Source organism: Populus trichocarpa, chromosome 14, assembly GCF_000002775.5.
Source record: "Populus trichocarpa isolate Nisqually-1 chromosome 14, P.trichocarpa_v4.1, whole genome shotgun sequence".
In the NCBI taxonomy this organism is placed as follows: Eukaryota; Viridiplantae; Streptophyta; class Magnoliopsida; order Malpighiales; family Salicaceae; genus Populus; species Populus trichocarpa.
In genome coordinates, this window is record NC_037298.2 from 1,222,040 (window position 1) to 1,363,797 (window position 141,758).

The 141,758-nt window shown below is 33.8% G+C and overlaps 16 protein-coding genes, 2 long non-coding RNA genes and 2 pseudogenes across 25 annotated transcripts in view; 11 read left to right on the plus strand and 9 right to left on the minus strand.

Annotated features, from left to right (window-relative positions):
- Window positions 1-593: 593 nt before the first annotated feature.
- Window positions 594-6,626, minus strand: LOC18104814 (aspartic proteinase 36). The gene is made up of 12 exons (XM_006374789.3): window positions 6,228-6,626; window positions 6,020-6,140; window positions 5,343-5,770; window positions 5,089-5,245; window positions 4,014-4,096; window positions 3,787-3,883; window positions 3,448-3,520; window positions 3,116-3,319; window positions 1,887-2,011; window positions 1,535-1,636; window positions 1,335-1,432; window positions 594-1,071 (listed from the first exon to the last, which is right to left on the minus strand). The coding sequence occupies exons 1-12, from the start codon at window positions 6,482-6,484 to the stop codon at window positions 903-905; spliced, it is 1,914 nt and encodes a 637-aa protein (XP_006374851.2). The 5' UTR covers window positions 6,485-6,626; the 3' UTR covers window positions 594-902.
- Window positions 6,627-9,349: 2,723 nt separating this feature from the next.
- On the minus strand, window positions 9,350-13,801 carry LOC18104815 (pumilio homolog 12). Its single transcript, XM_006374790.3, has 5 exons — window positions 12,663-13,801; window positions 12,403-12,565; window positions 10,786-10,949; window positions 10,426-10,684; window positions 9,350-9,799 (listed from the first exon to the last, which is right to left on the minus strand). Exons 1-5 carry the CDS (start codon window positions 13,481-13,483, stop codon window positions 9,677-9,679), a joined length of 1,530 nt encoding a protein of 509 aa, XP_006374852.2. The 5' UTR covers window positions 13,484-13,801; the 3' UTR covers window positions 9,350-9,676.
- Window positions 13,802-18,769: 4,968 nt separating this feature from the next.
- LOC18104816 (cytochrome P450 81Q32) lies at window positions 18,770-22,723 on the minus strand. Its single transcript, XM_052446994.1, has 3 exons — window positions 21,803-22,723; window positions 20,351-21,032; window positions 18,770-19,345 (listed from the first exon to the last, which is right to left on the minus strand). The coding sequence occupies exons 1-2, from the start codon at window positions 22,682-22,684 to the stop codon at window positions 20,388-20,390; spliced, it is 1,527 nt and encodes a 508-aa protein (XP_052302954.1). The 5' UTR covers window positions 22,685-22,723; the 3' UTR covers window positions 18,770-19,345; window positions 20,351-20,387.
- LOC127904271 (uncharacterized) lies at window positions 19,206-45,852 on the plus strand. 3 transcript variants are annotated; one of them, XR_008057283.1, is made up of 5 exons: window positions 19,206-19,354; window positions 20,540-20,743; window positions 28,507-29,649; window positions 35,667-35,906; window positions 45,706-45,852. It is a non-coding gene; the product is annotated as an uncharacterized LOC127904271 (long non-coding RNA). The 3 variants fall into 3 exon arrangements; XR_008057282.1 differs by having other exon boundaries at window positions 28,507-28,564; window positions 34,521-35,906; XR_008057281.1 differs by lacking the exon at window positions 28,507-29,649 and having other exon boundaries at window positions 34,463-35,906.
- LOC7497343 (cytochrome P450 81Q32) lies at window positions 27,848-30,112 on the minus strand. The gene is made up of 2 exons (XM_002320668.4): window positions 29,140-30,112; window positions 27,848-28,729 (listed from the first exon to the last, which is right to left on the minus strand). Exons 1-2 carry the CDS (start codon window positions 30,016-30,018, stop codon window positions 28,109-28,111), a joined length of 1,500 nt encoding a protein of 499 aa, XP_002320704.3. The 5' UTR covers window positions 30,019-30,112; the 3' UTR covers window positions 27,848-28,108.
- On the minus strand, window positions 33,709-36,111 carry LOC18109666 (cytochrome P450 81Q32). Its single transcript, XM_006387889.3, has 2 exons — window positions 35,157-36,111; window positions 33,709-34,685 (listed from the first exon to the last, which is right to left on the minus strand). The coding sequence occupies exons 1-2, from the start codon at window positions 36,033-36,035 to the stop codon at window positions 34,071-34,073; spliced, it is 1,494 nt and encodes a 497-aa protein (XP_006387951.2). The 5' UTR covers window positions 36,036-36,111; the 3' UTR covers window positions 33,709-34,070.
- Window positions 43,532-45,834, minus strand: LOC18104817 (cytochrome P450 81Q32). Its single transcript, XM_024584703.2, is given in 3 exon segments — window positions 43,532-44,355; window positions 44,357-44,509; window positions 44,956-45,834. Coding segments are annotated over 3 exon segments (1,500 nt in total). The 3' UTR covers window positions 43,532-43,887.
- A 2,472-nt stretch (window positions 45,853-48,324) lies between the features above and the next one.
- LOC18104818 (cytochrome P450 81Q32-like) lies at window positions 48,325-49,625 on the minus strand (annotated as a pseudogene).
- A 388-nt stretch (window positions 49,626-50,013) lies between these two features.
- LOC18104819 (E3 ubiquitin-protein ligase APD2) lies at window positions 50,014-52,640 on the minus strand. Of its 2 annotated transcripts, none has more exons than XM_024584679.2 (8): window positions 52,429-52,640; window positions 52,119-52,345; window positions 51,932-52,028; window positions 51,762-51,839; window positions 51,209-51,429; window positions 51,050-51,119; window positions 50,654-50,960; window positions 50,014-50,574 (listed from the first exon to the last, which is right to left on the minus strand). In XM_024584679.2, the coding sequence occupies exons 1-8, from the start codon at window positions 52,523-52,525 to the stop codon at window positions 50,496-50,498; spliced, it is 1,176 nt and encodes a 391-aa protein (XP_024440447.1). In that variant the 5' UTR covers window positions 52,526-52,640; the 3' UTR covers window positions 50,014-50,495. The 2 variants fall into 2 exon arrangements, with proteins under 2 accessions (XP_024440447.1, XP_024440449.1); XM_024584681.2 differs by having other exon boundaries at window positions 52,425-52,640.
- A 3,381-nt stretch (window positions 52,641-56,021) lies between these two features.
- Window positions 56,022-56,946, plus strand: LOC18104820 (uncharacterized; annotated as a pseudogene).
- A 4,274-nt stretch (window positions 56,947-61,220) lies between these two features.
- On the plus strand, window positions 61,221-63,646 carry LOC18104821 (putative cyclin-A3-1). Its single transcript, XM_006374796.3, has 8 exons — window positions 61,221-61,789; window positions 61,876-62,108; window positions 62,205-62,280; window positions 62,387-62,463; window positions 62,588-62,621; window positions 62,731-62,880; window positions 62,956-63,090; window positions 63,185-63,646. The coding sequence occupies exons 1-8, from the start codon at window positions 61,469-61,471 to the stop codon at window positions 63,248-63,250; spliced, it is 1,092 nt and encodes a 363-aa protein (XP_006374858.1). The 5' UTR covers window positions 61,221-61,468; the 3' UTR covers window positions 63,251-63,646.
- Window positions 63,647-63,980: 334 nt separating this feature from the next.
- On the plus strand, window positions 63,981-66,182 carry LOC112324091 (uncharacterized). Its single transcript, XR_002977765.2, has 3 exons — window positions 63,981-64,939; window positions 65,395-65,544; window positions 65,671-66,182. It is a non-coding gene; the product is annotated as an uncharacterized LOC112324091 (long non-coding RNA).
- A 5,974-nt stretch (window positions 66,183-72,156) lies between these two features.
- On the plus strand, window positions 72,157-74,866 carry LOC18104824 (cytochrome P450 81C13). The gene is made up of 2 exons (XM_006374799.3): window positions 72,157-73,232; window positions 73,975-74,866. The coding sequence occupies exons 1-2, from the start codon at window positions 72,318-72,320 to the stop codon at window positions 74,590-74,592; spliced, it is 1,533 nt and encodes a 510-aa protein (XP_006374861.1). The 5' UTR covers window positions 72,157-72,317; the 3' UTR covers window positions 74,593-74,866.
- Window positions 74,867-76,108: 1,242 nt separating this feature from the next.
- Window positions 76,109-78,808, plus strand: LOC18104825 (cytochrome P450 81C13). The gene is made up of 2 exons (XM_006374800.3): window positions 76,109-77,061; window positions 78,013-78,808. The coding sequence occupies exons 1-2, from the start codon at window positions 76,144-76,146 to the stop codon at window positions 78,631-78,633; spliced, it is 1,539 nt and encodes a 512-aa protein (XP_006374862.3). The 5' UTR covers window positions 76,109-76,143; the 3' UTR covers window positions 78,634-78,808.
- Window positions 78,809-83,261: 4,453 nt separating this feature from the next.
- On the plus strand, window positions 83,262-86,640 carry LOC18104828 (cytochrome P450 81Q32). Of its 4 annotated transcripts, none has more exons than XM_052446997.1 (4): window positions 83,262-84,638; window positions 84,833-85,423; window positions 85,494-85,579; window positions 86,378-86,640. In XM_052446997.1, the coding sequence occupies exons 1-4, from the start codon at window positions 83,709-83,711 to the stop codon at window positions 86,574-86,576; spliced, it is 1,806 nt and encodes a 601-aa protein (XP_052302957.1). In that variant the 5' UTR covers window positions 83,262-83,708; the 3' UTR covers window positions 86,577-86,640. The 4 variants fall into 4 exon arrangements, 3 of the variants coding, with proteins under 3 accessions (XP_052302957.1, XP_052302956.1, XP_052302955.1); XM_052446996.1 differs by having other exon boundaries at window positions 83,272-84,638; window positions 84,833-85,348; window positions 85,485-85,606; window positions 86,011-86,640; XM_052446995.1 differs by lacking the exon at window positions 86,378-86,640 and having other exon boundaries at window positions 83,277-84,638; window positions 84,833-85,348; window positions 85,485-85,720.
- A 1,012-nt stretch (window positions 86,641-87,652) lies between these two features.
- LOC18104829 (MFP1 attachment factor 1) lies at window positions 87,653-88,448 on the plus strand. The gene has a single exon (XM_006374804.3). The coding sequence runs from the start codon at window positions 87,737-87,739 to the stop codon at window positions 88,277-88,279; it is 543 nt and encodes a 180-aa protein (XP_006374866.1). The 5' UTR covers window positions 87,653-87,736; the 3' UTR covers window positions 88,280-88,448.
- An 18,119-nt stretch (window positions 88,449-106,567) lies between these two features.
- Window positions 106,568-107,416, plus strand: LOC18104831 (F-box protein GID2). Its single transcript, XM_006374806.3, has one exon. It carries the CDS (start codon window positions 106,657-106,659, stop codon window positions 107,206-107,208), a length of 552 nt encoding a protein of 183 aa, XP_006374868.1. The 5' UTR covers window positions 106,568-106,656; the 3' UTR covers window positions 107,209-107,416.
- Window positions 107,417-116,743: 9,327 nt separating this feature from the next.
- On the plus strand, window positions 116,744-121,542 carry LOC7464894 (protein MRG2). Of its 2 annotated transcripts, XM_024584838.2 has the most exons (10): window positions 116,744-117,183; window positions 117,279-117,332; window positions 117,440-117,453; window positions 118,017-118,162; window positions 118,954-118,994; window positions 119,165-119,269; window positions 119,646-119,725; window positions 119,983-120,152; window positions 120,490-120,574; window positions 121,057-121,542. In XM_024584838.2, the coding sequence occupies exons 1-10, from the start codon at window positions 116,992-116,994 to the stop codon at window positions 121,145-121,147; spliced, it is 978 nt and encodes a 325-aa protein (XP_024440606.1). In that variant the 5' UTR covers window positions 116,744-116,991; the 3' UTR covers window positions 121,148-121,542. The 2 variants fall into 2 exon arrangements, with proteins under 2 accessions (XP_024440606.1, XP_024440607.1); XM_024584839.2 differs by lacking the exon at window positions 117,279-117,332.
- Window positions 121,543-122,713: 1,171 nt separating this feature from the next.
- LOC18104834 (transcription factor MYB44) lies at window positions 122,714-124,959 on the minus strand. Its single transcript, XM_006374809.3, has 2 exons — window positions 123,337-124,959; window positions 122,714-123,112 (listed from the first exon to the last, which is right to left on the minus strand). The coding sequence occupies exon 1, from the start codon at window positions 124,822-124,824 to the stop codon at window positions 123,889-123,891; it is 936 nt and encodes a 311-aa protein (XP_006374871.1). The 5' UTR covers window positions 124,825-124,959; the 3' UTR covers window positions 122,714-123,112; window positions 123,337-123,888.
- Window positions 124,960-140,369: 15,410 nt separating this feature from the next.
- LOC18104835 (probable carbohydrate esterase At4g34215) overlaps window positions 140,370-141,758 on the plus strand; it is a 1,436-nt gene continuing 47 nt past the window's right edge. The window contains exons 1-2 of the mRNA XM_006374810.3: window positions 140,370-141,103; window positions 141,398-141,758. The exon at window positions 141,398-141,758 is cut by the window's right edge and continues 47 nt beyond it. Coding sequence (XP_006374872.1) covers window positions 140,513-141,103; window positions 141,398-141,700 — 894 coding nt within the window. The 5' untranslated portion in view covers window positions 140,370-140,512 and the 3' untranslated portion in view covers window positions 141,701-141,758. The remainder of the gene's footprint in view (window positions 141,104-141,397) is intronic.

Below are 141,758 nucleotides of genomic sequence, written 5' to 3' on the forward strand. Positions count from 1 at the left end.
TATATTTTTATATTATTTTGATCCATAAATATCAAAAATAATTTTTAAAAATTAAAAAATATTATTTTAATATATTTTTAAATAAAAAACATTTTAAAAAATAATCTCAACCAAAGTTCTTAAATAGAAATAACTCCGTTATCCGGATAACTGCAACCGCATTCCCCTAGGGTGGGTGAGGTTGAAATCTCAGTTTCTGTTTAAGTTTGGGCTGGTGCTGTTGTGTCTAGCCGTTAAACCCAACCGCATTAACCTCAGGATTCGAAATCCAATTAATCAAATCAAATCAAATGTTAACCTATTCGAAATCCAATTAATCAAATCAAATCAAATATTAACCTAGCAAGACTTAATTGATTTTTTAACTCAATTCGCCCGTCAAACCTGATTAGATCAACATTAAAAATTAAAAAAATAATAACCCTAAATTTACCAGGTGACCTTGACAAGGAGTCTTTCTCGGATCAGCCTGTCCAATTATTTGAGTTAAGGCCCTTGTGATTTGGGGGGATAGCACTCTCGCATCTTGTCATAGCATACACTAGAACCACCGACGAGACAAGGGCAAGAGCCCAGAAGTAACCATTGATGCCTTAAAAGGAAAAACAGAACTCAATTTTGCCTTTATCTTTATCCAGTCAATGTCTCAACAATTACCCCCATTGTGTACACCTATGAACGTATAAGCATGATATTCTAAACAATAAGAGTCCAGTCTCTATTAAGAAAAGGAGGTAAAAAAAAAGCTTCTGATTACTCCTATATATTTCCCCTTTCAATTCCATTCATTGTACAGCAGGAGAGTGGAATCAAACTTCATCACCGCATATTTGTCACCACTGTGATTGATTAGTATTGAAGATGTTTATTATCATCCTCGTGCAGTCAACAAAAACTTAAGATCACAAAGGCTGAAGTTCTTGCTCGGGACCAACGGCACCAACAGGCACATACGTTCCAAGCGCTTTTTGACGTCTCCAGACCAACCATAGGCCAATACTTAATAAACTAACGACCAGGGTAACAACAACTCCAACAGTCACGGCCACAAAATGTTGCTGCCACCATGTCCTACAGCACACCAAAAGAATCAAATGTGAAAGCAGCAAAATGCATCACAGTTTGGAAGAAGGCAGATATCCTAGTATAACAGCTAAAAACAAAACAAGGGCAAACACAACGCCAAAGCCAAACAGCCAAACAAACACACTCAAGAACCAAGGATTAAGGAAAACACAATATACAGCACTGTTTGAGATGGTCAAAGAAATGTGAAATCAGAAGCAAATATCAAGTTTGGCAATGGAGTTCAGAGAGGGGAAGAAAACACATACCTGTTCTTTTGAGGCTCAAACTTCCATTTGACTAACTCATAGCTTCCAAATCTCTCAGGAAAGTGTAATCGATGCTCACTTAATTGCTGAATTATTTTCTGCACACAGGAAACAAGTATTGGTTATGATACTTCAGTTAGTAAGTGAAAACTTAGCCAGTTGCATATGCAACAACTACAACAGCACAATGGTATGATTACCATTGCTGTGGTATTGGAAATGTAATCAGCAGATTCAGCAGGAAGGATGGCCCATTTAACAAGATAATTATTTCCTGTCGACGTGAAATTCAACATGTGAACCTGAAAATCAAGCAATTGCAAGGGTATCAGATTAAATTTATGCTTAACCTCAATCAGCTAATGTTGAACAATATTTGAGATATTGTTGCATGTCAACAAATTGAATGCACCAAATGTTATTAACTACGATGATCTGCTATGTTAGATTAATTTGAATGGTAACAATTCATGAGCTATAAACCCGGCCCATAAGGTTAAGAACCTGTTGCTCTAGAGAAAGCCATGTCAAGCCAAAGTAACTCAATTGTACCTGTAAATTATCAACTTCCAACTCATGGGCAATGAACTCTGCCACTTCTGTGAAGTTGGGCTTTGTGTTTGAGTTGTTGGCACTGATCAACATATCAAACGATATAATTCCAATTCGAATTTCACCTAAATATCACATGGAACAACGCAACATCATTGGATAGATTTTGAAGTACAAACATGCACCAAAAGAATGTTAAGAGCAGAAGTTGGAAAAAGACGATCATCATAACCATATCAGTTACATATTTAGGGCACCTGAAAGTAAGAATCAAACGAATGAAAACAATAAAAGTCAATAATTGGCTCAAAATCACTGGGTGCCCCTCTACATTTATTTTTTGGTGCTCTACAACATTTTGGTCCATAACAACCCTTTTACTAGCAATTTTAGTGGGTTTTAAGCCTTCCATCCATCTCCATTAGTGATAGAATAGATGTTTGATTAACAATGTTAGTTGATTCAAATGAATGGTATTTGATCATGCCACATGTACGATTGTTTATGATTGTGATAAGCATAAATTATAAATAAAAAAATAAAAAAAAATTATAAGATATTCCAAATAAAAATCTTGAAATAAATTTATTTTATTAAATTAAAGATTGATGCTAGAAAAAAATGCAAAGGAAATCCAGCACGAAATAAACCTCAATTTTCCACACTTGTGCGTGCAACCGCCAACTACTGATGCAAAATCACTAAGCTGCTGCAATCTATTTTTCTACTGTCACATAAGACACTTTTGAGGCTACACCCTTATACTTGTACATTCCATCCCAATCAAATTGTTTTATGAGGCCCTTGAGTATTTTTGAGATTCTTCTACTTAAAAATCCTATCCCAGTTCTCATTTTTGTTCAATTCATTAGCATCTCACAAAAAACCCAAATCCCACCCCACCACCATTGTTCAGCTTAAGCACCCCCACGAAATTAAGTAGTCAAGAACCCAAGTTGTTCCTATTTATTCTACATCAATTTCCAAAGCTTGCAAAAGCAAACCAATTTATGAACCATCAAATCAAGCACTCAAGAATTCTTATATAAAACCCAAATCATGAATGAAAAAAATCACAACATTGTCATGAATAAACAGCTTACATGTAAGCTCTTTACAAGCTAAATTTGCAAACCATAGAAAATTATCAAAAATCCAAATCAAATTTGCACTCCTATTTTATGATGCATGCTTGGCATGAGGCCGTGTAAATGATTAAATCAAAGTACCTGGATGGAAAAATGGCATACTGCTTGGAGCTTGCGCAGGAGGCATTTCTTGACTTCTATTACTGCTAGGGGAAAGTACAGGTGCTGAAGCAGGCACACCAGGAACTTGCAAACTCTTCCATAGTTCAGAACAGTTAGTTTTCCAGAAGCCAATTTTATCATTCTCTCGATCGTAAGTCACTAGTGTGTTACGGACAACAATTCCTGCCACGAATGATAAAAGATATGAGAGATCTGTCAAATGTATCTGCATATTATAGATCGTCAACTATTGAATTCAACTCTAACAACTGTCAATGTCAGAGACATGCACGCTAGAAGATGTATTATACCTCCTAAAAGAGTAGTCAGATCATTTCCATTCTGGAAAATACCCAGGCAATATGCACCGCTGACCTTTGTGTGCTTTAGCCCATGCCATGAGAAAAGGAAGGAGAGAAACAAATAAGAGAGGAGAGAGAGAGAGAGAGACAGAAAAAGAGGGACAGGAAATATATTGCTGTGTAAATAAAAGAAATAAATTGAAACCACAATAGAGCAGATGATGCAGGAAAACAAGAAAAGAAACAGAAGGAGACGTCCTGAACCATGCTGAAGTAATTTTGCTAGAATCCCAAGCTTATTTTGTTCTCAAGAAAAAAATTAAGAAGAATAACAACAGCCAAAATTACCCGGAAGAGATAATTCTCTGGAGACAGTGACAGCTTTTGACCACTGCCAAACACCATATTGACTTCTGGAAAAACTTTTGACAGATGAGAGACCTCCCTAAATCACAATTCAACCAAAAAGAAACGAACAAAGAATAAAATAAGCACTCAACAGATCTTACAGCCAGGACAAGTTATAAAGAAAATGATGCTAGACATCAAAATTGTGTTCTTATTATAGGTAACACCTTCCAGCACCAGAAAAGCAAATATCATGGTAATTTGGATCAGGGCCCGGGATCTGCTTGAGATGATGGATTTCCTTCATAATCTGCATTTCAGTACAAAGTTAACCTTGAAATAACAGTCCAGTTTAACAATATATTCTCCCATAGCTGAAAAAAATGAAACCAATCTTTATACCAAACAGTAGCAAGACGTTTTTTTTCCAATCAAAGCACAAGAAATAAGAACTACAGGAAACAGGTTATGGGAATAAATAGTAAAGAAATTAAGCCAAAAGAAGTTGAGATTTAGCGCCAAACTCAAACATAATCTCACACTTAATAGACAACTTCTGCAATCGGCCGCAATTAACCTAGATAGAGCCAAGCAATTCTGTCAAAAACCCAATCTTATTGGATGGAGATTAATTCTCAAAATTGAGATGCATCATCCAAATTGTTAACCTTATCCTCTGTATACTTAATTTATGGAGTTTGCTATAAAATCAATTGGCAATTGCAAGGAAGTAACAAAATAAGTACACAGCTAAAGTTGAGTATGGAGAATATTAAACATGGATTCCAAATCTAGTTAACAAGGTAAACCCTCTCCTAACTAGAAAGGAATTAATAAAATAACCTCACTAGCATTCAAAAGAATATTTCACCTAACCTACAGTAAGGCTGTAGAATATGGATGCTTTGATGTTTGACTATGAGATAGCCACATAGGATAAAAAGTTCTTGGTTAATGCAAGCCTTAATCATGAGTTCACATAGAAGCAAAATTAAGCATGGAGAACATTGGTATTCCAGGAGCATACCCATAACATGATGAGTGACGGTTTGAGTAATTATTCGTGTGATTAGGCTTAAAAAATACCGTTATATAATGGTTTATTCGCAAATTCAACTAACAGCACAATAAATTTTCAGGTGAAACTTCATTTGGTATGATAAACAGTGACATTGATAGTTATAATTGAAAGAAAGTTGGTAAGCAGAAAGAAGAACAATAAAACAGTCACAGCAGAGCTACAACTCGACTTTTAGACCAACCATGGTAGAAGAGATTGAAATTAGAGCCATGATATCTTACAGCATCTTTTAACGCATGAAATGCTGCTTCTGGAAAGTAAGCGTATGTAGTTCCACTGTCCAAAACTGTTCCATGCTTTTCATCAAAGACTTTTGGTTTTAATTTCAATGGCTTCCCAGCTACATGTAGTTCTTTCAGCTCAATATTGTAATATGGACTGTCATCATCCAAAAACTACATTAAATGTGTGAGATGTACTAAGATGAATACCAAGAAAATCAATCGACGATAACCATGTTGATAAAGTATCCTACCTGCGATAAGGGTTGGAATGGGAAAAAACCATGTTGGGGGGAGGAGAAATCTGACCAAGTACCATCGCACCCCCACCCACATCCATCCCACCATAACACAACGAAAACGAATCACCAATAACACCCTTGTCAACAAGTTGATCAACAACACTGAGCCGACCACGACCCAAACCCATTATCCCATCAGCACGTTGGCTGTAAAGATCACCAGTTTCCACATTTTCACAACCGAAAACAGCACGTTGAGGTTTAAGCTCGCTTTCATTTCCAAATGAAACAACATCCTCAGCAATCACACCACTGCTCGAGCTCATCTCTGCATAGCGTCTCTCATAAGTACACTGCTTTCCCTCATCATCACAATTACAACTTGGGTTGCACTTTACAGGCCGATAAGTACTAGACAAATCCGGTTGAAACCTCGGATCCTATATAAAACCAGCAAAAAAACAGCTCTCAAACCACCACGTTCGATTTAGTTTTAAAAATTCAAACCCCCATTTCAAATTAAGCATTATTTAAAAAAAAAATCCTTTCATTTATAAAGTAAAAACATTGCACCAATTAATCAACATGTAAACTGATGAACTGTACACCAACAAAAGATACGGTCAACAAGTACAGGATGAAGTGTAGATACAGCAGAACCTTAGAAAAGCAGGAAAACAAAGCCAAACCTGATGCTTGCCGCATTGTTCACAGCTAGAGCACGGAACATATGTCACAGTACTTCCTGTATCCACAATAAGAGCAAATTCCTGTGGAGGCGTCCCAATAAACAGCCGCGTTGTATAATAACTGCAAAAAAAATTCATCAACGACGAAATTCAATTGTACAACAATACACAAGAAACAAAAGCAAAAAAGAAAATACAGTGTGTATACCCGTTAGAGAGGAGATCGTCAAAGAGGCGCATGCGAGCGTTAGGGAGCTCGGAATTCTGGAGATGGCGCCGGCTGTAGTGGCCGTCGAAGGGCATCCGGTGAGCGGAGATGTTAGGGGTTGAGAGGAGGAGAGGAAGTATCGTGGGATGGTGGCGATTGTTGAAATCGGAAGTTGAAGAAACGATGGCGTAGAGATTTAATAAAATTAAGGAGTAAGAGATCATGATAGAGGAGGAGGAGGAGGAGGAGTAAGCCATGAGGGTCAACGGGGTTGGGGAAGAGGGAGAGAGCAGAGATACAATACAAGTAATACACACTAGTCCTCTCCTCTCCTCTCTCGCAAAAGAAATGGAAAGCTATGTCAGACCGATTCGAGATTAATGGGTGTTTGGGGTTGTGTTTGTTGTGTTAAATTTATATATTTTTTTAGTAGTTTATAGTTTTATATGCACATAATAAATATAATAAATTATCTGATATATTTTCAAATAAAAAGTTATTTGAATACTTTTAAAAATTTATTTGTTTTTATAAATTATAAAAAAATATTAAATTAATATTTTTTATATAACTTTTTTATGATTTTAATACATGGGGATAAAAATTAAAAAGATATAAGAAAATATCATTTTAATATATTTTTATTTAAAAAATATTTAAAAAAATTATATATTACATTACCAAACACATCATTAACTAAAAAAAATAGAATTATTAGATTAATTGTTTTTTTTTAAAATAAATTTAATTGGTTTTGGATTAGAATTCATAGAGTTATAAAAAATTTGATTTGATCAAATTAATTTTTTAAAATCTTAAATTTTTCGAAGCAATTGCTTAGACTTTTTTTTAATAATTATGATTGTTTCTATTTTTGCTATTTCTATATTGATTTATTTAATGGAAATGTAACGAACCAATTAACTATCCACACCTCACAGTTGACCAAATAATTAAGTATTCATTAGGGTTTTTTCCATTTTGTTTTTGCTTTGCAATCTCTTCGAACTCTTTGATTACTTCATGTTTTTAACAAAAATATAAGTTCTTATAATTTGATTAAAAAAATTTAAAAAAAAATTAAAGATATTCTCCTTCGATTACTGTAAGCTTACAAAATTGGTTTACTAGATTTATTTCCCTACTCTACTCGTAGTTGAAGATAGGATAATCGTGCTTCTGTAAAACTCGGAGAAATAAAACGACAACCATCCATAATTACAACTAGACGAAGCATATAATTAATACGATCACCAATAACTAATAGTTATTCTTATATTTATAAAGTTATTTGAATATTTTCTATTCAAATATTTTGAGAATATTTAGAAGAGATGAAGACATTGAGAATATTTTTTACTTTTTTATAGAAATTTTTTTTAAAGTTATTTAAATTAATATTTATTCTTATATTTATATTTTTATATATTAACAATAACTAATCAAACAAGGGAAATCACCATTCTTCTCCTCACATGTTATTATTAGTTAGAATAACATGTTTTTTTGTTTATTTTTATATTTTAACATGAATTATTGAGAATTAAATTTTATTATTTATTCTATGCATGTTTATGATGATTTTTTAAAAAATATACTAGTATTATATTGATATTTAATTTTATAAGCATTTAATTTTTATTATACTATCAAATAAAAAATAATTTTAGAAAAAATATAATTATTGAGAATTAGATTTCATAATTTATTTTAATTTATTTTTTATAGGGTTATCGTGGTCTTAGAAAAATATCATGGTATTAAGTTGGTGCTCGATTTTGCAAGTATCTATTTTTTATAACATGATTTAAAAAAAACAAAGTTATTAAACTCAATAGGGTTCATAATCTAGGTCGCGAGTTTAACAGGTAAATTTAGGTTGATCCGGGTTTATCAAATGTGTTGTCATATTAATATCTTCTAAGAAAAAATATCATTTTAAAAATATTTTTAAAGTCAAACCACGTTTTTACTAGCCATCCAAGTTTTCTTTAACTTGTCAAGCCAACTGAGTTATGCTGGGATAATTTTTATACAATTTAATTTGAAACTCGAACTAAACAAGTAGTATAATCGAAAGGTTTCAAGTTCGACCCAAGTTAAGAGTCCGTTTGTTTTTGCAGTAAAAACCGTGTTTTGTAATTTTTTTAAAAAAAATTGCTTGGAATTAATTTTTGTGTGTGTATTTGGATCATTTTGATATAATGATGTCAAAAATAATTTAAAAAAACAAAAAATATATATTATTTTCATGTATTTTTATATAAAAAATACTTTAAAAAGGTAACCGCTATTATATTTTAAAACACTTACAAAGTTTAATGGCATTAAAAAAAAATTGTTAATCTTGTGCATTAATTTTTTACATATATATATATAAAAAATTAAGTATCCCTTTGAATGTCAATATCATTATAATGTGATAACCAAGGTGCATGAAATTACGAGAGAATAGAAAGTTCGAATTAACGATCTTACCTGCCAATCTATCGTATGACTATGAGTTGTGCGAAGGGACATCTGAATTTGGAGACACGTTTGCTTTTACTCTTCCCTGGTCAGTGGTCAACTCGAGGTTGGTTCAATTGTAATTATGCTTGTTTGCCTCGTTAAAAAGGCTAGCTTTCGAGTTGTGCTATCACTAAAATTTTGTGTCTGGGAATAAAGAGTTGATGGGTTCTCATCGCAATATTGTCGAAGCAAATCCAAACACTCCTTGAAGAAATTGGAGGCTGTGTCTGCCATGTCTACAGGAAGGCCAATATTTCATGGAGTTAAAAATAGGATTTTGTATTTTACTCCACTCTAGCTCCTTTTATCAGGGAGTTGCTAGTGAAGGGTTCTAGAGGAATAGATCGTGTAGAACTGTAGAAAGGCTTGCTGGGTTCTGGGCCTTGAGGCACCCACGGTAACAAAACAAAAACAAAAGATTATTGTTGAGTTGCAGATGAAACTGCGTTTTATCTTAATTGAAAGTAGTTAATCAACATCACTTAATTTCTTTATTAAAACTTTAATTAAACTGTTTTTTTAAACCTGAAAAAACTACATCTACAGGAGCTTCTGCAGTAATAAACAGACTCTAAACATGGAAGTAGTAAAACGGCGGGACAATCACAAAATATACAGTTTAACCTTCTAATTTCTTGGAGATTGCTGCCGGTAATTCAAGCTAGCTAGTTCCTACTCAGTTACAGAGTCACCACAACTTCCAAATTCCTTCGTTCTAATGCTACAACAGTACGTACCAGAAAACAGGTGACACCTAAACAACAACAACAACAAACAACAGACACTCGCACAGCCATTCACCATGATGAAGCGTACGAGGTCAGTTACGAGCACAACTGAACAACAGTAACAATGGGGTAAAACTCGAAAAAATAAAGCCCAGTACCCAGATCTGTAGGAAAATTTTGGTTAGAACAACTCCCTCAGTTTACACATGCCTACAGTTGTAGCGGCCTCATGTTCTTGTTCAACCAAACAAGCACCTTTTGCCCATAGATATTGCTGCGCATCTTTTGGGCGTTCCTTTGTATTAGAGCTACTAAATATCTTTGGACTTGTCCCTGCTCTTGCAAAAAAACGGCAACAAATGATCAGAGCCTGTTTGAGGACAATATCTTTGGGATTAAACTACACTTGGGACGATACTAGAAAATTACTAAAAACCTATACAAGCCATGCATGAAGTTGGTGCTAGCAAACACACTTGTCTGGCAGAGATACTCACTGGCAAGCTTGGTGAATGGCTGCCTATTAACTAGCAATGTTATCGAGAAAGTGGAAATTCAAGAAATGCAAGTCCAAAATCAGCATCCAGGATGCAGAGACCGTTTTTAAGTTCAGTACTAGTCCATCCCACTAAACAAAGAACCGTACACAATTTCTGATAAAAGATGCGAAGGACTCAATTCCTAGTGGAAACATACGCCTCTAATGTCGAGAATTCATTAACACATATTCAGACCAATTCAAGAAGTTTGAGTTTGGGAAGTCCAGATTGCCGATCATGTCAAAGTGGCACTGTAAAGATTAATTAAAGAACAGGAAAGGCATATAGAAACAACTTGATACTGATAATCACAGTTAGTTATGTCTAAGAATGAAGTGATGCTTGCTATCAGTGCATTACATGGTTTGCAGTTACCTAACAAACATGTAAATGTATATCTTGGAGTGCAAATGATCTAACCTGAGATATTGATAGTGCCTTCTGGATAACAAAGTTTCCAAAAGGATCCACAAGGAGCATAGAAACAAGTGGATTTCTTAGCAACTCCAAGATAATTTGTGTGGATTGTTCCTCTCTCGTTGTCAACAGGCAGCTTTCCACAACGTTACTTCCATACTTATTATACGAAAGAGCCATGTAACTCCCTTTAAACTGTGCTAGGAGATTTTCTGTGATTTCCGGCGACTTCAATTTCAGAATATGTTGCACTACATAGTTTCTACAGGAAATCATGGAAAATTAGAAGAACCATATGAAGTTAATATTACACTCGCATATGAAGTAAAGCGTAAAGCATTGATGAGGTTTAGTAAAACAAACCCATAATGATCTTCTGCCAGGAGTAGTGCGTTTGCTATTATCTCAGCCAATAGTCGATCTCTGGCTTCTCCCTCAGAATATTCAACACATCGCTGCAGCACACAGCATCCGCTCTTGTTGGTTGCAATCCCAAAGCAGTTCTCTGCCACCTGTTTCAGAATATACTGGAAAAATAATCCACCATCAGGTACTCATGACGCCAGAATATGATTCGGTTTCAAGCAATACTTTTATTGCAGAATAGCATCACATCCGAACTTGTTGAAGATAACAAGTGCATCAGGAAAGAGGATTTATATATCAAAGCAGTTTTTGGTGATGAAATGCCAATATCTCCCTATTTCACATGATATGCAAGTCTTGTATTATGCAAGTAAATTGAGATAGAATGCCTTGTAAAAGAAAGAGGTAGACAGAAACAAGTGAGGAAAAGAATGAATAGAGTGTAAGAAAGGAAGAAAAGAGAAACATCAGGCAACAGACGTGGAATAGCGTATGGTACATATGAAACACTGCTGATTCAAGTCAAAATATTTTAGAAAGCTGCGAATAAAACTGCAGCAAGATCAAGAGATATTTCCATTATTGCAGCCTTTAAAATACTAAAAGTTTTCGCAAGCTTGTTGGAGTTCACAAGTTTTACACCTAATTCAGTTGATTGAGATGCATTGTTTCTAGCTAAATTCTCCCCTCAAATTGCACACCAATGGTTAGGCAGAGAAAAAAGTTTCACATTGATCCTAAGTAAGTGCCTGTAGAAAGGAGGAGCCTTGCAAAGTCACAAAGATGCAAGCCCAAAACAAACCATTGGACTGATAACACGTTTGGAGTCCGATATTCCAAGGAATGAAGAGAGCACGGAATAAGCAAATAAATAAATTGATTCGAAACCCTTATGCAATGATGAAGATTAAAAAAATAAGTGCACAAAAAATCAGAAACAATCAGAACAGAAGCCATAAAGCCATCATAGATCCCAGCCAGCTGAATCAAATGCAAGCGTAGGATATACTTATACTAAACTTATCCAAAGGGAACCCAACAAAAGCCAAAGCCATGGAAGGCGAAAACCAACAGAGAAGTAGCCAATTATTCTTCATCAAGAAAAGTGACTAAGTTATAGAGTGGGAGAGAAAAATGCAGCCCTTTTCCTCTCCCCTAAAAGATAAAAGATTCCAGTAGAAACTGTTAAATATTCAGGATTATAGGCGATAGCATAGATGCATATACAGAAACAAGAATGTTGCAGTAATGATTGTACCTCTACGTACGAATGTTCAGGTAGATGGCAAAAACTAGAATATATATAGTTATCACCCAGTAAGTATCAATTAAGTCGAAATTAACAGACAAAAAAGTTTAATTAATAAGATAGAAATAAGGATATAAAAGAACTTGATCCATTAAGAAAATCATTTGACAGAGACAAAATGTGAAAACAAGTACAATAATCACCATATTGAAGCGAAGTGATGAAGCAAATCATCTAGCAATACAAATAGCAGCATGTCACAAGAAATGAGAACACAGATTACACTCCATCAGAAAAGAACACAGGATTACAACAAACTTTATTGGAATTTAGCTTTTTGGGGGGTCAATGAACAGAAAGATCACCTTATTGTCTTCAGTGGAAAAATGCTTGACAAAATGCTGGATCACATGATGACCATTGGAATCCGTAATCAATGCAACAGCACCTTGGCTTAGAGCTGATACAACTATAGAAACTTGCTGTGGGTTCGTGATACAATTCAACAACTTTTGTACAACCCGAGTTCTGTTGCCAGAAGAAAAAATAAATCAATTCAACAGTTAATAAAGCAAAAGGAAACAAATAGAAATGAGTAGGATAACAGCCAAATGTATGTACATACCCATGCACATCAAGACAAATCCTCACAAGTTGAAAATCAGTTCGAGTTAACATTCGCAAAATCCCAGTCCTCTGTTCCTCGCTAAGCACCTCTACAAGCTTTTGTACAACATAATTCCCAAAAGGGTCCACTATCAACCCACCCACATAGCCTATGACCTCGTAAAACAACATATCAATTTGTTCTCTTGTTGCACTCTCAATGAGTTTTTGCAAGAATTTACATCCGTACGGATCCTTAGCCAATGCCACAACCTTACCACTCAAATCTTCCCAGGACAAGTAATCTTGTAACCTAAGTGGCCTCCTGATCAAAGAATTCTGGTTTTTAGACACCAAACCATTATTGATCGACCTATAATTCGATTCTCTTTGCACTAATCCTCTCCGGTCGTTAAAGTCTGGATTTTGATACGCGCCGCAATAAACAGAACTGTTAGTCCTCAAATCAGAATTAGACCCGGCTATGATTGGATTACGAAGAAAATCTTGAATCCTCGTGGCCCCAAAAGTATTTATATCATTGTTTTGCGTTGTCGAGAAACCAGCCTGGTAAACGCCACTAAGGGCAAAACCATCAAAAGAGTTCAAATTCACAACAGACCCATCAAAGATTTTGCTACTAAAACGTGGATATAAATCTTGGGTATCATTAGATACACCAAGTCTTGAAAACAAAGATTCAAGAGGGAAAGGGTTGTGTGTAGAAGTTTCAGGGCTCGCACGGCTTTGATCCGTCGAACGGGAATTGGGAGTCTCTGAGGAAAAAGGCCCCGTTCCAGCAAGAAATCTGAGGCGCTGTTGTTGGTGGTGACGGTCCATATTTCAGGAAAAAAAAAATGAGAGAAGGGTGGGGTGCGCGATGGTTATGGCCTTATGGGGGGGGGGTTATACTCAAGGGTTTTGGGAGGTATTATAAAGGGGCTGGGGGATTTAAAGGAGAGAAAATCGGCGATTCAATTCGGAGAAGAAGGATGTGAAGGAGAGATTGTATTAGTGTTAATAGAGTTTGTGTAAAATGGAAATAGAGTTATAGATGGACAGTGAGACTGCAAGCGTTAGCCTATTTTGCATGCCTTTTTGGTAAGAATTCATGCAAGGAGAGCAAAGCTGGTGAGCCATAGAGGTTGGTCGTTTTCTTTTACCTGTTGTTTTGGGTGGGGGAACAAAATACAAATTCTTCTGCCCTCTCATGTGTACCTTTAATGTTATTATTTTTTTAAGGTTGTTTCTCGTACTTTTCGCTTCCTCGGGACCCATCGTTGAGGACCCATGTCGTAAGGTTTGAGCTTGTAAGTGTTAAACACGGTTTCAAACTCTTTCGCAAAACAACTTACGTTAGAATCAATTTCGAATAAATTGTATATGTCATCACGAAGTTGTTTCGCTTTACTTTCAAATTCATTTGAGTTGACCTAGTCAACTCATACCAGATTTGTTCTTGTTGCTAGAAAAGTCGAGAAAGATAAGTTTTTTTGGTTAACCGAGCTCTAACTCGAATTAAGCTTTGAATTAAAAATTTCTAGAGTTAACTTATCAAGGATAAATTGGGTTTCATAACTATATATTAATTAATTAATTACTTTTTTTTTTCTAATAAATATTTTTTAAATTAGAAAATAAAAATTATTTCGACACTTAACAAGCTCACAACAACCAAATACTTGAAAAGATCTCTTTATATTTATATTATATACAAGAGTTTACAGGGACTCAATTAATAGAGTTGTAGGATATAATAACTACACTATCACAAGTCAAGTGTGAAGGATACTAAATTGAGAACAATAAGGGGTTTTGTTGTATTTTATAATACAATTTTATAAGAAAGTTTATATTGACTCAATTAATGGAGTCATGGGACATGATAACTACATTATCACAAGTTGAATGCGTCGGGTACCAAATTAAAATGATAAAAGATTTTGTTATATCTTATAATATGAACTACACCAAATCAATTGATTTTGATAGTGATGTATGGAAGATTTGGATGAAAAATAATATATATATATCCGAAAAGATATACCTTTAAATTCTACTTGCATATTAGTCTGAAAGTAAAAAAAATTAAAAAATTTATAGAAATTTTTATTTATAAGTTTGGAGACTTTGTTGTATTTTGAAAATATATTATATACTTCAATCTTGTAGTAAATATAATGAGAAAATTAATATTTTAAAGATAGTAGCTACCTGAAGGTGTGTATAGTTTTTGTAAGGATTAAACTGTATTTTTCAATAAAGTACTTACAATTTTCAAAATAGGGACTACAAAAAAATTAAAAAAAAAACTTTTAGGAACTGGAATAAAATTCCGTGAAAGCCTCCGTTACATTGCATTGCACCAAACATGTTTAATTTCATTCTTTAACACATCTTTGATTGATACCACCCAAGAATTAATTCATACATATTGACGTAATAAAACAAATTAATTAATAATTTAAGATTCAGTTTCAAGGTCGTGTTTGGTGCAAATTTAAAAATTAAAACATAACCCTAAATAATATAATTTTTCGTCAAGAAATATATTAAACTGGTCTGCATGCAGTTAAATTCTTGACTTTCATATCTCACATCTTTCCTTGTTGGATCGGTGCTCACAAGTTACCAAGAAAATACCATTGACAAGTAATATAACTGAGAGAGAGTTAATACTGAGTTGACGATCTTTATCATTTATTTACTTGCCTTTTAAGATAAAGAATTAATTAATATGGAGACCAAAAGGCCCCAACCTTCCAAGACTGTTGACTCGTGAATTCTATTGTAAGCTAAATTATTGGTGGGAATACGCCAAAAGAAACCTGTGACCACAGTGGGAAAGAATAGAAAACGAGTCATTTGCCATTTTTGGCAAATCGAAGTTATTACCAGTGCGGGTAATTGCTGGGATTCTTCGCTAAATTTCACGAGTTGGTTTGGAAAGTTTGTAGCTTAGAGTTTAATCCACGTCGAGTTTTAAAAGTTGAATTAAAAAAATGTAGTTGCTTGAATGAATGACCCAAACAAACAAGGTTACTGTAAATTGATGTTAGAAACTTAGAATGTGTCGATATTCGGCAGCTTTGAAAGTCGATGTTTTTCTCATCGAAAGTGACGTGATATTAAGGTCAAATGAAAGGAGGGTACCATATATATTCTCTTTAAAGACTCGCCAGCTTCCATGAAATTTCTTTGCGCTGGAAATGGATGATCAGATCACGTCAGCAACTCTAAAATCTAGCTGCGAGGTGTGGCTAACTTGAGCAATTTCCACTGCATTTTCCACAGCAATCCACACGCCTTCATTTCGGGTTTTTTTGACTTCTCAATTACATGCGTCAAGACCCAAAATTTTGATGGTACTCTCTTTCTTTCGTTCTCTCTTCCATGACCATGCCATGTTCATGTGGGACTAAACCAAACACATCCGAAAACCACATTGTTTGAATGGATCAAGTTAATTAATTAATTAATCATGAACCTATGCGCCCTTAGGTGCGTTGGTAGGATGTATGTTACTTCTCCGGTGTTTCTTATTGTGAAAAATATTTTTTATTTAAAAATATATATATGAAAATAATTTTTTTATTTTTTTTTATCAATAAAAAAACCATTAAAAAATACTAAAAAAAACATTAATTTAATATTTTTTTAAACAAATATAGTTTTTAAATTACTTAAAAACAAAAGTTGCCGTACTTCCACGAAAGTTAGAAAGTTAAGGTTTGACTCTTCCTTAGTAATGATTTGATTTATTTATAGTTATTATTTACTTGATTTATTAATTATTAAATTAAATCTAACCAACTCAATGACCTCACTCTCTAATTACTCTTGTTTTTTTTTTTTTAATTTCTACCATCACATGAGTATTTTTTTCCAACGTTAGAAAAAAATTGTTCCAGCTCACGAGGCACTAATCTAGTGCGAATCTAAAACTCTTCATGCTCACCATCTTGTCATTAAACCTCTCCCTAATTCAAGCTTTGAATTGATGGATCTTAGTGCGTCTCTCTCGACCCAAAAGACATCGATTTAAATGTTAAACCCGCAACAACTTATCCTTTCAGAATTTCTAGTTTCGTGTACGATGCAGCACATACGAAAACTGGGGCCTGACGTAATAGTTCAGATTCATTAATCAAACAGAAAAGAGCCCAACAAAACCGAAATTACAAAATGGGCTCACACACTCCACGCAGTCACTATATGAATAGGGTTCTTAAACTCATTTCTAGAGCTAGCCCAGTCCAGAAGAGGCCAGTGAAGGTCACATGAATGGAAAGCCCTTGATGTGTGCAGAACTTCCTTTTTTCTTTCTTTCTTTTTAAAAAAACAAAAGATTTCTTGCTTTTGTTGCCTAATTGATGTTAGAATGTCTCCAAATTCGAGGGGGGGAAAAAGAAGAAGGTTAAGAGTAACTACCATTATGTTTCTTTCAACAAATTGTGTAATGTAATGGAAATGAGTGCTTCACATCTCTTTGTGTGGTTGGAAGATTTTTATTGATGTAATCGAGACATTCACAAAGATTTGTTTTAGTCGCTATAGTTTCTGAAAAACTTGTTTTAATCTGTATTTTTATTTACAAAATGATCCTTATTTTGAATTATTTTGAAGTTTATGGTCCTTTTACTTTATAAACAAATTAAACTTAGTCCTTCCAAGGATTATTTTTTTTGGCCAAATAAATTCTTACTTCTTTTTTCTTTTTTTTTGATAACCCGGGGTGTCCGGGTCAGCTTACGCGCACCACGACTAATCTCCGGACCCACTGAACACCCTGCAAGCCCAGTAGACAGGTATAAGACACCGCAGGGATGACAGACGTTCACGCTAATGTTTGAACCCAGGATGCAGAGGCAGGGAAACCCTGCCAAGACCGCTGGGTCACAAGCCTCGGTGCCAAATAAATTCTTACTTGATTTATAGAGTGATTGCTATTTATGTGACTTGTTTTTTTTTCTATAAAAAAATTATATATACAAGCTTTTTTTTATTTTAATTAACAATTCTGATTTGTTAATTAAATTACATTTTTATTTTTTGGCAATGCTCCCTTATTTTTCTAAAATCTTAGTCATTCCGCAAGTGGCAATTATGAAAATTAATAAGAAAAAAGTTTCTTACAAGAATATTTGGTAAAATTAAGGGTTAATTCCACACCTTATTGCTTTGATTTATGATTTTATCGATGTCCCTCCTTTAACAGATCAATTCATCGAAATTTCTTAATCCTTAAACTTTTAAAACTTGTTCAAATAAGGTCTTTTTAAATAATTTGATAACTTCAAATTTATTTTTATTTAAGAGGTCCAAATATTACATAGATAGTTTATATTTAAAAGTATGAAAATAAAAATATATTAAAATAATACAATAAAAATAAAAATAAAAATTACATGCAAGCAGAAAGGTTAACAGTTAACACCCAATAAATCAAATTTGTCCATAATATTGAAAAACAAATAAATTATATTAATGCTGGTTACCTTAATGGATTGGTCTGGTTGTTAAATTATATTTATTTCATTCATTGACGAGTTTCAATTTTGGAAATAGCATTCAAAAATTTCTCCCTTTTTCAAATTATATACAAAAGCATGTCAGTGTCTCCATTCTCCACAAGTCTCAACTTACGAGAGCAGGTGCTATCTGCTAGATTAGAAAAAGCCATGACAATGTCTGAAAGAACAAGGCAAATTCAATTAATAAACAACTACCGCAGCAAAGCGACTGAACAAATGACAAAAGTAAAGCTTTCCCTGCTTTCTTTTATGTATCATCGTATAAATGGAGGTGGGATATATGATACGTACGTGACAGTTATTCTTTCGATTAGAAGTGAAATGGAAGGCAGCCATTTTTTTTACAAGCAAAAGTAATGAAGGCTGAGAAAGGCACAAACCATAGCCCATAAGAGAACAAGGAAACAATTACATCATAACTCAAAAAAACCAAGCAAAAGAAAACATCAACCAGTGCAGTAGTGGTTGCATGCTGATAGAGATTCATCTCATGCCAGATTTTACTTCTTATCAACTACTAACAATCTATATTTTTAAACCATAAACTTTATATCCCTCAGAAATCAATGAAAATCAAAATATCAACCCGAGCTTCAAAGAAGTCAAAAACCTGAAAATTTCCATAGTCATCATATATAGCATATATAAGCAACATGAAAAAGTTTTTGTCAAAACTAATTAGGTCAAGTTACCAGCTCACAATTTCTAGTAACGCCTTGTTTTATAAGGGCATCTGCTATATTGTTACCCTCTCTCAAAATATGTAAAGTAACTCTCTCAAAATATGTGAATACTTTAAGAAGTCTCAAACCTAAAGAAAATCTGGATGCAAGGAGTTCTTTCATCATCAATTCAATTCTCCATGGTGTATTGTTTTTGCATATCAAAACTCAAATGGCAACAGCATGGTTTATACAGGCCGGATAGCCTATGGGTAGAGTTACATCAAGATGCAAATCACGGGTCATGGAAGAATATATGTTTCATATTTGAGAGATATGCCCTAGCATGCTTGGGCGTGGCCTACATATAGCTTCTAGTGGTTTTGCCTTCAGAGCGGTGAACCCGGGACTCTCGGTCATGTCCACCATTTTATCACCAATCTTCTGCCACTAGAAACATTGAAGGAGCGAGCCCAATGCTAATCCCACCACTCTCAGGGCCGAGCCTTCTCCAGGTACAATTAAAAAAATTAAAATCTAAATGACCACAAAAAACTTTAACTAAAATTCATAATTCAAAACTAAAACAGCACCGTTTTGAATTATGAGCTCGTTTGGCTAAGTGTCTGCGGCTGCGTTTATTATGTAACAGTGATAATATAGTGTTTGGTTATAAAATTAGCCGTGTTTTTTATGTGTAGGCCCTACCATTATCTGTGTTGAAAACACTATTTTGTTGAAGCAGAAATTACATGCTTCTCTCGTCGCATTCCTGCCTCTCTGCTGCTTCTTGTGCACTCTCTGCTGCTTCTTGTGCACATCAAGCTAATTAATTAGCATGAACAGTGCAGCGGGCTCCACTGTTCCAGCCGGACCGGTTCCGGTCCAAAACTTAAAATGTATTGAAACGGGTCCGGTCCAGTAAAATAAAAAATAAAATTATTTTTTATTTTTTTAATTGTGTTTTATTCGAAAAACTAGTGTTTAACATTATTCAATGACATTACATAAATTAGACAAATATCGCTTGATGACGTAGCATTTGCAGAATTTGATCGCAATCCCAATTTTATTCCTGATTATATTTTACTTGATGTTGTTGCGCGCTTAAGAAACCAAAAAAACTGTAGTTCTTGTCGGATGTATTTCATACGTGATAGAATTGTAGATAGTTTAATGAAACAATAAAAAATATTTTATATAAAGTATTATTTAAATTAAAAACCATCAATATTAATATATATTTTTTAAAATTATTTTATAACCTCAATTTTAAAAGCATGTACTTAATCAAACCCATTAAACTATTTTTTGTTCAAGCTCAATTTCAACCATAATTTTAACCAAACATACACAAATACCAAATCAACCTCAACCAAAAATACTTTTTATAAAACAATTTTTTTCAAACCACAACCACAACAGCTACCACAATACCAAACACACATAAAAAAAACCATTCAACATATCATCTAGATATTATTTATTATTATTTATATTTTTTTATTTACCTGAAAAGGCCATAGTATGCATGCTTGGGCGTGGTCTTCATATAGCTTCCAGTGGTTGTGCCTTTGTACTGGTAAACCCGGGCCCCTCGGTCATATCCACCATTTTATCACTAATTTTCTGCCATTTGAAACATTGAAGGAGCGAGCCCAATGCTAATCCCACCACTTTCAGGGCCAAGCCTTCTCCAGGACAGCTCCTCCTTCCATGCCCGAAAGGCATCAACTTAAACCCATCTCTAGCCCCCTCTGGGTTGTCAAACCTCTCAGGTCTGAATTTTGTTGGGTCTGGCCAGATTTTAGGGTCATTTTGAATGGCCCACATATTTACAGAGAGCATCGTGCCACGTGGAATGCGGAATCCTCCAACCAGGCATTCTTCTGATGACTCATGAGGTATTAGCAACGGAGCTGGCGGGTACATCCGTAACGTTTCGTTCAGGATGCTGCGGAGGTAGGGAAGTTGGGCAAGATCACCTTCATCCATCAAACGATCATGCCCAATATGCTCGTCGATTTCTCTCTGAGCCTTCTCGAGGACTCGGGGATGGTTAAGCAAAAGTGAAAGTGCCCATTCCATTGTAGCAGATGAAGTGTCTGTTCCCGCCAACAAGAGCACCCACACACCAAACCAACTTATGGTAATTAATTCCATAGACAATGCAAGCAGTGGAGATATCTTATTCTAACAGTGGAGATATCCTACTGCTTGTAGAAATAAACTAGTTAGACTCTAGAATGACCAAATCCTAAATCAATCCATCAAAACAAACCATTCTAGATTTTATAACTCGAATTATTATATTATTATTAATTTTAATATTCAATGTAAATTAAAATAAAAATAATTTATTAAATCTTGTTACAATTTTTCTAAATACCGTACTAAAACAGTCAACCGTCAATTCTGTATCTTTTCTTCACCATCTCCTATCCTTCTTATCTACACTGTGTTGTCTCTTGTGACAATAACCAGACGCGCTACCGTTGTGAACTATGTACATTACCTGCTCGATGTAGCGGTTTTATTTTTTATATATAAAAAATATATAAAAAATTATAATATATAATATAAGAAAAGAAAAGACAGCTATATTTTAGTATATATTATTATTATTATATTATTATAAGTATAATTATAATATATAAGTACAGGCGTGGGCCGCCTTTTAGAGTATTACTTAATATAAACAAAAAAAAGACGATGCAAAGAAAGTCACCAAGGTGACCTCCCACTCCCTTGTCAATTCAATACACCTTGGTTCTGTCTATGACTTCACTATTCTAATACATAAAGTTTGTAACTATGCATTAGACTTGTGAGTCAGCTCAAGTCAATTAGACTTCAGCATGCTAAGTTTTAGGTGAAGTAGGTCTAACATGCATGCTTATTCAAAATGATTGAACTTGGTTCAAGATAATTAGTAAATCAAACAACATGATTACAGATCTTACCAGCATAATCCCTTTGATGATATCGTCGGTGTAATACCCAGGTTCATTTTCTTGCAGGGACAGCAGAACCTGAATCAAATTCCTTTTCTTTTCACCACAGCAATCAGTCTCCAATATTTTTCTCCGTTGCTCTTCTATCAAGTACTGCATGAAACTATCGCTCTTTAGATGGCACTCTATCACTCTCTTCAACATCTTTTTTGATTTAATCCACGGTACATAGTCTCCAATAATGGTTTTGCCACCTAGCAATAAGGTTTCAGCATGAATTGCTCGAAACCTTTTTGCTTCTTCCACATCAGAAACATCCTCTCCATAATATCTCTTTCCAGCTATCATCCGCATCATTATGTTCAGTGTCAGTTCGAAGAAAACTGTCTTCATATCTACAATCTGATTCTGATTGCGAAAGAGAACACAAATCATTGACCTCACCTCCTCCAGACGTATGGAAGAGAGCATTTGGAGGCGGTATGCAGACAAGACTTCAATAGAGACGATTCTCCTAAGGTTTCGCCAGTGGTCGCCATAGGGAGCCCAAAGAAGGCCTGTGGTGTTGTAGGCGAGGTGTTTTGCAATGAGATAACCTGGGCGGTTTGCAAAGACAACATCATTTTTGGTAAAGCATTCTTCAGCTATCGAAGGGGATGAGACAACAAGTTGTCGACGAGACCCGAGTTGGAGCAAGATTACGGGGCCATGTTTACTTGAGATTTTTGATAGTACTGTCCTGTAAATTGGCTTCTTGAGGAGGTAGAGATGGCCAATGATTGGTAGTGAAGGGAATGGACTAGGTGGGAAGTTTCTTATCTTGTTGAGGAAGTGCCTTGTTATGATATACAAGGCTAAAAACACAGAAAAGTGGAGAAAGAAGGTTGCCATGCATTTGGCAATGGCCACTGTCCTTGTTTGAGCATCTCCAACGAAAAAACGTTATTTTAAAGAGATAAATTAATAAAATAATATAAATATTTTTTTTTATTATTATATCTACTTCAAGAAAAAAAACTACTTAAAAAATCAATTATATTGAAGTGAAAAAAATAAATATTTTATTATTTTTTAATAACTTTGATGTTATTTTTTTATATATATAATTATATTTAATTGGTTTATTTTTTTAGTGGCTCTATGGTTTTTGTTTTTTTAAAAGTTACGTGAGAATAATATTTGTGGAAAAAAAATATTTTAATATTTTATTTAGCAATTTAAAATATTTAAAATAAACATAAAATAATTAAAATAATATTTTTTAATATTTAACTTTTCATTTAACACCCTCGTTGGAGATGCTATATGGGAGGTGCCTGAATTATATAACGTGCGTGTCTGGATGAGAGCATCTATATGTTAATTACTTCGTACTAGGAGTCACAGTCATGAAAGTAACAGGGTTGAAATTTCTAGTGGTCGAGTATGATTGGCTTATCTCATCGTATAAAAAGCAACGATGGATGTGTTGAGGTCAGAGCTGACGTATTTGTATTGAACTAGTTACGTGCGAAGTTATTAAACGGGACACGACACGAGTTTTTGGTAATGAGACGAGTTAGTTGGAGCCTGTAGTATTTATTTTTTAAAATATATATATATATATATATATATATTTTAAATATATTAAAATACTATTTTTTAAAAAATATTTTAAATATTAATATTATCTCACCCGACATCGCTGTGACCTTTTAAAAAAATGTAATTCATGAAAAAAACAAATTTCTTGCATCTTGTTTTTAGATAGGAAAATGTCTAGTTTAAGAAGTCGTAATCTAGTTTTATAATCACTAAAAACCCTAACTGATCAGCAGAGATTCTATAATACGAGATTGGTTACGTAAAATAAAAGATATTATCATTTCTTAAATGCCTTACTTGAGATAGATTGCATTGCTGGTTTTGTCTCAAATTGTTAAAAACTTATTTTCGTTCCATTAATTCTCATGATCTTTTTATAATATTTTTTTTATTTTGGTGTTAATGAATATTCGTTTATTAATATTTTCAATTCTGATGTTGGTTAATATTGCACAAACCAAAACGTATAATATTCCTAACTGTAACACCAATGAATAAATTTGAAATTCGTAAAATTTGTATGAAAAGAAAAAAAAATTATTTTTATCTTTGTTTTTTATTTTTTATTTAAATATATATATATATTGCATATAAAATTTATATTTAGTAGTAAAAATTTATAGGTCGAATATACAGCTAAAAACAAATCGATACACAAAACATGAAAAAAAAAAGTGTGAGAGACCATAAATAAATCTATAAAGATCCCAAAATTTTCCGAAATTTTTTAATATAAAAAAGAGATTGTTTGACCAAATATAAAAAGATAAAAGTGTAAAACAAAAAGGATAAGGCATAAGACTCTGTTTTTTCAAATACATCCATGGCCCAAACACACGCTTGCGTAATCCATAGCCACTAAAACAACATGCTTTCGAAGTAATTTATTAGTTTATTTCAACAATTCTATAAGGAATTTCTTTGAATTGTAATTTTAGCGTAAAGTTATGAAATAATATTCTGTTGAATTAACATGTTGAAAGATTATTTTATAATTAATAAAAATAATGTAATGTTGAATAAATATGTTGAAAATATTATTTCTGGTTAATAAAAATAATATAACGTAATCATCTAAGTGTTGGTTCAGTGGTAAGAGTTCGGGACCAAGAGGTTTGCTTCCTCTGTGGTCTCAGGTTCGAGCCCTGTAGTTGCTCATATGATGGTCACTGGAGGCTTACATGGTCGTTAACATCAGGATCCATGGGATTAGTCGAGGTGCGCGCAAGCTGGCTCGGACACTCACGTTAAACTAAAAAAAAAATAATAATAATAAACTTGTTGTTACACAAGATGTACCGAAAGAAACCCTACCGGATTCGAGGCTTGTTCCATTGAGCTATTGTAGGTGCGCCAAGTATACTCACTTACTATATTTCTTAGAGGTGCCTACCATTACGTTGTCCCTTACTGTTAGAGATATTGGATGGTCTAGGAAGAGTGATATTTTTTAGTTTAATTATAGAAGACAAGACTAGACTTTAATAGAGGATTTTTCTAAGGCCACCAGGGTTTGTACAAATTGTAGGCAAAGTGATATTTCCAAGGCTATGTTTATTTACATAAAAGTTGTTTTTTTTTTGAGAACGTAAATTTTGAGGAAAGTAAATTTTTGAAAAGTAAATTATTTCTTGATGTTAAGTAGTGTTATGAAAAATAAATTAGAAAACACTTTCCAGTGTTTGGTTATGTTATGGAAAATAAACTGGAAAATAATTTATTAATGAATTAATTTTTTTTCAAGTTTATATAATATATATAAAATATTTAATATAATATATAATCACTTACAATAAAAGAATGAAATCTAAAAAGTATAATGATGAATTTTTTTATTATATCCTATATTCATATATAGCTTATTTTATAAAATATAACTATATATGTCATATAATATTATAGAGATATAACCTTGTGAAATTTTTCATAAATAAAACCTATTAATATTTTTTTTCGATTTTAAAAGCTTAAAATAGGTTTTTTTCAATGATAAAATTTTCACTATTCTATTTGTTATTACCAAAGCACTAGGAAATAAAAAAAATGAAAAAACAAGGAAAATGAAATACCAATAAGAAAAAGGCTAAAGAAAAATAGAAAAAATAAAAGAAACAAAGCAGTCGTTATAATAATAAAAAAAGAGATGAAAACTGAATCTCCCACACACAACAGGGGGCAAAATAGAGTTTTTCTATTAATAAAAAAGAAAAAGAAAATAAAACATGTGTTTTGGCAAGTGTAGATTTATTTGAATAGGGTGTGTGGATGAGGTGCATGTGGTCCTGTGATTGGTCACAGGAGAAGGAGACGACACGTGTTTTTTTGTAAGAAAAGAAAAGTGTTTTTCTTAAAATAAGAAAAGAAAAGTGTTTTCCTGCCACAAAGCATTTTTTTTTTCATTGATTGGAATTAACTTTTCTTTAATTGGCTTTCCAAATGATTACCAAACATGAAAAACTAAAAAAAATAATTTTCAGAAAAATAAATTTATGAAAACAAACAAGGCATAACGTTTCACCAGTAGTCCCCGTAAGGTGGCCCAGCAAAGTTTGTACAATTGTAGGCAAGGTGTTTTCCAGCAGCAAACGAGGGCTGTTTGCAAAGACAACATTTGTGGCTAAGGCCCACGGGTCGGGCACACTCCTAGTAGCTGGGCTCGAACAAAAGGTGTTGGATGTTTGCCCACCACTTGCGTTCGGGTACACTCGGCCAGCACCTGGGCTCGGTTATGTTTCCCGAGTCTAAAAGGTACTTGATATGAATTTAGTAATTGATGCTGTAATTATTATGGATTTATGCTAAAAGTGAACATCTTTTTATTAATATTAAAAAATTCATCCACAAGCGGTGAAGGGAATGGACTCGGTGGGAGGTTTTGGATCTCGTTTAGAAAGTGTTTTGTAATTATATACAAGCCTAAAAAAACAGAAAAAAGGAGAGAGATGTTGCCATGGATTTCCCAGTAGCCATTCGCCTTGTTTCTGAAAGGTGTACTGTGCTATGCTGTGTCGCGATAAACCTATAGATTGATTTATAAAGAACTAGCTTACTTAAAAATTGAGTTGAACTCTTCGGCTTTTGAGCTTGCCACCATTCTAAAACGGAACGAGGACAAAAAACTGAGTGAATAAAATAGCAAGATGCTAGAAAGATTGCAGACTTGTAGCAGGCAGAAAAGAACAGCTAAAAAAGCATAACAGATGCTAAATCAACAGAGTCTCATGGCCATTTCGGAAAGTAACAAGGCAAATTCAGCAATTGCTTGGTAATTATGCTCTAGTAGCATCTCAGATTAAAATGCAAATTCTTAGCTGCACAACATCAACAAAGCATTAAGAGTAATGGGGGGACTTGAAAGGCGTGTTCATGAATAAATCGATAAATACGAATCTAAAAGAAAAACATAATGTATCAAACGAGCTTATTGATAAAAATATATATAATATTTAATTTAATCAGACATAAATTCTGCGAGTTTGTTCTATTTGTTCAATTTTATAAGAGTCAATTGAGTAAAACTAGCTGAATTAGTTTTTTATGCCCAAATTAAACTTAGAAAAAGGTTGTTGTTTTGGAATTTTCTTTATTATTATTGGATTTTTTACTTGATTAGGTTTGAAATATTTATTTAATTTATATTTTATTAGTTATGTTAGTTTAGCCTATTATTTAAAACAATCTTTCAAAGCATTGATATTCAAAACCTGTTAAATTAAAATTCTCTTTACAGCTTACTTGTAATTTTAGAGTTTACTAGTCAAATGATTGCGCACTGCCCTGAGAAGGTTTTTGGTAATGTTATTAATCTTTAAACCAGGCTGAATTTCAAAACAAATAATAAGTAAATTCTTACTTAATTTAAATTTAATTACTTTTTTCGAGGAACGAAGAGCATTTAGATTTAATTTTTTTTTAAAAAAAGAAAAAAACTGCTTATAATGTTTTATCATACTGCATATTCACAACACTCCAATTTCCTAATGTCTTGCCCTGGTCGCATACTTGTACAATTGTGCAAATTGACTGCCATACAAAAAGTAGCAAATCAATGCAGGCAGGATATATGACACGTGACTGTTATTCTTTCCATTAGAAGTGAAAGGGGAGGCAGCCATCTTTTCTTTCTTCATCAATTCTCCGTGGTTGATTAGAAATGTCTATCAGGACTCACATGGCAATAATGTTTATTCAGAGGACGATGGATTTTATTTTTTAAAGTTTTTTTTTTAATTTATATTGTTTTTTTTTTAATTTTTTATGTATCAATATAAAAAATAAAAACCTCTTAAAAAATATATTTTTTAAAATAATTTTTTGAGAGTATGATGAAATTACTTTTTAATTAGAAATTCATCAAAATAATATATATTTTTATTTTTTAAATTTTATTTTTAATATTAACACATTAAAATAATCTAAAAATACTAAAAATTAATTTTAAATAAAAAATAAATTACCTCACAACGCAAATAATAAGATCTAAATATATTTGGGATTGACTTGCGGTAAAGTGAGGTTAGATTTTTTTGCAGTACAATCCTTTTGAAACATAAATTAAAAACACATACTCTTTATTGAATTTTTTTTTTAAATCCCATAAAAAAACCAAACCTTATCTTACCTCACCCAAGTCCAAAAGACACCCTAACAAGCTTAGGTTATGCAGGCCACATAACCTATGGGTAGAGTCACATCAAGATGCCAATCAAAAGTCATGGAGGAATATATGGTTCATATTTGAGAAAGAAGCGTAAGCATACGTGGGCGTGCCCTACATATAGCTTCTAGTTGTTTTGCCTTCGGGACGGTGAACCCGGGACTCTCGGTCATGTCCACCATTTTATCACCAATCTTCTGCCACTCGAAACATTGAAGGAGCGAGCCCAATGCTAATCCCACCACTTTCAAAGCCAAGCCTTCTCCAGGACAGCTCCTCCTTCCATGTCCGAAAGGCATCAACTTAAACTCGTATCTTCCCCCCTCTGGGTTGTCGAACCTCTCAGGTCTGAATTTTGTTGGGTCCCGCCAGATTTTAGGGTCATTTTGAATGGCCCACATATTTACAGAGAGCATCGTGCCGCGTGGAATGCGGAATCCTCCAACCAGGCATTCTTCTGATGACTCATGAGGTACTAGCAACGGAGCTGGCGGGTACATCCGTAACGTTTCGTTTAGGATGCTTCGGAGGTAGGGAAGTTGGGCAAGATCACCTTCATCCATCAAACGATCATGCCCAATATGCTCGTCGATTTCTCTCTGAGCCTTCTCGAGGACTTCGGGATGGTTAAGCAAAAGTGAAAGTGCCCATTCCATTGTAGTAGATGAAGTGTCTGTTCCCGCCAATAAGAGCACCTACACACCAAACCAAATTGTGGTAATTAATTCCATAGACGATGCACACATACAGTGGAGATATCTTATTCTAGCTGGTGTAACTTGACACGGCAACAACTTCTACTAGTGGAGATATCCTACTGCTTGTAGAAACAAACAAATTAAAAAAATAAACACGATGCAAAGAAAGTCACCATAGTGACCTCTCGGATCCTACACCTTGGTTGTGTCCTATGACTTGAATATTCTAATACACAAGTTTGCTATTGCGCACTGTCATTTTCTTGACAAAAGCAAGATCCAAAGACAAAATAATGAACATTAATTTAACAATCCTGAATTATGACCTAAACATAAAAGCATTATGATATCACTACTCAATTTATCATAATTATCAGTAAGCCAAACAACATGATTAAAGATCTTACCAGCATAATCCCTTTGATGATATCGTCCGTGTAATACTCAGGTTCAGTTTCTTGCAGAGACAGCAGAACCTGAATCAAATTCGTTTTCTTTTCGCCACAACAATCACTCTCCAATATTTTTCTCCGTTGCTCTTCTATCAAGTACTGCATGAAACTATCCCTCTTTATATGGCATTCTATCATTCTCTTCTCCATCTTTTTTGATTTAATCCACGGTATGTAGTCTCCAATAATGGTTTTCCCACCTATCAAGAAGGTTTCAGCATGAATTGCTCGAAACTTTTTTGCTTCTTCCACATCTGAAACACTCTCTCCATAATATCTCTTTCCAGCTATCATCCGCATCATGATGTTCAGTGTCAGTTCAAAGAAAACAGTTTTCATATCTACAGTATGCTTCTGATTACGAAAGAGAACACAAATCATTGACTTCACCTCCTCCAGACGTATGGCAGAAAGCATTTGGAGGCGGTATGCAGACAAGACTTCAATAGAGACGATCCTCCTAAGGTTTCGCCAGTGGTCGCCATAGGGTGCCCAAGCAAGACTTGTGTAGTTGTAGGCAAGGTGTTTTGCAATGAGCAAACGTGGGCGGTTAGCAAAGACAACATCATTTTTGGTAAAGCATTCCTCAGCTATGGAAGGGGATGAAACAACAAGTAGTCGACGAGATCCGAGTTGGAGCAACAATACAGGGCCATGTTTACTAGAGATTTTTGATAGTGTCCTGTAAATTGGCTTCTTGAGTAGGTAGAGATGGCCAATGATTGGCAGTGAAGGAAATGGACCAGGTGGGAAGTTTCTTATCTTGTCTATGAAGTGCCTTGTTATGATATACAACGCTAAAATCACAAGAAAGTAGAGAATCAAGGTTGCCATGGATTTGTGAATGGCCACTGTCCTTGTTTTTTAGGAAGGTGTCTGAAACTCTGAATTATATTGCGCAATGTTTCGAGACTATCTAGATACCCATTACATAGTACTTTTAGTCATTCTAATCCTAGAAATTCTCGAAAGTCGTCCATGCCTGTCTTATCTCACCAATTGAAAAAGGGTACTATTGACGTGATGAGGTCAGTGCAAACGCATTAGTGGTAACCTAGACTAAAAATGTTTTTTTTTTTGTTTTAAAATTATTTTTTTTATTTTTAAATCATTATATTAATATTAAAAATTATTTTTTAAAATAAAAAATACTTTAAAAGTTGGGCGTAATTTCTGACATGGAAAATGTGAGGGCCGTGGACTCATCTTACAACATAAGTCCAACAATGAAAGTTGCCAAGTATGAATTTCACTAAATCCTTGTCGCGTGATACGTAGTATTTCAGATATTTTTTCAAAATAATAATAATCATGAATGTGAAATCATACTGTACAACATATTTTTAAAATATTAAAACAATAATATATTAAGTAATTTATTTTTTAAAAAGTGAAATATCTGATTGATCTGAAATAACTCTAATTAATTTTTAAAATTTATTATCACTATAACAACTTTGTAGAAAATAAATTAAAATTTTATCCAATTCCATCTAATAAAATATTTAATATTAAAATTTTTTAAAAAATCAATTTAAAAAATAATCTAAAATTTTTAATAAATCTAGATAAACATGTCAAATCCATGAGATGAGTCATAAGAATAAAATTAAGAACACTAATTCTTAAACCCATTGTGAACTAATGAAAATTCAAAAATAAAAATTAAAAAAAAAATTAAAAAAAAATCAAGTTAATTTATTAAACTAACCATTTAAATCAAATGATTAAGATAACTTTATAAAATATATTTTGAATTTTTTTTAAGTTAAGCGAATCCACGGCACAGTCTAAAAAATAATTTTATTGGTGTATAATTTTTTTTTAAAAAAATTCTTTGATTCTATTTAAATGAAGTTTTTTTAAAAAAAATAAAAATAAAGCAAAGCCCTTTAAAAAGAAGTTCGGGAGTCTGGCCTGATGGACACCAATAACCATAGCTGTGTAAACCAACCGTCCAGTCTAGCATGTTGATTCAGAAAACTGAAATTTAGAATCTGATTCAGACAGGTTTTCTAGTTTAATTATACAAGACAAGACTGCACTTTTATAGAGGATTTTTCTAAGTTTTCGCCAGCAGTCCCCACGAGGAGGCCAAGCAAGGTTTGTAAAGCACTGTTCAGCTATTGAAGGGGATGAGTCGGAAAGAGCTCTACGGGAACCGAAGGTGAGCAAGATTGCAGGGCCATGTTGACAAGCAAATTTGGACAAGAGTCCAGTAAATTGACTTCTAATGGAGGTAGAGATGGCCGGTGACTGGTGGCGAAGGGAATGGCCTAGGTGGGAGAGGGAGGTTTCGGAACGAGGACAAAAAACTGAGTGAATAAAATAGCAAGATGCTAGAAAGATAGCAGGCAGAAAGCGACAGCTAAAAAAGACAAAAAATATTACAGCAAGAACATAATAGCATTTCCCATTCTCAAGGGAGGTGATATCTCTTAATAATTGTGCTAAATAATGAATCTGTCCACAATGTTGTCGGTAAGCTCCTAAATCTTTGAATTTGAAGCACAAAATATTTTTGCTTTGTTTTGATATAAGAATCTAAATTGATTTTTTTATTCATTAATCATTTGCTGATCGTTTATATGACAGTGGGTGCAATAAGAGCTGGTACGTAGGAAAAAAAAAAGAAAAAAGGTTGATGATCTTCGAGCTGATTGGCTTGCATATAAATCCTTGCATTGCATATAGATCTAACAAGTTTCTGTGAATTAACTTTTAACAAATTCTCGGCAAAATTGTGTTGTTAGCCGGTACAGGAGTTTCAAATGTTTAGTTTACTGGTTTGAGATATTGGGGATGTTCGAGTGAATGTTGAAATTATTTTTTAAATTTTATTTTTAATATCAAAATATTCTAAAAATACTAATTTAAAACAAAAAATATATTTTTTAATAAAAAAAACAGGTTATCTCAGCATGATCAAGATAGATATGATAGAATAATTCAAAGTTAGAAAGTTCAAACACGTGGAATGATAGAGAAAAGGTCTCCTCGAGAATTTTCTTTTCATAGAGGCGTGTGGTTGGTTTCTAGGATCAGGTTGCTATGAATTTATGCACTAGATTTGAAAAAAGTTATTATTCCCTCTCAATTATATTTGTACTGTTGTTTCATGATTCTAAATGACTCTGTACTTGATTTTGCTTTTTTCACTGGTCATCGATCATTGATTTTCCTTATTTCCATATATATTCCAGCTGCAAATTTGGACGATACTGCTTTGATAAGGGAACGCAAACCATGAATCATGTCTAGCAGATTGTATTTTTTTTTTTTACACAGCCACATTTGACTTAACTTTTTTTTTTTTTCATTTAGTTTGAAAATTGAATTTTAAAATTTTATTCAATTTGATTTCTATGTTTTTATCTTGGTCTTATGATTTGTTCGCAGATTTGAGAGGCTCGTTAAAGTATACTCATGTAATTTTATTTTATTTTATTTTTATTTTTCTTCAACATTTTATTTTTTAGAAATTGAACTTTATATATCTTTTTCCACGTTGATTTTTATAGGGTTATTCTATTTTTATTTTTTTAAAACTGAATATTTAAAATTTAAAATTTTATCATTCAATTCAATATTTTATCATTTTAAAATTAAATGTTATTATTTGTTTCAATTCATTTTTTGTAGGACTATTGATAATTAATTTAAATGGACACAATTCAATTCAATAAATTGCTTTCTTTATATTTAAAAAATAATTCCCAACATACCATAGTCTCATTGTTGAAAAAATGTATCATCTAATCTAATATGTGTCGAATCTTGCATTCTTGTTGGATGTTTTTTCTACCTTAAGAAACACGTATCAATACTTCAATTTATTTTTGTTTGAAAAAAATAATATTGCACGCATAACAAATGCGAGTGAATGAAGTAGCCACACTGCATTCTTTGAAAATTTCCCCTCTTTTTTATTTTTTATATGCTGTACAGTTAAAAAAAATAAAAAAAGTTGTTTCCGCGGCAGCGTACGGTCAAGCCACCTAGTTATAAATTAAATAAAACGAAAACAAATCCACAAGAAGCTATCACGAGCCACGAATTTTGCCAGGGTTGAACTCTAGGTAGAATGCGTTGAATACAAGGGCCACCTAAGCTAAGAAACAAGACTTTAAGTTACCGAAAGAAGCTGGCAAGTACTTTTCAGACATGGAAAAGGGACAGATAATATGGTAAAAGATTCAGTTTTTCATTTATTTGACCCTGGAGGTTTCTTCGTGTAAGTTTTTCAACTCTATTTTTATCACGTTTTATTCATGAGTTATAAAATAAAATAAAATAAAAATCATAAAAAAATAAAATTAAAAGTAATACAGGACGTCCCTTATATAATAACTATGTAGACTTCCTGGATTTAATGTAACTAGTTATGACTGGTTTGCCTCCCTCATCTTGAATGAAGCCCAAACGTGTAGAGTGATAGAACTGTCCTGTGAAAGCAGAACCTTGGCGTGGACTTGCAATCTCAAGCAAGGCCCAGACAAAAAGCGAAGAAGACAGATGAGGGCCTCACTTCAAAACTAGGCTTATATTGTTTGGTCACATTACAAATTCTCCCAACACACCAATTTCCTAATGTCTTGCCAAGGCTGCATCCTTGCACAAATGTGCAGATTGATTGTCATACAAACGGTAGCATATAAATGGAGGTGGGATATATGATACGTAACTGTTATTCTTTCGATTAGAAGTGAAATGGAAGGCAGCCATTTTTTCTTTCACCATCAATTCTCCGTGGTGTATTATAGTTGTCTATCAAGACTCACATGGCAATAAATAGCATTGGTTATGCGGGTCGGATAACCTACGGGTAGAGCCATGTCATGATGCCAACCACTACCAGGAGTCATGGAAAAATACATAGTTCATATTTAAGAAAGATGCCTTAGCATGTCTGGGCGTGGCCTACATATAACTTTCAGTGGTTTTGCCTTCGGAATGGTGAACCCGGACGCCTCAGTCATGTCCACCATTTTATCACCAATTTTCTGCCACTCGAAACATTGAAGGAGCGAGCCCAATGCTAATCCCATCACTCTCAGGGCCATGCTTTCTCCAGGACAGCTCCTCCTTCCATACCCAAAAGGCATCAACTTAAACCCATCTCTAGCCACCTCTGGATTGTCAAACCTCTCAGGTCTGAATTTTGTTGGGTCCCGCCAGATTTTAGGGTCATTTTGAATGGCCCACACATTTACAGACAGCATCGTGCCACGTGGAATGCGGAATCCTCCAACCAGGCATTCTTCTGATGACTCATGAGGTACTAGCAACGGAGCTGCCGGGTACATCCGTAACGTTTCGTTGAGGACGCTGCGGAGGTAGGGAAGTTGGGCAAGATCAGCTTCATCCATCAAACGATCATGCCCAATCTGCTCGTCGATTTCTCTTTTAGCCTTCTCGAGGACTTCGGGATGGTTAAGCAAAAGTGAAAGTGCCCATTCCATTGTAGTAGATGAAGTGTGTGTTCCTGCAAATAAGATCACCTACACACCAAACCAAAATATGGTAATTCCATAGATGATGCAAGCAGTGAAGATATCTTATTCTAGGTGGTGTAACTTGACACGGAAACAATTTCTAGCAGTGGAGGTATCTTACTGCTTGTAGAAATATCAAATAAAGATGATGCAAACCAAATCACCAGAGTGATCTCCCACACCCTAGTCAATTCAATACACCTTGGTTGCGTCTATGACTTGACTATTCGGATTCATAAAGTCTGCAATTGTGCATAGCCAGTTTCTTGACAAAAGCAAGATCCAAAGACAAAATATGTCACTTCTTACCCGAAAAGTACTGGCGTCCCATACTATTTTACTTAATTCCATATCTATATAATTGGTGATAACTAAGATTTCATCCATTTTATATAGAAGAACAGTGCTGCATTATGTTATCGCAACTCCATTGATCATAAGAATCAGTAAATCAAGAAACATGATTAAAGTTCTTACCACCACAAGCCCTTTGATGATATCGTCCGTGTAATACTCAGGTTCAGTTTCTTGCAGGGACAGCAGAACCTGAATCAAATTCTTTTTCTTTTCACCACAGCAATCACCCTCCAGTATTTTTCTCCGTTGCTCTTCTATCAAACACTGCAAGAAGCTATCCCTCTTTAGATTGCATTCTATCAATCTCTTCTCCATCTTTTTTGATTTAATCCACGGTATATAGTCTCCTATAATGGTTTTGCCACCTAGCAAGAAGCTTTCAGCATGAAGTGCACGAAACCTTTTGGCTTCTTCCACATCAGAAACATTCTCTCCATAATATCTCTTTCCAGCTATCATCCGCATCACGATGTTCAGTGTCAGTTCGAAGAAAACTGTCCTCATATCTACGAACTGGTTCTGATTACGGAAGAGAACACAAACCATTGACTTCACCTCCTCCAGACGTATGGCAGAAAGCATTTGGAGGCGGTATGCAGACAAGACTTCAATAGAGACGATCCTCCTGAGGTTTCGCCAGTGGTCGCCATAGGGAGCCCAAACAAGGCTTGTGCTGTTGTAGGCGAGGTGTTTTGCAATGAGCAAACGTGGGCGGTTTGCAAAGACAACATCATTTTTGGTAAAGCATTCTTCAGCTATCGAAGGGGATGAGACAACAAGTAGTCGACGAGACCCGAGTTGGAGCAAGATTACGGGGCCATGTTTATCGGAGATTTTTGATAGTGTCCTGTAAAGTGGCTTCTTCAGTAGGTAGAGATGGCCAATGATTGGTAGTGAAGGGAGTGGACTAGGTGGGAAGTTTCTTATCCTGTTGAGGAAGTGAGTAGATATGATATACAAGGCTAAAAACACCGGAAAGTAGAGAAACAAGGTTGCCATGGATTTGTTAATGGCCACGGTCCTTGTTTTTGAGGAAGGTGTATTACTTCTATGTGTCTTGATGAGGCTATCTATATATGAATTACATAGTAACAGTAGTCAGCGTTTCTTATTGTGTTTGAAAACGTTTCTCAATAAAATTGAAATTTTATTTTGTTTTAAATTGATATATTTTTTATATTTTTAATTTATTTTATAGTATTGATATTAAAAATAATTCTTTAAAAATAAAAAAAAATATTATTTTAACATATTTTAAAATGAAAAGCAATTTTAAAAACAATGTTATCCTACCTTTAAATATATTTTTAAATTTTTTAAAAAATTATATTTATTTGAAAGTATATTAAATTAATATTTTTTATAATTTCATTGTATTGATATTAAAAATAAAAAAATAAATTTAAAAAATATTTTAATATATTTTTAATAAACAGAGAAAGTCGTGTCTGCTTGTCTTATCTCGTCGATTAAGAAAAGAAAGTGCTATGGACGTCATGAGGTCACTGCAAACGCATTAGTACATGCAAAGTTATTACCGGTCACTGTCCAAGTTTCAGGTTACAAATTCTGTGAATTGAAACAATTAATCCAAAGCTTTGAAGATTTTTTTTAATATTAAATCAACACCATTAAATTTTTTTTTATAAAAAAACAGTTTTAATTGTTTCCATCAAATTATAAATTAGCTTATTAGTCGGCGCTCCATCTAATCTCATACCAGATCTTTTTAAATATATATAAAAAATAATGTTACAAGCATGAAGAATTTTTTTGTTGACAGTATTATTAAAATTAGTTAAGTAGATCAATTTTAAAATTTTCTGACTTAGCTATTTTTATAACTTGAATTTTCAATTAAATTATATGAGAGCTTAACAGAATTAAATCAATCAATTTTATAAGTCCAAATATAATATTAATAACTGATCAAAATATGGTTTAGTTTAAAAAAAACACAAGATGACAACCTTCTTTTAAAAAATTTTGAAAGAATGATAGATTTGATCGACCCTGATCCATCTGTAACCCTGGTCATAGACTCTATTGGCTTTAATAACTTTTTTTTAAAAATAATTTTTATTTAATTATATAATAAAAATAGATGCTTGTAAAATTGAGCATTAACCTAAAAATAGATATTTATCTGAAACAACAATAACTCTATAGAAAACAAATAAAAATAAATCATAAAGTCTATTTTCAACTAATTCAATATTGAATGATAAAATAAAAAAATAAATTAAAAACAATCAAAAGCCCAAAAAAATTTTGTCAACGGGTAAACTCGTCAAATCTGTAAACCGGGTAACTTGGGTTAGTATCTCAAACCTGTGAATCAGGTTACGAATCACACTGGAATTATAATTTGTTTTTTTAAGACTATTTTTTATATAAATAAATGATAAAAAAATAGCCAATCACATAATCAAACACTAGCCTAGTACCGAGATGTTTTTTTTAAGACCGCTATAACTTTACAAAAAATGAAATGGAACCAACTATAAAGTTGAATTCTCAATAAATCCAATATCCAAAGATAAATTAGAAAAGAAATAACTAAAAAAGACTCGCAAAACTCGTGTGTTAGGTTAACCAGCCAAAGCTGTGAACGAGTTCATGGACTTTATAATTTTTAATAAAATGGTTTTCCTCATAAAATATTTAAAAAAAAAACTATACAAGAAAACAATAGATGATAAAAAAGAGTCAGGTTTAATTAAAAAAAAACACCATACTAAATTTGTATACTAGAACACCCTAGATTACCTTGGTAAAATCACAAACCACGTTGCCCTGTAAAGATTAAAAATAAAATGAATAAATTATTTGAATTATAAAAAAATTAATTTTTAAAAAAAAAAATTTAAAATTTTTAAAATACAGATTAGCCTGCGTTTTCAAATAAGTTTGAAGGTGAAATGTGTTGAAAATGAAGGCAGGTATTTGAAAGAATTGAGGAGTTATTTTTTTAAAATATTTTTTATTTAAAAATATATTAAAATAATATATATATTTTTTTAAAAAAATTATATTTAATTTCGACACATCAAAACAATATAAAAATATAAAAAAATTATTTAAAAAAAGAAAATCAAATTTCTTATAAATTTAAAAGTGTTTATAAAACAAGACTTTAAATTACGGAAAGCAGTTGGGACGTAATTTTCAGACATGGAAAATGTGAAAAGGACATGTACAACTTTGAAAGCTACCAAATATACATGAATTTCATCATTTCATCATCAGAAAACGGAGACGAAGACCTGGTTAATTTCAATTTATTTGAATTATTCACCATTAAAACTCTCCATTAAAATTATTCATCAGTTAATCTAAATTTTTAGTAGGTTTAACCGAGTTTTTTTAATTTTAATTTTTTTAATTTAAATAAATTCAAGCTTTGAATTAACTGATTCTCATGTCGACATAACGATAGAATCTAGTGTTAGTTTTTCAAATAAAACACAATTAAAAATAAATTTTTTTTTTACTTAGTCAGACCCGATTCAATATATTTTTATAGCTTGAAGAACACTTCACTGTCCACTAAAGTGAATAGTGGAGAGTTCACTCTTCACATGAGAAGACGCAGGCAGGACCGCAGGAGAAGCAGATAAAACCTACTTCTCATGAGCTGAGGTTCGACCTCAGTTATTAGGTGAGATCCATGTGAAAAAATGTGAAGTTTGGATTAATCAAACATTTTAATTCAGCTTTTGTTTTTTATCGCTGCCGCAGTGCCAAACGGGCACTAACCTTGCCATAGCAGGTGTTATCTTTTCCCTACGTGCTAGATTAGCCAAATCCATTATCATCGTTATAAAACTCCATCGGTTTGACTTTTAGTTTTTTAATTAAAAAAATAAAAAAACATGTTATTTTAATTAAAAAAATTATCTTCAAAAAAGAAAATTGGTCTGAAAAAGGATTAATCTAAATTTTTAGTAGGATTAGCCGAGTTTTTTTAATTTTAATTTTTTTTTAATTTAGATAAATTCAAGCTTTGAATTAACTAATTCTCATGTCGACATAACGATGGAATCTAGTCTTAGTTTTATAACTATGTACGTTAAAATGTTAAAAAAAAAACAAGACAAATTCGACTAGTGAAGAACTACAGTTGCAAAGGCAAAGTTTCCTCCTTTTTTTTAATCATAAATTAGAGACAGATAAATTTTAATTCTGTAAATTTTCTAGGTGGGCCATTTCTACGTATATTTTATTGACAAGGAAGGGGACTCAAGAAGACAAGAACAGCTATACGGCTACAGAAAGGCAGAAGCATCGCAGAAAGGCATGTCAGTGTCGCCATTCTCCACAAGTCTCGACATACTAGAGCAGGTGCTATCTGCTCCCTATCTGCTAGATTAGCAAGATTCATTTGTCCAAAATAACAAGACAAATTCAATTAATAAACAACTATCGTAGCAAAGAGACTGTCAACAAACGACAGGAGCAAAGGTTCCCCTACTCTCTTTTATGTATAATAAAAAACTTAACCCCAGTTCGGTAAGGCCCGTCCAAACCGACCAAAATTTAAAGATTTTTTTATTTAAAAAAAATATTTTTTTTTGAATATTTTAATCCATCAATGTCAAAAATAAATTTAAAATTTAAAATATATATATATATTTTAATATATTTATAAAAACAACTTCAAAAAATAATTATTATCGTAGATGAATTAAAAGAAATTTAGTACCATATAATAATGATTGGGCATTTGGTCGATTCGAATCCGCTTCTTACTCTCATGTCCAGTTGTTCATTTCAAGTTTCTCTGCCAGTCTGCTCGGCTTTAAATTTCTAGTACCCACCAAGAGTTCTGGAATTGTTTTCATTACCCTCTAAAAAGTTTATCACCAATTCAACTATATTTTTAAAAATTCTTAAATTTTTTAATTTTAAATTATTTTTTTGAATTTTTTTTTATTTTGATGTATTGATATCAAAAATAAATTTTAAAAAATAAAAAATATTATTTTCACATAAAAAATGCCTATAACACTCTTAAACATGCTTGAAAATTTTGTGCCTACCACCACGCTGTCCCTTACTGTTTGAGACATTTGGATAATTTTGGATGGTCCAGGAAGAGTGAGATTTCCCAACTTCCAGCTTCCGCCCAAACAGGCTCATTTATGCGGTTGGAACTTGGAAGTCTACTTTGCTACTAGCAAATAAGGGAGCATATAACTACAAGGCCCAACTCAAGAAATTGAAAAACTAAATTGGGCCACTTTTTCTATGCAGGCCCATTTTCAAAATGCATTTATGCGCTAGTGAAAATCCCCCTTTTCTACGCGGGCACCACGTAGCGAACTCATTACTAGAAAATATATATATAAAAAAACAACAGGAAAAATATTATATAAATATTTATTGATGACTTCATAGTTAATTTCATGCTATCTGCTGGATTAGAAAAAGGCACGACAATGTCCGAAAGAGCAAGACAAATTCAATTACCAGTAGCAAAGATACTGTCAACAAACGACAAAAGCAAAGGTTTCCCAGCTCTCCTTCATGTATCGTAAAAAACTAAAAGGCAACCTGTACATCAACAGAGATGGATTAAAAGTAATACAGGACGTCCCTTATATAATAACTATGAAATTTAATAACTATGATTGCAACTAGTTATGACTGGTTTGTCTCCCTTGTCGCGGGGGTGCGAGCCGACACGACGTTGTTTGGTGACGACAAAGACTCTTTATTATGCCTCCTGATAAGGTGTGGTGTTGGAAAGGTTTTTTGGATTTTAATCATAAAATTATGATTAATGGTCAGGAGTTGTCACCTAGTATTATGGTCACTAGGAACCTATGACCTGCGAGAGTCTGGGTAAGAGACTAGTTATGCAAGAGGAAGACGCGTCACTCCCAGTGCACCCTATCTAAGGTAGGCTGCATTGTTGTTTGATTGTTTTTCTAGGTCAGGTTTCTATTCGTTGGTTTTTTCTTAAGTTCACGGCAGATCTCTCTTCATGAGGGAGTCTCTACCTTATCAGGTTAAATCCTAACCATTCTAAAGTCTGAATTTTAGCATCATATTTATTTGCACCTTGTATTTTTAATACATGAGGGTGTATTTTATCGTATAATTTTACACTTACAAATATTGAAGTCTACATCTAAACCCTAAAAAATATTTGAAAAAGGCTTTTGATATTTTGGTCAAACCCTAATGGATGATTATAAACTGATTATGATATCTATTTTTTGGATTTTCAAAACATGAGAAAGCTGTAATTTTTTTAAAGAAAATATACTTTGAAAATTTTTAGGATTTAACAGTATGCATGAAAACAAAATATTTTTTTGTTGAAATTTTTCGGAGAAAACTGGGTACTTTAATATTGGATTTGTATTTTACAGTGTAAATATACAACCTGATATTATGCAAAATTGGTGGAAAAATATTTGAGAAAATCACAATTTTTTAAAAGGATTTTTGAAAATTATTGTTTGAAAATTTTCGTTTATATATATATTATTAAAACATGTGAACTGGGCCAAGCACAGACCTAGAAATAGGTGGGCTGGTATCGCCCCAAAATAGTTGGGCCAAACTCAGCCCAATATATTCTTCTTCTTGTTTTTTTAGGGATGGGCTGGACCTGGCCCAGCCAACTGAGCTGGGCTAAGACAGGTCCACCCAAAGTAACTTAGTCACTGGCACAGCCGAGTGACTAAGTTGCACGAAATAGTGCAACGTGAATTATAATTCACGTTGCATTGTTCACATGCAGCGGTAGCAGAGAAGGGAGGAAGAAGAAAAAGATAAGAAGAAGAAGAAGAAGAAGAAGAAGAGAGGAGGAAGGCTTACCTGGCGTTGAGGGAGCTGACGGCCTGACTGGTGGCGCATGGTGCGACTGGAGGTGGTGAGGCCAGCGATTGGCTCTGGTTGCAGCTGGAAGGAGAAGAAGCAGAGGTTTGCAAAGGAGAGGGGAAGCTTGCGGTTGGAACTGTTGGAGTGGCTGAGGAACGAGTTGCTGCCCTAGCTTCCGTTGGAAAGGATAAGAGCTTCTGGGCGAGGTGGTTGCTGTTGTTGCTACTGCTGGGGTTGCGGTGGCAGAAAAGAAGAGTTTTACAGAGGAGAGAAAGAAGTGGTGCAACCACCATGTGAGATGGTTTGATGGCTACTTGAGGTAGAGACGATGGTGAGAAGATAGGTGATGAGGGTGGTGGTGGCTGAAGGCCACAACGGAGAGATAAAGAAGAGAAAGGACCGGTTGCAGGAAAACTTAGCAGGGAAGGCTGGTTTTCGACCAACTTTGCGTTCCATTTTTCCCCTCTCCGAACGTGAAATCTGCTCCTATTTATAGGGATGAAAGAGGGTAATCTTGTCTTCATCAGGGAATAAATTTCAGACATTGATTCAGTTGGGAATGATCCCAACCGTTAGCTCAAAATAGACATGGTGCACTGTCAAATCTGCAGTTGTAGGCTGCCTGAGTTGACTTCTTTAGTGTGGTGCCACGTTCGTTTCTTTGCTAATGAGCCGGTGAAGACGATACCCAGACATAGAGGGATGTCTTTGTGATTTATTTCTTGTAAGTTTGTCAAATTTGGTGGATGTTAGGTACATTAAATGCACCTGCAAAGTAGGTAACCGGACCAGTTTTTCAGGAAAAAAAAGAAGATAATGAACAGTGACCAGACGACGCGTCGTCTGGTCCAACTTTTTTATATATATACTTAAAATGACGTCGTTATAGGTTTGAATTAGGGATTTCTTCGAAGTTCAAAGCAGTTCGGTGCCTTTTGCAGATGAGTCATTGGCTGTGAATTTCTTTAATTTAACCACTAATTAACCCAAAAACTTCAATTTTCTTGCAATTTTGCCCCTGATTCCAAACAATTAACTTGGTAAAAATTAAATTTGGTCTTTTAAAACTCCAATCCTCTCAACTAAGCTCAAATTAGGCCCCCAAACTTAATTTTTCAACAATTACGCCCCAAATAAAATTAATTTGACCAATTTAAAGTATAATTAAGTCCTTGCATTTAATTAAATCCTTCAATCGGATCCAAATAAATTCTTAAACATGATTAAAATTCAATTTGGCCCATGATTAATCAATTTTGCCTATTAAAAAATTAATTATGTTCTTGGACTTAAATTTTTTATGCAAATTCATCCAATAATCATTTAATTTGACCTTGAACTTGTATTTTTCTCCATTCTTGAGCATAATGGGTACAATTAGGCCTTGAATTTCCTCCAAAAATTACAGCTTGATTTTTTTCTATTTTTGTAGTCTTTTTTGATTTATTTTCTTCACATTGTCAATCTTTATTTTATTTTTTATTTTTTATTTTTTTAAAAAAATAAATTTTAGAGAATAATAAAGAGTTATTACATCCCTCATCTTGAATGAAGCCCAAACGCTTAGAGTGATAGAACTGTCCTGTGAAAGCAGAACCTTGGCGTGGACTTGCAATCTCAAGCAAGGCCCAGAAAAAAAGCGAAGAAGACAAATGAGGGCCTCACTTCAAAACTAGGCTTATATTGTTTGGTCACATTACAAATTCTCCCAACACACCAATTTCCTAATGTCTTGCCAAGGCTGCATCCTTGCACAAATGTGCAGATTGATTGTCATACAAACGGTAGCATATAAATGGAGGTGGGATATATGATACGTGACTGTTATTCTTTCGATTAGAAGTGAAATGGAAGGCAGCCATTTTTTCTTTCACCATCAATTCTCCGTGGTGTATTATTGTTGTCTATCAAGACTCACATGGCAATAAATAACATTGGTTATGCGGGTCGGATAACCTACGGGTAGAGCCATGTCATGATGTCAACCACTACCAGGAGTCATGGGAAAATACATAGTTCATATTTGAGAAAGATGCGTCAGCATGCTTGGGCGTGCCCTACATATAGCTTCTAGTGGTTGTGCCTTTGAAATGGCGGACCCGGACGCCTCAGTCATGTCCACCATTTTATCACCAATTTTCTGCCACTCGAAACATTGAAGGAGAGAGCCCAATGCTAATCCCACCACTCTCAGGGCCAAGCCTTCTCCAGGACAGCTCCTCCTTCCATGCCCGAAAGGCATTAACTTAAACTCGTCTCGCCCCCCCTCTAGGTTGTCGAACCTCTCAGGTCTGAATTTTGTTGGGTCCCGCCAGATTTTAGGGTCATTTTGAATGGCCCACACATTTACAGACAGCATTGTGCCACGTGGAATGCGGAATCCTCCAACCAGGCATTCTTCTGATGACTCATGAGGTACTAGCAACGGAGCTGCCGGGTACATCCGTAACGTTTCGTTGAGGATGCTGCGGAGGTAGGGAAGTTTGGGCAAGATCAGCTTCATCCATTAAACGATCATGCCCAATATGCTCGTCGATTTCTCTTTTAGCCTTCTCGAGGACTTGGGGATGGTTAAGCAAAAGTGAAAGTGCCCATTCCATTGTACTGGATGAAGTGTGTGTTCCTGCCAATAAGATCACCTACACACCAAACCAAAATATGGTAATTCCATAGATGATGCAAGCAGTGAGGATATCTTATTCTAGGTGGTGTAACTTGACACAGAAACAACTTCTAGCAGTGGAGGTATCCTACTGCTTGTAGAAATGTCAAATAAAGACGATGCAAACCAAATCACCAGAGTGATCTCCCACACCCTTACCCTTGTCAATTCAATACACCTTGGTTGTGTCTATGACTTGACTATTCCTATACATAAAGTCTGCAATTGTGCATAGCCAGTTTCTTGTTAAAAGCAAGATCCAAAGACAAAATATGTCACTTCTTCCCCACAAAGTACTGGCGTCCCGTACTATTTTACTTAATTCCATATCTATATAAAAGAACAGTGCTGCATATATTATGATATCGCAACTCCATTGATCATAAGAATCAGTAAATCAAGAAACATGATTAAAGTTCTTACCACCACAAGCCCTTTGATGATATCGTCCGTGTAATACTCAGGTTCAGTTTCTTGCAGGGACAGCAGAACCTGAATCAAATTCTTTTTCTTTTCACCACAGCAATCACCCTCCAGTATTTTTCTCCGTTGCTCTTCTATCAAACACTGCAAGAAACTATCCCTCTTGAGATTGCATTCTATCAATCTCTTCTCCATCTCTTTTGATTTAATCCACGGTATATAGTCTCCAATAATGGTTTTGCCACCTAGCAAGAAGCTTTCAGCATGAATTGCACGAAACCTTTTGGCTTCTTCCACATCAGAAACATTCCCTCCATAATATCTCTTTTCAGCTATCATCCGCATCATGATGTTCAGTGTCAGTTCGAAGAAAACTGTCCTCATATCTACAGACTGGTTCTGATTACGGAAGAGTCCACAAATCATTGACTTCACCTCCTCCAGACGTATGGAAGAAAGCATTTGGAGGCGGTATGCAGACAAGACTTCAATAGAGACGATCTTCCTAAGGTTTCGCCAGTGGTCGCCATAGGGAGCCCAACCAAGGCTTGTGCTGTTGTAGGCGAGGTGTTTTACAAAGAGCAAACGTGGGCGGTTAGCAAAGACAACATCATTTTTGGTAAAGCATTCTTCAGCTATCGAAGGGGATGAGACAACAAGTTGTCGACGAGACCCGAGTTGGAGCAAGATTACGGGGCCATGTTTATCGGAGATTTTTGATAGTGTCCTGTAAAGTGGCTTCTTAAGTAGGTAGAGGTGGCCAATGATTGGTAGTGAAGGGAATGGACTAGGTGGGAAGTTTCTTATCTTGTTGAGGAAGTGAGTAGATATGATATACAAGGCTAAAAACACCGGAAAGTAGAGAAACAAGGTTGCCATGGATTTGTTAATGGCCACTGTCCTTGTTTTTGAGGAAGGTGTATTACTTCTACGTGTCTTGATGAGACTATATATATATGAATAACGTAGTACTTGTAGTTATAGCACTCAGAAGTTTTGAAACTGTATTTAAATTCCTTTTAAAAGTATATTTATTTGAAAATATACTAAATTAATATTTTTTTTATAATTTTATTGTGTTAATATAAAAAATTAAAAAAATAAATATTTTAATATATTTTTAATAAACAAAGAAAGTCGTTCCTGCTTGTCTTATCTCATCGATTAAAAAAATAATTATATGGACGTTATGAGGTCAGTGCAAACGCATTAGTACATGCAAAACAATGAATCCAAATCTTTGAAGAAATTTTTTTTAATATTAAAACAGCATCATTAAATTTTTTTATACTAATTTATTTCCCGGCACTCCAATGCATGTTATACCAAATCTTTTTAGATGACAGTATTTCCATTCTCAACGAGTGTGAAAGCAGTATTTCCAAATCTGTTATAAAAATATAAAAATATTATTTCTAAACAAAAAAAAAATCAAATTTCTTATAAATTTAAAATTGTTTATAAAACAAGACTTTAAATTACGGAAAGCAGTTGGGACGTAATTCTCAGACATGGAAAATGTGAAAGGACAAGGATTAATCTTACAAGTTAAGTACAACGTTGAAAGCTACCAAAGATACATGAATTTCATCATCAGAGAATGGAGACGAAGACCTGGTTAATTTCAATTTATTTGAATTATCCACCTTTAAAGCTCCCCAGTTTCTAGTAGCTGGATAAAAAAATGACAGTATTTCCATTCTCAACGAGTCTAGCCTTGCTATAGCAGGTGCTATCTTTTCCCTACGTGCTAGATTAGCCAAATCCATTGATATCAATGTTATAAAACTCCATCGGTTTTACTTTTTAATTTTTTTTATTAAAAAAATAAAAAAAACATGTTATTTTAATAAAAAAAAAAAATTACTTTTTTTAAAAAAAATTGAAGATTAAGTTTTTATGGGTCTGAAAAAAAATTAATCTAAATTTCTAGAGAATTAATTAAGTTTTTTTTTTTCAATCTATAAATTGAAGTTTTGAATTAATAGATTCTCATGTGGACATATCAATTTAATTTAAGATCTGTTTGAAATTGTGATAGCGATTATAATTTAAAGTGTTTTTTACTTAAAAAGACATCAAGATAATATATTTTTATTTTTTAAAAATTATTTTGATATAAATGTATCAAAATAATTTAAAAATATTAATTTTAAAAAAAAATTATTTTTTTTAAAAACATGAGTTGAAGACGTTTCAAAACTGCCCCAGTCAAGGTTTTATAACTAGCTAGGCCTTTTCTACGTATATTTTATTGACAAGTAAAGGGGCTAAAGAAAGGCGGAAGGATCGCAGAAAAGCATGTCAGTGTCTCCATTCTCCACAAGTCTCGACTTTTACCAGAGCAGATTAGCAAAATTCATTTGTCCAAAATAACAAGACAAATTCAATTAATAAACAACTATCGTAGCAAAGAGACTGTCAACGAAAGACAGGAGCAAAAGTTTTCCTACTCTCTTTAGAGCATGTTACTTAAAAAATATATTTTTTTATTAAATAAAAAATAATTTAAATCTTTATCGGTACTATAATTTCAAATACATTTTTTATATTTCTTGAAAAACTTAACCCTGGTTTGGTAATGCGTCCAATCTGACAAAAATTTAAAAATTTTAATTTAAAATAATATTTTTATATTTTAATGTATTGATATTAAATATAATTTTTTATTATTATTTGAATATACTAATAAAAAAATAAACTTTAAAAAATAATATCCATCATGCAATAAACTTGCTTGATGATTGTGTTCCTACCACTACGCTGTCCCTTGCTGTTTGAGACATTTGGATAATTTTGGAAGAGTGAGATTTCCCAACTTCCAACTTCCCTATGTTTAAGTCTACTTTGCTACTACCAAATAAGGGAGCATATAACTACAAGGCCCAACTCAAGAAATTGAAAAACTACATTGGGCCTCTTTTTCTATGCAGGCCCATATGCAAAATACATTTATGCGCTCGTGAAAATCCCCTTCTTCTACGCGAACTCATTACTAGAAAATATATATATAAAAAACAACGGGAAAAAATATTATATCATTATTTATTGATAAAAATATTTGGTAGTGATTTTTGATGGAATACAAAAAGTACAAAAAAAAATTATTCGCAATTCTGTTAAATGATAAAATTGAGTTTCCCTATTTTCTTTTCTTTATGTAGCATCAAAAACTAGAAGGCAAATTGTACATCAAGAAAGCGTTTGTTTTCAAGAGGGTTTGTCCAGAGGTAAAGGATTAACAAAGACCATTACTGTGTCCTCCATCAGAAATAGGTTCCTGCAAACATTTTTAACTTCTCCACACAATAGATTTCTTCAAATTCGAGAAAGAAGGCTTACCATGGATGGACAGAGTCTGCACTTGGCCAATAAAGGGTGAGCCCTGGGCATAGAGAGTCCAATGCCCTCTGTCATGCCCGCCATTTCTTCACTAACCCTTTCCCATTCGAAAATGACTCCAAAGTCAATCCAACCATGCATAGGGCTAATCCTTTCTCAGGACAGCTCCTCCTCCTTAGGTATAGTGAGTGCTTACTGTCATCATGCCTCTGATTATTTCGTAAGTATAAAACTCCGGTTCAGTTTCTTGCAAGGCTAATAGGATGTCGATCGTTGTTTAACCGCTCCCTTGATCTGAAGCAGACTCGTCCTTTACTTTTCTGTGCGCTTCAATCAAGTCTTGCAAGAATTTATCCCTCTTGCTATGCAATACAGCCAACCTCTTCTCATTGTGATTCATTTCAAACCATTTCAAGACTGGCACAAAATCTCCAGTATTCGTAGCTCCACTTAATTCGAAGGTCTCTGTCACAATTTCTTTGACCTTCCTTGATTCACCTAATTCTGCTGGATTCTCTCCGTGATATCGCTTTCCGGCAATCATCCGCATAATGACATCAAGTGTCAGATAAAAAAAAGTTGACTTGGCATCGTTTGTCATGAATTCACCACCCTTTGAACCTTTATAAAGCCTTCTCTGTGCGCACGTATATGACAGAACATTTGCAGGCGATTAGTTGATAAGATTTCTAGAGCAGATATGCGCCTTAAGTTGCGCCAGTGCTTGCCATATGAAGCCCAAGCAAGGGTGGTATAAATATATCCAAGATGTTTTCCTAGGCCCAACCAGCCTAGGGAGATTTGCAAGAATTATGCCATTAGCACTCCCCTGCAACTGAAGGAGATTACACAAGGATGACAGTACGAGAGCCAAATTTAATAAAATAGAATTGGACCATATTGTTGGAAAGATTGGCAAGAGTTTGACGGAGGGGTTTCTTGATGAGATAGAGATGACCAGTGATTGGCAGGGAGAGACCTGGACTCGGTGGAAGGTTCTTGTTGATTTTGCGTAGATGTTTTGAGAGGACACGGAACATCAAGAAGAGCAAGAAGTAGTAGTAGAATCTAGAATGAGGTTTCCGTGAAGAGGTTAGGACTTTTAACTGCAACTGACAAATTATCAGTAGTTGTTCAGGCTTTCAAAACTTTTATCCATGCATCACGCTTCAGTCTTGTTCGCAGAAAAGAGAGAAGCAGTAGGAGAATTAGAATGTAATAAGGGGATCAATTTTCCCAGAGGACCTAACTTGCCTTGTTTAAAAGATGTGGCTGTGTTTTCACAGTTGCCTCTTTGACACGGGTGCGAGTCCGACATGCATACCCATGTTTGTCTCAGCTTTTTTTCCAGTTTTATTTCATTTTTTCATGAAACTGGACTGTCGAGTATCTATATCCATGCCCGAGTGTCCAATGTTGTACATGGGTACTCTTAAGGTAAAATGAAGGGTCAGGAGAACAGAGGTTGATAGTATAATGGTGAAGTGCATATAAGCCTTCAGGTACTGAAGTTACAATGACCCTGGAGCAATGTGATGGCTGTAAACTGGTTTAAATGATGCCGGTTGCATTCTGACATCTGCTTTTTCACATTTTCTTTCTACCTAGAAGAAAGGATCTTATGTTGGTTGTCTAACTCACAACTAGAGCATTATTTTGCTGTTTGAGAGATGACCAGCTTGATCCTTGTTAGGTCATCTAACAGAGTTTTCCAGATTTGTAATATGAATGATGGAATTTCTGCATTTGGATAAATAATTTGCTCAATAGAGCGTGTCAATCTCTACAGAAACATGATCTTTGCGTTGCAAGATGCAGTATCAGACGCCAAAAATTGTTATTACATCTAGCAACCGAACAAGATCTCCATACAACTCTCAGGCAGCTGAAACTAATATTGAAATGGCTTCCATTTTGACTAATTCACAGGCTTCCCCTAGAGGAAAGCATACAGAGGTAAAATACTCCCTTGAATAATAATTTCTAAAGAAGGGATTCAGCTCACTAGAATGCTTATAAGATAACCAGGAACCCATGAAACTCGAAATTGAAAATTCCAGATAGCTTGATCCGAGAATGAAAAAAAGATTCATGGACCACACATAGAGCAGCTACACCCAAGTACAACAAGCTAGTAATCTTTTCACCAACACAAAATTCCTTGCAAGGGGAGTCGCACAAGGGTTCGTAGTTATCCTCTAAGAAGTAAATAATCTTCTTACTTTGTGAATAAGCCTTCTACATATTGGACACATCTTGTTGTCCTCCTCCATTATCCTGCAAAAGACATTCTTTATCAGAATCTTTAAGAGTTAGAAATGTCAAATAGAATACACAGTTTCTTTCACATATTTACCTCTGAGCACAGTCATAGCATGTGGCACAATGGCCACAAGGAACGAAAAAACAGTTCCGTTGATCATCATAACAAATTACACATAATTTTGCATCATACAAATCCTCTGAAGAGCTACACGATGATCCTTCATCATCTTCTTCATTTGTTCCGTATGTTAAACGAACCGACTTAGCTGGCATTATAGGTTCGGTTTCAGAAGGTTCAGAGGCTTGCCATGTAGCTGTTTCTACTAGGTTAGTACTCTGATCAGTATCACAAGCGCCAAGATATTTCAATATCAGGAAAATAATGATGACGATAGCTCCTGCGAAGCACAAAATAGTTGGGGACTTGGTCACAGGTATTTTCGAAAGATTATTCAAAGCATAAAACAAGATGTGTCTGATACTGCACCTAAAATCGCGACGTAAATTATTGCACGAGCCACAAAAGCTACCTCGATATTCCATCCATTTATATCTCCCTGCAACCAAGTCACTAATCAAGGTTCAGCTCAAGGAAAATTGTCTGCCATCACAAAAAGTAAGCAGAGAAGAAAGGCTAATCCCTTACATTATCAGGAGTTGTCACCACAACGTATTGAGTTTTGGGAAACAGAAGTTTAAGCCGGCAAGATCCCTGTGTCGTTGAACACATGTTCCTAGCTTTTGATAGCTCATACATCTTGGATGTGACATTTACACTCAATGTCGTTATGATATTCTTAGGATTGGTGTTTATCAGACCAAGATAGTACCTGTTGTCCTCCTCGATCGTGTATTCAGCTTCTTTACCTGAACAAACGAAGAAGCATTTACAGGTCTATTCAAAGTCTGGATCATAACTCATTACTTGTAAATTCATCTGTTTTATGAGCTTTCCTTTCTGTTAACTCAGCACGCTCCATAATCGCAGTCCAATAAGAAAACAACCAATCATGGGACTTGAAAAGCACTCAGTGCCAAAAGTTATGAACGAAAGATTCTACTAGGCAGATTCACATCAAAACAGCACTGAATTCAATGGAATTCCTCTAGGCATCACTCCATGTACAAATTCTAAGTTAATCATTTGAATAAGAGCAATGGTACAGACAACTAGATGAAAAAAATGACAGATGGATTACCATTCAGAGGTTCGCTGAGGTTGAGGGCATCAGGGGAACTCGTCTGTTTTGGAAGCAATGTTTCATACTTTCGTTCTCCTGCAGAGCCACATGTACTTAGGTTATACCTTGAAGCCAAACTTACGAATCAGTTGGACCATTTTCTGCTTAGAAAAAACTCAAGAAGGCACCTTTTATCATCACCACTTGAAGTTGATTTAAAATACTGGTTCGAGCTTCCCATCTCATTCGGATCTTAGAACCCTTGTTCAACCACAAGGAAAATCCCTGAAGAAAAAAAATACAGGGTTTAGGAAAAAGAGGAACAGCATTGCAATATATAAATAAGTCGAAATGAAGTAAGGCCTTCCATGTAACCTTTCGACTGTAAGATGCAACAATCATATAATCCGCTACGCTCCAATTCGTTTCGAAGCTTAACTCAGGCTTCTCGTAGAACCCATATAAAAGAACCCCTTTCTTATCTTCATCTCTCACTTCAACATGGTCTACAAATACAGAACTTGCCTTCATCAACCTTGATGAGCTAGGTCCAAGCACCATACGAGAATCCCCGAAATACCCATATCGCAGACTCACTGAAACTGCAAAATCATAACCAAAATGCGTCTCAGATTGAAGGCACAATCAAAGAGAAATTGCAATAGAAGATGGAAGAATTACATGCCACATATCCATATTGTCAAACAGGCAATTAACCGTCCCCAACTTTCTTTCCATCTCTGAGGAGAATGCCCCGGAGGTGGCATCACTGGCCTATGCATGACTGCTCTTAGTGAGAAGTGTAACAAGACGTTCTGGTTTGATGCAAGAGAGGAGATAATGGGAGAGAAGAATGGTAGGTTTTACCGTTTTAGTAGGTTCGTGTGCTGCTGCGCACCACTGCCTTCAACTAACTGTTTTACTCATGGTGTTTGGCGGGCAATTGAATGACAAGTTTAGTGTTTTTGAATGTTAGGTGTAAGTTGAATTTGTACATGCTCTAGCTGTTTTTCGAAAACGCCCTATCCTAACCCACTTTTTAATTGAAAGACACTTCAAGAAAAAATATCCTTTTAGTCATGGGATTTTCAAACCCGGTCGGGCTTTTGAGTTAACCCGATAATTTATCAACTAAAAACTTTACTCTATTCAAGTTTTATATCAAACCATTTAAAAAAATCAATATCGTTTTGGTATTTAAAAAAATAAAATGACAATATTTTATGTATTTTAATGAAAAAACTACAATAATGTCATTTTAGGTATTTAAAAGAAAAAATCAGGTCAACTCATAATACACGACCTGTTTTAGATAATGTAAAAAACTAAGTATCTATTTGGGGTTGCGGTTGAACCTACTTTTCATAAAAGTTTGAATTTTTTTATTTAAATTTTTTTTTTAATATTTTTAAATTGTTTCGATAGGTTAATATTAAAAATAAATATTACTTTTTATATTTTAATATATTTTTAAATAAAAAATATTTGAAAAATAACTAATACTGTAATTACATATGCATAATGTGTTAGGTAAAGTTTGCTAGAGACATGCGACAAGATGCAGTGGTCAGAGTCAAATGAAAACGAAAACGTAGTTGCTGGTTTTTCCAGTGATGCTTGGAATGGTGGGTCAGTAGAGTTCAAAGATACATGTTGTCAAAGTTTTCAAGTTAGTCCTGAGATTTTATATTTTCTTAAACATGCCATTCAATCTAAGGTTTGTTACAGAGAAAATATGCATCTTGATATTTTTTTTTATCAGTGTCTCCATAGTTGAGATATTAATATTGTCTTTGCTGATATTAATGTTATTTACTTGGCTGCTCTCGTGAGAAATCCATGTCACTGAAAGGGATGAATCTAGGGCTCCGAAGTTTAAATTTTTTCCAAAACCATCCTTGAATATATGAAATTTTTAGATGCATCCTTACAAGATGGCCCTCTCGAAACCAAAACTAAACATCCTAATATCATTCTTTAGTAAGCCTGTGCTCGTGGCAACATATTTCAAAACTGAAGAAATTGTATTGGATATTATAATTGTCGGTTGGAAGAAAATGGTGTTATTTGTTTTGAAAAATATTAATTATTTTTTGTTTTATATTAATTTTTAATGTTTTTAGATCATTTTGAAGTACTGATATCACGAATAAATTTTATAAAAATAATAAAAAAAATATTTTTAATATTTTTTCAAATAAAAAAAATTTTAAAATATAATCTCTATCACATTTTCAAATTTAATTTTAAACCATGTCATATTGAGCTGCCATTGAGTGATGAAACACCTGGCTTCAGTGTTTGATGTGCTGCATGACAAAGCAAAGTGGGTCCACCCCCACGGCTCAACCCCAACCTCGTATCTCCATCTTGGTTGGACAAAAGAAAATGGCGACTGCCTCAAACTTTCGTCATTGTATTGATTAAATATTATTTTATTTTTATTTCAAATAATTTTATTATATATGCATATGTATGCTAAAATCAGCGATTCTAAGTTAAATTGTTTAAATTAAAATTATTATTAATTAGCTTTACAGGTTAAGGTGTCATCTAGCATAAGAAAATCACTTTCACTAGTACAGAATCTGTGTTTTTTACTATAAATTCAATATAATCGTGCAAAAGTCGGTCTGTGGCAACTCTTTGAAATACGTTTACCGACACTCTATGGCCGCTAAATAACCCTAACGCAAAGTGTCGGAGAAGGGTTGCGATACAGTGTCGTGATCTCTTAGCGACGGATTGCCTAGCTGTCGGTTATTGGCCCACGACCTTCATAACTTTCATGGAATTTCACTTCCTGCGACATTCCTACCTGTCGCAGAAACGCTTTTCTTTCACGATAAAGATTCTGAATATTTATAATTTTCATCTCTCGTTTTTTATCTTCAATTTTTCAGACTTTTTATAAGCCGTCTCATCGACAGTTATTTTATATTAAAATAATCTAAAAGAACTAAAACAAATATTAATTTAAAGAAAAAAATAAAAAAAAATAATTTTTTTAATAAATATTTTTAAAATAAAAAAACAAACATAACTACAAATCATGAACCTATCACATCAATTAACAAAAACACTCTTAAAAAAAACAATATTTTATAAATGCGATTACTGACAGCAGACACCTTTTCCGCACTGACACATATATATTTCTGCAGTTTAATATCTTGCGTCTGTATAGAAATCAACACACCCTAGAATCCAAAAACATTGAGCCCAGTTGTTCTCTGCAACCAAAGCAGCTTGAGGAATTTTGCCATCATCTACCTCAAAACCAAAAAATTTCAATAGTAATAATTTTACTTTCAATATCTAGCTTCAGAAACAAAGAAATTCTCTGTCACCGCACTGGCTGACAGATGCAAATAGTTTCAGAACACGACCTTGGCTGACAAGCTGCTTTGCAAGACTTGTCTTAAAACGGTGCATCCCTGTCTAGATCCTTGTGGAAACATGCTAGATCAGACGAATCCTATGACCATATGTTTTCCTCGCTTTAATCTAGCTCTTCTAAGAAAACAGAGCCTACTCTCACCATTGAGGTTGAATTATTAATTAAAATGATGAATTGTGTTGTCTCTCTGTTATATATCTAAGCATCTATTATTTCTAAATTAAGTTATTTATAAGGTGAACATCTAGAAAAACTTATTTAAATACACCATATTAATGTAAAGAGTGCGTTCTTTAGGATCATTAAAAAAAAAAAAGCAGTCACAATTAACGCATAAACTGTCCCAAGAATACATTTATCAGTAGAATACAGTAAAACAAATAAAAATGAAATTACTTTCACTAGTATAGAATACGTTTTTTACTACAGATTTAATGGATTTTTTCTTAAAAATATAACAGTAAATAAAAAATATCGGTGATATAGTTTAGAAAAAAATCAATAAAATAACACAATCTCAACCTGTCAAATTTCCCAATCACAACAATCATAGATATCACGGTTTTAAAATGAGACAATTTACTCAATATTACTCAATCATAGATTTATTTTACCAAAATTTTAATTTTTTTTGCGCTAATATTCCAAGATAACCAGTTTAATGTAGAACACTTACGGTGAAACTCTTCTTCTGAGGAAAACTTACCACAAGGACACGGTCGAGGTGGGCCAGCGTGTGAGAACCCAACAAGCTCGTCCAGTTCTCAAGCCAGTATCAAAATTTCTTAACGGCTCTTATTAAACGAGTAGGCTTCAACTTCGAAGCCCAGGTAGTAGGCCCGTATTCAATAGTAGGCTTCGATTAGAACTAGCATTTCATGATAACCAGCAGCAGCCCTGTGAACAGTAATGGTTCTCAAATGGAGGTATTGATTCCTTGTCTGATGACTGTTTTCGCTGAGCAAGAATTCTATGGACATCTTTGCTTGTATGAGTGATCGTGCTACTTGAAATTTCAGATGTTTCAACATGAAATTGTTAAATTCAAATCCCAGATAGAGGATATGGAGAAACAACTAAGGTACTCCTTTGTTTCTAAAGTAGATAAAACCCTAAATATCATCCGATGCTTTATATCATCAAAATCCGATTTCTTTCAGGATATTCGAGGGCGATCTTTCCAATCTCACAACATTGTGTGAAGTTGAGTACCAGGAGCAGATCCTTGAGGAAGTTTGGAAACGTGTGCGAATGCACAAGGTAATTAGATAGCATTTCTGTCTCGGGACAGAAGAGATGACATGGAGTGATCATCTCCTTTATGATTTGAAAGAATTTATTCTTACGTCTTCATCCATGTCCCTCCAACCAAACACCACCTTGATGTATAGTACCTGCTAATACTCTAAAATTTTCCAGCTAAACCTGTTCTACTTGATTACATGTTACTGATAAATTCATGGTTGAACACAGCAAGTTTTGGAGGAGAAGTACAATTCACTGGGTGCACCACCAGCTTCACAGGTATCTCTTACAAGTCCTTTTTGTTCCTTTATAAAAAGCATCCAGCAGGCAGCAGTGACTTCAATTAATTGGTGAAAAAGATTTATTAATTTTCAATTTGCTTCTCAATATAATTAGGTACATCTTCTCCAGAGACCGCAGAAGTGAAAAGTTACATCACAGAAAGTCCAAACAATATATCTTAGATTGGCTTCCTCAAAGAGACCCACATGTCCAGATCTTAAATTTTTTGAATTCCAATGGCCTTCTTCCTGCAAGGTGCCTACTGACATGATTTGACCAATAACAAGATCATTTGGAGATATTTTTCAATTCTTTATCACACATATATACTTAGAAATTAATTAACCAGCAAATTCTTCTCTACTTTCCAGAGATCAGGAGCAACGTGTGGCTGAGATCCTGCCTCCTACATCTTCAACTCTTCTTGATGGACAAAAACTGAACCTTGTTGATCATTTAAGCCCTGGGGATGACAATAATGTGCAACGTCCAGAGTTCGGACAAGTAATAATCAACTCCAACTTGTCCCCATGGACAGAATTTTATCAAACAGGAATTTACTAGAACTTTTAAAGATTGAATTTATATTATTTTTCATTACTTTCAACGATCAGAGTATCCAATATTGTTGAATCATGATGGTACCAATATTATATTCTTCTTTCCAACATCAAATAGTTCATGCCAACTTGATGGAATTCGTTTTTGCGCTAACAATGGCTTACGAGAAATAGCCATATATATGATCTCTCTCTCTCTCTCTCTCTCGATCGATATATATATATATATGTGTGTGTGTGTGTGCGCGCGCGCGCGCGCGCTAGCTATTAAATATAACGACTAAAAATATGTTGGCAGGTTACAGTTCCATTCCGACTACACAATCCAGGCAATTACTAGCACTTCCTGAAATTCATCTATCTCAGTTTACACCACCAACCATCCTGGCTCCTCATCAGTACCCCACATGATTCTTTATTTTGGAAGCTTTCTGATACAGTTTATATGTGATCTGTAATTTCTAGATTCTGTAAAAACTTTACATGTCCATTAAAAGACCTGTGAATTGAATCTATATATTATATCTGATTATTTATATATGTAGGATGAAATACATACCATCTTATAATATAGCTTCGGCTGCTCGTTCATTGTTATGTATGGAAGCTTACTTTTTGTCACAAGAGAATTTTAAAAGGAATATACAACAAACTAAAGAATAGAAAAACATATTTTTGGTGATGATGTATGTTTAACCCAATCATACTTGCTCGTGATGTTTGAAAGTGAACTCTGGAGCGGAAGTAATGAGTTGTGTTTAATATATAGGTGTTTGTCTTGTATAAAATACTCTCCTGTAAAAATATAATGATAATGATGGTGATATCTATTAGTGGTTTGCGATAGTAACGGTAGTGACAGTGGCGTCAAGAATGGTGGAGATCAACGTGGTGATGGTACTGGTGTAGTTCGGTTTTGGTGATGGTGATGACAACATAATAGGAATGGTGGTGATGAAAAGATCGTGCGTTATTGATGATGATTGAAATAGTCGAATGAATAATATTAGGAGTGAGTTATTTTATAAAAATATTTTATAAAATTTTATAAATTAAAAATATTTTTCAAACGTTTTAAGTTTAAAAATTAATTATAAAATATTTTATTGTTTATAATTTTTTTAAATATTTTACGAAAAGGAAATACCTAAAATCAAAAGGAAAATAATTCATGTATAACAAACAACTCATTGCTAACCTAACCACTTAGAGTTTGTTTAGAATTGTAGGAGTGGTAATAATTTAAAGTTAGTTTAAAAATATATTAAAATAAAATTTTTTTATTTTTTTAAAATTATTTTTGACATTAACATATTAAAATTATCTAAAAATATAAAAAATTAATTTAAATAAAAAAATTAAAAATTTTTAAAACACAATTTACACTAAGTTTCGAAACAAATCTTTAAAATAAAACACAAAAAGAGCAATAACTTCCCTCCAGAAACAAGTACGAGTCCTCAATGATTTCAGTTTATTTAATTATTATATAATAAAAGAGATGTACCCACCATTATGTAGCCCAATGTGGATTTAATTTTTTTTTAAAAAAAGTATAAAAGCGAAAATGAGGAACACATTCTATTCGGTTCATATGAATATAAATAAATTACGGTTTCACATTTACATCAACTCTGTTTTTGGCCTTGTTTCCCTTTTTCTAGTGAATTTATTCATGAGAAACAAACTCGGAAGGAGATGTAGCCTCTCTTTACATGAAATGTAAGGAAAAAAAAAACAAGGAAAATTTTAATAACCTATATGACCTAAATTCACTGGATCACTAAAAAAAATATTATTGATTAAATCTCCAGAATATCTGTGAATTGTGATAATTTTAAATAAAAAAGCTAAACCGATAATTTATTAACCTCGATCCAAGGTCCTAGTTGAAAAGAAAAGGATTCTAGAGACTCGATTGACATGTATTTTATAGCTGGGAAATTAATAGAGAAATACAATTGCTGTCCAGGATATTAATAGAATGATATTATTATTTTTTACGATAAGAGCTGTGTGGTGATAGTTCATGTGTGTTAAGTGAGAGGTAATTGTTGGATTATTCTCCCGTAGATAAGTGGAAATAATAACTCTATTTATAGAATTGATTTCCCTTCAAGTCTAGATTAATATGCTAGATCATGTTGGTGAAAATCCCACGTCATTGATTAATTTTGACATCAACGGTTTGAATTTTTTTATATGTAAAAAAAAAAGGTGATTGTAAAAAAAATTACAACCGATGTGATCTCAACCACTAAAATTTAAATTGAGAGTTAAAATCGATGATTGTATATATATATATATATATATATATATATCTCTTCAATCTTGATTAGGCATGAAACTTTCTTAGGTAGCTTTGATTACTATTATCAAAACATAAGAGAAATATAATTGATAAGGACATAAATTAGTTGGCTTGAGAGACAAAAATAAAAACATAAACATAAATGTTTATGGGATAATGTTGATGTGAATTATTATACTCATGTAATTAGGTGCAAAAAGGATATGTCCATCTATTTTTATTTTTTATATTTTGATATAGTAATCAAATATTATCTTAAAACTGAAATAATTAATATTTTTTATGTTTTAAAAAAGTCCACGATAATATATATTTGGTAAATTATCAGGCCCAATACATTTAAGTTCAGTCGTCAGTCGAATGCAAGGCAATGCAAGGCAAGACAGGCTTGACAAATTGACATATCCAATATACCTATGTTTAATCATCGGTTGAACTTAAGATATCATAAAGCTTTTAAGTTGTCAAACCCAATATACTTGAGTTTGATAATTAGCTGAACCCAATTCAGTATATTTGAGTTCAGCTGTCAATTAAACCAAATATAACATGGACTTAACAAGTTGCTAGACCCAACACATTTAAGTTCAGCCGATAGATGAACATAGGTAACATGGGCTTTACAAATTATCAAACTCAATACACTTAGGTTCAGTCATTAGCTAAGTTTAAGGTAGCGTGAGTCTAGCAAGTGTTAAACCCGATATATTTAAGTTCAAGAAAACATGAGTCTAATAAGCTATCAGATCTAATATATTTAGATTTAGTTGTTAGTTAACTCCAAAGACCCTAGAAAGATGACAACCCAATGCAATTGGACTTAAACGACTTAAGGTGCTGTGATTCTCTATGAACATTCCCTTGGGTTTAAATAATTGCAAATATATAAGTGTTTTTCTTGATATATCATCTCATGTTTTGTAAACTCAAACACGCTATTATATTATGGTAGCTTCAAATAACCCACCATATACTGCAATTGGCGAGTGACTACTCGGTGAAGATCAAAGGTGGAACTCGAGAGATACTCGTAGCGAATCAAGAGGCCAGTAGCCAATACAGTTGCTAGATGTAGTCCGGGGAATAACTCATAAAAGAATTTGGGTTACTAATTGATCGAATTAACCGGTAGATTATCGAGCTAACTAGGTAAATATTTCTATTAAAATAATAATATTTTTTTTTAAAAAAAAATTTATTAACACTGACTTGAAAAGGTTTTGCCATATCAATTATACCACTAAAAATATAATAGAATCAATTAAATTTCATGAAATCAATATTTTGTTTTATTTAACTTAAAATCATGATTTACATTATAATAATCATCGTTATTTTTTAAAGTATTTTTTATTTAAAAATATATTAAAATAATATTTTTATATTAACACATCAAAATTATCTAAATATAAAAAAATATTATATATATATTTTTAAAAAACTAAATCACAGCAGATTAGATTATTCAGCTAATTTTTTGCCTAACCGAGTTTAAAAAATTCCCATTATAACTTGGAAAAAAGAAAAAGAAAAAAAAAACAGTCATTAATAAAAGTAGACCCGATAATTTCAGATTCACTCACCAAACACAACCCCCTCCCTCCTTCCCTCCCCTCTTTTTTTTAATCTAAAAAATTAGACCCGCCCACAGCCTGCCTCCTCCTTGAACCCAAAATATTTTGGCTATGGTTTTTAAAATTCAAAGCCACCCCCCAAAACGCAAAATCTCAAAAATAAGAAACCCAAAAACGCAACGAGCGCCAAAGTCTCCTCCTTTCAAAAACAAAATCATGGCGCTCCCTCCTCTTCTCTCTCCGCCACTACAAAACCTCTCCCCCCCTCACACTCGCAGACCCCTCTCCACCCCCCCTCTCTCTCACTCCAAACCCAAAACGAGGCAACTGACTCGGTGAGTGAGAAGAGTAAAATGAATTCAATTTCAGAGAAAGAGAACTGTGTCCGCATTACTCGCGCTGCCAAAAAGAGGGCGGCGGCGCTGGCTTCAGCCGAGGACCGGCCCTTGAATAAGAAGAGGGTTGTGTTGGGAGAACTTCCCAACTTATCGAACACCACCGTTTCAGTGAATGAGGTACATAAGCAGAAAGCAAAGACAAAGTCAAATACCAGCAAGAGGACTTTAACGAAGAAGGAGGGTGTTTTCAAAGAGGATGTTGATGGGAAACCTGAAGATCCCCAAATGTGTGCACCATATGCATCTGATATTTATGAGTATCTTCATAAAATGGAGGTAAAGATTGGTTTTTTGTGATGTGATCTGTGGAAATGTAATTAGGGTTTGTGTGGTTTAATTGATTTATGGGGTTTATTTATCAGGTGGATCCAAAAAGAAGGCCTTTGCCTGATTACATTGAGAAGGTTCAAAAAGATGTTAGCCCCAATATGAGAGGGATTTTGGTGGATTGGTTGGTTGAGGTTGCGGAGGAGTACAAGATTGTCTCTGACACTTTGTATCTTACTGTTTCTTACATTGATAGATTCTTGTCTTTCAATGTTCTAAATAGGCAGAGACTTCAGCTTCTTGGTGTTTCTGCTATGCTTATTGCCTCGTAAGATCTGGGGTCCCTTGAATTGTGTTCATGTTTTTGAAGTCTTGTTTTATTTATATATTTATTTATTTTGTTTCATTTTGTTTGGATAACTAGAAAGTATGAAGAAATCAACCCTCCAAATGTAGAAGATTTTTGCTACATAACAGATAATACGTACACCAAGGAAGAGGTAATTATTTAATATTTTGTTTGTCTTACGGGTTCAGATCTTCAATGTTCAAGCTGTGATTTTTCATTTTTCATTTTAATTAATGGTGACTTGTGTGATTGTGAAGGTGGTTAAAATGGAAGCTGATATACTTAAATCTTTGAAATTTGAAGTGGGAAATCCTACAATAAAGACACTCTTAAGGTAAGACTTAAGAATATTTTGATGTAGCTCTTTTATCTGCCTGCAATTGGTGATTTGCTCATCATTGAAGGTTAATAGTTTGGTGGGCTGATTTTTGGTATTGTTTGTCATGTTGGTTTTGCAGGAGATTCACAAGGGCAGCACAAGAGGATTACAAAGTGAGTGTGATCCCATTTTTCATTATTGAAGGTTAATGGCTTGTATGCTCTGATGCTGGGAAGCATTTGTTATCGTTGTTGACTTTTGTAATCTTTGTGCCTTCTGCAGACTTCGGATTTGCAGTTTGAGTTCCTGGGATTTTACCTTGCCGAGTTGAGCTTGTTGGATTACAATTGTGTGAAATATCTACCTTCTTTGGTGGCTGCTTCTGTTATTTTTCTTACAAGATTTCTGATGCGACCCAAGACACATCCTTGGGTAAGTAGTTTCAGGAATACTAATTTGTATTGATAGTCGTTTTTGGAGTGCAATTTCTAATTTTTGTTCATACAGAGTTCAACCTTGCAACAATACACTGGATACAAAGCAACGGATCTAAAGGATTGTGTTCTCATCATACATGACTTGTATTTGAGTAGAAGAGGGGGTGGGTTACAAGCTGTAAGAGAAAAATATAAGCAGCATAAGGTATGGTTTCTGTCAGAACTCGTCAGGAAGTTGAGTTGAATTCTTGCATTGCAAAAGGGCATTTTGTTTACTCTGAATTATTCTATTGGAACAGTTCAAGTGCGTGGCGAACATGCCTTCCCCTCCAGAGATACCAGCTTTATATTTTGACGAGGTTTAAATGCAAAAGTTGGCCCGGCAATTTAATGTTTTGGGATATGGCAAGTGATGGAAATTGATACTGCCTGAGGAAGGCCTAGAAGCGAGAATTTGTAATGCAAAAGTCATGGCATTTTGGATTTACTATAAAATCTTGATTGATGTTTGGGGCCTCCTGGAAGTCAATTTTTGGCCATGTGGAATGAATTATTGTGGTTCCACATGCTCGTTCTTGTAGTTCTGATCCCTAGGACTTTTATCCGGAGTGTGAACGACATTGTTAAAACCAGCAGCTGGGTAACTGTGCTATTGCTGACTCTTCTCACTGGTAGAATAGTTGAATTTGCCAGGGAAGTCCTGTGAATAATGAAATTTTGTTTTTGGTTCTAATATTGAATGCTAAATGGCCATTATGAAACACATGAATTTTCTCTTATATTTGAGTATCTGAATGGTGCAAGACTCATAGGCTTTAAAATTGGTATTTATGAACCCTTGCTTGGTCACTTGCCTAATGAAGGTGAGACTTGTTGGGGTAATGAACCTTGTTTTTAAAAGAACAAAACTTTGATGGTGCAAAACCCTAATCTCTTACTGATTGCTGAGTGTTTGAGATGGTAATTGGACTGTGCTTCAAAAAAATTTTGAAATCTTTTTTTCGCTTTAATTTTTTTGTTTTTAGATTGTATTGATGTATTTATGTTAAAGATAATTTTTTTAAAAAATTTCAACACTTTTAAACAGACATTAAATGATCTGTACCAAAGTTTCTACATCTGACTGAAAAAAAAATGCTCTTCTTGAGAAAAACCAAGAGCAGGTGACTCTTTAGTGATTCAGTTTTGATCTCCCAGCAAACCTCTACTTAAAGGTTTAGCCTCTTCATTACATGCACCTTTGGCTGCTAATTGCTGCTGATCGAGTGAAAATTAGTAAAATAGGCATCTTGTAACGTAAGAATTCACGTTGAATGATGATGGAGAAAGATTGTAGTGTTAAGGCTGTAGGGTCAGGTCTATGTTAAGCAGCTCTGATGGTTGCATGTGTTCTGATACCATGTGAAAAGTAAAACTACCTGGCTATTCTGCAGTTGTTGCTTCCACAGGCACAATTGCTGTCTGGCTCACCTCAAATCCCTTAACATTTTTTGAATCTTGCTATCATAAGGTCCCATTCCCTACTTGTTTTGTGGACAAGTGAATGAGAGTGAACACCAAGTGATTGGAATATTGGTTTACTAGCAAGCAAGCTTATCGTTGCCATATGCCTCTCACACTGGTACCTTTTGATTGCTCCTCTCACCCTCATGTGGGTGTTCCGGTGGCCACCAAGTTCTTGTGAAATATAGAACTTTCTCTTGCAGAAGCTACACTAGAAAACTTTGCTGGCAGTGGATTTTGATCGTGAACCCTGCTCCATATCCATGATGCAGTTTTTTCCTGCCGGGACTAAAGTTCAAGCACTCATTTGAACGACCCTTCTTCATATCTCTGGAGTAACTATCGCTAAATGTTTTACTTTTCTGGTTGATGACTGATGCTCATGTTAGTTCCATGTTCTGGAAAATCATCTTAACCGTGTGTTGATTTGAAAGGAGGCAGTCAAGGAAGCTATACTATTAGGCTCTTTATACGTTGTCGATGTGCCTCAAGAGGATTGGCTGATATACAACAAGAAGATCAAAGAAACGAACTCAGAGATATATCTCATGGTGAGTGAAGTGGCAATGGATATGTGAAGGTTTTATGTTCACATTTCTAAAGTTTGTTTTCCGTAATACTGCCTGTGTCCCCACGGCTTGTTTTTGGCGGCATACCAGGGCGTTGTCAGTTATGTCTTTATAACCTATGTCAAAGCTTAGCATTCACATGTTTTCTGTCTATATCCCTCATCTAGCATTGAACTGGTCTGATTTGAAGCAACTTTATGATTCGAATTTGGCAGCCACGCAAAAACTCCTTCACTGTCATATCATAATCAAAGTTATACAAATTGCATGCCATAGATTTCGGTTACTTTACCCAGTCTTTGCCTAGTGATCTCAAAGTTTGATCCTGTCCTGATAGTATTTTTGGCACTACTGCAGAGGATTTACTGGCAGTCCTCAATATGGCAACTATCAATCGTAACTAAATAATTTCTAATCTTGGATGCATCTGTTTGTAGAATTTCTAGTTCTTGTTGACATCACTGGAAGAGACGCATTGATTAATCAAGAGGTTGAAGAAAGGAGCGGCTAGAAGGGGTGCAAAGAGACCGAGGATAGCCTAGCTTTATCCGCACAGATTATTGCACTACTACTTCTGCCGACTGAAGGTTCACGCCACTCGTTCTTTTTCATCTCTGGAACTTCATTAGCAACTTCTTTTTTGCTACACGTCAAACTTGTAGGAAAGTTATGATGTATGTAACACTAATGGATGAGTTGTTGATTTTAACCAGGTTTTATTTGCTAATCGCGATGATAAGAGGTGCAGATAGGTATATTTTATATGAACTCAAGGAACATTCCACCTTCCTTTGTCCTAGTGGGCTCGTGTAGTTGTCTTATACAGGGCAAAGTGTTTGGAGAACGAACATAGAATCAAGGTGTTCGTGAGAAATCCTGAGGAAACAGGTAGACCCGAATTCTCTACTTGCTTTCATACGCCGGTAAGGCATTGGCAATTGAAGCTTCCATGTCACAACATGACCAGTGTGGCTGGTGGATTGATGACCCAGGAGGTTGGAACAGAGAGTTGTCTAATCGAAATTGCACCTTATCCACAAACGGAGCATCTAGATGGTGCTGGGTTCAGCTACAATGGTGGAAACTAGGCCAGGTTCTCACAGATGGAATGTACAAAAGTGCCTTAAACTACTATTATATGGTTCTCTAGATTCCCGCCCCAAAATGGCATGCCCCAAGTACTTTTACACTTGCAATAAAATCGGCACCCTTCTTTGGAAGATCATCATTCGCCTTCAGTGCTAGTGCCACAGCAGTAGCTAAGATTTTGGCTCTCAATACAGCACCATAAAGTTGAGGCGTGCCTAAAACAGGCACAACCTGCCTAATCATGCATATTTTCCTCAATCCTGCGGGAGATAGCCTAGTGCCATGTGTTTCGGAGAACATTAGATGTGTGGATTGGCTTGTTAACCGTGTCGACCACTAGTGGAGTGTCTTGAGATTTTATTACAAGACTTTGCCGGAGTATGCTGCGTAGTCAGAGGCCGTCCAGTCTCCCTTTAAAAAACAAGAAAAAACCAAAACGCCTAACTTTCAGTAGTATGATTATTAGTGTAATACAAGTAATTTACTTTTTGTTTAAAAACATATAAAAATAATATGTATTTTTTTATTTTTGATATCAAAATATCAAGAAATACTAAAAAAAATTATTTTAAAGTAAAAAAATTATATAAAAAAACATAATTAAACTGCAATAACAAAGATACCTTATTTAGAATAGGTGTTTTACTATATGGTTTGGTGGTTGCTTCAAAGTTTCAAACAAGCTCCCCACACGCTTGGGCAATGTTTAGTCTGTTTTCTCTCCCGAGGATTAAGGATATATATATATAAACAGTTTTCTAAAAAAATTAAGTAGAAGCTTTTTCATTAAGACATAGTATAATGAAGCCTCTAAACTCTAGAGTAACAGAGCCTTTACCTAAGAAGCTAAACCTTTTAGGTCAGGTCTGTTTTCATTGTCCTTCCTTTCCCGTGTTTTCACCCTTTAATGATTCCCTATGTATTCTCTCCGTACCTGATAAAGGTATTGTGTAGTATTTTCATATTAAAATATTTATTTTTTAAAAAATTATTTTTAACATTAATATATCAAAATTATATATATATATAAAATAATTTATAAAAAAATAAAAATAAAAATAAAAATTTAGCAAAAAACACGGCACAATCACATAGCCAAACGGGCTTAGGAGGAGTGTTTGTTATCATGGTTTAACATGTATTTTAAACTGTTTTTTATCTGAAAAAAACATAAAATGTATTTTTTTAGATTTTTTTTTTATGATTTTTATACATCAATGTTAAAAATTAATTAAAAAATACACATGGCACCGTACTATTAGACGCAAAGTAACCTATACCTTTTCGGGCAAGTCTTCGATAGAAAATCCCGACATATCTAAGATGCTAAGATCAAAGGTTTGTCTCCCCATAGGCTAGAGTAGGAGGCCCACTCCGCCATAGGTAGGTAGTTTCAAACCACTAAACAGACAAGTACACGAGCCTGGAAGAAAAATGTGCCTGCACTTTTTTCTCTTTGCATTTTAAAAATCCTTTTAAATTTTTTCGTTACTGTAAATTAATTTTTTTTGATATTTTTATTTAATATTCTATGTTAAAAATTATTTTTAAAAAATAACTGTCATTGTATTTTAAAACACCTCCCAGCTACACTGTAATCTGTGAAGATTCCACACCACGTGTCGGTAATCATAATGGCAACCAGTTAAAATTCCTAGCAAATTGTATGATGTTTTCAACCTTGTCTTCTTTTTACGTCCCCTCAGATTCTTTAATCCATTTTTTCAAGCATCAACATGTGGATATAGCTGGCTTATGTTCGGTTCCAACTTCAGTGGCCTCTCATTTTCAAAAGGGATGCTTAGATTGTAATAAATATTGTTTTTTTAAGGTGTAAAAATATCTAAAAATATAAAAAAAATATTAATTCTTTTTTAAAATATTATTTTTTAAAAGATGCCATGGCAAGCCAAGAGTCACGGAATTAATTAGGGAATTAGGGAATCACTGGCCTTGTTGCATCACCAAAGAGTTCTCTTGCTTTTCTAGTACAGTACAATATTTGATTCCATATATTCAATGGCTGCAAGAAAGAACCGTGGGTCGGTTCAGTTGCGCATGATTTGACTACTCAAAACTTGTACTGTAAGGAAAGATTAGTGTAGGAAATTAGCTACTTTACACCCTTAAAAGCTTCGCACATTCTTGCCTTTTCGTTCAACTTTGCATGAAGGAGAAAAAAGTTCTTGAAAATAATAAGAAACTAATAATTCAGAAACCCATTTTTTTAAAGTCACTCTTTCTCCTGGCTCCAGATGAAGCAGTGGCTATAAAGAGTAAATTGACTAGTTTTCAAAGCTGACGAACACTGCCCTGACAAAGAAAAAAAAAGCACAAGAGCCAAGATCTGTATATACTATATGTTATAAATTAGACCTGGTGTGACCTTATTTTAGGGACTGAAAGCGAGAACGAAAGCAATATAGAAGGCAAAAAGTTCTCGTGAAATACAAAGAACATGTAAAGAATAGCAAAAAAGTTACATCGTGAGTTGCGTTCCTTGTTTGCAGGGTGTACTCAATAACAACGCTACCTTATCACTTCTTTCCTCCTCTTCCCTTGCCAAACAAAGCCATCTAACTTTCTGCCTTTACCTTGCTGGTCCCAGATCTTGCGTTTCTCTCCCTAATTCGAAGCAGCAAGCTCTCTTTTCTCACTCTCACTCAAACGTCAAAACAATTTCTAGGTAGAAAAATGCACCTTCAACAGTCCCTTCAAGTCTACATGTTGCAGAAGCTAGTGGTTTTAACTCTCCTTGTACTGTTGCTCCCAGGAGATCAGAAAGAAGAGACAATGGTGAATGTTCATGGCTTACAAGATCAGCTGCCACCAAGTAGCACAGAGAAGCAGCAACAGAAACGTTTGAGGCACTCCTTTGATATGTTCTTTTCAAGCAAAAGAAAAGTTCCAAACGCTTCAGACCCTCTTCACAACCGCTGAGCCAAGTCTTTCTGTTAGTTCTCAAGAAGTAATTACTCCTTGGCCTCTTTAGAAATTGAAGATCAATTTTGTTGCTAGTTCCTGAATTAGCTAGAGCTGCAAAATGTGAAAGGAAGACCTTGAAGGTCACACATACTAGATGCTGCAATCACAATCCCACTAATTAGTCTGCATTTTGGCAATGATTGTGATGGCTGAGAATCGCTTGAAAGCTAGGATGCAGTTCTATGCTCGTAAGATTTGTCTGTGCTCTCAACTCTAGCTGTTCTTTTTGTAGCTTGATACCAAGTGTATGTAATTTATGAATATATTAACTAGTGATCAAGAAACATGTTCAACTTTTCTGTGAATGTTCTGTATTAATTGTCTTTTCTATGCACTTATTACTTTTTTTCGATGGTTTGATGATCAACAACGAGACCATCCGCCACTGTTCCTTCCCCTTCGTCGGAGAACACCTTGTTAAACTCCACCATGTCTCTACTGACGTGTGCTCTCTCATACCACCCCAAACTTCTGGCTATTAGCCATCATATACTCCATATTCCTTGCAAACAGGATGCATGCCTATATACTATGTCATCGATCGATGTTACCGTTAAATTCATCCAGCTTATAGGATTGATTTAAAAAATCTAGAACCCAGCTTGACCTGAATTGAGTTTCTAACAGAGCCAGATGAGATGTTGAATTTGTCAAATTCATTCAACCTTGCTAGAATTTTAGTGATGCTGCTGACTTATATAATAATATCAAGAAAAAAAATATTTTAATAAAAACAATTGATTCAATAACCTGCTGTTAATCAGATCCTAAAGTCAAGGACTTACAGCCATTTTGCTCATACAAAAGCCCATAAATGATAGGATGACAACATACGAGCCCATATAGAGGGAGAAGCATAGCTTCTTGTGGCCTCTGCAATCAAGAAGCTAACATAGTTGACCGCTTAATTGAGCACGGATCACACCATGTTCTTGTTTTAAATACCCATTAATCTCTTATTTTCTTTGCCGAATCATTTTACATGCTAGGTGATTCAAGTCAAGTAGTTGTTTTAATTTTAATTTTTGAATTTGTTTTATTAATATTTTTTAGTGTTTCTAGTTTTGAATTATTAATGTTAAAATTAAAAAAAATATTTTAATATATTCTTATACAAAAATATAGTTTTAAAAAAGTACAATACTAAAATTCCTAATACACATGGTATTCCTGTAGCGGTTTTAGAACAAGATTTAAAATTTGAGTTTTTTTTTAATTGAACTTCTATATTTTTTAAAATAATTTTAAAGTGTGAATATTAAAAATAATTTTTAAAAAATAAAAAAATAATTTTTAATATATATATTTTTAAAATATTTTAAAAAACAACTATAATTAACCACCACACACCATAAAAAAAAATCTTTCGATTGGAGATGGAGATGTTGGAAAGAAATTTATTGTAACAATGACCTCCCTAGCTGGTAGAGCCACAAGTACTGCCATTAGTCAAACTACAGCGCCTTGTTTCTTCTGAAAATCTAATCCACAACTGCCTGATTAATAAATGGTAGGCTTAGAAATTTAGAGTGTGTTTGGTATGTGGTTGTTATTATAGTTGTGGTTTGAAAAAAATTATTTTATAAAAAATATTTTTAGTTGAAGTTGGTTTGAAAAAATAGGTGTTTGGTTAAAATTGTGGTTAAAATTAAGGTTGAAGAAAAAATAGTTTAATGTGTTTGGTTAAAACAATACTTTTCAAATTGAGGTTATAAAATAATTAAAAATATTTTTAATTTAAATATTGTAGATTTAACTACTATTATTACATCATGAAATAAATAATATTGATATCAAAATTTATTTATTATTCCATTAAACTACATGCAATGTCATCACATACGAAATCTATCCAACAATGACTATATTTTTCATGGTTTCTTAAGCACGCAACAACAAAAACTGAATTTTTTGTTACGTCATCAAGCAATATCCTTCTAATTTAATGAATAAAACACAATTAAAATAAAAATAAGAACTGAATTTTTTTAACTGGGTCGGACCCGGCAAGAACATAATTGGAATTGCGATCAAATTTCACAAATACTACGTCATCATGCGATATCCTTCTAATTTATATAGTGTTATTAAATAATATTAAATACTAGTTTTTCAAGTAAAACTCAATTTTTTTTAAAAAAATTTACAATTTCATTACGTCCAAAATTTATTCGACAAGAACTACAGTTTTCATGATTTTTTGAGCGTGCAATAAAATTAGGTAACATATTATCAGGAATAAAATTGAGATTACAGTACGAGTAAATTTAATTCACCTTAAACTAATTTTTTTTAAAAACAAAAAAAAATAAAAATTAATAGTTCACGTTCACGTGAACAGTGCGAGTGAAATAAATTAACTGCACTGGTTTTTTTTTATAAAAAAACAACAACTGTTCACGTGAACAGTGCAATAATGGAGCATGGCTCCACTGTTCACCACGAGAAGCAGCTGCTTCTTCTCAAAACCTGTGACGCAACGGTGAAAATTGATGGGTTCCACTAATAAAATTATTATTTTTTTTTTATTACTAAACACTGAAATATATGACTGCAGGCGAACCCACAATCACATTACCGACCAGCATCTCAATGCCGCGGATTGTACTCAATTTGACTTCAATTTATTTCTTTATTCTTCAGTAAATATCTGCTCTCTATACTTCTAGATCATGCATAATCTTTTTAGTTTTGAAAAATAAATTAATTGGTATTTTATTTCAAAAATTAATGTTTAGTTCTTTTTTATTTTATGTTTTTATCCAATTAAATTATTATTTTTATTTTAAGAAACACAAAAAAATAGATATTATGAAAAGACTGATGAAAAAAGAAGATATTTTTAGAATAAAATATTATTAAATTCAACATGGTTAATACTATAAAAAACTAAATAATCAGTTTTTAAAATAGGAAAAATTAATTAATTAATTTCTTAGAACTAGGAAACTATTTTATAATCTACTCCGATCTATATTTAATTAATATTCAGAGTAATCTTCGTTATAAGGACAAAAAGGGATACCTGCTCTAAATTATTTTGTAAAAAAAATAGGAAACATTGCTCTAAACTCCATGGTCATGGGGCCAGACACTGTTAATTTAGCAATTCAATTTAGTCAGCATAAAGTGGTTGGGAGTTCTCAGTAGTGGCCAAGAAAGACCGCTGATTTCGATAGTCAAACAGTTCATAGCATGTAACCGCTTCACCACATCAGGCTTTCCTAGTTGATAAGATCTATCTTCCTCTTCGTGGCTCTGGTGTTCTTGGATTTTCTGTTTCTTAATGGAATTCTTGTACTATCACCTTGCTTTATTGTTCTTCCTTTTCATTGTTGTCAAGAACTTGTTCCATCGGAAGAGAAATCTGCCCCCTGCTCCATTTGCTCTTCCTGTTATTGGACACCTATACCTCCTTAAGCAACCACTATACAAATCACTGCATGCTCTTTTATCACGTTACGGTCCAGCCCTATCTCTCAGATTTGGTTCTCGTTTTGTCATCGTTGTGTCTTCACCATCTGTTGTGGAAGAATGCTTCACCAAGAATGACAAGATATTTGCGAACAGGCCCAAGTCAATGGCAGGGGATCGTCTGACCTACAATTATTCTGCTTTTGTGTGGGCACCTTATGGTGATCTTTGGCGAAAGCTACGACGTCTTGCTGTTGCTGAAATATTCTCTTCAAAGAGTCTACGAAAGTCCTCTACGGTACGTGAGGAAGAAGTTAGTTGCCTCATTCGCAGACTGTTGAAGGTCTCAACCAGTGGAACACAGAACGTGGAGCTGAGGCTTTTGTTCTCTATTCTGGCTTCCAATGTTGTCATGATAGTGTCTGCTGGAAAACGTTGTGTTGAAGAGGAACATGCTGGCACAAAGATGGAGAAGCAACTATTTCAAGATTTTAAGGATAAGTTCTTTCCTAGCCTGGCCATGAATATCTGTGATTTTATCCCAATTTTGAGGGTGATTGGTTTTAAAGGGCTGGAGAAGAATATGAAAAAGTTGCATGGAATTAGAGATGAATTTTTGCAAAATTTGATTGATGAAATTCGATTAAAATTAAAGAAAACCACTTCTTTGAAAACTGATGAAGTAACAGATGGAGAAGAGAGAAGGTCGGTGGCTGAAATTCTCTTGTGTCTGCAAGAATCAGAACCTGAATTTTACACGGACGAAGTTATCAAAAGTACAGTGCTGGTACGTAGTACTGTAGTAGCATGCACCAAGTTTTCTCTGTTTTATTACATCTTTAGTAATCTAAAGTCTGAACTATTAGCGGCTGAAAATGTCGAAATTTACTGTACAATCCGTAATCGGCAAGCCCTTTTCTACTTGTTCATAGTGTTTGATTCTGCAAAACCAATTCGTTTCGTCATTCGTATTAGTACACTGCTTCAAAGTTTTGGCTGGTTGAAGCTATCTTTGGAAAAGAACATAGCTTCGGCAGCTCATTTTCATTCCCCAAATTTGGTTCCGGAGGAGAAGAGAAAAAAGTGAAAACTTGTCTGTGTTCTTGTCTGAGCTTTAAGCCACTATTCATTAGATTCTTAACCCCCCCAGTGAAGATTTACTTGGTTGTTTGTGAAAACTTGTTGATATATCAAAATGAGTATATAAATAATGAACTCTAACCATAGTTATAAGATCCAGATTAAGGTCTAGATCGAGAATTAGCTGGGTCAATCCACAGGATATACCAAGAATGACATAATATTTGCAGACAAACCCCAAAACTTGGCTGGGGATCATTTTACTTACAGTTATAGTGCGTTTGTGTCCAAAAATGTCTTAAGCTCTAAAGGAACGGGAATATCGTGTTTGACACTTGAAAGTTCACATTTGTTTCTATGCTAAATTTCCACTATTCACACAGTTAAGTATTGTCAAAACACTAGGAGTATGATTTTCATCCTAACAATGCTAAAGCAATGTATACCAGATGATGTTTATTGCTGGCACAGAAACATCAGCAATTACTTTGGAATGGGCAATGACACTCCTCTTGAATCATCCAAAAGTAATGCAGAAGGTGAAAGCTGAGATTGATGAACATGTTGGACATGGGCGTTTGCTTAACGAGTCGGATATTGTCAAGCTTCCCTACCTCAGGTGTGTCATAAACGAGACTCTTAGATTATATCCTCCAGCTCCCCTTTTGCTGCCTCATTTTTCGTCTGAGGCTTGCACTGCGGGGGGATTTGATATACCGCAAGGCACAATGCTGGTGGTAAATGCTTGGACCATGCATAGAGATCCCAAACTTTGGGAGGAGCCCAATGAATTCAAGCCTGAAAGATTTGAAGCAGGTTTAGGAGAGGGAGATGGTTTCAAATACATTCCATTTGGAATAGGGAGGAGAGTTTGTCCAGGTGCTAGCATGGGTTTGCAGATAGTTTCTTTAGCCTTGGGTGTCCTCGTCCAGTGCTTCGAGTGGGATAAGGTTGGAACAGTGGAAGACACGAGCCATGGTCTTGGAATGATTTTGTCTAAAGCTAAGCCTCTGGAAGCATTGTGTAGTCCACGCCGTGATTTGATTACCCTCCTCTCCCATCTTTAAATGGGTTTGAAAGCTATCTTCTCGTCTAGCTTAAGGCTTCAAGGTCAAGTGAAGGGCCTTTCCCCCACCTTCAGAAGGAGATCTTACATGGACGCCCGCTGATGGCATTCCTTCTAAATGTTTTACGTCGTACGTAAAAATGTGTTGATAGAATGTATGATCTGTTCTACCTATGAATTTACATGCTACTGCTGTTATTAGTGTGTGTGTAGTATTATGATAGATATTAAATTCTTTTTCCTTTTTAAATATATTAAAATAATATTATTTTTAATTTTTTTATATTAAAACCATTCAAAAACATAAAAAAAATTCATTTTAAATACATATTTTTTTTGACAAATACGCAGCCAATCACATTGTCAAGCACTATCTTCTGCAATTATCATTTTAAAAAATAAATTATAAATTATAGTTTTCCAGATTTTTACCTGGATTCAAGATAAAAAAGAAGAAGCAGTGCTAAATGGAGCGTAATCTGTTATCTAAGCTATTTAGAGGTAATTACTATTTTTTGCAAGGTAATTACATGTACTGGGCCTGGGCCTGTGTTTCATTTGGAATGGTTGCAATTATTCCATTGCAAATGTTTGGGCTGGTCAAAGCGATAATGGGTTTATCCTGGGCTTAAGAACAAATGCCATTTTATTTCAAATAACTTAAATAAGGTGCTTTATCTGCAAATAGGCCTCAGGCCCAATACAATATAGTTCATTGTCCCCTGTCTAGATTCTAGAAAGTCAACTGGCTCTATACCTCAAGCAAAAGACCATGTTAGTTTTACCACGTGTTAAATGCCAATTTGACTTTTGTTTTTGTTTTTTTTAATGATAGTGAAAACTTGATTAATGGAGTCCCAAGCCAAAATATAAACATCAACCAACTTTAGTCGTCGATTTAATAAATTGATAATTGAAATATCAATTTTGGAATACATTGTTTAGTTGAATTGGATAGTATATTGAGTTGATAAAATCTAATGGACTCAATTATATTTTTAGTGATTTAAAAGCTATTTGGCATTTGGCATTGAATTTGTATTTACCTACGTTAAGTTTAATATGAAAAATATTAAATTAATAATTTTTAATAGGTTTTTTTAGTTTTGATGTGATAATATCAAACATAAAAATATTATTATAATATATTTTTATATAAAAAATATTTTTAAAAAATATATTACCCTGTAATATCAACTGTCAATTGATCAAGTAAAATTTAATTCATAATTCAAACTTGACTGAATAAATATAATTTTTTTTCTAAAATAAAGAATAAATCAATACTATTTTAATGAAATAATTGATACAAGTTGGTTTAGTGATTCATTAGTTGTTTTAATATTTTTTTAAAAAAAAACCACAAATTTTTTCTTCAATTTAAGTTCTTACCACAATTTAATATAGATTAAATAAATATTTTAAAAATTATGATAAGATTAAAAATTATCTCCAACTACAAGAACGCAAAGACAAGGATTTTTTTTTTATTTAACCGTCCACAGCCATGAATTTAATTATTTAACCAGATAACTGGACTAGCCACTCTTTCATGCTTCTCTTGGAAAACATGCTGTCTTACTGCTGCCTTGCTTTCTTCTTCCTAATTTTTCTTGTAATCAAATATGTATTCCATGGTAACAAAAACTTGCCACCAAGTCCTCCTTCTCTTCCAATAATAGGCCATCTCCACCTTCTCAAGCCACCACTACACCAAACGCTACAGACTTTATTGCAGCAATATGGCCCAGTTCTTTCCCTTAAAGCAGGCTGCAGGTCTATGCTTGTTCTTAGTTCTCCATCAGCTGTTGAAGAATGTTTCACAAAGAACGACGTGGTCCTTTCCAACAGGCCTACTTTCTTAGCCGGAGATCATTTAACTTACAACTATACCACTATTATCTTCTCTCCATATGGCCATCTTTGGCGTACCCTCAGGCGCTTCGCCGTCCTTGAAATGTTCTCTCAGAAAGGCCTCAATAAGTTCTCTGCAGTCCGCAAAGAAGAAGTTTGCTCCCTTCTCCGCCAATTGTCTAAAGTCTCCTGTAGTGGCAACAAAAAGGTGGATTTGCATTATTTCTTCTCACTCCTCAGTTTCAATGTCGCTATGAGGATGTCTGCTGGTAAGAAATGTATTGAAGAGGAGGTTGCCTGCTCGGATTTGGGCAAGCAGGATCTTACGGAACTCAAAAAGATATTCCATCCACCTTTATCCACGGGTTTGTGTGATTTCTTTCCTGCTTTGAAATGGATCAATTACAAAGGGTTTGAGAAGAGTGTTATCAAGGTGCGTGATGGGAGGGATGGATTTTCGCAAGACTTGATAGATGAGATTCGACAAAAGAAAACCAGTTCATGTTCAAGTCCTGATGCAGGACCGGAGAAGACAACCATGATCGAAACTTTATTGTCTCTCCAAGAACAAGAACCTGATTTCTATACAGATGATATCATCAAGGGTCTCGTAGTGGTAAGCAGTTTTTGCAGGCAGATTTAGATTGATTGTCTTTCCATCTGTTTCTGAATTTTGGTTTGCAGTTGACAAAATTATTTGCTGTTTATCGTTGGCCATTAAGAATAGCATGGAGAAATTTATTTTGATTATTTCGTTTCTCCCTTATTTTTTCAACTGCCAACTGACTAATGTCGCAGAAAAATTACCTTGACAGATGCTTCATGCTTGTGATATTACTTGCCTGTAAGAGAGCTGACGAGCTGTTCTTGCTGGCTTGCTGTATTCTCTTTCTGCACTTTTCTTTTCCCCCGGCTCCAACAATTTGTCTGTCTTCGTTTGGCTTTATTATGTGCTCTTTGTAGTTAATCTAGACGGGCCATGTGACAGGTTAAATCTAGTTAATTCGATCAAGTTACATTCAATCGAAACCTAGTCGGGTTAATTAAAAAGAAACAATGATTTTTTAACTAAATAATTAATCTGGGTTAACTCAATGATTCGTGTATTGACCTGATAACCTATTAATCCATGCTCTTTTTTTAGCTAGTTCTTTACCTTTGAGAAAAACCGAACTACTGATTATATTATAATAGAAATGTTATTATCAATATCTTAAAAAAATCCTAATGAAAAATGGATGGCGCATGCTAATTGCAGTATAACAATTCTGCCGTTCACTTTCTCAATTCATGCATCTCCCCTTGTCTGATTCTGGCTCGTTTTCTTTTTTGCCCCCACGTAACACGAACGTGGCTATATATGTGTTTCCCAGCTGATCACAGTACATCTATCAAGTTCTTAAAATATGGACAAGGACGATGAATTGATAGATTAGTTCACATTTTTTATTCAATTATTATGGAGTATTCTGCAGTGTAAATGGATGTGTATGTTACTAATGCTTCTGTTCAAAAGTATATATTAGCATTTTTCGTTGGCTGACTTGAATTTCTTCTTGTTCTACAGGCAATGTTTTCTGCAGGGACAGATACAGTAGCTGTTACCATGGAATGGGCAATGTCACTTCTGCTGAATCATCCAGAGATATTGCAGAAGGTAAGAGAAGAGATTGATAGTCAAGTTGGGCATACGCGCTTGGTAGAGGAGGTGGATCTTCCTAAGCTAAAATATCTCCGTTGCGTTATCAATGAGACGCTTCGGCTGTATCCTGTTGTGCCACTCTTACTCCCACGTTGTCCATCTGAAGACTGTACCGTGGCAGGATACAAGGTTCCAAAAGGCACAATCCTACTGGTGAATGCTTTCGCCATGCACAGGGATCCCAAGATGTGGGAACAACCTGACAGGTTCAAGCCAGAGAGATTTGAAGCGACCGAGGAGGAAAAGGAAGGCATCAAGTTTATTCCATTTGGTATGGGAAGGAGGGCTTGCCCAGGATCTAACATGGGTATGCGCGCAATCATGTTGGCAATGGCTGCACTTTTTCAGTGCTTTGAGTGGGAGAGGACTGGACAGGAGATGGTTGATATGACAGTAGCAGCAGCAATTTCTATGGTTAAGGCTAAGCCTTTGGAGGCTTTTTGTAAACCATATCATTCCATGGCTAACCTATTCTCCCAGCTCTAGTGCGAAGGTATGATCGGGCTTCTGGTCCTTCTATGTAGCTTTTTTCTATGGTTGGACCGCTTCAATCTTCATGCTCATTATGGAACGATTAATATGTAAATTATTGCTTGATTTGTGTGATTGAGCTGTAAGGAAAACGTGTTGTTGCCTTTGAAATAAATAATGTTTAGATACATGTTACATGCTGCCAACATTAATTCCCTTAATGATGAGTCACAAACAAGGCAGGGGGAAGGAATTTGAACAGAGCCATAACGAGAAAACTTCAAATTCATCAAACACACCGTTTCACTTATAATTAGTAATGTGTCAATAGACACGTGTAAGAAAACTGTAAATCCTACTATTCCGGACGAACACCCTGCATGCATATAATGCACTGCAATCGAATGGAATAGGCAGAGAAGAAAAATACACCTTGTGTGTGTGTGTGTGTGAAGAGAGAAATTCAGGTGAATTTGCTCTCATCCTATCCAAGTCCAATTTCAATTCAGTTTCAGTCATTGTCACTAGTTTTTCAATCACCAAGTATACCTTGTAGTATTCCTTGGCTCCTAAAGTTTTTCTGTAATAGTGACAGTATTCTCTTGAATAAAGATTCAGTATTCTTCATTCTGTTGAATCGACACAATCCATCATTCTGTTGATTCTTGTTTCATAGTTTCAGAGAAGATGCCCATGACTCAAGGGTTGATTTTTATTTTTATTTTTAAAAAACTAAAACTACACTGTTTTAACAAAAAAATTCAATGAAAAAACCAGCGAATTAATGACTAGATCTTGATCGGGTTAGGTTCAGGTCGACTAAGTCTCATGAACAATCTAAGTTTTTGACATGATTAGATAAGTTCATACGTTAATTATTGCTTGATTTGTGTGATTGGGTTGTAAGGAAAACGTGTTGTTGTCTTTGAAATAAATAATGTTTAGATTCATCATTCTTTTGGTTTTTGTTTCATAGTTTCAGAGAAATACCCGTGACTCAAGAGTTGATTTTTATTTTTATTTTTAAAAAACCAAAACTACATTATTTTAATAAAAAATTTCAATGAAAAAACCAGCGAGTTAATGACTAGATCTTGATCAAGTTAGGTTCACATCGACTAAATCACAGGAACAATCTAACTTTTTAACCTGATTAGCTAAGTTTTTTACCCAACTTAGTCAAGATATATCACTAATAGAAAGAATTGTGTAGTCATGTATGACAAAATATTGAATTGTGAGGCCCTCGGTATTATTTATGTTTTGTTGTGTAGGAGATGAGCACGAACAGAGCCAATACTTATTAACCTCACTTGAGCATACCCCACTGGAAGGTTAGTGAGGTTAATAAATTTCTACTCCCAATCTGAGGTCATTCCTCGCCTCATTTGGTAGAACATCCTGGTGAGATAGTGATTGAATCTAGATTATAATTATTTTGTCTAGTATTTAAATATTCATATTTTTTTAAGCTTTGTCGTCTAACCACAGACAGGTGAAAATCATTTCACTTAAATTATCTTTTCTCACCTTAATTTCAAAAGTTGCAATTTTTTTTCTTTTGACTTTTTCCATTGATGTAAAGTTAAGGCTGCCCAATTTGGCTGCATTATACATTTTAAACAATTGCAAAGATATTAAACATTAACACCCAGTAGACGCCCGTCATAACAGCCTTCCCTAGGATTAATATCAATAAATCTACCGCTACATATCAATCACTGTCACCTTTAACCCAATAATGCCGTTCAAATGATTTTTGTGAAGAATTATTTATTTTAATTTAAAATTATTATTTTTATATTTTGAAAATATATTAATGTGCTGATATTAAAAATAAATTTTAAAAATAAAAAAAAATCATTTTAATACATTTCTGAATAAAAAATAATTACAACTACATTTCAATCCAGGGGCATGAAAAGAAAAGAAAGAGAGGAAAGCAGTTAATTACCGGAAGTGAAACTTCATCTCCTACCATTTAATATATGTTCAATATACGATATACTAGATCATATATATTATATATATACAAATATGGCTTTAACCTCTTATATGAAAGTTTATTAAATAGACCATAATAAGAATATCATAAAATAAGGCTCGTCAGAAAATTAAAATGCAATAAGCATGACACTCCGTACTATAGAATGATCAGTCGCCACGGGTTGGTAACTCCTATGACCAACTAGGGTTTATATATGATGTACACAAAGACTTAAATTATCCTATTAACATGAGTATTCTGACTAGCATACCATAGATTCATATCATAATCAAACAATCAGATTCATATCTCAAGACTCAACTCATGACATCAATCAAATAAAAAGCTATCAATTCAGAAATATATAATGGTTTGTATCAAATATTCATTTTCAATAAGTGATCATGTTTAATTATAAACAATGAATAAATAATAATTATCAAGAAACATGATCGATTTCATACTAACAATTCAAGTATTTATATTAATTATTTAGCATATGGAAAATTATTCACTCATCTGACTCAAAAGTAGAAATAACACGGAAGCAAATACCGGAGACAATCCTACTGATGTCTCATAGGTAGAATATCAAGATTATATGAATACAAAAGGAGACACACTAAAAAAACAGCTAAAAAAAATATACAAATCTATTTAATATATTTAACTAAAGGTTTAACTCATAACCAAATATGTTTATGGAAGATGGAATAGGACTCACTATACCCAAAACCGAGCCCTTGCAGGTCCTATATAAACCTCATTAAGCCATGCTTAAGCATCTCTCCACCTTGTAAGTTGTATGATGATGAAATTTCACAATAAACTCCTGTAGCTGATGAAATCCATCCTAGTATATACCAATACTAATGTTGTCCTAAAATTCAAGATTGGTAAATAAAAGATTATTTAATGTTTAAAACAGTGGTTAATTAATATATTAAGTGTTTGAATTTCTTTTTCTTAACATAAGGAACTCCAAACTTATGATAGAAGCTTGAGTATCAGAGGGGATTTAAAGACCCTCCAATGATAAAGTTGATATATTTATGGGAAATGTATTAAATGACTTAAAAGAGCTTTAAAATCAAGGAAAAAACATGTTTGTTCTTAAATTTTAAGTTGGTTAATGCTCTGAAATTTATATATTTTTATCTTAAAAGATAAAAAATTCTAACTTTTTACTTAGATGGTTCATGAGGTATTTATACCTCCTGAACCTTGTTGTTTTTAGAGAAAAAAATGATTGGAAAGCCTTTTATTTTCAGCGACATTAATAGTAGAGAAATATTTTTTACATATAATTAATGAGATAATTAGTATGATATATTTATTAAAAGACGTTGTGTACACCTATGAGCATAGTTATGACAGTTTATCATGTTTTTTTTATATTTTTATTGTAGAGGATCGTCCATGACCATACATATAGCTTTAAAACTTGGACATTAACAAATTTTTTAGGTTTGACATGTTTGCCTGAATTATATTACCTTGAACTTAGCTAATTTACACGTATAAATCTTTTGAATTTGGCATATTCTTCAAACGTTTTATCTAACTTGATTTTTTTATAAGAATTTTAACTAAAAACTGAACTCATCAGATATTAGATATTAGATAGTATAACCTTCTCTGACTCTTGAGTATATAAATCTTGATGTTTGGGATACATTGGGCCCATAAAATCATCACTAAATTAGAAATCAGAGGGTTATGATCTAATAATGGATTCCATGGCCTCCTACCCTGGTAAAACCCGATTCAATATTTTGAGTGGGAGATCTTTTCTTTGAATATGATAGAATCACCCACAAGAACTTATTTAAAACAGGAATCAACAAAATCTCTTTATAATTGTGCAGCCGATATAAATATATAAGAACAATCGAGGACAATGTTATCATGGAGCATCTTGTTAAACCTGGTCTCTTCGGTAAATTGACATGGGAAATCCATGATTTGAAGTCTAAATTGGAAAAATCATTGATTTAATCATTGTTTTGGGTGCAATATTCCTTCCTCGCTAATTTTGGACATGGAATGAGAAGAATTTTTTGTGTGAAAACACTGCAAAGGAGCTCTGATTATAAGAATGAGACACATAAATGAGGAGGGCCTCCTCTTCGTTTTGAAACTGCTTGTGGAACAAAGAGTGACGCCTGATCTTTCCGTTTAAATGCAAATGTCTTCCATTACTACATCAAGAACACGTCACAAAGAAAAATAATAAAAAATGAAGAACATGCTTAGGCTTTGGTTCCATTAGGTGATCAAGTTACGACTTACGAGGGCATTCCAGATTCCAACACTGGCTCCAAAGGAGATGCCTGGGAGAACTGAATCAATGTCAGCACGTCTCCAATCAATTAAATGCAGACACCTAAGTAAAGAATTAGAAAAAAAACAATTCAAGTTAACGGGCCCTAAAACTCTGTTTATTAATTAATATATATCATAATTTTATATATTAATTATAAAATTATGACATCTCAATTTAGTTTGAATTTGAGTTAATCTCCTTTTCCCTTTGTTCTGCTTCACCCTTAGTTTGAATTTGACATCTCAATTTTCAATTCCAATGCCATTAGCTAATGCAAAATGGCAAGGGCCATTACACTGACAGAAAATACACGCAAAGGCCAATTTGTTTTAGCTGTCTCTTTCCATTATTTGGGTTCTAGTGGCCGGCCAACTGTGTAAAGTTTACCTTTGCAATCAAAATTTCTGTATATAGAATGTGTATGTTTTAGAGGTGAAGGTTGCGGTGGTTTGAGTGTGTAACCACCAAAAAACTTAAAACAAATTAGTTTTTATAATTGAGTTTTATGTATAATTAGATTGTATTCCATCACAACCTCAACAAAAAAAAAAAAAAACTAAAATAAACACCAATTATTGTGATATTTGTAAAGTTCCTCTAGGATTCAAGACAATTGACTTCAAGATTTCATAGTGGGAAGTGTAATCGAATCAGTCTGAATCTCTATATCCTGTCCATCATAGCTTATATCTGCAATTCTTCATACTAATTACTGCTGTCTTATCGTGAATTTTATTAACATCCATCCTTCCAACGCAGAAGCCTGCACCAAGGAAGATGGAGGTATCTCACTGGTTCAACTTTGCAGCACTATTCTTCTTCTTTGTGCTTGCATCAAAGCTTGTTATATACAAACTTGGAAATCCCAAAAACCTCCCACCTAGTCCACCTTCCCGTCCTATCATAGGGCATCTCCATTTATTAAAGCAACCAATTCATAGAACTCTGTGCGAGCTTTCTAAGAAGTATGGTGACATACTGTTTCTCCGATTTGGGGCTCGTAAAGTCCTTGTAATCTCTTCACCATCAGCCGTTGAAGAGTGCTTTACTAGAAAAGATGTAATATTTGCTAACCGCCCTCGTACACTAGCTGGAAAACATCTCAATTACAACTCGACAACCATGGGTTTCTCTTCTTATGGTGAGCATTGGCGCAACCTCAGGCGCTTAACAACCATTGAGCTCTTCTCTGCAAGTCGTGTTGCCTCGTTCTCTGATATTAGAAAAGAGGAAGTTCAGCTATTGCTAAACCAATTGTTTCGGGATTCCAGCAAACAACAGGCTAAGGTGGGGCTTACAGCAAGTTTTATGGAGCTTACATTCAATGTTATGATGAGAATGATTGCAGGAAAACGTTATTATGGAAAAGAAGTGGTGGATGAAGAAGCGGGACAGTTTCAGAATATTATAAAAGAAATGGAGGCGCTGCGAGGGAGTTCTAATATGAATGATTTCTTTCCAGTACTGCAATGGATAGATTTCCAAGGTTTGGAGAAGAGAATGATGGGGTTGAAGAAGAAGATGGACAAATTCTTGCAGGATCTCATCGAGGAGCACCAGAAAGTGAGGAGTCAGTCATCTCAGTCCACCAAGATAACCGGTTTGGGCAACCAAAAGAGAAACATGACACTTATTGATGTTATGTTATCGTTGAAAGAGACAGAACCTGAATTCTATACTGATCAAACCATAAAAGGTGTAATCATGGTAAGAAAATCTCTAGAACTTATGATCCCAATTTCAACAAATTGACCAGAGACAACTGTTGGGGATCACAAGTGATCATTCCGTTAGGTGATGGGCAATAGGCTCTTTACTGTTGATAAATTTCTACTAATATTCCTGTTTATCTGATATCTTCATTCTGAAGACATATTGGTAACACATCTGAGCATGTGCAGTCAACACTAACCGCAGGAAGCCAAACTTCAGCAGCTACCTTAGAGTGGGCAATGTCGCTTCTCCTTAACAACCCGGAAACAATGCGAAAGGCTTCTGAAGAGGTAGATGCTATCGTTGGAACAGAGCACATATTGGATGAAGTAGATGTAACAAAGCTCAGTTACCTCCAAAACATAATTAACGAGACATTTAGGCTCTTTCCACCTGCGCCGCTTCTTTTACCACATGAATCTTCCGAGGACTGCACTATTAGTGGATTTCATGTGCCCCGAGGCACAATGTTACTGGTCAATACTTGGAGCATTCATAGAGATACCAAGCTGTGGGTGGAGCCAACAAAATTCATGCCGGAGAGATTTGAAGGTGGAGAAGGTGAAGGGTATAAACTGCTTCCATTTGGTGCTGGAAGGCGGGCTTGTCCTGGGGCTGGTCTAGCCAAGCGAATCATAGGCCTGACACTAGGTGTCTTGATTCAGTGCTTCGAGTGGGATAGAGTTAGCAAAGAGGAGATTAATCTGACAGAAGGAACAGGGCTTACCATTCCCAAAGCTGAACCACTGGAGGCGTTATGCAGACCTCGCCAATCCATGGTCAACCTCCTCTCTTCCATGTGAGTTTGAGTGGGATAGAGTTAGCAAAGAGGAGATTAACTTGACAGAGGGAACAGGGCTTCCCATGCCCAAAGCTGAACCACTGGAGGCGTTATGCAGACCTCGCCAATCCATGGTCAACCTCCTCTCTTCTATGTGAAGCATATGGATGATTTTCCTCAAGTATGCTCTCTTTGTTTGCTCTGAGACATTCTATAACTAAGGGAATACTTTTTTCATAGCATCCACAATAATATATATAAGCAATGAAAACCTGTCCCAACTTTGATGAACAAACGAACCAGAACGTAGTTTTGGCTTGCTTAATTCCAGTCGCATGTTTTGCTTGCAATCTGACTAGAAAAGTCCCAATATCCGATCATGTAACTTCCCTTAACTAATTTTAATGTCTGATTTAGCCATTCCTAACAAATTTGCTAGATTTGAACTCGTAATTATTTCATCAATAACATATTAGATATTATATTATTAGGTTCATAGAAACAGAATTTTTTACGCAACAGCAGTTTCCAGCTTCTTAGTGATTTCTTGAACAGTTCTATATAGTCTTTTCTTTTTTAATGTAGATGCAGCTCTATATAGTTTAGTGCATGCGTGAGTGAACACTTTCAAAACTCCACTTGCTGCAACTTGTAAGGGGTTCAAATTTAGCGATGCACAGAGCTATGTTTACGGGGTGACCAGGTCCCTGCTTATGAGATTGCACATTAATTTTGAAGATTTTGCCAGTAACACCATAGCCGAAGGCTTAATTCCGCCATGTTATAAGACCTCTCTACACCGTGCAATTGAATGTTTTTTGAACAGTTCTATATAGCCGAAGGTTTTTTGGTGACGATTCCTTCGATTTGGGAGGGTTGCTGCACCTTGACCTCAAGATATTTCAGTGCAATCTTTCGTAGGTTTGAAATTGACACCATTTGGAGTGGGGAGGAGGTCATGTCCCGGGGCTGGCCTTGCTAATAGGGTGGTGGGATTAGCATTGGCTTCCTTGATTCAATGCTTTGAGTGGGAGAGAATTCGTGAGGAGGAAGTAGACATGTCTGAGGGGTCAGGAATCACCATGCTTAAAGCTAAGCCTTTGAAAGCAATGTTCAAAGCTCGCATGTCCATGATTGATGTCCTTGCGTAGCTGGGAATTCTGTCTGATCACCTTTGCAAAATAATCATTACAGATCCAAATTAGTTCCTCTACACTTGAAAGATCTTTATTATTTGTCTGTAGCTAAAGCATCCCAGCATCTTATCTTCTGTAATATAGAAAAGGGGTTTGAGAGTATGAAAGTGGTAATTTTTTAAAATGTTTTTTATTTATAAATATATTAAAATATTTTTTTAAAAAAATAATATAGAAAAAAAAAATAATTTTTAAAAAACTGTTTTTCTACCTGGAAAAATATAACGTTTTAAATTGTGGTTTTTCATTTGAACCATAATTTGTCATCTCACCCTTGATCTCCATATTTCTATTCGCAAAAATTACTCATTGTCATGGCCTGGTCTTAGATTACCGGTTACATTAGAGCAAGGTCGTGCTTCAAAGTTTTAGCTTCTTGCGTATTGCCTCAAAAGAGAGGGAAGAGGTCATTTTTGTGCTGTCCATAAAGCCTCATTGCGTAGTTTGTTTTTTTTTTTTTTTAGTGAAATTTCGTTCATTGTTTTTATTAAAAAAAAGTGTGTTTATTATTGTACTTTTAAAATATAGCTTTTTATCTCCAAATTTATTAAATTCGCCTGTTCAAAATAAATCCAAATCACATCATTTAAAAAAAATTAAAAATTAAAATTGAATCATTTTAAAAAGTCTAACTAGATTAATTGAGTTGTAGGTAAACTAGTTGAGTTCACAATCTCAATTTTTATTTAATTTATTTTAAAATCTAACTCAGACTAATTTATGGGTTAATTTATTTGATTGGACTAGGTTTAATGAGAATGAAAGAAAAAAGATAATCCAATTTTGAATATGAAATTTGCTTAAAAATAAAAGTTGAAGATTAAAGGATATTTTACCAAGTTATGTATCTTCGTTACCAAGTAACGTATCAATAGTTAATTTCATTTTTTAAAAAAAAATTTGGAACATTACCCATAATTTTGTTTTCCACAGCCGTCCACGTGGCATTGAACACTCCTGATTGTCACGAATTAGATCTAAGGTGACCCGTCACACGACATCACCCCATCATAAAACGACGCCACACCCTTTCCCCCTTCACATTTCACACACCCGTAGTACTTCCATCCTCTTCTCTCTCAGCCTTTCGCCTCTCTTGCAAGAAGAACCCCAAAATGTCGGACTCTGAAACTACCCCCACCGTCTCCACCACAGCACCGCCATCAGACGACCACTCCTCTGCGGAGGGTATAAAGAAGCAGGCAAGCGGCGGCTTTTCTTTGCCATCAGACGACCACTACTCTGCGGAGGGTACAATGAAGCAGACAAGCAGCGGCTTTTCTTTTAGCATTTGGCCACCGACTCAACGCACTCGCGACGCGATTATATCCCGTCTAATCGAGACCTTATCCACCACGTCCGTTCTCTCCAAGCGCTACGGTACTATACCTAAAGAAGAGGCCTCCGAAGCCTCCCGCCGCATTGAGGAGGAGGCATTCTCTGGCGCCTCCACCGTGGCTTCCTCCGAGAAGGACGGGCTTGAGGTTCTCCAGCTTTACTCTAAGGAGATCAGTAAACGGATGTTAGAGACCGTCAAGGCTCGGGCTGGATCGGGTGCCAATGGTGACAATAGTGCGACGGAGACAGCGAGCGCTGATGTGACGCCGAAGGCGGTGGCGAATGAAGAGGTTTCGAGCTCTGCTGAGGCTGAAGCTTGATCTAATTAGGGTTTTTAGCTTCAAATTTGGTATGCTTTTAGGGTTTTTTTATCTTTTTAATTTTGGTGTTTACTATGTTGAGATCTGGATATTTTAACTTATGGTTTTTTATGGTGATTGTATGATGATAATGATTTAGTATTATTATTAATAACTAGGTTTATTCTAATTTCTGATTGTTACAGTTTTGTGTTTTGATGTGTTTGCTATTTGCTGGGCTATTTGTGATCATGACAGTGTCAATGAAGTGAAAACTTATGTCTCATCAGCGTGTTCATTGATTGATATCATAGAAAATTTAGGTCTCATCAGCATGTTGATTGATTGATATCATAGAATATAGGGCACACTGATGGGCTCGTGTTAGGGATTTGATATAATGGTGGGCAAATTTTCTTAGAGCCAATTCTGTTGTGTTTGATTTAAGAGCTTAAACTCGTATCGTTATGTTTTTCGCTTATCTTGAATTTCAATTGGGGCATTTTATAGAATTGTTTTAGAAATATAATCACTATACTACATTGCTGGAGGGTAGTGAAAACAAAGAGAAATTGGACACATAGTGAAATGGGAAGAAAATGGGGAAAAAGAAAAATGTTGTGAATCTACATATTATTGCAGTATTTCCTCTGTCAATTGTTGGTGTTGTGAGATGTCTAAAAGAAAAAATCATTCCTCTTGTAACGAGTGGGAAGACATTGTTATGTTATTCAACCCTTGATTACGCATGTTGTGCAATTCTCATGAGATGCTTTTGTGTAGACTAGGCTTAATGCACATACAAGTCTTCAATTTTCACTCAGATACCTCAAAACACTTTTGTTTATCTAATTTCTAGAATGCATACTTGTATGATGGAGTGTGGATATGGAGTCCTTATGCTAGTTGTTTTAAAAGAACTGTTATTTGGATAGTTGAACCCAGGGAAGTTTCTGTTCTAGAGAGTTTGGTACTACTAATGTTTTCTACCATCTTTTTTGGTTGATCCAAGTTTCAACTTGGTTCCTATACCTAATTGTTCCTGTGTTAACCCCAGCAGTCTGAAATTCCTTTTTAACAGTCAAGTATTATGCTTAGTGACTGGAAAGTGTTCTTGTCCGCATTCTTTTCTGCATCATATACTGATCATTCTGTGTTGGGTTGTGGGGCCGTTTTCAAATTCTGAAAACGATTAGACTTAAATGTCACCGGTAATATCTCTCATTGCAAAAGGCAGCCATTTCATTTTCTGGAATTTAAATCAGTTAGCATGACTGCAGTACAAAAGGCAGCCTCTCTCCCCTCTTCATTTGACATATCCATTTATGTTTTTTTTTTGTGCTGGATCCTCCTGGATAGTGTCAGTCTCAAGTGTACAACGTCACGATAATTATTTTTCTAGATCAGGAGTGTCGAGAATGATATGGATAGAAAGAAGAAGGAATTTTGTCTTTTATCAGTAAAAAAAAAAAAAAGATAAAAGTCATCGCCTAGTATTTTAGTTAATAGGAACCCTAACTAGTTTCGGAGTCTGAGTAAAGGGATTGATTGCGTAAAAAAAATATATTAACACTCTTAGTACGTCTTACCTGAAGTAAGTTGCATTGTTTATTTGTCTGATACAAACTAAGGAAATGTTGTGTGTTTCTAACCTTTGACATGCTTAAGGTTTAAGAAAATACCTCCTTGATAAGGATGTCTTTATCTTATCAGGTTAAACATTTGATCGTTTTAATGCCAACATAAAAAATAAATTGTCTTTTTATTTAATATCAGGAATATGTCTTACATATAAATTTATAATCCTGTATATTAAAAAAAACAAAAAAAATTTATTTTAATATTAAAAATATGTCTTGCGTATAAATTTATAATTCCACATATTAAAAGAAATAAAATAATTTATTTTTGTATTTTTAAAATGTGGGTCAAAATTCTTTAGAATTTTACAAACTTACAAAATTCATGTAATAATTTTTTAAAAAAACATGTCAATATATTTTAGATTTTTTTAAAAAAAATGCTTAAATAAATTTAGGATTTTTAGCCATGTATATATATATATATATATATATTATTTTCTTAGGTTTTGTTTGGTAAAAATTCATTTTTCTTTGTAATAAAACTATCAAAAATAGATTAAGGAATGTTAGTCAATCACATCTTTAAACCTAAAAGCCCTTTAACAAAAATTATTGCAAACCAAATAGGACCTTAAATCTTGACTTAATTTTTTGTTAAAGATGTGAGTGCAACAATACTTGTTAAGTATTTAAAACCTCTTTTCCATGCTTGTAAATATAAATATAAAATAAAATAAATAAAAATTAATAGAAATAGGCCATCAAGAATCTACTTTTGGATTAAGAAGATATATCTATAACAACTTCTTTCTCTTGGCTTTCCTATTTTGCCTCTCACAAAAACTTTTGTTTAGGTTTTTGGATCTCTATACTTGTGTTTCTTAATGATATATATATATATATATATATATATTTTCTAATCTTTTGTTATCTTTTTCTTTTTTTTCTTTTCTATTTTTTAAGCTCATTTTCTTGATCTTGATAGGGGTATTTATAGGGTTTTGCTAGCATTTTGGGAGGTCTTGAATTTATTTTTTACCTCTTGATCTTGAAAGAAGTTTTGTAAACCCTTGATACGAACTCATTAAGGAGCCTTTGTGTGTGAACACATGAAAACCAAATCAGTTTTTGTATGATTGTTGCATTATTGGGGCTGATTAAGTTACCCACTTTTGAGGTCTCGTTGGAGCAATTCTGATATCATTATTGCATGAGACCACCTGAAGTTGGTAGATAGGGAGTACATGTTTCATTTAAATCTAACTTTGCTCAATTTAAAGGTCAGCAGCTTCATATTCATTCGTTTGAAATTGTCATCTCGATTAGTTAAAATTGTCAAAACGGAGATGCAAGCTGACGAACGACGTGTCATTCACCCTCTCTTCATTAAGTCTGAATGACACATTGTTTAGGGTTCTTAATTTGGGATTTGACAAATTCCAATTGAGTCCCTATTCTTTTAATTACTTTTAATTATACCCGCAATTGCCTTCAGACTTATAATTTCATGCAATTTTACCCTTGTCAAACTCAATTGGCAGCCCTAAAGTTGACCGCTATTTTCATTTTAGTTCCTGATTCTAAATTTGTGCATTTCGACCCTCAATTGACCTGAAAATTTTAATTTTTTCAATTTTGCCCATGATTTGGTCATTTTCAGCCCTTACATTCACATGTCTTTTTCAGTTTGATTATTGGTTTTGGATTTCTTCATTCAAGTCCTTAATTGCCTATTAAATTTCAATATTTATGCAATTAAGACCCTAATTTGATCAAATTAACTTTTAAAAATTGCAATTCAACCCCTAGACTTTAATTTTTTTTTCCAATTAAAGCCTAAATTGATTACAAATATCAATGTTTCTTGCAATTAAGCCCTCAATAAATTCAATTAAATCTTGAAAAATTTCAATTGAGTCCTTAAACATCTAATTTTGAATTTTCCTCCTTAAATTGAATTTTCTTTGCCAACTCATCAGTCGAAAATACACTGTGAAATTTTTAAATCTTGTATATTTTGATCTTCCTCAACCAGTCTTCAACAATTTCCTAGCTATTCTGGTGTATTCTTTTTACTGATATATTTTTTTTATTTTCTTCCGATTTTTTTCAATTTTCTTTTTTGTTTTCTCTTTTCTGATTTTTTTTTTGTTTATATGGACCCCCTGGGTAACAACACTGTCTTTATCAAATATTTATTGGTTGGTATATATTTCTGTTTAAGCATGTTATCAATATTCTGCTCTAATCTAGGATGACCTGTCTCACCTGAGTACATTTACTCAATGTCGAAGTAGTGCTGCTGCTTGGACAGCAGAATGAATTGGTTAGCCGTGGAGTGGCGGGTATACTTTCTGATCCTGTTGATAATACCCGTGATGTGTGTCATAGCAATGATATAGTACTTGAAATGCACCTCCACTGTTGATTATACCCGTGACCAGTGGCCTAAGCATTTTAGCGTAGGAATCGCTTTTTCTCTACCGAAAGGAAATACCACTCTTTAAGCTTAGAAAGCGTATTGTGAACTGTCAGTGGAAAAGAAGGGCTCTTTAAGCCAAGAAAAAGGGCATTTTTGAATGAGGTTAAGCCAGCAACGAGAAAGAGAAGTAGGAGATTAGGCCGCCTAATTCAGATCAAGGAGAAATTCCCCCAGAAAAGAAAGGGTAGAGCCTTGGCTATAGTCTAACTAGGTTGGTGCTTTACCAATATTAATCCTTGATGTATGCTCGTATTAGGCTGATAATATTTGTAACTTCGAAGTTTGGAATTGCAGTGTTTGAAAACGTCCTGTTTCTTTCAAGGCTAGGGACTTTTATACTGTAGTTTTGTGGACCGGATACATGCTTCTACTATAACATTCCTTCCCCCCCAACCCTGTAATTCTGATTGGTTTGGATTATTACAATTGTTTATGATGCTCAAGAAAGTTGTCATGGGATAACCAAATGTTGTCTTAGGTTTCAGATTGTCCAGTCGTGCTCTTCCGTCTCCCTGGAGATATTTCACACTTGCACTGCACGTCTTAGATTGCCTTTGTGTTTCAAAGCCTTGCAAAGCTTTTAAGAGCAGCAGTTCAAAAGCCATTCACTCGATCCTCACTTCGAAGTTCCAACTCTATAGCTTTTACTGAAAGGAGGGTATTAATCAGTAATACTCTGCTTTTTGTCTGGTATGTCTCCTTTTGGATGAAGTGGATTTTGCTTCAACCAACTTTGCATCGCATGCATCTGTATTATCCAGCTGGTTGAAATATTTTGAAAGTTTTCCCTTGACACTTGAATCTTTGCATGGTAAGTAGGTAACCTAATTGAAAGGATATCTACTGTCGGTAATTTGTAGTTATTTCGAGGACCACACAGAACTTGTTCACATTACAATCTAGTCGAAGGCTCATGTCTAACCATATAGTCCATGCATGCTCGATGTAGGTTGATTATTGGGAAAAAATTTGGAGTGCGTCAACATGAAAGGATTGGCATGGAAGTTTAGATTGTTTTGAGTGATTCCCATCATGCTAATCTCTCTCTATTCTAGTAGTTGTAACCTAGAACAGTTCTATATTTTTCTGTATCTGGGTATAGTTTATGCAGGCATACCCTCGGCATAAATTAATTAGTCCTATAGTTATTGTTCAGGTCTTCTGGATGTTCTTCGGTATTTATCCTCGGTGCCTAGAAAGAAACTCGAATCCCTTTACGAGACATCAACATAAGGCTGAAGTTATTCTCGTGCACTCTCTCTCTGGAGTCCGGAATTTAGAATCAGTATAAAAACCATAGTTATAAGACCGGCCTGAGACACTGTTTTGCAGTGTTAATGGTCATCTGAATTTTTTAAACGAAAATAATGTCATTTTTTTATTTCTTATTTTTTAAAAAAACTGAAAAGATATCTTTGTAAAAAAATAAAAATCTGATTCAAAATGAAACCTGGCTTGGGCCAGGTTCCGGTTAGCAGAAAGTGAGCTTTCCAGCTAATAAAAACAACATATTAGATGTACTAATAAGACAGGGTCAGTGGATGTTATGTCCCAGTAGCTCCAATGCATTTGCTCTTTCACTACAATTGATCCTCGTTAAACTTTTAAAATAGACTGACCAAGATTTGAGGGTGAGCAGTTTGGAGAGGGAAATTTTGCGGCAAATTTGAGAATTCAACTTTGACTCCCACCAAATCAAACTCTTTTTTTTTTTTTTTACTCTTGCAGACTTTGATATGCAGCTGCAGCTGCAGCTGTATTCCCAAGTTTTTGACCAGAAAATCGTAGTGGGTGGTGGTGATGAAAGCATTTCTGTCAAAATTATATATTCCCATCCAATTGAATTCAATCGCAAGGGTGTCAGCAGTAGAAGCTCGGTGCACTAGTTGTCGGTTCTCTACTACATTTTCTTTGCTCTTTCTCCCTTTTCTTGAAAAAAAAAAGGTCGGATTAAATTAGGTGGTGTTTGACAAACAGTGACATGGATGAAAAATTGAGGAGCTTGCCAAAAAGGACAGAAAGAGTTGTTAATTTGAATACATTTTACCTACTTTCTCATCAATGAGTTGTACACTGTAATTCTGCTAATAATATATGGTATAAATTGATTTTATGATATAATCATAAGGGGAAAAAGTAAGGTTTTTCTCCTAATTAATTTAAAGAGGGAGACCCAAGACATTTCACTGCAATTTTCTAGCACAAAATTTTGCCACTTGGATTTTCTATATCTTTTTATGATGACCAATTTTAATTTCAATAGAGGGGAACATGCATTTAAGATTCTATGTTTAGTAATGAGATATATTTTATTAAAATATTTTTTAATTAAAAATATATTAAAAAAATATTTTTTTCAGATTTTTTTTTACTTTTTACATCTTTATATTAAAATTATTAAATATACATAAAAAATTAATTTAATATTTTCAAATAAAAAATAAATTTAACCGCAAAACAATCACTTGCTAGACAATGGGCAAACAATAAGTCAAGCATAGGAAACCGAACCTTATTTTTTTATTGCAAATGGAGGCGATATCAAGTGTGAAGTGCCTATATTTTGGCGTGATCTAGTGCCATATTTTATTGCCACCATTCTATCAGAATCTTCTTTTTGACTTGGAGGCATTAATTAATGATTACACTTTACAGAATTGTCCGAGCAAGAGAATTAAGCTCGTCGACTTCTCTGAATGTATTGGATAGCATGAGTGCCGAATTTATAAGAAAAAAACAACTCATTACTCACAGGTGCATTTTTATCAATGTTCTTCATATGATTGAATTATAAGAGATGATATTACGTGCTGTGTTCCAGAGATTTAGTAGATGCCCTGTTGATGACATGTATAAAAAGGTAGAGGCCAAATTGTATCCAAAGAGTATCTGTATTGTTTCTATATCTCTAGCACTACAAATTACATTGTACTGGTCTATAAGATCAGTCCTTTGAAGGGAACATCCTGGCAAATACAAAAACATGGGAAAACATGGGGAAAAAAGGTGCAAAAAGAGTCATGAAATCTGAGTGTTAATGGCCAGGGCCTCTTTTGCTAGGTCCAGAAGCCAATTTAAACATCAAGCTTCTTAACGAAGGACGACCGCTAGACTTGTTTGAAGAAACAACAAATGAAGCCATGGCCTTCGATTCTTGAGCTCCATCTACTTGCTGGTATCCTGTGGTAGTGATGGTGCTGGAAGTTGAACGAAGGGCCCTGCAATGGACGACTCTCATCTCTGTCGACACCACCAATAGCATTAGGCCTAACGCAAACCAAAGGCTCTTCATTGAGCTCCCTTTTGTCATTGAGATTTCCATACCTTTAATTTGTTTCGAATTTCTATCTCTCAGAGAAGGTCGTCGTCTGAACCTGTTTTGATCAGTTCTGATCTCTCACACAAAGCTGAACTAGCTAGCTTCTTCTGTAATTCTTGTTGGGCTTTGTATTTGTGTGCCGTTTGATGCATATATTTATAGCAGTATATGCTTGGTATGGACGGTGAGGCTCCTTGTCAAGTGGGACCGTAACAAGATCATCTGACTTGGCACAAGCAAGCTACCCTTTTCTTTTTCTCCTTTCGATCTGTTTAATTTGTGGTTTTATGCAAGACTATCGACCGTTTGGTTAAGGGCTAGCACGGGCCGCGGGTAGGTTGGAGGGACATTGAGCTTTTGCTTTGAAAACGTTTGTGCTGTTTCAGTTTGACCGAGTACATTTATTCAAGCTGTGCAGTACATATATTACATAAAGTCGTGAAGAAGATAGCAAGAAACTTCAATACGTTACATATATGTATATGTAAGTGTGTGAGACTGTGTGATACAAAATAGTGCTTTTTCTGCATGGTTTCACACGGTTTCTGAGTTCGGAATCAAAGCGTGTGTTTACATTTGTACAAGACGGTGCGTCCCTAGGGCATGGTCAATAAGCCAGGAGGGGGCAGCAGAACATGCTAGGCCCGTATATGATTAGGCAGCAAATTAAGTACTCATATTGAGGGGGTTTTTTTATATAGCCATGTTAAGGCTATTTTAAGCCTATATTATTAAAATTTAATGATTTTAAAATATAAAGTATCAATTATTACCATTAAATTTCACTATATTATGCCTTGCAGCATCACAATGTAATTTCAAGATTTCATTATCATGAAACTTGATTTGTACTCACAAATCAACTCAAAACCTTGCTGACTTGATATCTAGCTTAGGTTAGATTTCATTTTAAACTTTTTTTTTTTATCAAAAAATTATCATTTTAAAGATTTTAGTTTAAGAAAAATCATAGCATAATGATCCACCTACTAGCAAATCAATCCACTACCATAGTTTTAAGCAACTTCTAGATTGTGTCTTATAAAATAGGTCTAATATGAAGTTGTTTAGAACAGTAATAGAAGTTGTTTTTTAAAGTATTTTTTATTTAAAAATATATTAAAAAAATATTTTTAATATAAATACATCAAAATAATCTAAATTAATAAAAAAATAATTTGAATTTTTTAAAAAAAAAAAAACTTGCAAAATTACGGTCAACCAAATCATCATGCACCCTCAAAGTGAGGTGAGGAGGTGCCACAGAATGCAGCATCCTACAGGCTGAAAAGGTAGGAATCCTTCGTCGGTATACACAATTTTCTGATATATAGCGTTTTACTAGTAACAAAGCTTTTCTAGCTGTCGTTGTTGACAACTTTACGTTATAATGTCAAAGAAAGGCATTCAGGCTCGAAGTTTTCCACGTTGCTTTTCAAACCACATGCCTATCAAGATGCGATAGACCACTTGGGGGGTTAAATTGTTGAATCTCTTAATTACTCCTTATTTACCTGTAGAAGGATTGACAATAATATTGTTGTCAGAATGATATGATCAGGTCTATCCTTTGACTATTACATAAACTCGATACTGGTTGCTAGTGCTTTATAATGCTTTAATTAAGCTATTAATTTACCTGTCTTTTTGGTACCAATTGAGACTTTGTTGTATGCATGGAATCAAGTGATTTCCATGCTTCTCTAAGTAGATCAAACGACGACGATGTATGTGTAGTATTGTTGTAGTAATTTTTTTTTATAACCAAGATTTTAAATTAATAGAATTTTCAGTGAAATTCATTTATAAATATGGTATGTATTAATTAAACACTTTCAAAATTATAACCAGAATAAAACATAGTTTCAACTACACCGCAACTCTCCAAAACCAACCTAATATCATCATCAAGAAAGCAAATTAAAGCCCTTTAACAATTACAAAGAAAATATCGGTGTACAATGTGCATCTACATTAGCATGTATGCTGCCACTGTCCTTGATCGGATGATAATTGAATTATAAGCTGCTCTGACAACAATACCATGGTAATAATAACACTTTATAATCAGAAAAGTTCGACGCAATTAGGTTGCTAACTTTATGAGTTTAGTTAAGGTTTAGGATTTAACAACAAAAACGAAATTATTAGGTTGAAAGGTAGGTTTTAATAATAAAAAGGGCCAGTCAAATATTACATCGCATGTGTGTTTCATTGAGTCCTGACCCTCTTCCTTCACATGTGTCCACAGAAATTGTCATAAATCGAATGTCAAAGTTTTGATCATGTTTCTGCTTGAAATATCAGCATGGTACTGTCTGCCGGAATACCTCGACAGATTATATTAGTCAGACTTGATTTGCGAATTTATTGGAAAATGATACAAGATACTGAGTTGTTTGGTCAAATTATTGGGGGCAATATAGGTAAGTTATTTTTATTAAAATAATGTTATTTTATTTTTAAAAACCTTTTTTTTATATTAATAAACTGGATTTAATCTAAGTTTAGTCAGGTTAATCGTTTCAAATAAAAACTCTTCTCCGACCAGGCAAATCTTAACAACCATGTAAAACACATTAATTGCAACCAAATCATTTAAGGCAACATCAAGTTCCCCTTCAATTAATATAACTACCAATCTTTCAACCTGATGTCAAATATATGCTAGGATTTGGCATCTTTTTTATTATTATTATTATTATTTGTTTACTAGCCACAGCCAGTTCCTATACTGATCAAATCAGCCAACTTGCAGCCAAATCCGGGTTCGTTTTGCAAGATTTACGGAGCTCAAATATATATATATATATATATATTAAGACACCTACAATTGTGTGTTCATGAACATTGTGTATCACGAACATACACTCGTGTTTTTTAGTTTTTCTATATTAGATCTGGCTTGCCAATTTACCGCATAAAGTTGATGAGCCTACCGAAAGAATTCTTTCGTAAGCGAATATGATTATGGTTTTATTTATTTGTGAAAATAAAAAAAGTGAAGCAATGGTTCAGTTAAAGAATTTCTTAACCCCGATTTAAAGAATAAATTTGACATTTATGATTTTATTATTTATTTTATCTTGGTCAAATATGATCTATATAAAGGTGTGAAATGGGTATTAAAGAATCTATCTAGAGGCTCATGAAATGAATAAGATGATCTAAAATGGCGATGGTTATTATTATAGTTGTTGAGTTATTTTTTCTAATAAATTTATTAAACCCTATAAAATCAGTGTACAATCTATCCTTTTTCTTTACTGTATAAGGCGAAAATGCTATCCACATTCATGATTCCCCTTGAATTCTTAATTTTTTTTCTCATATTGTGAGCTGATTAGTCTCCGATTGCATTCGATTTTCACACTGCTTTGTTCACGCATGCAACAACAACAAGCAAATAGCAATCTTGCGGCCATCACAAGATTTTCTTCTTGTCCTGGCGAGACTTAAACTGGTGTGTAGCGTGCGCCCTGGAGATGTCAACCCATCATGGATCATGCGCTGAGGAAAACAAATTGTAGATACCTGTCTAAAATAATGCCATCAACATTCTGATGCCTGTGAATATTAATTTTCATACAATGTTGCTGGACTGGCAATAATTCCTGCAAGGGATCTTGGAATAGTCCGGCAGGAGGCGAATAAGCCAGCACTTGCCAAGGTTGAAAGTTGTGGATTTGTGTTTCCATTTAGCAGAACCAGCAAGAGATCGAAAGGCGTTGACATTATTCAACCAGATCCTCTCCTCATTCACGGGTCGACTCGAAGAAGAAAGAATATTTCATTTTTCAAAAGAACCCATTTAATATAGGGGATTTGGTAAACATAGAACTTTCTCAAATTCCATATTATTATTTTAAGATTAATAGTAAATATTAATAAATAAGAATTGTGTTTGATTACGGTTATGATATTATGTCAAAAAATCAATTTAATCTAATAAATTAAATTCTTAGATAAAATTTTAAATTATAATTTATATTATTTTCTATCAAATATATCATACTTTTATATATTTTTAGAAAAATATAAGCATAAAAAATGTAAATATTATATTAATAATATATTCATGTAGTCTTACCTAATCTTCATCTAAAACCATCAAAGAATTTCTTGATAAAAACAAAATCACCAAAGAATTTATGGAATTTCGATCATTGTCCAATGGGTCCATTAATTAATGAATTGTAAAAATATTATATTATTAAACCCTGTCCATGTCAATGTCAATGTCAATGGATGGAACTAGTAATTTATGGGTTAAAGCTGGATTTTGTTTTAACTAGTTTAAATATTAATTCAATTAAATTCAATCAATTCAATAATATTTTTCATAGTTATTAAACTTAGTCTATTCTAACATATTAAACCGGTAATTTGTTGATTAAAAAATTAGCTAAGATTAGATTATTTTTTAAAACTAATTTAGATATTGATCCAATTAAATTTAAATAACTTGACAAATCAACTCCTAATCTAGTTCATATAATTAAAAAAATTAAAATCTTATTGGATCAACTCCAATAATTTTAAAAAATATATATTCAAAACAAGGATATTTTAGTTTATTTAAAAAAATAATTCAAAACAACATTTTTTAATTAAAAAAATAATAATAAAACAACATCATTTTAAAATTAGATAAACAACCTAATAACCCGAACCTCTAACCATATAAGAAACCAGTCCGGTCCATAAAGCGATGACTATGTTATTCTTTATTCTTGCAATTTCTTTATATAAGAATAATAAGTTTGACTGTAGTGAAAGCTTGTATACAGTATGCAATTTCACTTTGTCGAGTACTTGTCACAATCATGTATCACATTTTTTGCTGAAAAAGGGAGACTTTTTTGCCTTTTGGACATCTGGTATATGTTGAAATTTCTCAAGCAAATTGAGGTACACATGCGCTGTTTATTTCCCTAACATGCAGTCCATGAATTTTCCACTTGTTCATTCTCCTATTTATACCCAAAATATATATATTTTTTTTTTCTATCAAACAACTTGAGCAACAAAAATGAAGCATCCCTGTCGTAGCTTCTCATATTCCTTGATTAAATCCTCTGCCACTATTATCACATTCATCCTCGTCCTCTCATGTTTCATGAACGTGGAGAGCTCTAGGACTTCAGGGCGGCATCTGCTTTCTCCTAGTTCAACCAACGCATTCAAGAAAGCTCCAGCTTATGGCGCCAGTCACAGTCACGGAGGGCTTGAACACCTATCTCAAGAGTTCTCTGGCCCCAGTCATGGAGGGATTGGTCACCAATTAATAACCCCTTGACTACCAATTAACTTCATATATTTTGTTTCTATTTCTATTCAGCTGCCTGCAAAATGTATGGTCTTCCTCGTTATCATGTATTCGACTAGAAAAGTTTGAACCACGTACTAATACTATGTTCTGTTTGTGATTGCATTGAAGAAGGGCGAGCTGATTGCATTGAAGAAGGGCGAGCTAACTCCAAAAATCCATCCTCAATTCAGATTGCAAGATGCAACTCGCCTGCATAGAGCTAGAATCGCTAGTAATCGACCGTCAGCCAGCCATTGTGGATTGAGATTTTTTAGAATATGATAGTCATATATACTATATCTAAATTATTTAATTTAAATCAAATGGTTATGATTTGATGTAAAATATAGAAATAACAATAACTTAAATGTTTGATATTTTTATTTTATTTTTACCTAACTGAAGTCATTAAATTTAAAATCAATGATGAGAATTAGAACATGATCGGTAGAAAAAAAAAACTGTAAATTAAAAAAATAATAAAAAACAGAATAATATTTTCATAAAAAAAAATCATTTCGTGATACCAAAAACAATGTTATGCATAGTTGAGATCATAAAAATCACTATTCCATACCAAAGGTTAAAGGCTAAAATAACATAAACTTGATCAGTTGTGATTAAGACTAGATTAAAGAAAATTCCGAAGTTAGGATATTATTTTAGCAACCCTTATTGATAGAAAGAGGCAAAAGCTAAAGGAAGAAACCACTCATCTTTAAGCCAAAATTCAGATCACTAAATCGACCACATCCTACAATTACATATTCGCATATCCATGAACATACACAAGAAGAAGAAGAAGAAGAAGAAGAAGAAAGACTTGTAAGTGAAAGGAGAAAAGTGTGCTCGCATTCAAATTTTTTGATGAAGGAAGAGAAAGAGAGTGAGGCTCGATCTAATTTGATGAGAGTTCGAGATGGGTGGAAATATGAAACGTAAAAAGAAGATTAGTGGGGATAAGAAAAGGAAAAACTTGGTCATTTAGAGGATTCCATTTTGATTCTCATGCAATGGAAGGAATGGATAAATTCTTTTTAAGGGTATTCCATTCAATGAGAAAGAAAATCTTGTATGACCAAAAAAATCAAAGAACTTGAATCAAACAAAATAGTGTTGCTCTACGATATTGGGCAGTGATGGAATGAAAGATGGGACGGTCATTTGACTTTGCCATTGCAAGAATCAAGTTGCGAGAGCAAGAGGGTAATGGCTACATTTGACTTCGGCTCGCAACTTGGGCTTTAATTTAAAAGGATTAAACAAGGGTGACGATGCTCCTATAACCACCGGGAACGGTCGGGCATCTTTTAACCATCTTATACATATAGTTATAAAAGCCAGATGATTAGACAGATAAATCTAGAATTTATTGATCTTGAACCTCGATTAATTTGGATTGAAAGAAAAATAGGTTAAGATGTTAATCCAGCTTAATCTGATAAAAATTCTAAATAGACCCCAGGATTATTTAAAAAAAAAACTATAACTATGCTCCGACCAGTAAAATCATAGTGGGTATTATCCTAAACAGTGCATACTCCGCCATGCTCTTCTGATACATGATATATGTTTTGTGCCTTAGATCGTGGGGACATGTAGAAGTCCCAACTAAGGCCCATTCGTTGTTTATGAACAAGCTCATTTCCAAATGGCCCTTCAAGATTCATCAAATTATTTGTTCAAGAGAAAGGAGAAACAAGGAGAAATTAAAATTTTATCGTGGCAGACAAAAACCTTGTAAAGGGAGAAATTAAAATTTTACTGTGGCAGACTAAGACCTTGTGTAGGGACTAGGGCAGCCTGGCACGGCCTGTGAATTGCCCAAATACATTCAGTCCAGGTAAGTTTGTCTATGGGCCAAGAAATAACATGTTGTAGATACAGAACGCACGTAAACATCAACACATAAGAGAATGGTTGCCAGGAGAGTGGTTGTCAAATCCACACGTAATGGGGTTTAGCGTGTTGGATGAACATGTTGTCAGATTTATATGCTCTCAGGTTAAGTATATAATTGAACCTAAGAGTATTTAATTTAATATCTTCCTAGATTTAGATTTAGATTTATATTTATATGTATTTAAGTTCAGTGCTAAGCTGATAAAGTAGTTAAATCTGGTATCTTATTAGATTTAAATACATTTAGGCTTGGTACGTAACTTAACTTAATAATATTGAGTTTGATATCTTCTCAAATTTATATACACTTGAACTTAATAAGTATCTGAATTTAAGGATGTTGGGCCTGCGAACAAAGTCGAGCTCATTCACCTGGGTTTGGTATTCTGTCAAGCTTAGATACCATGCATTTAACCCTTTTAGTCCTCATTTTTTTTATTTAACACATTAAAAATATATTTATCCATTGATTTGCTAACTGAAACAAGTATGTTATTGAGTCGATTTCAAATTGGATTAAGTACTTTGGTTTGTTTTATAACCCTACCCACTCCCTTAGAGAAAATTCTAATTTTTCTGTGAAAAGTTGTGTTCAAGGTTTCAAACACTTTGTTCTACTCACTAATCAAATTCCAATTGCAAGGCTTTAGAATGCTAATCCTGAAGCAACTTCGTTCCAGACCGTGCTCCAGGGTCGCTGATGCTGATTGATCTATCATTGATATCTGGCATCTAACCCTCGCATTTGGAAGCATTCCTTCATGATGAAATACTTGTACACGTCAATTCTTGGCTTCACATCATCTTCATGACACCATTACCTAACTCTTCCTATTTGCTGCCAGTATGATATTATATTAATATATGCTTGTTTTCTAATTTAAGAACCAGATTATTCTATTATTCTGTTATTCATGACACTTTTTGATAAAGTTTTATTAATGTCATAGCAAATCCCATTGAGATAAAGGATTTTGTTTTTATAGTGTTGTTAGAGATATTTTTAGGTTGGTCGTAAAAAAAATATGTTTTTCATCTTAAATTATAGTAAAATCTTGGGTTTGAGAAAAATTATAATTTATAATTTTTTTTAATTTTTTTTTAAATCACAACCGCAAAAGCTACCGAAACACAAAACAGATTCAAAATGTAATTTTTATGGATTTGCATGCCTTATTGATTATAAGAATTGCCTTGACCTTGCGTGTGAGAACTTTGGATTCTTAGAATCACTTCAACCATGCCAACTTGATAATCACATGGTTATGGTTATGGTCAAGGGGCATCGCTAATCCACTTTGGAATTAAATATGGTGTAGAAAAAAAGAGAGAACTCATGGAGCAGCCAACGTAAGGATCCGGTGGGTCGTGCCAAAAACCTCACTTTCAAACCAGATTCTCAAAATATTGTTTGGAATAATTGTAGCAAAACAACAATTTAGAAAGCAAAGGGGGGGAAAAAGTAGGAGAAGCTCTTTTCTCTGCCACTGAATTTGCTCTGCTCCTTTATCCTCGTTTTTCTTTCTTTGTTTCCTGTTTCGAAGACTTGAAAGCTTTTGTTAGTTTTCCCGAGCAGCCAATGAAGGCTCTGTGTGTGCTTTGATGCTCCATGAATCCATGCGCAAACTAAGCCCAGCCAATTGGTTCATACAAAGAAAGTAGAAGAAGACTCAATCCATTCGGTTTCCGAAAGCCTTTTAGGATAAAAAGACATGTAAAAAGTCATGATTTCGTGGTCTGAAAGAGTTTTTCATTTCTTACATAATTTTTGCTTGGACTTTGGATTATTGAAATTTATTTTCACTGTTTCATAAGAATTTCTAACATTTTGATATCACTAATAAAATAAATGGATTAAAAACACTGATTATTTTCTCCTCTTACCCATTTCTTTTGTTATATTCCTTCACTGGCCCTCTGGGAGAATCATGTGCATACGTGCAATACAACAAAAGGTGGAAAAACACAAACCAATAAACCCAAGTGGTTTCCATAGATTAAAAAAAATTCTCATTTTAGTTTTAAAGAAGATTGTCACTTCTGTTCTGGTTGTAATTCTGTTTTCTCAATTGTAATGATATGTTTTAGTTTTGAAGTATTTTAACATGTGTTTTCGGGATTGTAATATTTTTATATATAATTCAAAATATTAATTCAATAAATATAATTTCAATTTAAATTTAAAAAGAAACAAATTAGAAATTATATTATTCAAATTTTAAACACAAGGTAAAAAAATAGAGTTGAACATGTTCGAAATTATACAATTTAAACTTCAAACACATGTAAAAAAGTAGGAGTTGAACCGATATAACCTAATCGACTCGATGAGTCCAAAAACAACCTGGACAACCGGTAAAAATACAGTTTGACTATAAAAAAATCCAACTTAACATCTTTTAAAAAAAATTGAGACGATAACATGTTAGTCGACCCGGGTGAACCTTTTAAATTCGTGACCCAAGTAATGAGATTATGATAATTTCGAATAAAGTAAATCAAAACAAATTATAAAACTCAATTTTCAATAAATCCATTATTGAATGATAAAATTTTTAAAAAATTAATCTAAAAAAAGACAATAAAATAACATTTCTAAATAAAATCATGAATTTAGACAAAATTACAAAAATGCATTTAATGAGTCATTTTCTATATTTGTGTCCTATCATTTTCTGGACTTTGATTACTCTAAAATTTTAACATGAGATATAAAAATATATCAGGAGATTCTTTGTAAAATTTCAACTCGATTTCATGATCGGATTGAGAGATATGATTGATACTATAAAATTAAAAAATATTATTTTAAAAAAAAAGCAAAAAAAAACATTATTTTGCCGGAACATAAACTGGAATTTAGACGGAATTTTTGGAGTAAACTGAAATTCTAAATGAGATAAAATTTATTCTAATTTGTTCTATTTTTTAAACTATAACAAAAATATATCAACCATTCCGATAAAATAGAATAAAAATGACAATCTTAGTTTGTTTCTTCTCTTACCCATTTCCTTTGTTATATTCCTTTGAGAAAATCATGTCCATACCAACAAAAAGGGGGAAACACGGGAGAAATAATTAACAAATCCAACTAACTTGAATTATAGGTTGACTTGAAAAAAAAATTGAAGACTCCAAGTATAAGTATATATGTATTTTTATGGTTGTCATTTAAAAAACAATTATAAATTATAATTTTTTCAAATTAAAGTTTTAAAAAAGAGTTTATAATGAAATTTATTATTCTAATCACAATTGTTAATTCTAATATGACTTATTACATGATCATCTAACAAACTAAAGACTTAAAATATGTGTTTAGAATTGTGATAGTTTTTATTGATATAATTTTAAATTTATTTTTGAAAAAAGCTATAAATCATAATTTTATTATTATTATTATTTTATTTTTTGTAATCCAGGTTTAAAGAGTTTGATTAGATGACCCTTGAAAATCCTTTTTCCAGATATGACAATATTTTCAAGTTTGACACCAAAGCAGCATGATAAAAAGAAAAAAGAAAAAAGAAAAAAGAAAAAAGAAAGAAGAAACAAAACGCACCGTCATACGGATAACAAAATTACTAAAATAAACGCAAAATAGGACAAATTCGTCAATTACATATACACAGATAATAATAATAAATAAATAAAAAACAGCATCAACTCACCTTCTTGTCCTCTTCGATAACAACCAAGACCAGGCCCCATTAGGTCCATCATCTCTTCTCTACCTCCTCCGTTATTTCCTTTATCTAACCCTCTCCCTCGTCCCTCTTCCTCTCATTCAATCTCTCCATGAAGCGCCCACTAGACACCGGACCCGAAATCCACAACAAAACCGACATGAAAATGAAGAAGAAAAGGCACCAAGAAGAAGGAGAAATCAAGGAAGAAATAGAATCCGAAACCAATACAGGAACTGGGTTTATGAATTTAGACGAGAACTTACTTTTCGAGGTGTTGAAGCATGTAGACGCGAGGACTTTAGGGAGGGCATCCTGTGTGAGCAAGCAGTGGCACAGGACAGTACAGGACGAGAGGTTATGGGAGCTGATCTGTACCAAGCACTGGGCTAATATTGGCTGTGGTAATCAACAACTGAGATCTGTTGTTTTAGCTCTTGGTGGGTTTCGTCGACTTCACTCTCAGTATCTCTGGCCCCTGTCAAAACCACACTCAACTCCTGCACCCTCTTCTTCCTCTTCTCCTTCCGCCTGGAACCCGTTCCCGAAGATGATTGGGAACAAGCCACCGGCTAGGTGGGGCAAGGATGAGGTGCATCTGTCTCTGTCTTTGCTTTCAATTCGGTATTATGAGAAGATGAATTTTAGTAACAGAGGAAGGTGAATTAGGGTTAATTTATGTAATTTATACAAGAGAGTGTCTTGTTAATCTTTTTTTTTCTTGTTTTTGTCCAAATTTGAATTCGGTATTTTTATTTTTTTTGGGTTTTGGTTTGGTTTTTTGTTGTGTTTGATATGGGTTATGACTAACTAGATCTGTACCGTGTATGTAAGCTTGTTGTAATGAAAAATGTTGTTTCACATTTTTGCTAGATTTAATGTTTATGTCCAAATGAGGGGTAGTGGGAGGATTACGCCTTAATCTCTGAGCTTGCAAGAGCTACAAATCTGTGTTTGGACAAGATGAGAAAGGAGAGTGATGATATTTTTTTCTTTTTGATTGGAGGGAGAAGCATAAAGCCATAAACAGACAGAGCCAAGGTGGGTACAGTTGAAATTAAATGTCTGCCACTGCCCATGCCCATGCCCATGCCTTTTGTCAATTTTGCCATGGCCTGATTGTAAGAGACAAGATGTTGAGGATTAGATTTGTAAAAGCCCTCGAGTACCTGAAAAGAGGATTGGATTGTCGTTTATGTGGTCTTCATGATTCCACCGAGGGGCGTTAGGCAGGCCCGGCTTGACTTTGGTGCCATTGGTATTGAGTTTTGGAAGTATTTTTTTAAAAAAATTTAAAATTAATGTTTTTTATATTTTTAGATTATTTTGATGTGTTAATATCAAAATAATTTTTAAAAAATAAAAAAATATTATTTTAATATATTTTAAAATAAAAAATAATTTAAAAAATAATCATTTTATCCAATCTCTGTCATTTCGACATTTGAATACCTAGAACTACACTTATTAAGCCTTGTTTGTTATTGTTGGAGGCATTAGGTTAATTTTGAATACTTTTTAGTTTAAAATTATTGGTAATATTAAAAATAATTTTTAAAAAATAAAAATATATATTATTTTAATATATTTAAAAAAAAATCACCTCGTAAAGCATTTGTTAATTTAGAATCTAACTTAGTATGTATGTGTGTGTATATAAATAGAATAATATCATTTTGAAGTTGAATCGGGTTCACCAATGATCGGTATGATAATTATGCCTAGAAGTCGGAAGGCTCATGGGTCACATGCAATTTCTGTTTATATATATTTACCCTGTGATGACTAGTGCACATGGAGCCAAGACAAAATGAATTGTTTCAAACAAGTTCCCACTACCAAGGTTTCGATTATTCTTGGGGATTGAGATCTACTTGGTTGTTTGTCTTGTCATGTGGCCATCAGAAGGAGATCGTTGGTATTTCTGCTACAAGTAGACAGGCGATCAGAGTGAAAAAATTAATTCTTCCATTTTCAAGCTTCTCTTCGGAGATTATACATGTGATCCATCATTTAGCAACATGATTTTTACCCACTTTGATAGTAGTATTGTTGGACTGCTAAAAAATAATAATAAAATAACAAAGTAAAAAATATTTAAAAAAATAACATAGTTTATAAAAGAAAAATGATATATACGATTCGCGAGTATCAAGTATCGTATTCACGACTCTTATAAATTGCAAAATTTTTTTTTACTTATCTCTCTTTCTTCTCTCTTCACATATTAAAAGGAGGGGAGAGGAGAGAAAAAAAAACAAACAAAAAAAACAAAAATGACCTTGGAGGCATATCGAGACTCCGACAACAACCCTACATTATCGTTACAAATATCTCGACGAGACGAGTCCAGCAGCACCAAAAAAGATCACAAACGATAAACGGAGAGGGCCACACGAGCCGTCCAATGGTATAAGGGCTCACTTGCCTTTGAGCTACTCGTATGGCCTACTTCGATCATCGTTGGTGATCTTTCTTGATATCATTGTGTTAGAGAATAATATAAATCATATCCTGAGACCTCACCTAACAGTTTAAGCTTTTTAGTTGAGATAGTTATTTGATATGGTATCAGAGCTTTGATGACCAAGTGATCACGAGTTCGAATCTCACCATCCTTATTTATTTGATAAAAATTAAGCATAAGGTAAAATAGACCTGTGCAAGTTTCAAGCCCAAAAGGTTTTCACTTGAGAGGGTGTGTTAGAGAATAATATAAATCATATCCCGTGACCTCACCTAACAGTTTAAACTTTTTAGTTGAGATGGTTCTTTGACACATTGATTTCATCTCGTTGAGATATTTCCAACAATATCGATGGTGTCATTATTAAAGTTTCAGTGTATCTTAGAGATTTTTTTTTTCTTTTTCTCCTCTATTCTCTCTCTTTATTAAATCCCGTGTCTTTAAAATTCAGCAATTTGAAATAGTCACATATAACACTTGCGAGTCGTGAATCGTATTTATCATTTGTAACTTTTTAAATTGTATTATTTTTTTAAATATTTTTTGTATTGTCTTATTTTATCACATCTTTTTTTATACTACGCTAGAAAAAAAAAAAAAAAAAAACTCCTTAGATAGTGATGGTATATTAACCTGGTAATCCACAGGAAGAAGAAAAAGAAGATGTAAGATTCTTTGAACACTGGATCTCACTAGGGTTTATTAATTTATTATAAAGGGCTGGTCTTGCAGGCATTTTAATCAGACACCACAAGTGAGGACTCAGGAGGCCTTTCAACTGTTATGATATTTCATCTCGGCCCATATTGAAACTTCCGTTGCCTGGACACAGGCCTGCTTAACGGTCCTACACAAGCGTACAAGCTTGCTTACTTGTACAAGAAGGCCTTCCGAAATTGAGATGTATAATAGGAGAAATGGATACAAAGAAGTGAGAGAAAATTACATCTGATTTTACTAAAAGTAATAAAAATATAATTCTTCTCTTTATTTTATTTTTAAATTATCATTTCCTGTTTTTCTTTCTTTCTTGTATCTATTATTTTTTATGTTATAACTATTGGTAATTATAGTTTGAACATTATAAAATTTCTTAATTTATGCTCAAGGGACAATTATTAAATTTGAAAATTCTCTGGCTAATGGAGCAGTCCTTGGTTTATTTTTCTTAATTTGCCACATGCTTACAAGTGTTTTGTCCAAAACAGATGTCAGTGTCAACAGAGGCAATCAAAGTTTTATATTTTGAGATAAATATCTAAAAACATTTATTAAGTTTATTTGAATGTATCAAATCTGTTAGAGAAATTGATTATGAATAGAAACAAATAAAGAGCTGGTTTAGAAACGCGAAAACATTGTTTTAACGTATTTATTTATTTTATACATAAATAACACCTATAAAATACAAACAACCAAGCCCTCTATACATTTGTGTAGTAACAAGTTTATATATTTGTTCTCTAACATGTTTACATAGACTTCAAATATTATAATAAAATATTATAATATGGGGGATGTTCTTTTTTAAACTCTTCATCGCTTGGAGGAGTTTTAGTTTTGATTAACGAGTGAGCTAGCTAGTTTGAAAATACTCTAAAAATCAAACCTAGATTGATTCTACGCTGATCATGAGAACATTTGAATAATAGAAATTTAAAATACCACTCCCTTTTCTTTTTTAAAATTACTACGAGCTAGGTTAAACAACCGTTCATAAAAAAAGAAAAACTACTTCTTTTGAAACGATCTTTCCCTACACGAACGAAAGAGGAGATTGTAAGTTGACCAAATGGCAATCTATATGATTGTAATTTGGCGATCCATGCTCACGCAAGCTCACACGATAATATTTGTGCACAAAGTGCCTTTTGATTTGTTGAATGCATTCTTACATCTTTGCTGATCCATCAAAGACCACAGGTGGCGGCACCTTGACAACCCCAATCCACCACGTTTTTAAACGTTCACACTGTCTAATTTCCTCCCAAGTCAAAGATTATTGCATGCCAATGGGCGTTCTTTGCCTATATATATGGGAAGAGCAGGAAGAACCCTTTGCACCAACACAAAATATTTCCACCTTACAATCTCTCTCAACTAGACAACTCTTCGTCATTCTTTATATATCCTTTCAAGAATTCATATAGCATATTCATGGCCAGAAGTTTCAAGTCTTTGAGCCCCATGATTAATGTTCTTCTCCTACTTCTTGTTGTAAGTTCGTCATTTTTCATCTCAGATGCCCGTCCTCTAAGTGTTGCAGGGGCTGCTCATGGCTCCATGAACAAGGGGTTTGAGCTTTTCTTTGATGGATTATACATTGAAGGGATCAAATCGGGTCCTAGTCATGGTGGAATTGGTAATAAATATACCAATGCGCAAACCCTTGGAGCAGTCATCAACTCTGGCCCGTCAAACGGAGGTCCGGGAAACTGAGTGAACAATGTCACTGCAATGCACCAGTGTCTTTTACATGCTATTTATCTATTTAAATTACAAGATATTTGTTATTTATTTTAATTTGTTTGATTTTTCGATTGTGATGTAATAGCTAATGCAAAATAATTTGAATTGCAAGAAATTAATTAGCTATTTATTTTAAAATATTTGATTCATCGATCGCATGTGATGTAATCATTAACATGCTGAAACAATAGTATCTTATAAGAGTTTGATGTCTCAAAACAATTCGGCCGACTGCTCAAAAAGCTGAAAAGAAACCATATATGCAGTTCCATCCATGTTGCATGAACTTCAACGACATAATCATCCATGGTAATGAAATATTGAATACCTTAATGCCTGCGTCTTAGGCATTACATCAAGAAATCTCTTTATTTTCGCAGAAAAATCATTTAATTATATATGAAGAAAACAAAATCCCTATTCCGACTTAAGTTGCAAAACCCCACAATCTGGATTGAAACGGAAAATTATAGGCTCGAAATCTGAGTTGCTAGTTAAAAATATAAGTCAATTGACTCAACTAACCAACTTAGATTTATTAAAGAAAAATTTGAAACGATCAGATAGAATAATTAACTTGGAATCAATAAATTAGAAGTTAAAAATTATAACTTTTAATTAAAATAATTTTTATTTAATTTTATAACTAACTTTTAAAAAGTTATTTTTAACAAAAATATGATGGTAATTTTTTAAAAATAAAAATTCCAAAGATAACTTAAATCAACTACAAAAATCATATACCAAATGTAACCTTGATTTTCATTATTTACTTACTGGAATAATTTCTTCTGTATATCACTAGGAAATGATTTATTATATTCAATAGCATATTTCCTCTTCTAAGGATGATAAGATTCAGTTGGAGAATTAATTCGATTTGGAATATTAAATAAACAAAATGAACAACTAATACCTAAAGTTAAAAATAAATCACATATATACACCTAAGAATTTAAATCTTTTAATACACTCAAAACTCAATTATTAAATTTAATCAATTCTAATAACTCCTAGCCACTTCATTATAATATAGCATGGGGTTTGTTTGCTATTTTTTTAACAAATTAAGGTATATAAATACTTTATTATTTATATGAACAATAAAACATTTTTTTTCACTATTCAAAAAATTGTTATTATATGAATCGTGATTAATAATTCTACCTTATCATTTATTAAATAATGAAGAGAGAGAGTTGTCACTAGCCTTCTAGTTTTTTTTTTTTTTTTTGCTGTAAATAAAATGTTATAACCTCAGGGATTTTTTTATAGAGGATGGACATGGGTGACCCCAAAATTAATTCGCATATATATATATATATATATATATATAATATGAATTAATTGATGACCTGTATTCCACCTGCACCTGTGAATGGACTTGGTCTCTGCGCACTTATGGTGCTCCTTTTTTTTTTTTTTTTTTTTTTGTGGTTACTAAGGCACTTACTCAGACCCTTCTGCTATCATAAAGCAACAGAGAAAAGTAAAAATTGATTGCTGACAAAGTTCCTTTTATGTCTTGAATTTTTTTTTTTATGTTTTTCCTCTTTGCAATTATTGTACAATGTATATTGTTTCTTCCAGGACGCACGTATAGACTGACGTAGTCCCTCCTTTCAGGAAAATGGTAGAGAGTCAGGTGACGGCAACTAAAATGCTCTCGGGCCACCACGTGTTTTCCAGGGGCTGTTCCTCTCCTTTTCCCTTGTCAAATTTCTAGGTCATATGTTGCAGAATGCAGACTTGCAGTCCCTATAAATAGGACACCGAGTTAATTAGCTCTCTACTTGCAAAAAACATTCTTCTGAATAATACTTAGAAACTTCGTCAACAACAAGAAATATCTTGATTGCACCATTCAATGGCAAGACTTTCCATGTCTTCAATACTCTTCGTCGGGCTTCTCTTCGTAAGCTCTCTGCTTTTGATAGTCTCGGAAGCTCGTCTTCTCAATGTGGTGGAGTCACATGGCTCTGTAAACAAAGGGATTGGTGCGATATTCTCCGATGGGTTGCATATTGAAGAGATTAAAAACAGCGGTCCAAGCGAAGGAGGGAGGGGCCATGCTTCCAAGAATGTCAACACCCAAGAAACCCCCGACGGTCCTAGCCCTGGTGCGGGTCACTGATATAATATTGAACCAGTCTTCTGTGAATCGATTATTCTTTTAATCTTTGTAGCTTGCTAGCTATATAGCAATTCATTCCTATATAGATTCTCATGATTATTTTCATTAATTTAATTTTACTTGGCAATGAGGCTTTCTTCCATATAGTTTCTCTCTTACGAGCAGAGACATGATCTTTAATTTTCTCCAGCCTGACTAAAGAAAACCTTGTTTTATCTAGTAATAACCAATAGGAGTTTCAGGCAACTTGATCTCATGATCAGCTAGTTTACAATTGGCTACTGAACATCATAAAGGTTTTCAGACCATGCCGAAATATGTTCCTCAGTGACACACATGATGTCTTCGTACGTAAGTTGAAAAGGGACCTTAATTTGGTGCTTATATTAATTAAGAAAAGGGAAAAATGTACGTATCAATGCAACTACATCAATCACATTTATCAAGACAATGCCAGTACTAGCTAGCAATCTCTTCCACTAATGGTCACTCAATTTCTTCCCACGGTTGCTCTTATTACATCACACCACTAGAAAAATAAAGCTTTTAGCAACTGTCTAATCCATTATCCATTGCAGATAAAATTAAGATTTGTTTCTGATAAAAATAGCAACAAAATGAGCAATAATATGAACTTAGATTTGTGGTTGTTGATTTATTATAATCAACAGATTTTTTATTGTTGAAATCTGTAACTGATAATTAATAACGAGAAAATTCATTGTTGAAATTAGTAATAGATTTTCCGAGTTATTTCTAATTAGCAACAAAAAATCAATTCCTGTTTATATAGATTTTTTAATTAATTTATATAATTTTTTTGTTTTGGTTTATTATTATTTTGATTAATTATTTATGGATATTTTGAAAGTTGTTGAAATTAAATATATACACAACATACACTAATATTTAAAACTACTTCATCAACAAAAATAAATGGAATAAAAATAAAAATTAAAACTCATTTAAACTTAAATTAATGCAAATAAGTCACAATACAATAAAAAAGATATAATCATAGTGCTCATGGTGCAAACAAACTAGGATACTATTGATCAACGCAAGGTTGATATGTAGTACACATTAGCAATAAAAAATTCGTTGTAAATTTCTTAGATAATTTATTTTTTTAGATAATTTATTGTTCTTCAACAACGAATTTTTCATTGCTGATATTAAAAAATAAATATATACACAATTTGTTAATCTGTTTCTAAATCAATAACATGATTATTTCATTGCTAAAATCTAGTTTTTAGTAGTGTCAATTGCATTAACACGGAAAGAAAGTTTTATAGCTATCTACCTTCGACCATGAGAACCTGTGTCCATAAGTTACAAAAATCTGCATGGCTAGCTACATCAACATTCGATGAGACTTTTGGAAATAAAAAAGAAGATACATTTCCTAACCAACGAGAATTGGGTCTAGTTCTTTCTGTAAAGCGAATATGATTTAAATCCCTGCCGGTAGTGGAACCCGCTTTAAGGTGCACGATGATACCACAAATTAAGAGGATTAGTCTCCTGATCTGAAAGGAGCCGGAGGATACCCTGGTGCAATAAAAAAAAGAGAGGAAAACCTAACCCTTGCCCCACCCTAAAAGGCGTAGGGTGCATCCTTTAAAGAGTCTCCATCCTTGTTCGTCCATGACGTATTAGTCGTCGTTTTTCACAAATTGTATGAGCAGAAGCTCTTATCTTCATGTTTTTCATTTTTTTAATTTTGAATATACATACTTTTGAGCCAATATTTAATGAACTTTTTGAGAAAACTGATTAAAACACTTTCGAGGAACAGGATTATAAAAGATAAATTTCTTTAAAAAATATAAAACAAAAAACAGGTTCCATAATATGACCAAGTTCTAGCATAACTATGCAGTTTAATTATTTCTACTAAAAATGGATTGTGTCAGGGAGAGGTCTTGCTTTCTGCATATGGATGGGGGCTCTTAGAAAGCAAAGAAAACAATACCTGAAGAAGAGATGCATCATGGCTATATTTTCCTGAAGAGTTCGAGAATCGAATACGAACAAACTCAAGACGGTAGGACTGCTTCAAAGTGCTGTGAACTACCACCAAACTTGGCTGCTTCCTTCTGTTTTGTTCGTTTCTGTTCAAAGCTTTGACAGTCAAAATCAACACCTTTAACAGGACTCCAGGAAACAACAACGCGTAATGGTTGTTGTTTGCTGTATGATTTAGGTATTTGTCCTCCTCAAATTTTTGTTAGCTAACATGATATGCTATTAAGTATGTGTTTTAAGCGGTTGATTTGCCTTCTTATCATACATTCTCACCGATCATTTCTAGGCTTCCGGGGGAGGTTCTTATAATCTTTATTGTGTTGGAATATTTCTGATACCTTTTGCATTTGGATTATTTTGCAACTTCTCTCTCGTAACAATTTTATTCAAGCTTTGGCTTGGATTTGGTCTGACAAATTGATCCGTAAACTAAAATAATAGAAATATATAACACATAAATAAAATACCAATATCAATTTAGTGCATAATTGAGTCTGTTGTTGTTGATGTTTCATGCATACCACTATCAATTTACTGTATAATTGAGTGGGCAGACTTAACTTAAACCAATATGCATTTCCAATGTATATGAAATAAGTTCTCTATTCTCTAGCATAAGTCTTCCAACATCAGCAATTTTATACTTTTAATCAATATAGCATGAACTCCATGTTTTTTCCCTAAAAAAATAATAAAAATTATGCATAATTATTAAACCTGTCTGCACATAGGATGACCAGGACAGCCCAAATCAAAAATTAATATCATATAATTTAATTCTCATTTTTAACCCATAATCAATATAAGCTCGAAGTTATATTTGTAATTCCTGGAATTTCGTTCCATATCTCATTTCATAAGGACCTCTAGATGGAGTTTTTTTCAATATGAGTTGATTATTGACTCGATTTTATTTAAGTGATCTGATTGATTCATTTATAATTTGGTTCATTAACTCAATCATAAATGAGATTTAGCTGAATTAATTTTTTTTTTATTTTTTTATTATAAAAAGATATCATCTCAGTTTTAAAAAAATTAAAATAATATCTTTATAAAATAATATAAGCTGACTCAGCTAACTCGTGAAATGTGAAGTGATAACCTTGTGATGATGGACGATGACTGATGAGCAGGGGCCATCTACCATGGATAATAAGCCTACTTGCCAATATGACCCAAGCCCTAAAATCCCTGGTCATTGATCAAATATCACCCGGCTCGGACTATCTTTGGGTTTTAGCGTAATTTCAACGAGCCCACGTATCATTCCATTTCCCAAACTTCTTCGTCTTCTTTATCCTCTCTCTAAAAAAAACCTCCATTACCATAGCTTGCAAAGCAAAATGGGAAGCTCAGACACTGGATTAAACAACGATGATGACTCAGCGACCGTGTCAGATGAGTCAAACACAGAGACAGACTCAGACATGAGAACCGAAACCGACGAGGAATGTCAGTCTTCGCACCCTCCATCTGTATTTGTAAATGATGAGAAGGTCCTCGCTTTTCACTCTGGACAATACTATGAAGCCAAGGTAATTGTAATATTCAGAGAAGGTTGAATCTTTATGTTCTTTTTTTCTTTATTTTATTAAAATTGAACGTAATTTGAATAATTCCATGTAAATAGGTGATAAGAGCTTTATATGAAGAAAACAAATGGGGTTTTTTTGTTCATTACACAGTAAGGATCAACTGCCAAGTTGTCTAATTTTATGTTTATTTGTGCACCCACTTGCCTTTCCTTGTCCTTTGAAGTATTTTAATTGCGTAATGTCATGTGTTTTGCAGGGGTGGAACAAAACGTGAGTAGCATCTTCTATGGTACTGAAACTTGGGATTTATGTTTTGAGGGAGTTAGGCAGGTTGTTGTTTGTTGGGACTATAAATCTGCTCAATTTGCTACTTTTAGTTCTTCGAAAGCTCCGTTCGAGTTTCTTTTCTGATGAATTACTTTCTCCCTGCTTAAACTCCTCAAGTATTGTTCTTTTCCTTCTACTTGAGAGCTGAAGGAAGTTACTGAATTGGGGGGAGAGAGTGTTTCTTCTCAAAGCTTTATCCCTTCATTCTGGCCTTCTTTTATGTTTTTATGATCTTGAAACAACCATGTTCTAAAGGATTGTATTTGGAGCACATTTAGCTCTTTGGATTTTAATATCCAGTTTAATTTCTACATAAAATATGTATTTTTGCTTGAAAGTTTTGGAATGCTTGTTGGCTGGTGCTGAGAGGGTGGATGGAGTTGGAGTTGATTATTTTTTTTGAGGGGGGGATGCTATGCTAAAGCTTTTCTCATTCGTTGATTGTTTACTCTGCTTGTAAAAAACTCTGCCCTTTTGTCATTTCTTGAACTTCTGTTTGTGAACAGTTGGGATGAATGGGTTGGAACGGATCGTTTGCTGAAGCACACTGAAGAGAATGTTCAGACGCAGAAAGCCCTCAAAGAACGATTGGAAATGGAGATGAAAACAAAGGCGGTACAGGCACCACAAATGAAACTGAAAAATTCTGGTGGTTAGTATGATTCTCACACTAAATTTACTACTGTATAGTGTATGTTGAAACTTTGATATACTAAGTATGATTACATGATGATGCAAGTACTTTATATTTCCATTTCTTTTTAAAGTTATTGTATTGGTTGTTGTAGAACATGCACTTTTACTTATTGTGGAATGAAGAATATGATCCGTAATACTGTATAGAATCAGAAAATATTTGGGATAAATGGAATAGTGATTGGATTGCTTCCTATTGTCTTGTGTTATTGGATAATGTGCACAGATGTTGATTGTTCTAGTTTCTATTTTCTGTCTAGTTTTAAAATTGGAGATTGTGTCCCTTATCTCCTATCCTCAGCATCATACATAAGAGTTCACTGTTCCAGAATTTGGTTTGCTGTAATCGTTGTAAGATCATAAGTTAGAGATACATGCAACTTCAGTCTTATTAAGAGGAAACTTGATGGTTGAGGTCAAAATAAGTCTTTCAAAGCAATTCAAACAGTCCCTCAATCTTGATGCAAATTTAATAGCATGACATGCTTTGTTATTAAATCCATTAAATTTGGATTCTGATCCATGGTTTGTTTCCAAAATAGATCATTGGTGGCCCAAAGAAGGGAAAAGTTGCCTTAATTTACCATTACAGATGGAACCTTTGTTATTCAGGAGAACCTCCACTAAGTTTACTTTAATCTTACATGCGGGAAAAAAAAAAACCTTGTAATTGTTGATTGCAAGATTCTTTTTGGTAATCCTTTGGACTGGCTATTTCTTAAAGCTGTTCTGGGGACATATATGCAGTTTCAAGGGGAAGGAAGCGGAAAAATGACAATCTTAATAAGGTACTCTCCGGTTTATTGAAGCCTTGTGCACTTTTGGTTTGCCCATGTCAATCTAAGTGTATTCCTTATCGTAAAAAATTGAATCAGCTAAGATTTTTTAAAAAAAAATTAAAAGGTTTTCCATTGATCATTTGGCATCTTTTTGCTTAGCCTGTTGTTTTGACTGTTAGGAAAAAGATCTTGTACCCTTGGAAAAGCTGGTGAATCTCCAAATTCCACCAACACTAAAGAAACAACTTGTTGATGATTGTGAATTTATCACTCATCAGAGCAAGGTAATTATTGTCACTATTCACAGCTGGTTTCTCAGATTTAAATATTTTGTAAAATTACTTGTGTACACCACTGTTACATTTCTTTGTGTTTCCCTCCCTTGCCGCCAATCTTTTTCCTTTTTCTTTCATCATCTTTTCCATGCCTGTTTTACTTATTTCTCTGCTCAATTGTAACTAATTAAGCAGCACTACTGACTGGCTGTTTTAAATTTCAACTTGTTTGACAGCATAGACAAGTAAGATTTGATTACTACAGTGCTGAAATAATTGTGTTATCATTCTAATGATTAGCTTGGCATTATATCTGTTTGTTTAGCTGAAGAGTTAACTTTAAAAACTGATTTAATGTATTTTTTTTTTATCTCTTTTCTTTCAGCTCGTGAAACTTCCTCGTGCCCCAAATGTCCAAGACATATGTAAGAAGTATTGTGAGTATAGGTCAAAAAAAGATGTCATGTAAGTAGAGAACCTGCTCTTTTGTCAACATTTTATTATACCCTTGGGGACTGCTACTCTTAAGTTATAAGATTTAGCCCAAGTTACTAGAAATAATTATTTCAATAAATATTTGGAAACTTTTTTATTCTCTGCTGACCAGAGGAGAGGGGAGAGTGTTTAGATTTTTTATTGTCAATAAAGGAAGTACCCATCTGTTCTAGTATTCTTGATCTGTATTTTCAGTGCTCTTAGGTTTTATGATTTGATGGGTGTAGGATGCCTGAATCAACTGCTGAAATTATGAAAGGTTTGCGCTGTTACTTTGACAAGGCCTTGCCAGCAATGCTTCTGTATAAAAGTGAGCGGCAACAGTATACTTATGCAATTAGAGATGATGTTTCTCCCTCAATGGTATATGGTGCTGAGCATCTATTACGCCTCTTTGGTATGTTTACTCTTTGCTGTGGGAAAAAATAAATCGTGTTTTCTTTTTATCAAAAATAGCTTTGAAAACTGTGTTTGGTTTCCTTTGTCCACATTTTTTAAATCAGTGAGCTAGAAACTTGTCTTCTGGCAATAGATGTAGCATCGAATTCTATGCAACACTGGTTTTCACAGGATGCTTCTTGCTGTTCATACTAGTACTTAATACATTTGTCTGTGCACAGGCCTCGAGAAGTATAGCATGGTGGTACTGATATTTATTGGAAATACAGATGCTGAAATACACTAGCTATCTATCTCAACTTATTGTGCTAATATTCTCCTTGTTGCATTTTCAGTTAAGTTGCCTGAGTTATTGGTTCATGCAAACATTGAAGAGGAGACACTGACAGAGTTGCACCAAAAATTGGTTGACTTTCTGAGGTAGGAACTCCAATCATTAATAAATCCTTATGGCTGGACTTATGTTCTGTATTTACCACCTTTATTTAGGTTTGAGTTTCCCGAGATACTGATTGATCAAGAGCAAAAGATAGTTGGATCAGAAGTCTAACTTGGACTAGCTGCACCATGATGTCTGCAATACATTTTTTTCATCTGCAATACCCGCTGACAACCATGAATTCCGAGCTCATGTCATCCTTTTGTGGCAATTAGAAATCTATATTATCACAGAAATTAAGTCCAACTAATAGTCTCAGAAGAATTAACTTAGTTTACTGTTGTGTGTAATTCCAACTGTTGAACTTCATTGGAACAAATAGAATTCAAGTGACGTAGCTTGCTTTGTGTATGTTTCTGGAAAATTATTTCAGATAATCAGTGTCTATGATGCTTCAGTTTCATGTTTTTCTTTTTTCATTTAGGAATTCCGTCATACTGATATACTGTCTATTTTCATGCAGGTTTCTACAGAAGAATCAGAGTGCTTTTTTCCTCTCTACATATCATGTCCCAGAAGATTCTGAAGCAAACACCATCAAACAAGATCACTAGGTTGGGGGCATAAGGATGTCAATTTGTACATAATACACCATCAAATACAACTGAACCATTTTAATCTATCCCCTTTCTACGTTAAAAACTTCTGAGATTCAAGTGTATGTCATTCACTTGCGAACCCTTTTGTGAGAATCCAGTAGTTACTTAAACTAAATTGATTATCTAGATGGTATATGCCAACTATCTTTAGCTATCTTGTCTTGCAAGGTACGCAGGTGGCTGTGCCCAACTTTATTAGAATCTCTTTCACTACCTAGCAAGAGAGAGTTAGGTTTGAAATTGAGAGTGTCATTTCCAAATTGTTCTTCTTTAGTCAACTTCAGTGTGTGAAGGAATTGCATCTCGTTGAGAGACTTTTGAAAAATCTAAGAGAGTGGTGTTTAAATCAATGCTCAGATTTTTATCTTCCTCGTTAAATTCCAAGACAATGAGACTCGTGTAGTACTCAATTTGTCTAACAGCAGTGATAAGAATATTCTCCTGTAGCCCAAACTATTCCTCTATTTTCTTTGTATTGGTAATTACTCACTGAATACTCTAGAATTTCTCGACAAGCACTATTTTTTATGAACTGTATACTCGAATTTACATAACTAATTCAACGTATCCAAATCTTTTGAAACCGGTGCCAGCAAAAGGGTATCTTGTTTAAAAACTTGGGGTTATGATCGGGCCTAGCCATGAATCAGCACGCCTAGAAGAGTAGTTGCTTTGACTTCTGGACGGGATAAGACAATTTTTGTTGATTTGAAGCTTCTCCAGGGGGTAGCTTCTCCGAAGTTTGAAGAACAAGATTGCCGGATGCCACTGTTTAGTATAGTTGGAGTTGCACTCGAGAGAGGGAGGTTGAATATTGCCCCGCATGATCAAAGCAAGCAGAGGAAAAACCGTTCCAGTTTTCAGCAGGGAAAACTTAAGAGCCTTTTGCATTAACTGGTCGATCTCTATTTTCCATCCAAACTATTGTTGGAAGCTGAAAGCATTGTCCCCTACAGAAAATTAGAACCCTGCAGAGAAAATACCATTCTCTGGAACAAAAACATCGTTTGATTTCTCATTTGACAGAGATGGGTATTGTTGAAGAGTATCTATGGTTTGCAGAAGATGAAAAACGAATTTGCAACAAGCAGAAGAGAGCGAGAAAGAGAGCTGAAAGACTGAGAAAGCCATTAGTAATTGCATTGCCATCAACTTCAAGTACTTTTATCCAAGGAAGGATTTACTTGTACATGAATAAAACTTTTAGTATTGGATGATTTCTCAACCTTAAATTTTTATTTTTATTTTTATTTTGTCGAATGATTAGTATTAGAAAAATCAAATGGATTGGGTCATTTTTTATTGCATTCCATCATTATTTTCTTTTGTTTTGCTGCGACTATTGCTTGTTGACAATGTCTAGATATGAACTGTGCAACATCAATTTTCACCTTAAAAATAAAGATAAAGACGTAGTTGTTAAGCCTGGTTGTTTTTAGCAGGTCAACTCATAAAACTCATCCATCTCGACCTAACCTAGATGTATTTCAAGTTAAATAAAAAAATATTAACGTTGTAAAATTTAATAGACAAGTCGGTCGATCCAATCAAATTAATCCATAACCAAATTCACTCGGCTGCTCCAGCCCAACTAGAAAAAATAAAGCAGAAAAAAAGAAGAGAAAGCAACCCGTTTAAAAAAGAAGGATAATTGATTGTGTTACTTCTCAAGGCTGAAGATATTTTAGTAGAGTATCTGAGGAGCTGTTTCCCTGGATGCTTTAGTGGCAACAATAATGAATGAACAGTAATCGGAAACATCCTCAATTTAAGCACCAGCTTCTCCTAGTACCCATCCAATCAATGCATCCACCGAATCTTCAAATGTTTTTTTCCTACCGTTAATTAAGTGGAGTCATCAACCACAAGCAGCAAACTCAATCCTTCCGACCTGGTTAAAACGAACCCGAAAGACGCCACCTAAAAGTCCAACACAAAATTCCAAAAAGTGTAATTTATTATTATTTATTTTTTAAAAATCTTGTTTGATAGATCGTGAGAACGGTTAAAATTATTTTTCAAGTTTTTTTTTATAAATCCAGAAATTCAATTAAGATAATGTTTTAAGATTTTCGGTTCTAATTGCCGTCTGAAGTTTAAGTCTTTCTAGTTTATTTTTTTCGAAATATAAAAAGATTTATTACCATTCAGAATTTATCCTTAAAATTACCAGGTACAGCCCCTCAATCATCCTCATCAAGCAAGCCAACAACCAAACAAAATCATTCGGTCTGAGTTTTTTCTCCCTCTCCGAAGGAAAAACAAAATCATCTTTTGGTTTTTCTTTCTGTATACAAACAAAAACGGTTGTGTCCTTTCTGTGCGTCACTTTACTTCAGTGCAGGTCATTTAATTCCAGTTTTCTTGAATTTAAATTAAAGATTAATAAAAATAAAAGGAAAGATCGTTTTTTTTTTTTTTCAATTTATATTCAAAAGAAATTTTGTTCCTTCGAGATCCTCTTCTTCTCTGCCGAAGAAAACTGCTCTGTACACTACCAAAATTATTACTTCTGTATAAAGCAACGATTAAAGCAACTTTAAAGAAAACAAATTAAAAAAAAAAAAACAAGAGTTTTTTTCTCCTTTTTGCCCTCCTCTCTCATTCTCTCTCCGAGTCAACTCAGCTGCTTCATCATCATGCCCAGATGATCATGATCATGGCCGTCACTAACAATCTACTTCTCTTCTGCTTGGCTACTCGATTCTGCTAATACCAATTCGTTTAACCACAGCGTTCCTTATAGCCTCTGTTCCCAAACAGAGCCCATTTTGCTCAATCCCGGACATATAGTTCCTCACTTCCTTCCTTATCATCTCTTGCATGACTGCTAAAAACTCAGCACTGAAAAACTGGTTCTCAAGTCGAGACCCAGGATTCTTCTGTTGCAGAAATGAAACTTGCTCCTGTTGCTGCACAGCCACTGCAGCTTGTGGGGGTGCAGCAGGTGTTTGCACCATAGGTGTCGGGTTAACAACATGGGATCCAGAACTTGAGCCAGAACCCGGAGCCTGACAAGTAATGGATCCAGGCAGAGACAGGGATAATGAAGTCGGTGGATCGACGGTCGGAGAGGACACGTCAATCGACAAACTAGGTGGGACAAGAGAGGCGGTTTTGACTGGCGGCCTGAAAACGGGAGATGAATTCACGCCGGGTATACTTGAATCGCTCAAATCGGATCCGGATGGGCTACTCGGGTTCAAGTGTAGACCCGAACCCGCCCCGAGACTTGCGGATCTTTTAAGAGGCTGTTGTTGTGCGTCGTCGTTTAAGTCATCAAACATGGAAGAACATTTTCTCTTGAGGGTTGAGTTCCAGTGGTTCTTGATAGCGTTATCGGTGCGCCCATTGAGAAGGCGGGCGATGGTGGCCCATTTGTTGCCGATACGAGCATGGGCCCTGATGATTGTGTCATCTTCTTCAGCACTAAATGGTCTGTGCTCGACCTCAGGGGACAGCTGGTTGCACCATCGCAACCTGCATGATTTCCCAGATCGACCAGGGATTGATTTGCTTATCAGGGACCAGTTTCTTGGTCCATAGGTTTGGACTAATCTCTGTAACGCCTCGTCTTCTTCGGGGCTCCATGGACCTTTAATCCGATCCACATCTTTTCTCGAAGAAGCCATGGATTGATTTAGAGATAAATTAAGCCCTAAATTAAATATAAATTAAGGAGGGTTTTCTTTTCAAGTGGTGGAGGCAGAGCCTCGCCGTGTTTTATATGAAAGAACAGTGAATGGAGTGGAAACGGGGGGGTATATATATATACATGGAAGGGTTAGGGATGACTGGTTAAGCCGGTTACAATGACCGGTTATGGCCGTTAAAAGAGTGAGGATTCTTCCTGGCAAGGCAGTTACTAGTAAACAGCTGTCAAACTAACACGCGTCGTCTGTTCGTTTATCTAACTTTTTAAAAGCTATTTGAAAAGTAAACAATAACAAATACTATCTAAAAAATCCAAAAACAGCAGAAAAAATAGATAAATAAATAAATATTATTTAAAAAAACACGATCAATGCCGCAGTACCGAACAGTGTTTGACAATCACCACTCACTTCCACTCGAGATAGAAATAACTGACTCATCTGCAGTTGGCATAGTACAGCTCGCCAAGTTCACACACAAATAGAGCCTATAATATAGAGGAAAAAACTAAAAATGCCTAACTGAAATTCAAATTTCGAGATTCTTTTGTTTTTAAGATTATATTGTTATTTGTTAGTACTGCGGTTTCGAAGTCATAAAAAAAAAGCTATTAGGTATCCACAGTCCAAGATCTTAGTTATAAAAAACCAATATAACTTTTAAAAATATATTTTTTTAATTGAAAATATATTAAGATAAAAAATAGATTTTTATATTTTTATATTAACATAAAAAATTATATAAAAAAAAGTATCTAAAAAATTAATTTCATATTTTTTAAAATAATTTTAGAAACATTTTTAAAACATGTCAACCACTCTAATTATAATAAAAGGATTTTTTGAGAGAAAAAAAAACGTGGGGATTAAGACATGGACGGGAGGGGGGGGGGGGGGATGTGAATGTGATTCTTATCCGCTAAGGAGAAAATAATAATATTTTTTAAAAAAGAAAAGGGCAAATAAAATGAGGGGTGACTTTGACCAAAGACAGGCTGGAGAGCATTTACGTCCGATGGATTTATTTTAAAATTGATTTAAAATGAGAAGGGAGTGAAAAGGACGCACGGAAGTAGTGAGCTGGCAGAAAACGACAAGAGTTGAGAAGCAGAATCAGGGGACGAACGGTGCTAAAATCTTGTCAGTCCAGCCTGTCACGGGAGGCCCACTCGCCATTACCCTCTTCTCTAACGGCCTTCTCCCCCACCACTGCCACGTGCCAGCCACGCTCCTTTCCTTGCTGAACTGCCGAAACCGACCTCACCGTCTTTTTTCTTGCGTTCTTATTTATTTATCATCTCTGCCTTTACGAGGCTTTCCCTGTTGTTTCGTTTCCCCTCTTCGAATTTTGAACGATGAAACACGGATCGCCTCGTACCCATGTCATAGTTGTACAACTTCGGAGGAGGATTGCCCTTAGCAAGGCAGTAATAATAATAATTATTATTATTATAATCATAACAATATTGTTTTCTGTCATATATTTTTTATAAAAAAAAATCAATAAGTTGAGAGTTAACTGAGTCATTAAGTTAACCACGATTTTTTATTGAGTTAATCAAGATTTGTTTTTCTATTTTTTTCAATCCAAACATGTCTTCGAATTGATCTTTCAGGCCTGGGTTTTGGGTTCGTCTATAACTCGTGTAGCGTATCTTGTATCAAAATCTTGTACTTCTTTTTCTTCCTTCTTGTTATTTCATGTAATACTATAAGATAAAAACCACGTGATCACATAATTACATAATACAGATTTATTCAAAACATAATGGTTCAAGAGCTAAAATTTAATTATAAGTAAATAATTTTATTTATTTATTAGGTATAAAAAAAACATTATAAGCAATTATGGAGATAAAAAAAAAAGGGTTCTAGATATTATATCTTATCACAACGAATTATAAATTAAGAGGCACCGTCTGCTAAAAAAAATAAAAAAAATTAAGAGACACCATGCCGACAAAAGGTTTTGATGTTTTTAAGCAAGCATGGCAACAAGATAGATTCATAATAACCAATGTTACCTCACACGTGGCTAAGAGTATGAATTGGATGAATTTGATATTTTAGTTTTGAATACTGGATTCATCATTTAAAAAAAATAATTGAATTCATTTAAATACATCATGTTAGTATAGAGATACACCTTATAAATAAAAACCGAGTACACACGAGTTCGAAATTGAATAATCTTGTTAGCTTGCGAGATGAGTGAGGAGTCTCATAATATAAAAGGTTTGGAAATAAGATTAATGTGTTAGATAATTGGTTAATTTTTTAATTTAAGTAATTTAATCTATTATTTATAGTTAAGGTATTTGGTAACTTGATATAAAAAACTTAGAGGATTGATAATTAGTAGTAGGTGATGTCTGCTAAGCCAATATGATCGGTACTTATTGTAGTAGCAGGTAATGTCTGGTAAGTCAGGTAACTAATAGGTGTTGCAGCAGCATATAATGTTTAGTAAGTCATGTGATCGATAGTTAGAGTAATAGCATGCGATATTTGTTAAGTCAGATGACCGATAATTGTGGTGGTAGCAGGTGATGCCTAGTATGTCATGTAATCGATAGTTAATACTTATAAAAAATCTTTTTTGATAGACATGAGAATTTTTCAATGGTAAAATTAATAATTTTATAGCGATAAAAAATACAATGATATTTTAAAGATTTTATGCTTGAATATTTTTTCACCTCTCCTTTATCGTTGTATTAGGTTTTAATATAATTACCCTTTTTTTCAATTTTTTAATCTTAATTTTTTTTCTCAAAATTCATTTTTACACGGACAAGAAAGAGATGCTATATATCAATAAAAGAGTATAAAATAGGCGAATCAATTAACTAAGGGACCGAACTACATAATATGAGCAAATTCAAGGACAAATAGTGTCATGAACCCACTTAGTTAAATTGAAAAGGGCTCTGGTTACTGGTACACACCGCTAAAAAAGAATTTATTCTTACACAAAATTAGTGTTCGAGAATATAATAGCTTCTATTATTTGTGAGTGATTTGAAAAAATTATTGATTTTATATTTTTTAAGTTTTTTTAATGGTTTTAACATGGTAATGAAAAAAAAAATTGAAATTTTTTTTAATATATTTTAAAATAAAAAATATTTTTGAAAAATTATATACACTAAAATACCAAACAAATAGAGACGTGCATCACTGAAATTCCTTGATTAGACACTCCCCACTCATTCCTTCTAAAGAGATGTAAAATAACATAGCAGAGGAGGAGCAGTAACCATTCAGAAATGATAACGACACTGTCTACCTTTATGACAATACAGTACAATACCAGGGTCCCTCCTCAAAGCAATTATTACGTACAACATACGATTGACGTTATAAATTTTGACCCTTTATAAGGCCGGTTGCAGAATCAACCCTGAGTTACTTTTAAAAAAATATAAAATTATTCTGTTTTGACAATTAAAAATTAAAAAAAATTAATGAATTAAGAATCGGTCAGCCTGAATCAACTAGATCATCAAATTAATATTGTATTTTTTACTGATTTAGTCAAGTTTTTTATTTTAATACAGATTAGTTAAGATCTCGAGTTCCGAGTTAATTTATTAAATCTGTATATTAATTTATTAACACCCATGCCTGAGGTAAAAAAAAAATAAAGAAAAAGAGAGAGAGAAAATCCGAAGAAAAGCAACAAAAACAGAGAGCCTAAAGAGAGGAAAAGGAATTGGTGTTCTTATCTTCAATATGCAGTCGTTTTGCGGGAGATTGCTTTTTAAACCCGCACCCCTTTCCTAACACCCTGCCATACATGCATAACCACTCTCATTGCCCGCACGCGCCCACCTCTTACGTAAGCATGTCCTTTACCCGTACTTCCACGTGACCTCCTCCTCCGCACGGGTGCAACTCACGTGGCAACGGAAACGCACAGTTTTGAGGCACCTTTTGTATTAGGGGTGACTTGGTTCATCTTTTGCGAGAATCAAAGGCATGTTAAGTAGAGATTACTCTTCATTGCCGGCTTATGGAATCTGGGAATGTCTAGAACCGGTTTTACATTTTGATATCATGTACGTTTATTATTTATTCTGAAAAAAATAAGAAATTATTATTTTTTCATGTTTACATTTTCGATCTTGGGATTTAGATATTCATATAGATTGAATCTTCAGATAAACACCTTGAATTGTAAGAAATCCCCTCCCTCTTCCCTCTTCCCTCTTCCCTCTTTTGAGTGCGATTTTTTTAAAAAAATCAAGTAATATAATTAATTTCTTCCTTTATTATTTTAAAAACCGACCCGGTTTAAGCTCGATATAAATTAGGTTTAATTTAGATCTATCCAAGAATTATCCTAAATCAACAACCTTGCAATATTGGTATTAAGGGTCAGCATGTTGTACTGCAGCATTGTTTCTGGTCAGTATGAGAGAAATCATTGAGCACAATATGGTCCCAGTAGCGGTGGGCATGCTTAAGGTTTGCCTTTTAGCAGCAATTATAATGCTTTGGATTCCTGCAATTGTGCCATATGCTACAGATTTTTTGCGAAACATTGTGTCAGTCCATTCGGAAGTGCATGTTTTCTTCAGAATTATAGATAATTACAGATTAATCTGAGAGTTAAAGAATGTAGAGGGATCTGGGCGAGTCACATGGTCTGGAAAGAGGAAGGATGTTTCCTCTCTCGCTCGAGCTCGTGATTTAAGTAATAGTCACTGACTCACTGGCTTAATATAATAAGATGATGAAGACCGCGAGGAAGCAAAGCTCCCATTTCTGGTCTCGGAAAGGCTAACCTTCGAATCCGAACAGACAGGAGAAAATATTTGTTTCCATAATTTAAAGCAAGTGGCATCGTGCCTTGTTTGAATCCACAAGAGCATCACGTAAAATAACAAGACGTTGAGAAGAAAAAGGTCCCAGAAGATTGTACGCATGTGGGAGAAGAATAATAACCCAGGATTTAGCCCTCATGAACCACAATGGTGCTTGGATTCCCTGGAACCAATTAGAAGATAATCATCTTTCTATAATTTTCATAGGAGCATTGAGTTATAATTAAATATTCAAGCATATTTAAAGGGCACTAAATGCACTTTTCAAATGCATAATTTAATAGCAACTCTTCTTTATTTCTTTCTTTTAAATCATAATTAATTAAACAATGTTGGATAGTCCTGTTAATATACATGGATAATATTAAAATTTTATATGGGAATTTTATCGAAACATTATCTAAATTGATACAATTATTTCTTCTTTTTTTTGTATTTAAACAGGAACAATAGCAAATTAGATATTTATGATGATGCATATGGCTTCAAATTTTTAAGACTGTATAATGAAATATTAATAATCCAAATTGCTTTTTTATTAGTTGGAGACGCATTTTAATTTATATTACACCTATTCAGTTAAAACATCTTTATTTATCAATGATATTGATTGAAATGAATAAAGAAAAAAAATATTGTGACAGGAAAAAAAATAAAAAAACCAAATTGTAGATACATGTATGATAAACCCAAATTTAATAGACAAAAGAAAAAAACCCAAAAGACCCCATTCAATGTACTTTGACACAATAACTCCATGGACTCGTCTTAGATACGTTTTAGCCCCCCTCTCCATAAAAACACAAGACTTATGAGGTATAAATACATTGTGAATCTTTCAAATACGATATTCACAATATCTTTATTCTCAACACTTTTAAATACATATTTTCAGTATTTATCTCTTTAAAATATCATTACACTTTCTTTCTTTACAAAATTACTGACTTAAGCATATGAGAGTCATTACATCCATCAAAATGAATTTTTTACAAGTACCAGCTACTAGCCACCTTAGTTTACCAGACACTATTAACTATCAGTTACCAATCACATAGGCTTTGCATACGAAGCTATCAAATACCTTAGTTAGAAAGAATGGATCAAATTACTTGAACTAAAAGCATAACCGATTATCCAACATACCAACTTTATTCTTGGACGTCTTGATTTTTGAGACACGTTAATGTATATAATATATTCTACATTCTCCATGCACAATCAAATTAATATATATTACATTGGATGATTTTATCATTTTGCTAGTAAAGTCTTTAATTAAAAAATAATAAGCATGTAAACAATACATAATTCAGTTATTGTATTGTCATAAATTTTTAAATAATTTAAGTGGCTCTAACAAGAATTGATTCGATGTGGATGAAAATTTTATAGTGTCCAGAGAATAATTAATCACATCTTAATATTTACTTCGTGAGCCCGTCCACTACAAGATTTAACAATTTTACAGACGGAATTTTTCCGTCGGTGTAAGACACATATTCCGTCGGTAATTAATTTACCGACGGAATCATCGACGGAAATGCTCCGTCGGTGAATCTTTCGTCGGTAATTTTTTTTCCGTCGGTAAATCCGTTGGTAATAAAAAAATAAATTTATCCGCTTCATTTTATCGGTATATCCCTCTGTAATAATATTTTTTTATTACCAACGGATTTACCGATGTATTTACTGATGGAATTTCCGTCGGTAATTATTTAAAAACATTTTTTTAAAAAATCATTTTATAAAATTATAAAATAATTAAATTAGCATAAATTAACACTGTATAATATATACTCAAAATGCTTGGAAAAAGAATAAGAAAATCAACTCAAACAAATTTGCAACAAATAAATAAAACGAAAAAATAAATTCAACTAAAAAAATTCATATGAAAAAAATAAAGTTGCAATTGCTAAAAATTTAAAAATCCTATAAATAAATGAACTAAAAATTGATCTCATATGAAAAACAAATCTCACAACAACATTTATACAATTATTAAGAACAAAAACAATTAAAAATAAAATAAAAAACAAATATAGTGAAAAAAATCATGAAAAAAGAAGAAAAAAGAAAAATCTTACCTTAATGTAGTTGCAAGTGAAGCTAAGGAGAGAGAAAAAATTTCGTTAAGCATATTAATTAAAAAAAAAACTAAGAGGATAAAAGAAGAAAGAAGAAGAAGACATACCCATGCATGGAGGAAAAGAGAAGGAGATGAGGAGAGAAAATAAGAGAAAGAAATATATATTGATGTTTTTTACATATAGTGAGGAAGAACAAGAAGAAGTAGAAGAACAAGAAGAAGAAGAATAATAAGGAGAAGAAATGAGTCTGTCTCTTGTGAAATAAGGGGATTCAAGCTTTTTATTGGGGCGCGTTACCGACGGATAATTGAATATTAATATTTTTTAATTATTCCGTCGGTAATTCCATCGGTAATATTTAATTTAAATTTTAAATTTCGTAAAATTTTTTCAGAAACCGCCAACAATTACCAACGGTTTTTCAATCCGTCGGTGATTTCTTCTGTAATATTTAAATGAAAATTTTAAATTAATTGAATTTTTTCAGAAAACCGCTAAATAACACTTTCTGGAAAATACCAACAGAAAATTCCGTCGGTGATTCCCTTTGTAATTGACATGATGAACAGTGTTCACAGTTTACCGACGGAATTTTGCGTCGGTAATTCTGTTGGTAAAAATAACACGTCATCTTTTTTTTTTTGCTTTGTTTTAAATTTTTTCCCCATGGTAATTCTGTCGGTATATACCGAGGGAATATTTCTGTCGGTAAAATCCCTCGAAAATTTACCGACGAAAATATTCTCTCGGTATTTCCGTTTGTATTTATCAATTTTCTGGTAATGGTCTTAAATAAATAAATAAATATAAAGAGAAAAGAAAAAATAAAACACACAACTCATAAAACATGATAAGATTATCTCCATCTAATATTTTTTTCTCCCAATTATATCTACTTTTTTCTTTAAAATGAGTCTAGAAAGTAACTAATTAGATATCATTAATTATTGTCTAAACACCATAAAATTTCTCTCAATATGGATACAATTTCTTTGTTTTTTTTTCTAGTTTTACTTCTATAAAAAGTTATTCAGCATACCTCTTAAATTAAAGTATACAATATGAATTTTTAATTATTGCAAAAAAGAATAATAAAAATCAAACAAATTGTAAGAAACCTTATAAATCTAAAGTTTTAGGTTAGTTTTTGTTTTATCTCTTCTAGAAACTTTAATAATGTTCTTTCTTTTTCTTTTTCTTTTGTTTTTTATAGGAACACATAACATAACATAGTCTGTCTCTCTCTGTCTCTCTCATGAATTATTAAGGGTCCCACCCAGGAACATAGAGACTTGTGAGAGTCCTAAATTTCTTCGTCCCAGCCGGGCAGTTAAATCATGCCGAACCCAGAAACAACACGTGGACTCACAGATGATGACTGAACAGCCGATGCCCTAACCACCTGGCAGTTCCACGGATGCTCTGTTAGAAGGAGAGGGTAATTGGGCATTTATAAATAGGCAAAATAACATAGAGTAAAAAGATTTGCTGAAATAATAAATTTATAAAAGTTATAGTTCTAAGTCGTGACATCAAACTAAAGGTATATTATAAAATGGATGAACACAGAGCTAAGTTAGTCATCTTCATGCATGTTCATTTTCTTTTCTTTTTCTTTTTTTTAATGAATCAAAATATAAAAATCAAGTTTTGTATTCATTTTATTTATGTAAATAAATAAAAAACATATAATTTTAAAGCAGATATATTGTATTTCAGAAATATTATATTTATTAAATATTATTTTTTTAAGTGTGACAAGAAAAAAAATTATTTTATATAATTTTTTTAAAATGGGATGATTTTAATAATTTTTTTCCTGTGCTAGTTAAAAAAAAAAAAAAAAAAACCCGAAGTAGGGCATGGGTTAGTTTTGTCTGTTTCAGTTGACGTGGCAACGTGGGACCAGGAACTGTAACGGACCTAACTGCGAGCATTTAAAAATCTTTGGCCACGTCAATAGAATGCCAGCCAGAACCCACTAAATTTAGCCCGAGTTCCAAGAGAATCATAGTCTAGGGATTCGCAAAGAGACGTTAAGTGGGGACCACCAACATGATTTTCCGATTCATGCATCCATCGTACGACTCGAATGAAGAGCACCTGACGTCTGCTAATGAGAGCGTGTGGGAGGATATTTTACTCGTACGGATTGTTAACACCAACTCTTCGATTGTTTTACTGCTTTCATATCTTACTCGCATCTATTAATTTTCATATCCTTTATTTATCAAACTCGTTCACCCCATTGTTTGCTTTAGGTTTTAATTGAATTAAAAAATATTAATTTTATTAAATTTGGTTAGATTGATTTAGTCAAGCTTAATTTAAATTTAAACTAGTTAGTATTAGAATTTAAAAATAAATAATAAATTATCATTTTGAAAAAAAATTAATCCACTAATATTTAGGTTGACAATGCAACTCAATAGTTCATATTTTTTTTTCTAATCAAAACTTCAATCATGAATAAAAATACGTGTGATATTGTAGTAGCGGTTATTTTTTTAAAGTGTTTTTTATTCAGGATTGCATTAAAATAATTTTTTTATTTTTTAAATTTATTTTGACATCAATATATATATAAAATAATAATAATAATTTTTAAAAAATAATAAAATTTAAGTAAATGATATTTTAATTGTGGTGCAAAGTACACTATCACTATGATCATAGATAGCAAATTTTGTTGTCAATAACACACAATAACACTTGGAAAATGAGAGATCATCAATACATATTTTTTTATTATTCTCTCTCTACCCAAAAGTTATCAATGCGTACACAGAGAAATATTGAGTTAGTTTATGTACGGTGGTAGTCAAAATGGACACGTGCATGTTTTAATACATGTTCAGTATTATATTTTGATGTTTTTTATTTGAAAATATATTAAAATATTTTTTAATTTTTTAATATTAATATATAAAAACCATAAAAAATTAAATAAAAATAAAAATTTAATATTTTTCCAAGTGAAATATATTTTTAAAATATACTCAATAACATAATTTATCATATTTCTAAACACTCAATTAGTTGGATATGTACATAATATCATTTTATCAACTTTCATTATGAGCATTTAGTTCAAATTTTCGGTGTGGGTGTCGAAATTTTCCATTTGGTTTGGTTTCGATCAAATGTTTCTGAAGCAACAATTGGGATCAGATAAAAATAGTTTGATCGAATAATTTTCACCGTCTCCCCAAAATGGAACATAAACTGTGTAATTGCAAAAAAAACAAAACAAAACAGAGAGAGCATCCACTTATGGTCCCGAGCATCTATAATAAACTAAGCAAATTCTTTGATGTTTTTTATTTGCTCAATGGTTCTTTATCATTTCTTAGACGGTTTAAAAAGCAACAATTTACCTAACCTGACACCAATGAAATCCTTAAAAACATGAGATTGGGTAACCTCAACTACGTGTTCGAAATTGACTCCGAGGATGGTTGTAACGTATTTTGACTCGGTGTGATCATGAGCCATCATCCTTTAACCGCCTACCGCCCGCCCGCCGACGCGAAGGAAGATATTTCAATGCAAGGCAGACGGTCCAATTTTCCACATCCCATCTTATAACTTTGAATTTTCAGCCCGAACCAAATGTAAGATATTCAAAACATTCGTTGCCATGGAATGTTGATTTTTCTCTTTAAACCTCTTATAAATTTAACAAATAACATTATTTTAAAATTACGTCACTTTATTTTGTATAAAAAAACTTTTAAAAAATTCCTTCACCAATCATGGAATGACAAATCAGGTTATCAAAAAAAAAAAAAACAAATTTTTAAACGGTCTAATTAGAGCTAGATTCTAAATTAAAAGGTCACCATATTAACCCATCATATTAACTAGTCAGATCTTGAGTTTGCTCTTCAAAAATCACCAGTTCGAGTCCCATAAATCTCAGGGTCACTGGAGGCTTACATGGTCGTTAACTTCAGGTCTCATAAGATTAGTCGAGGTGCGCAAAACCTTATCCGGACACCCATGTTAATCTAAAAAAACAAATTTAGTTATTCCAAAAAAAAGGTTAGAAGGACTAATTTAGGAAATTACTAAAAATAAATTAGAAACATCTTGAAATCAGGACGAAAATAATAGTTTGAGGAATCCATTTTGGCTTTCCCCTCTTAAAGAATCCAACTAGGTGATAAAACGTCATCTGTCTCCATTTATAATCGTTGTTATCATTATTCGCTAACGTTGTGACTTGTTGAGAGAACATCATTATCCAAGTAGTCAATATATTAATCAACCAGGTGGATTACAACTAACATCGTGTTCATCCTAGATTTTATTAATAATAGACTTTGTAATATTTTAATAGGTTAATTAAACAAACGATTTGCTGAAATCAACAAGTCTTGTGGTTACCTCTCAATTATGCAATCCTGCAACTACACATCTTCTCGGATTTGTTGCGTCTTGGCATGGGAAACCAAACAATTTTGGATCACGTCAAAAGGGCTGGACCGGAGCCACTTGCTCCCTTGATGGCTACGACATTACGGTCAAAGGTTGGCCAATTATTTGATAGGTGGACTCACTAGAGATAAAACCAACCTTGGCAAGTAAAAAAAAAAGACTAAACGTGTTTAGTTCTTTGCTGGGTTAACGTACAAATTGCTTATTAACTATAAATTACAAGGCATCAGCCCTTTACCGTGAATTATTCATTAGAGATAAAACCAAGCTTGTATGGGTTGGGTTTGACCCAACCCAAAAAAATAAAACTAAAAATTATTTATGCATTGATTTAAATTTATTTTATTGGTTTATTAACGGATACCAGAGTTAGAAATATCATATGGCATACGTTTTTTTTACTATGTCGTAGGTGTGCGGCGTTACACGTGTTTTTCTTTGTAGTCCTTGGTTTCGGATTTCTTCAATTAAGTCCCTAATTGGTTATCAAACTTCAATATTTATGCAGTTAAGCCCCTGATTTGACCAAATTAACTCTCAAAAATTATATTTGACCCCAGAACTTTAATTTCTTCCAATTAAAACCTAAATTGACTTTAAAATTAATTTTTCTTGCAATCAAACCCTCCATAAATTCAATTTAGCCTTTAATAAATTTAATTGAGTCCAATAAACATCTGATTTTAGACATTTCTTCCTCAAATTGCATTTTCTTTATTAGTCGGGCTCTCATCAGTCAATGATATACTGTCAAATTTCAATCCTTGTATTTTTAAACCTCATCAACCAATTTTTAGTCATTTTCCGGGCGCTTTGGCATCCCCTTCTCACAGTTATTATTTTTTGATTTTTTTTGTTTTTATTTTGAATATATATATTTTTTATTTTTGGAAGAGAAAAAAATAAATTTTAAGAGTAACCCAAAAAGGGTCATGACATACTACATAATATTTACCAACGTCAAAGTTGGAAGTATTTGTAGTTAAATATTCACTGACATCAGAGTCAGGAATATTATAAGTAGACCATCTTAGTATAAACCAACAAACTCTTAGCAATTTAAGACAAAGCCAGCAATGCAACATGCCTCAAGCAGGACGCTTAAGGGGTCATAATATCTTTTCTTTTGCGTAACCAATCCCTTACCATAGAATCTCTGTTGACGAGTTAGGGTTCCTAATGATCATAATACTAGGTGGCGACTCTTTAAATAAGACATTTCCCCATCAAAGAACAAGATGCCAGAAACCTGTTCTTTTTTATAAATTGTTTTTAAGGTCTCCGCGATGTCGGATGCGACAAGTACCAAATTCAGTTATAAAAGCTATTTTCTCTTCATCTTTAGGATGCATGAGAATTTGATGGTATCCTGGGTTGGAATCCACGGAGCTTAAGAATTCAAAACTCGTCGTAGTGTATACCATACAATCAATTCCTAGGAGTGGATAACTGTCTTTTGAGCATACTTCGTTGAAGTCAGTAAAGTCCACACATATCAACCATTTGTCGTTACTTTTCTTGACCATAACGACATTTGCTAACCAAATCAGGTATAATACCTCCATAATGAAGCTAGCGGTCAGAAGTTTATCTACTTCTTGAGTTATAGCCATTTGTCTTTCTCCCCTAAAATTTCTTTTATTTTGGGTGTACTGGATGTGTAGTTGGATCTGCCCTCAACTGGTGGGTAGCTATTTTTGTACTGATGTCTGGCATCTTTGATGCATCTGTTGTGAAATTTAACTTTTGGGTCTGTAGGAGCTCCGTCAATTATTATTATTGTGTTGGTGTTAAGGTGGATCCCACCTTGGCGATTGTTTCTTTATCTCCCCCAAACAAACATTCTTTAATTTCTTAGCAGCCTCAATTCTGATTTCTATTCTCTTTTTAAAAAACTCGTTTTGGTCCAATATCATCACTTACTTGCCCTTCAAACAAGTAGCTACGCATTGTCTTGAAGTTGTCTGATCGCCCCACGTTATGGCTACTTCTTTCTGAGTTGGGAACTTCAAATCCAAGTACCGGTATTAATGACGGTGTTGATTTGATATAAAAAGGGTTTTCTGATAACGACATTATAAGCAAATGCCATATCAATCATCATAAAGCTTTGCTAGAGTGAAACACATTTTGGAGGGGTGCTCATTACATATAACATATAACTCTAAGGCACCATTAACTGGTACACCCGAACCCTCAATACCAATAAGGGGATTTTTTTACCGGCATTAGTTTTAAAGAGAGGATTCCCACTTGGACCATAACTTTTGTAGAGAGGATGTCAACTACACCACTATCATCTACCTGTATCCGATGTACTCTGTGATTAAAGATAATGATGAAAATGATGAGAGCGTCCTCATATGAAAAAATCACTCCTTTTACATCTTTAGGAGTAAAGAATATTGGCTCGTTTCATTGAACAAACATTTTAGCAATAGTAAACACTTGTCTCCCATATTTTCTCTTTCCATTGTCAGAGTCCCCCCCCTCCCCAACAAAGGTTGCTCCTAAGATTACAGTGATCTCAAGTAAAGTTGTAGCGTATTGACCAGGGTTTTTTTTTATTCTGCTCAGGACGAAAATCCTTCTTTAGAAACTAGTGAAGGTAGTCCTTAGCGATTTGTCTTTCAATTTCTTTCTTCAAGACATAATATTTTCTCGTAAAGCACAAGTTCTTTGAGTCTGGCATATTCGTTAGAGCCATGCTTCCCTCTTGTTTGTTCAATAATCAAGAAGCAAATCAAAGATTTGTAGGATAGATCGTTGTGTTGTTTCACTTACAATTAAAGAAATTTTTTTAATTTCTTAGTTCTAATTAATTACTATTGATTTTGTATAATGTTAAAATTTACTTTAAGGGATCATCTAGAGAGAGGAAAATCAATGGATATGACTCGAGACGGCCCGACACAAAAGAAAAATGGATAAGGATAAATTATTGTGTGGTTTCACTTATAATTGGAAAATTTCTTGGTTTCAAACTTAGGCATGCCAATTCAACTTGAACTTTAATGATATTGACTCAACTTAAACTTAATAAGTGATAGTTGTTTTACATAATTAGTAGGGTATGAATATTATTAATTTCAACTCGAAGTCAGCCCAAACTTAATCCAAAATAAATATTTATATTATATAGATATATTTTTAGATCATTTAGATCATTTTTTAATATATTATGATATATATACATATGTTAATATTGATATAAAACAAACAAACACAAACACACATAATATTTTTATTGAATAATTAATTATAATGAATAATGAATAACCATATAGAAACTCAAAATTAAATAAATAATTTATAAATATTTAATAATAAATAAAATATAAATATTAAAAAATATAACTAATGAATACCCATCGCCATCCCTGTTCAAGCCCCAATTAATTGTTTATTTTTTTCTGATAGTAATGGAGGCGTCATCTAGGCTCCGAACGGCCAGCACTCTCCTGGTCCCATTTCATGCGGTGTTGGGCTTGACTTGGATAAACATCTACCCTTGGAAAATTCAGTATTGCTTCAAGTTATTGAAAAGAAATACGTGGGCTTAGTTTTATTTTACTCCTCCGAGCAATATTGGTTTTATGAGTTTTTTCTCATTTATTTATTCTCCATCATTATTTTTTATTGATTAAAATACATGTTGATTACCTTATTTTCATTCCATGTGAATGTTTGGTATCATCAGTAATAAATAAAATAAAACTAAAACAGAATAAATAAAAACTTTATTCATTGATTAGACTATCAAATTGTTTTTGTTACCTAAGAGGCTTTGTTCTCTGGCTTAAAAAAAGTAGCAGAATGATATTTGATCAATATACACAACTCTATCTATAGCATAAATAATCTTGATAAATTAATACTCAGTAAATTAATAGTATTAATTACATAATATTTTTTTGGGTCTCGATTTAAATTTTAAAGTTTAAATAATATCTCGATTAAATAATATTTTAATTAATTAATAAGTATTCACTGCCCAAGAATATTAATTTGTAGAGATTTAATATTTTTCTTACATTTCATGTGCAAATTCAATTTTCCTCCTCCCCTTTCTTTCCTTTTATTTTCCTGTAATAAAAAAAAAGGTTTTCCCCCATGATCTTGCCACATGCCTTGTTTCTTAAAAAATGTACCTGAGAAATAATCAATCTTCTCTTAATTAATCACCAGACTATAAAAAAGGCTTCCACTTTGCTTTCAAAATGGGGTGAGAGGCGAGACTGAGAAAACAAGAAAGAGGTGTCTCGTTTGCGACATCTCAACGCAAAGTGAGAGAGAACCTGAACGATGCTTTCCTTGTTGTTCTTGGTTCTTCTAACTCAAAGCAATCTATCCATATCTGAACAACTGCCTCAAAACATATTTATCTTAGCCGGACAGAGCAACATGGCCGGTCGTGGAGGCGTAGTCAACAACACCAAGAACGGCATCCCCTCATGGGACGGCATTGTCCCTGTTCAATGCCAACCAAACCCATCGATTCTCCGGCTAAGTGCCAGCCTCACATGGGTCCAAGCCCATGAACCTCTACACGCCGACATTGATTATAACAAGACCAATGGGGTTGGACCAGGGATGTCGTTTGCCAACGCAATCTTGACGAAAGTGCCTAACTTCGGCTCCATTGGTTTAGTACCGTGCGCCATCGGAGGGACTTCTATAAGTGAATGGGCAAAGGGAGGTTTCCTCTATGACCAATTGGTGAGGAGGACTCAGTTTGCCTTGCAGAGGGGGGGAGTCATTGGAGCCATGCTATGGTATCAAGGAGAAAGTGATACCCAAATCAGAGAAGATGCTGATGCGTATAAAGGAAGGTTGGACAGGTTTTTCATAGATCTCCGCGCCGATCTAGGGTATCCAACGCTACCAATAATCCAGGTAATTAAGGGCTATTCTTTCACATATGTCTGGATTGCTTCTAAACATCATGCACACCATTTTAAAACATGAAAACTAAATCTACAATTGCAATCAAGTCCCAGGAATCTTGGCCTTCTTGACTTGATGCTTGAACAAAAAAATATAGAGGAAGTTTGATGAAACAAAACAACATGCTCAGTCAACAAAAACAAAGAATAAAATTAAAATGCGTGTGTGGATAGCCAGCTCACCAGATCTGAAGCAACAACCGTTGACCGAAAAGCATATAACGTTAATTGTTTAAATTGTTAGGTGGCTCTGGCATCCGGGGAGGGGCCGTATGTGGAGATTGTGAGAAACGCTCAACTGGGAATTAACCTTCCTAACGTGCAGTGTGTTGACGCCAAGGGACTTCCACTAGAACCAGACAGGGTGCACCTTACCACGCCGGCTCAGGTTCAACTCGGTCAGACTTTGACCGATGCATTTCTTCAATCCCTGTCTAGCCCAATTCACATTGCCAATAATTCTTGTAGGAGATTTTCAAATCTCATGTTTCACTTTCTTATCGGTCCATTATTGAGATTTGTTCTGTTGATTGTAGCTTTTACGTAGATTTTCTTTCTCTTAAATACAACTTGCAGCTACAGTGACTTGTAGAACAGCTAGAATG

Coding starts and splice junctions, on each gene's coding strand:
- LOC18109666 (XM_006387889.3), bottom strand. CDS start 36,035: ATGGCAACCTTGTTTCTCTACTTTCCGGTGTTTTTAGCCTTGTATATC. Junction 34,686..35,156: donor TCATCAAAGGGCTTGTGGTG/GTAAGAACTTTA, acceptor TTTGGTGTGTAG/GTGATCTTATTTGCAGGAAC.
- LOC7464894 (XM_024584838.2), top strand. CDS start 116,992: ATGGGAAGCTCAGACACTGGATTAAACAACGATGATGACTCAGCGACC. Junction 120,153..120,489: donor GCATCTATTACGCCTCTTTG/GTATGTTTACTC, acceptor TTGCATTTTCAG/TTAAGTTGCCTGAGTTATTG. Junction 120,575..121,056: donor AAATTGGTTGACTTTCTGAG/GTAGGAACTCCA, acceptor ATTTTCATGCAG/GTTTCTACAGAAGAATCAGA.
- LOC18104828 (XM_052446997.1), top strand. CDS start 83,709: ATGGAGGTATCTCACTGGTTCAACTTTGCAGCACTATTCTTCTTCTTT. Junction 84,639..84,832: donor CCATAAAAGGTGTAATCATG/GTAAGAAAATCT, acceptor GAGCATGTGCAG/TCAACACTAACCGCAGGAAG. Junction 85,580..86,377: donor GTCAACCTCCTCTCTTCTAT/GTGAAGCATATG, acceptor TGGAGTGGGGAG/GAGGTCATGTCCCGGGGCTG.
- LOC18104816 (XM_052446994.1), bottom strand. CDS start 22,684: ATGGCAACCTTCTTTCTCCACTTTTCTGTGTTTTTAGCCTTGTATATC. Junction 21,033..21,802: donor TCATCAAAGGGATTATGCTG/GTAAGATCTGTA, acceptor CTCCACTGTTAG/AATAAGATATCTCCACTGCT.
- LOC18104834 (XM_006374809.3), bottom strand. CDS start 124,824: ATGGCTTCTTCGAGAAAAGATGTGGATCGGATTAAAGGTCCATGGAGC.
- LOC18104815 (XM_006374790.3), bottom strand. CDS start 13,483: ATGGACCGTCACCACCAACAACAGCGCCTCAGATTTCTTGCTGGAACG. Junction 12,566..12,662: donor ATTTGTCTTGATGTGCATGG/GTATGTACATAC, acceptor TTCTGGCAACAG/AACTCGGGTTGTACAAAAGT. Junction 9,800..10,425: donor AGGCACTATCAATATCTCAG/GTTAGATCATTT, acceptor TTGCAAGAGCAG/GGACAAGTCCAAAGATATTT.
- LOC18104814 (XM_006374789.3), bottom strand. CDS start 6,484: ATGGCTTACTCCTCCTCCTCCTCCTCCTCTATCATGATCTCTTACTCC. Junction 5,771..6,019: donor AACAATGCGGCAAGCATCAG/GTTTGGCTTTGT, acceptor GGTTTTATATAG/GATCCGAGGTTTCAACCGGA. Junction 2,012..3,115: donor TATGCCATTTTTCCATCCAG/GTACTTTGATTT, acceptor TGTGATATTTAG/GTGAAATTCGAATTGGAATT.
- LOC18104829 (XM_006374804.3), top strand. CDS start 87,737: ATGTCGGACTCTGAAACTACCCCCACCGTCTCCACCACAGCACCGCCA.
- LOC7497343 (XM_002320668.4), bottom strand. CDS start 30,018: ATGGCAACCTTGATTCTCTACTTTCTTGTGATTTTAGCGTTGTATATC. Junction 28,730..29,139: donor TCATCAAAGGGATTATGCTG/GTAAGATCTTTA, acceptor TTTGGTGTGTAG/GTGCTCTTATTGGCGGGAAC.
- LOC18104819 (XM_024584679.2), bottom strand. CDS start 52,525: ATGCATAGGCCAGTGATGCCACCTCCGGGGCATTCTCCTCAGAGATGG. Junction 51,840..51,931: donor TCAAGTGGTGATGATAAAAG/GTGCCTTCTTGA, acceptor GTGGCTCTGCAG/GAGAACGAAAGTATGAAACA. Junction 50,961..51,049: donor AATTTACGTCGCGATTTTAG/GTGCAGTATCAG, acceptor TGTGCTTCGCAG/GAGCTATCGTCATCATTATT.
- LOC18104831 (XM_006374806.3), top strand. CDS start 106,657: ATGAAGCGCCCACTAGACACCGGACCCGAAATCCACAACAAAACCGAC.
- LOC18104821 (XM_006374796.3), top strand. CDS start 61,469: ATGAATTCAATTTCAGAGAAAGAGAACTGTGTCCGCATTACTCGCGCT. Junction 61,790..61,875: donor AGTATCTTCATAAAATGGAG/GTAAAGATTGGT, acceptor TTTATTTATCAG/GTGGATCCAAAAAGAAGGCC. Junction 62,464..62,587: donor ACAATAAAGACACTCTTAAG/GTAAGACTTAAG, acceptor TTGGTTTTGCAG/GAGATTCACAAGGGCAGCAC.
- LOC18104824 (XM_006374799.3), top strand. CDS start 72,318: ATGGAATTCTTGTACTATCACCTTGCTTTATTGTTCTTCCTTTTCATT. Junction 73,233..73,974: donor TTATCAAAAGTACAGTGCTG/GTACGTAGTACT, acceptor AATGTATACCAG/ATGATGTTTATTGCTGGCAC.
- LOC18104825 (XM_006374800.3), top strand. CDS start 76,144: ATGCTTCTCTTGGAAAACATGCTGTCTTACTGCTGCCTTGCTTTCTTC. Junction 77,062..78,012: donor TCATCAAGGGTCTCGTAGTG/GTAAGCAGTTTT, acceptor CTTGTTCTACAG/GCAATGTTTTCTGCAGGGAC.